The 140,153-nt window shown below is 47.3% G+C and overlaps 8 protein-coding genes, 3 long non-coding RNA genes, 2 other non-coding genes and 6 pseudogenes across 27 annotated transcripts; 8 read left to right on the forward strand and 11 right to left on the reverse strand.

Annotated features, from left to right (window-relative positions):
• Positions 1-2,193: 2,193 nt before the first annotated feature.
• LOC125525376 (uncharacterized) lies at positions 2,194-3,226 on the reverse strand (annotated as a pseudogene).
• A 996-nt stretch (positions 3,227-4,222) lies between these two features.
• LOC147961467 (uncharacterized) lies at positions 4,223-5,775 on the forward strand. Its single transcript, XM_087531673.1, has 2 exons — positions 4,223-5,408; positions 5,732-5,775. Exons 1-2 carry the CDS (start codon positions 4,223-4,225, stop codon positions 5,773-5,775), a joined length of 1,230 nt encoding a protein of 409 aa, XP_087387799.1.
• Positions 5,776-6,448: 673 nt separating this feature from the next.
• On the forward strand, positions 6,449-11,516 carry LOC147961468 (uncharacterized; annotated as a pseudogene).
• A 1,917-nt stretch (positions 11,517-13,433) lies between these two features.
• LOC147961469 (uncharacterized) lies at positions 13,434-14,481 on the reverse strand (annotated as a pseudogene).
• Positions 14,482-15,820: 1,339 nt separating this feature from the next.
• Positions 15,821-31,744, reverse strand: LOC125521794 (putative disease resistance protein RGA1; annotated as a pseudogene). Its single transcript, XR_015609910.1, has 13 exons — positions 31,302-31,744; positions 30,601-30,744; positions 30,249-30,493; positions 29,898-30,117; positions 29,669-29,819; positions 29,370-29,555; positions 28,120-28,168; positions 27,370-27,508; positions 27,160-27,279; position 27,042; positions 20,472-22,755; positions 16,120-17,449; positions 15,821-15,977 (listed from the first exon to the last, which is right to left on the reverse strand). The product of XR_015609910.1 is annotated as a putative disease resistance protein RGA1 (transcript).
• Positions 31,745-32,827: 1,083 nt separating this feature from the next.
• On the forward strand, positions 32,828-37,449 carry LOC125526016 (TBC domain-containing protein C1952.17c). 2 transcript variants are annotated; one of them, XM_048691038.2, is made up of 5 exons: positions 32,828-33,200; positions 33,691-33,794; positions 34,294-34,470; positions 35,031-36,664; positions 37,034-37,449. In XM_048691038.2, the coding sequence occupies exons 1-5, from the start codon at positions 33,064-33,066 to the stop codon at positions 37,166-37,168; spliced, it is 2,187 nt and encodes a 728-aa protein (XP_048546995.2). In that variant the 5' UTR covers positions 32,828-33,063; the 3' UTR covers positions 37,169-37,449. The 2 variants fall into 2 exon arrangements, with proteins under 2 accessions (XP_048546995.2, XP_048546996.2); XM_048691039.2 differs by lacking the exons at positions 32,828-33,200; positions 33,691-33,794 and having other exon boundaries at positions 34,333-34,470; positions 35,011-36,664.
• Positions 37,450-38,257: 808 nt separating this feature from the next.
• Positions 38,258-40,113, reverse strand: LOC125526017 (CSL zinc finger domain-containing protein). The gene is made up of 2 exons (XM_048691041.2): positions 39,683-40,113; positions 38,258-38,435 (listed from the first exon to the last, which is right to left on the reverse strand). The coding sequence occupies exon 1, from the start codon at positions 39,977-39,979 to the stop codon at positions 39,728-39,730; it is 252 nt and encodes an 83-aa protein (XP_048546998.1). The 5' UTR covers positions 39,980-40,113; the 3' UTR covers positions 38,258-38,435; positions 39,683-39,727.
• Positions 40,114-44,242: 4,129 nt separating this feature from the next.
• On the forward strand, positions 44,243-45,470 carry LOC125519992 (uncharacterized). Its single transcript, XM_048684772.2, has 2 exons — positions 44,243-44,786; positions 45,180-45,470. Exons 1-2 carry the CDS (start codon positions 44,357-44,359, stop codon positions 45,242-45,244), a joined length of 495 nt encoding a protein of 164 aa, XP_048540729.1. The 5' UTR covers positions 44,243-44,356; the 3' UTR covers positions 45,245-45,470.
• A 150-nt stretch (positions 45,471-45,620) lies between these two features.
• LOC125519991 (putative clathrin assembly protein At5g57200) lies at positions 45,621-49,804 on the reverse strand. The gene is made up of 15 exons (XM_048684771.2): positions 49,310-49,804; positions 49,089-49,158; positions 48,916-49,013; positions 48,583-48,721; positions 48,351-48,478; positions 48,153-48,245; positions 48,031-48,081; positions 47,875-47,940; positions 47,708-47,773; positions 47,522-47,602; positions 47,210-47,287; positions 46,942-47,109; positions 46,775-46,853; positions 46,496-46,614; positions 45,621-46,164 (listed from the first exon to the last, which is right to left on the reverse strand). The coding sequence occupies exons 1-15, from the start codon at positions 49,403-49,405 to the stop codon at positions 45,775-45,777; spliced, it is 1,722 nt and encodes a 573-aa protein (XP_048540728.1). The 5' UTR covers positions 49,406-49,804; the 3' UTR covers positions 45,621-45,774.
• Positions 49,805-56,291: 6,487 nt separating this feature from the next.
• On the forward strand, positions 56,292-56,496 carry LOC125526207 (small nucleolar RNA U3). Its single transcript, XR_007291623.2, has one exon. It is a non-coding gene; the product is annotated as a small nucleolar RNA U3 (small nucleolar RNA).
• Positions 56,497-56,824: 328 nt separating this feature from the next.
• Positions 56,825-57,474, reverse strand: LOC147961470 (uncharacterized). 2 transcript variants are annotated; one of them, XR_015610680.1, is made up of 3 exons: positions 57,355-57,474; positions 57,023-57,225; positions 56,825-56,884 (listed from the first exon to the last, which is right to left on the reverse strand). It is a non-coding gene; the product is annotated as an uncharacterized LOC147961470 (long non-coding RNA). The 2 variants fall into 2 exon arrangements; XR_015610679.1 differs by having other exon boundaries at positions 56,825-57,225.
• A 542-nt stretch (positions 57,475-58,016) lies between these two features.
• LOC147961471 (uncharacterized) lies at positions 58,017-58,666 on the reverse strand. Of its 2 annotated transcripts, XR_015610678.1 has the most exons (3): positions 58,547-58,666; positions 58,215-58,417; positions 58,017-58,076 (listed from the first exon to the last, which is right to left on the reverse strand). It is a non-coding gene; the product is annotated as an uncharacterized LOC147961471 (long non-coding RNA). The 2 variants fall into 2 exon arrangements; XR_015610677.1 differs by having other exon boundaries at positions 58,017-58,417.
• Positions 58,667-59,208: 542 nt separating this feature from the next.
• On the reverse strand, positions 59,209-59,858 carry LOC147961472 (uncharacterized). 2 transcript variants are annotated; one of them, XR_015611493.1, is made up of 3 exons: positions 59,739-59,858; positions 59,407-59,609; positions 59,209-59,268 (listed from the first exon to the last, which is right to left on the reverse strand). It is a non-coding gene; the product is annotated as an uncharacterized LOC147961472 (long non-coding RNA). The 2 variants fall into 2 exon arrangements; XR_015611492.1 differs by having other exon boundaries at positions 59,209-59,609.
• Positions 59,859-60,400: 542 nt separating this feature from the next.
• LOC125524348 (uncharacterized) lies at positions 60,401-63,453 on the reverse strand. 4 transcript variants are annotated; one of them, XM_048689412.2, is made up of 7 exons: positions 63,298-63,452; positions 63,096-63,210; positions 61,525-61,747; positions 61,232-61,413; positions 60,930-61,091; positions 60,599-60,801; positions 60,401-60,460 (listed from the first exon to the last, which is right to left on the reverse strand). In XM_048689412.2, exons 4-7 carry the CDS (start codon positions 61,406-61,408, stop codon positions 60,421-60,423), a joined length of 582 nt encoding a protein of 193 aa, XP_048545369.2. In that variant the 5' UTR covers positions 61,409-61,413; positions 61,525-61,747; positions 63,096-63,210; positions 63,298-63,452; the 3' UTR covers positions 60,401-60,420. The 4 variants fall into 4 exon arrangements, with proteins under 4 accessions (XP_048545369.2, XP_087392989.1, XP_048545370.2 ...); XM_087536863.1 differs by having other exon boundaries at positions 61,525-62,843; XM_048689413.2 differs by having other exon boundaries at positions 60,604-60,801; positions 61,525-63,210; positions 63,298-63,453.
• A 175-nt stretch (positions 63,454-63,628) lies between these two features.
• LOC125526206 (small nucleolar RNA U3) lies at positions 63,629-63,851 on the forward strand. Its single transcript, XR_007291622.1, has one exon. It is a non-coding gene; the product is annotated as a small nucleolar RNA U3 (small nucleolar RNA).
• Positions 63,852-71,919: 8,068 nt separating this feature from the next.
• Positions 71,920-72,030, reverse strand: LOC147961473 (small nucleolar RNA Z247; annotated as a pseudogene).
• A 2,922-nt stretch (positions 72,031-74,952) lies between these two features.
• Positions 74,953-77,862, forward strand: LOC147961474 (uncharacterized). Its single transcript, XM_087534925.1, has 3 exons — positions 74,953-74,971; positions 76,619-77,485; positions 77,593-77,862. Exons 1-3 carry the CDS (start codon positions 74,953-74,955, stop codon positions 77,637-77,639), a joined length of 933 nt encoding a protein of 310 aa, XP_087391051.1. The 3' UTR covers positions 77,640-77,862.
• Positions 77,863-82,755: 4,893 nt separating this feature from the next.
• Positions 82,756-82,952, forward strand: LOC147961475 (small nucleolar RNA U3; annotated as a pseudogene).
• A 462-nt stretch (positions 82,953-83,414) lies between these two features.
• LOC147961476 (uncharacterized) lies at positions 83,415-88,988 on the reverse strand. 7 transcript variants are annotated; one of them, XM_087534551.1, is made up of 9 exons: positions 88,777-88,988; positions 88,261-88,396; positions 85,794-86,970; positions 85,372-85,432; positions 85,169-85,272; positions 84,753-84,843; positions 84,370-84,417; positions 83,921-83,979; positions 83,415-83,816 (listed from the first exon to the last, which is right to left on the reverse strand). In XM_087534551.1, the coding sequence occupies exons 3-8, from the start codon at positions 86,795-86,797 to the stop codon at positions 83,941-83,943; spliced, it is 1,347 nt and encodes a 448-aa protein (XP_087390677.1). In that variant the 5' UTR covers positions 86,798-86,970; positions 88,261-88,396; positions 88,777-88,988; the 3' UTR covers positions 83,415-83,816; positions 83,921-83,940. The 7 variants fall into 7 exon arrangements, with proteins under 7 accessions (XP_087390677.1, XP_087390681.1, XP_087390679.1 ...); XM_087534555.1 differs by lacking the exon at positions 88,777-88,988 and adding an exon at positions 88,472-88,617 and having other exon boundaries at positions 85,169-85,266; positions 85,372-85,429; XM_087534553.1 differs by lacking the exon at positions 88,777-88,988 and adding an exon at positions 88,472-88,617 and having other exon boundaries at positions 85,372-85,429.
• Positions 88,989-140,153: the final 51,165 nt, after the last annotated feature.

Below are 140,153 nucleotides of genomic sequence, written 5' to 3' on the forward strand. Positions count from 1 at the left end.
AGGAATAGTTGGAACATAATCCGGATCCCTCTCATACCGAAGAAAGTGGAGATCCTCTTTGTCATGGAGGCGGACGTAGTTGTGTAGTGTCATGGTAGCCGCAACAATCATCTTTTGTGTTGCAATCGAGTAGTTTGGCATCTTGAACAGCAAAAGAACTCACGATTTTAGCCTTCTTCCATCACTCATCATCTTGTGACACGGTGTTGTTCACATAGTTCCATCCGGCTACGGTCTCCCGAAACTTGAGTTTCTTAAACAAGGTGAAATCAGCTTTAAGCTTGTCCCATTTGTTTTTCAATTGCGTATGTGTGTAGTCAAGCCCGGTTCTCATCTTAAATTGTCTTGTCACCTCATCAAATGCGTTTGGGGTCAAATAATTGCCTGGCCTATTTCCAGCATCCACTTGCTCGACGAACAACTCGCACACAATCCGAGTGTTTTCAACACTCCATTCAGCAGTCATGCTTGACACTTCTCTACGAAAATGCATGTCACATTGGTCCTCACATATACTAGGATAATATGAAAACTGAAGTTTTTTGCAAAGCCAAAAGCATGTCATATCAGAACTACACTTCACAAATAAACTACATTCGACTCCTCATGTTAGAACTGGAATCAATCTGTATGCTAGCAATTATGTTATAACATGGTTCTGCTATTTACACGAAACTTAGAGCGTTCTTGGCAGGACTACACAATTCTAACTGTTAATATCTTACCAGCACTACACTTCACAATCTCTAGTTCATACTGCTTACTAATATCTTACCAGTACTACAATTCAAACTAATATCTCTGGTTGAATTTTGCTTATATCTTAGCAGTACACATACTACACTGCAGAAAAATTCAGTTTGCATTTACAACACATGAACACCAAGTCTGACATAGGTAGACCATCTTTGTTGGAGCTCACCTTGTGGTTTGGCCGAGAGGGCTCGGCCTTCTGGCTGCTGCTCCTAGTCCGGCGTCAATGGCGTTCTGTTGAGCTCGCCATTGCCACGGGCTCGCTGCTCCAAACTGGTGGCGGGACAAGCGCCGCTGAGCAGGGGATCCGGCGGGAAAGAGGCCGGGGTGGGCGGATCTGTATGCGGAGGAGGGGATCCGGCCGACGACCGGGGGGGGGGGGGGGGGGGGGGGGGCGGGGGGGGCAGCGCGACTGGCGGCGGCGGCGGCGAGGGTTCGAGGTGAGTTTGGGGGGAACGAGGGAGCAGAGGATGGTTCGAGAGGGACTGGCTCGGTTCTGTACGCGAGCCCTACGAGGAGGAGGTGAGCGCCAATCGTTTTCCTTGGCGGTGGCAAAAAGCCGTAAATACATGGAACTCCAGATTCCGTTAATTTGTGAAGCTGGGTTTTGCTCGCTCCGTAAAATTGCACTACGGCCCATGCCAGCTTCGCTATTTCAGCTTCTTGAAGCTAATCCGTTCGGCTTCGTTTTTTACGTGGAGTTTGGAAAGCTCAGAGTGGGAGAGTTTTAGAACAGGCCCACCTATATAATCCTTATGAGGGTCACATCAATACAACACACAAATAGTAACATCCTATATTTTCCACTATTGAATTCATGCTCCAGCTAACTCATCCAAAAGTCAGAACTGATGGAGGAAGGTGGGCAATATATTTCAACACTTCCCCTCACGACTAGGCTATTTTAGTCCTTAGACGTGGGATCGATGTAGGCTGCAGAATCGTTTTATTTAATACTGCGTTGGCAGGGTCTTGAACTCAAGACCTCTTGGCTCGGATACCATATTGAATTCATGCTTCAACCAACTCATCCAAAAGTCCGAACTATGGAGAGGGCTGAACATTACACTCCAACACCCCTCCTTACGTCAATGCTTCTTTGGAGCTATATGACGTGTGCGGCGGAAGCGGGGGCAGGCCGCAATTATTTATTGCGTTTACTGGGTTTTGAACCCTGAACCTCTTGGTTGTAAGTTTATGCACCTTGTATGAAATTATATAATTGCCCTGCATCGTAGTATCTAAGGCCCTGTTCGGAACTTGGCCGCTCCGCGGAGTTGGGGAGCTGGCTTTTAGCAGCTCCATCAAACTAAGCTAAAGTCTTGTCCACTTCCGGAGTGGAGTTAAAGGAGTAGAGAGAAACCGAACGCAGCCTAAGGCCCCTCGGTAGATCATTGCTAGTTTTCCATAAAGCTAGTATGATTTATCTCTGGATTTCAATCACTCGCATGGAAAAAACCACTCTGACTTGGCGCTTTCTAGCTGGTGACCTCCGCCTAGTGAAACTAGACTAACAGTATCATGTCATACACGCAGTATCTGGGAATATCGACGTGCTTCAGGTGCCAGTCGACACCCAAGATGTACACACGGTTCCCTTGTGGGAATCTCGGGTGGCATTGCTCCGGCGATCCAAAAGCCCTGCAGCAACTCCTGCTCAGGAACAGAACTTGGCCTCCCAGGTTCTTCACCTCCAACCACTGGCCCTCGGCCAAGCCCACCTCGAATACCTGCAGCCCTCCGTTGATCATCAACCAGGACAGACATGGCCTTTCTGCTCCACCGTACCATCAGTAGCTTTTTCTTATCAGCTGACATGACCAGGTGGCAGACAGTGTTGTTCACAGGTTGAACGGATGGGCTCATCTTCATCACATGCTCGCAGCCATGGTGGACGAGGTCATGGGAGGAGAGCTCCCCTGAGTGTGTGACGGTGAAGATCTTGCCACGGTAAGATGCCATGTTCACGTAATCAGCACCACTAAACAAATAGCATCTTGGGTCGGCCGGCCAGAGAGGCTCAATCATGAAGTCCCTTCCGTCGAGAATCGCCACGAACGAAGAACACATGACGATATTGGACGGCTCCTTGTGGTGCCACGGGATCTCGATGAGGGCATCCAATGCGTGGAAAGGGTTGCGAAGGTACAAGCACCATCGTCCTCCGCGACGGTTATTGTTATGGCAGCAGAGGTCCAGCCGCCGGAGGAGCCGCGGCAGCAACGGACGAAGCGGTTGAGCCAAGGCGTGGTGCCCCGTGTCGGCAGCTGGTGCCGCGCGGCGAGGCGCCAGGAGCGGCATACGGCCCCGAAGCTGAGGTGGTCGGCATGGGAAGTGAGATGGCCGAGGATAAGCCGGCCAGATCCGGAGGGAGGTCCGGCCAGGGAGAAGGCGCCTTGCCAAGGATGAGGCCGGCAAGATCGAGCAGGAGGTCCGGCCAGGGAGAAGGGGCCTTGCCGAGGCAGAGACCCATGGTCGATCGATTAGGCTATCGCCCCTTTCTCAATGCAACTTCAAGGTCTTCTAGGGTGACTTGGTCATCACCATCTCTATCTAGCTCCTCAAAGAATCACTTCCCAGCAGCAACCATAAAATATATACCTCGGTGAAATCTTGGTCTAAAAGGATTGCCGTTCATAGTCCAAGTAGAGTTTACTAATATTATAAAACAATAAGATGGCACTATTACATTCTCCGTTGTTCAACGAGGCTGACTGCTAATGTGCAAGTGAAGCTCACAAGCCTAAAAAACTACTCCCTCCGTCACAATATAAGACGTTTAGCTTGCAAAAACGTCTTCTATTGTGGAACGGAAGGAGTATTTTCTACGTGAGCAGAGTAGAAGAATCTCGTATCAGATAATCAGAATTACACTGTTAGCACAAATCCTCAATCTGCCATAATGTATTTGTTGGTAGGACTTAGTTGTATGGATAGGATAGTAGAGGGTGGACATTGTAAAAGGTGCAGGTGTATACATTGTGTGGAAGGGGAATGGATAAGGTAGAGTTCTCTAGAAAAATCTACCTCCTCTCTCTCGTCGGCGACCTCACTTCCACCCAAAAAAATCAACATGGCATCAGAGCGGGTGACGGCGATGGGCCCTCGTCGGTGGTGAATCGGCTGCTCGCAGTGGTGCTTACTGCGAGGTGGAGTGCAGAAGGGGGCGTGCCCTAGGCTGGGGCAGAGCAAGTTCTAGGAGCACGAGTGGATTAGAGTGGAGAAAGAAGGGGTGGTGCTGCTGGTAGCCTGGAGCGGAGAAGAAGGTGACATTGCTACCACTGCTGCTGCTGTTTGGCTAGAGGAGAGAAGAAGGGGGCGCTGCTGCTGCTGTTTGGCTGGGGCGAAGAAGGAGTCTCAAGAAGAAGGGGGCGCTGCTGCTACTGCTGTTGTTTGGCTGGAGAGCAGAGAAGAAAAGGGAGGTCTGCTTGTTGTGAGGTTTGTTGGTTAAGCCCAGAATAACTGTGGAATGGGAGATAACAGTGATTCTCCGGCGGCTGTTACAGCCGGAGAACTCGCGGCCGTGTTACAAGCGATGGACGAGAGATACCAGGCTTTGTTCAACGCAATCAGTAGGCAAGCTGGAAGTCCTAGACCAGAGGCTGAAGTCAAGGGGGAAATTCAGCCTTTGCAGATGCCACATGTGAAGCTTGAAGGTCCAGAAAGCTATTCCAGCTGGGCAGAGCATGCCGAAACCATCTTGGTTTCAAGGAATTTGGAAGGATATGTACTTGGAACAGTGGAGAAACCCATAGAGGAAAATTCGAAGGAGGGACAGAAGTGGAAGGTGATGAATGCTTTTGTGAGGGCATGGCTTTTAAGCTCATTGTCATCTCAGATTGCAAAACAGATGGAGCGGATTAAGGACGCTTCGGAGATTTGGAGGCTCTTGAAGGGTACATATTCAGGAGTGGGAAATGAAATGTTGGCATGTAGGTTTCAAAAAGAACTACATGAGCTGAGTCAAGGTGAGAAGACTGTGGTGGAGTATGTGTCAAAATTGAAAAGGTTGTGGAGTGACCTGGACTACTACGAACCGGTTGAGATGGAATATGAGAAATGTGTTGAAAAATACAACAAGTGGACTGAAAGAAGGCGCGTTAGGGACTTCTTAAATGGTCTTCATTCTAAGTTCGAAAATAGGAGAGCAACACTCTATGGTACTGGAAAGTTGCCGAGTCTAGAACAAGCCATCTCTGCTATTATAAGTGAGGAGACTCGGTTGAGATTGGAGGCTGGAGCGGCTGTCCTAGAGGGTGTGGTGCATAGACGTTCAGCTCTCCTTACTGCAGAGAGCGGGAATTATCCAATAACCGGGACTAATACATATAGTCGGGCGTGTTTCGAGTGTGGTCTAACAGGACACCTGAGGGCAGCATGCCCACAGTTGATGGGAGGAGGCCGTGGTAGAGGCTTGGACTGGCGTGCCAGGGGTCATGGTCGAGGGTTTGATGGATGTGGTGGTGGTCGTGGAAGAGGTATGCGTCCAGCAGGAAGGGCAAATACCTCGGTTGTTGTTGAAGAAGCACCTAGAACTGTAAGCATTGAGATGACAACTGATGAGTTAGAGAAGTGGCATCAGTTTAAAGGTTTGAGCCTTGGTGATAAGCAATCCTCAGAGCCATCTCCATCATCTGCATCAGCTAATTTTTCTGGTAATAGCTCTTTTACTGGGAAGTGTAATGATAATTATAAGAGTGCATAATGGTTAGTTGACTCGGGGGCATCTAGGCATATGGCCGGCTCAACTAGAGGTTTTTATAACTATGTCTCTGATCTAAACAAGGAGAGTGTGAGACTAGCAGATGGCTCTACTCAAACTGTTAGTGGGTCTGGGGATGTCAAGTGTAGCCCAAATATATCATTATCTTCTGTGTTGCATGTTCCTGCATTCCCAATTAATCTTCTGTCAATAAGCTGCATCACTAAAGACCTGAATTGTGTTGCTATATTCTTCCCTCACTGGTGCATTTTTCAGGAACTTGGGACTGGAAGAAAGCTTGGGATGGGGAGCATGCATAATGGGCTATATTATTTGGATAATGATATATCCCCTATCGTGGTTGCTGCTGTGTCTTCGTCACCACTAGAAGAATTCCTACTTCAACATCGTCGGTTAGGACATCTGTCTTTTGCTACATTGGGCGAACTATACCCTAACCTTTACAGCAAGATCAATAAGGAGAGACTATTGTGTGATCCTTGTCAGTATGGAAAGCAGACTAGAAGCTCTTATGTGTCATCCAATAATAGAAGTGATGTACCACTCCAAACTATCCATTCAGATGTGTGGGGTCCTAGTGGAGTAGTGTCTTTAAATGGGTATCGTTATTTTGTTACGTTCATTGACTGTTGCACTAGAACTACTTGGGTCTATGTTTTGCGTAATAAGAGTGATGTGTTTGAATGCTTTAGGGATTTTCATAATTTGATCAGGACCCAATATAGTGCATGTGTGAAGATACTACGTACTGATAACGGTACTGAGTATGTGAACAACGAACTTGATGAATATCTTTCAAGTTATGGAATTGTTCATCAGACTACCTGTCCAGGTACCTCTGAACAAAATGGCCTAGCAGAGAGGGAAAATAGGCATCTCCTGGAGATTGCACGGTGTATAATGTTTGCTATGAATGTCCCTAAATTTTTGTGGAGTGAAGCAGTGATGACTGCAGCCTATTTGATGAATAGGATGCCTTCCAGGGTGCTTGGTTACAAGACACCAATAGAATGTCTTACTGGGAAGACGACATACGTGGTTCCACCAAAGGTATTTGGATGTACATGTTTCGTGAAGGATTACAGGCCTTCGGTTGGCAAGCTAGACTCAAGGGCATTAAGGTGTATATTTGTGGGGTATTTCAATAAGCAGAAGGGTTATAAATGTTGGTGTCCATCTGAGAAGAGAATGTTTGTGAGCATGGATGTGGTATTTAGAGAACATGAACCGTTTTATGGTGAACCAACTGACTTAACCGATGTGTTTCCTGATTTTCCTGCTAATGATATCTCAGATACAGATTGCGAGGTAGGGGGAGATAAAGAAGACGAAAACAATGGTGCAACACTGAGAGAGGTGATAGTTGGAGCAATTCCAAATGAAGATGGGAGTACATTGGAAAAAAGAACAAGAACATATAGAAGAAGACCACCAAGATACCTCAAATGAAGCACCACGGTGGCCAAAACCGAATGAGGAACAAAATCTTCGAGTGTATACACGAAGACACCGGACTGGGGAGGAACAACTGCAGGGGGAGGAAACTACTCAGTCGAGCCAAGAACAACCTGAAGCACAAGAACAACCTGAGACACATCCTTCAACTTCAACCCAGGATCCATTGTTATCCTCAAGCAATGGTAACACTTCTTCTCACTACAATGACTTAGATATTCCTATTGCACATAGGAAGCAGCCCCGATCTACCGCACGGAAACTGCCTTCAAAATTGGCACCTTATAGTGTCTCCAACTATATATCTTACACATCGGTTGGGGCTTCATATAAATCTTTTATTGCAGCACTAGATGCTGTCGGGCATGTCCCACATAATTGGCAAGAAGCAAAAAAGCATCCACGATGGAGAGAAGCAATGCTAGAGGAAATGGCTGCTCTCGATAAGAATAATACGTGGGTAATAACCACACTCCCTGCTAATAAGAAAGTTGTAGGCTGCAAATGGGTGTTTACCATAAAACAAACTCCTGATGGGAAGGTAGAAAGATATAAGGCCAGACTTGTGGCAAAGGGTTATAGTCAGACATATGGCGTAGATTACGATGAGACATTTGCTCCTGTGGCGAAAATGAATACCATTAGAGCTTTAGTGTCAATTGCAGGAAATAATAAATGGAACTTGTGCCAAATGGATGTTAAAAATGCATTTCTTCATGGAGATTTGCAAGAAGAGGTATATATGGAGGTTCCACCGGGATTTCATAGTCCTGAAACAGAGGGTAAGGTTTGTAAACTGAGAAAATCACTATATGGGTTAAAGCAGTCGCCCAGGGCCTAGTTCGGAAGATTAAGAAAGGAGATTTGCTCCTTGGTGTATCAGCAAAGCAATGCTGACCACACACTCTTTTTCAAACATAATCATGATAAAATTGCAATTCTTGTAGTCTATGTTGATGATATCATAATTACAGGAAGTGATGAGGTGGAGATAAGGTGTTTGAAGAAAATGTTGTCAAGGACATTTGAAGTGAAGGATTTGGGGCATCTACACTACTTCCTGGGAATTGAGGTGGCCTACGGAGCACAAGGTATTTACCTCTCACAGCGAAAATATGTGATGGATTTACTTGCTGAAACTGGGATGCTGGAATGCAAACATGCTATAACACCAATTGAGCAAAATCATAGAATCACATCAGATGCTGGTGATCCAATTGATAGAGGCCAATATCAAAGGCTGGTGAGAAGATTGATCTATCTATCTCATACTAGACCGGATATAGCATATGTTGTGAGCATTGTTAGTAGATACATGCACGATCCACGAACAGATCACCTAAATGTTGTGAATCGAATCTTGTGGTATCTCAAAGGATGTCCTGGAAAGGGAATTTTATTTTCAAATTATGGGCATCTAATATTAGAGGGGTATACTGATGCTGACTGGGCTGGGTGTTTAGATGATAGAAGATCTACATCAGGCCACTGTATATTTCTTGGGGGTAATTTAATTAGTTGGAGGAGTAAGAAACAAAGTGTGGTGGCTAGGTCCACTGCAGAAGCTGAACTGCGGTCTATGGCTTTAGGGTTATGTGAGCTGATGTGGTTGAGATTTTTGTTAACTGAACTCCGGTTGTATAAAGGGGCACCACTTCAGCTGTACTGTGATAATCAGGCCACTATAAATATAGTGAACAATCCAGTGCAACATGATAGGACTAAACATATTGGAATTGATCGACACTTCCTGAGGGAGAAGTTAGATGAAGGAACACTTCAAATTAGTTTTGTGAAATCTGGTGAACAACTTGCGGATGTATTAACTAAAGGTGTTAGTGTTGTATCTTTTGCAAGAACATGTAACAAGATGGGGCTTATTGACATCTTTGCCCCATCTTGAGGGGGAGTGTTGGTAGGACTTAGTTGTATGGATAGGATAGTAAAGGGTGGACATTGTAAAAGGTGCAGGTGTATACATTGTGTGGAAGGGGAATGGATAAGGTAGACTTCTCTAGAAAAATCTGCCTCCTCTCTCTCGTCGGCGACCTCACTTCCACCTAAAAAAAATTAACAGTATTTCTTCTTCAAAATTTACACACATGTAGAATACATCCATGTAAACATGTATGATTGTTTTCAGAATTTTTTAAAATATTAAAATATGTTTTTTGATTTATTTTTTAAAACAACCTCCATGGAGGTCGCCCGCCATTGGCATTTTGCCCATAAACTGCCCGTGCCAAGCCGCTGGCCGCTGGGCCATACAAGGAACGGCACTCACTGAGAGATCAAAACAATACCAGTAGCAATGAAATGACAATGACAGCAAGACAGTAGACTTGTTGGTATATATACCAGGAAAAGCGCCGTTGCCTTGAAGGGAAGCTCACAAAGTTAAAGTAAAAGGAGTCGTTGTTATTCCAACATACTGATTTTATTTTTATTTATTTTTTGGCGGGTGAATGTACTGATTTTGATGGTAAACCTCCAGCTTACCAGGAGCGCAAGAATAAAAATACTGCTCATCAATATCAACTGAATTTTATACGCTGGTTTCACCAAGTTTCGCCAAAAGAGACAGCTCCAACAGTGTATTGTATTCTACCCTTGTAACTCCAAGATTTATCACTAACAAGTATCACTTGACCATGTGCGAACTAGCGGAACGTCTTGCCTTCTCAGGCCGACGGCTTCGTGTTATATAGATGGGGCGCACCTTCCATAACAGCGCATACATGCGGTTTGGATTACATCTTTGGAGATCAAGACAGGAGATAGAGATAAGAGGTTACATGAGATAATCATAAGACTCCAACAACCTAACTATCTCAACTATATCCTATGAGATGCGCCGGTCACCTATCGTGACATGTTGCATGTTTAACACCCTCCCTTAATCACAACTCCATTAAGTTGAGATTATACTTGAAATTTTCAAAACTCTTGACCGGCAGTGCCTTTGTGAATCCATCTGCAATTTGATCATTGGAGTGCACAAAACGAATGTCAAGTTGCTTATGAGCCACCCTCTCTCTAACAAAGTGAAAATCTATCTCAATGTGTTTGGTCCTGACATGAAACACTGGATTAGCTGAGAGATAGGTGGCACCAAGGTTATCACACCACAAACATGGAGCTTGTTTAATTTTTATATCAAGTTCCTTGAGCATGGACTGAACCCATATGATTTCAGCTGTGGCATTTGCCAATGCTTTATATTCTGCCTCTGTACTAGATCTGGAGACTGTAGCTTGCTTGCGAGCACACTGTGTGATTAAGTTGGGTCCAAAGAAAATAGCAAAGCCACCAGTAGAGCGTCTATCATCAAGACAGCCTGCCCAATCAGAATCAGAGAATGCACTGACAAGTGTAGAGGATGATTTGCTAAAATTGAGACCCATGCTTAATGTGTTTTTGACATATCTAACTATCCGTTTGGCAGCAATCAAATGAACAGTTGTGGGTGCATGGGGGAACTGACACACTTTGTTGACAGCAAAAGAAATATCAGGCCTAGTAAGAGTAAGATATTGAAGAGCTCCTACCAAGCTTCTGTATTTTGTGCTATCCTTTTGATTCAAGAGAGTTCCTTGTGTGAGAGATAACTTTTCTGAACTGGACAGTGGAGTAGGTGTAGGTTTACAACCCTGTAGACCAGCTTTTCTTACCAAGTCAACTACATACTTTTCTTGAGAGAGATGAAGTCCATCCTTGTGCCTCTTTACTTCAATCCCAAGAAAATAATGCAAGTCTCCAAGATCCTTCAAGGCAAAGTCTGCACTCAAATCTTTTAACAACCCTATGATAGCTTCATCAGATGAGCTTGTCACAATAATATCATCAACATATATCAAGACAAACATGCATGTATTGAACTTGTTGTAGATGAACAGAGAGGTGTCAGACTTTGAAGGGACAAAACCAAGTGTTTGCATTTTGTGACAGAGACGGGAGTACCATGCTCTTGGTGCTTGTTTCAAACCATAAAGTGCTTTGTCCAACTTGCAGATATGAGAGGGTGCACTTTTACTTATAAACCCAGGAGGTTGTTTCATATATACCTCCTCTTCCAGAACACCATGAAGAAACGCGTTCTGAACATCAAGTTGCCTGAGATTCCATTCCCTGGAAACATCAATAGACAAAACAAGACGGATAGTGGCAGCTTTAACGACTGGACTAAATGTGTCCTCATAATCTATGACATACCGTTGTTTAAAACCCTTTGCAACGAGCCTAGCTTTGTAGCGATCAATAGTTCCATCAGATTTCCTCTTTATTCTGAATACCCACTTGCAGTCAATTAAATTTTTACCTTGCTGTGGGGAAACCAAATGCCAAGTTTTATTTTTCTTGAGTGCCATGTATTCTTCATTCATAGCATTTTTCCATCTTTCATCACCAAGTGCTTCCTGGAGCGTCTGGGGTTCACCTGGTTCACCTGTAGAACAAACCATACCGTATTTGGTTATGTGTTTATAATTAACAGGATGTATTACCCCATGATGTAGTCGTGTACGTCGTGACGGTGCAGCATCAGGATTCTCGGCCACAGAAAATCCTGAAACAGAAGCTCCTGTAGCAGAATCTACTCCCGCCGGATCTTCTATGGCAGTTTGATCAGGTGCAGCATGTTCTGTAGGCGCAGAAGATCCCGGGGCCTCATCATTAGTGGATGATGGGGATCAGCCTCGGGGCGGACGCCAGTCTTCGGCGCGCGCGTGGGTGCACAGGAGTCCGCGCCTGGGCCTGCAGCAGATCCGGACCCAGTGTCAGGCCGGCGAACCTGGTCGCGCCGCTTGTACGTGACCGGTTGGTCACGGAAGCGCGTGTCGTCCTGGCGAACCGTGTGCTGCCATGTGTCGGACGGGGGTTGGCGCGGAGAGGCGCTGGGGCCGCCGCCAGTTGGAGCGTGACGCGCGGCGTGCGTTGGACTGGAGACAGCCGCACAGTCGGCTGGCGCTGTCGCCTGCACGTCTGGCGCGTCTGCCGGCGCCGATGCCGAGGAAGATCGACTGAACTGCTGCTGTGGAGCCGATCCCGAGGAAGATTTGCCTCCTAGATGCGGACACATGCGATATGGACCTGCCGGCGCGTTTTTTTCACTGATTTCTTCATTATTTTCGCTGTTATCTCCTGGAACATCATCAGAAAACTCATGCACACCATTAGTAGCAGGATTAGTCAACATTTGATCATCAGAATTCGGACCCCCTTGATCAAAGGTGGTAAGATGAGTAGGTAAGAGGAGAATTTCTTCTCGGAGGCGAGCACCGGCATTTGGGTGAAGGGTGGCGAAAGGAAATTGTGTTTCGTCAAAAACGACGTCACGGGATATATAGACAAGGCCAGTGGAAATATCTAAACACTTGACACCTTTGTGTTGAGGGCTATATCCTAGAAAAGCACATTGTTTTGAGCGAAGCATGAGTTTTCTTTTGTTGTATGGGCGAAGATTGGGCCAACAAGCACACCCAAACACGCGAAGAGATTTATAGTCTGGTTTGATGTGAAGAAGTCTTTCTACTGGAGTTTGATTATTGATGACTCGACTTGGAAGCATATTAATGATGTGAACAGCAGTAAGAAATGCCTCATCCCAAAATTTGAGGGGCGTGGAGGCTCCTGCCAGGAGAGCTAGCCCGACCTCAACTATGTGTATGTGCTTCCGTCCAGCGGAGCCATTCTATTGATGGGCATGAGGACATGAGACGTGGTGTGATATGCCAAGTGTTTGGAAGAAGGAGTTGAGTTTTTCATACTCCCCCCCCCCCCCAGTCCGATTGGACTGCAAGAATTTTGCTATCAAATTTTCGTTCAACCAAGGCTTGAAAATTTTGAAAAACTTGAAAGACATCAGATCTCTTTTTGAGAAGACAAATCCACACAAACTTGCTATAGTCATCGATAAAGCTTACATAATACTCATGTCTACCAACAGAAGTGGGAGCAGGACCCCACACATCGGAAAAGATCAATTGAAGTGGTTTGGTAGAAACACTAGTAGATACTGGATACGGTAATTGATGACTTTTAGCACATTGACAAGAATCACAAATGGTTTCGACATTTCGCTCACCAACAAATGGGAGTTTATTTTTTCTAAGCAATTTTTCAACTAAAGAAAAAGCAGCATGCCCTAATCGATCGTGCCACCGTGTTGACGAAACTTTGACAACACTATTGGCTTGTCTATTGAGTCTCCTAAGCTTCGGAATCAACGGGTAGAGCTCTCGAACACATCTACCTCGATAGAGAACCTTCTTCGTGGCCTGGTCCTTGATCAAAAAGAAATAAGGATGAAATTCGAGAAAAACATGATTATCAAGGGCAATTCTATGAACAGAGAGGAGACTTTTGGCAGCACTAGGGACATGCAAAATTTTCTTGAGATGAATTGGACGGTGAGGGGTACGAAAGGTAGAATGACCAATGTGACAAATCTGCATACCTTCTCCACTTGCCGTGTGGATGTGATCTTTGCCACGGTACTTGTCTTTCATTGTGACCTTCTCAAGCTCGTTGGTGATGTGATTGGTGGCGCCGTTGTCGACGTACCAATTTGTGTCGATGCCGTAGGATCCATCAGCCACGGCAGCCACTTTTTCTTCATCTTGGGAGTCCTCGTCGTCTTCATCATAACGGTACCAGCAATCCTTCGCGGTGTGCCCTAGCTTACCACAAATTTGGCAGCGAGGCAGCTCCGGTCGGGCCCGAGGTGGACCGCCGCCACGACGACCGCGAGATGCACCAGAGTGGCTGTTGCCACCGCCGCTGTTGCCGCCACCACTGTGTCCGCCAGATCGCCCTTTGGCGTGAGAGGAGCTACGACCACGTGATCCACCACCACGGCCACGCACCGCGGCGTTGGCAGAGGAGCGGAAGCCGCCGCTGCCCGAGTGATTAAACTGGGCCATGCGCTGGTCGAAGTTGCTGAGCATGGCATAGAGCTCGTCGAGGGAGACCGGCGTGATGCGTGCGTCGAGGACAGAGACGAGGGGCTGGTAGTCGACGTCGAGGCCGTGGATGATGTAGGAGATGAGTTCGTCATCTTGGATGGCCTTTCCCGCAGCAGCAAGCTCGTCGGCGAGGCCACGGAGGGAGGCGAAGTAGGCGGCAACCGTCTGGTTACCCTTCTGCGCATTGATGAGCGTCGTCCTGATGTTATTAACGCGGCTCAGGGACTGCGAGGAAAACATACCTGCCACCGCTGTCCAGAGCGCGTGCGCCGTGGTGACCATGGTCACCGTGATCAATACCTCCTTGGAGAGGGTGCTGAGTAGGTAGCCCAACACCTGTTGATCCTCCCGGACCCAGATTGGGTGGAGAGGGTTGGGCTCAGTGCTTTTTTTGCCATCCTTGTCCTTGGTGACATGAAGCCTGGCCGGCTCCGGTGTGGTGCCGTCGACATAGCCGAAGACGCCGGCGCCGCGCAGATGAGGAGTGACCTGCGTGCGCCAGAGCACGTAATTCGTGCGCGTTAGCTTCTCGGTGACCTGCCCATTGAGGGTGGCCTGGGAAGCACCGGAGGAGGAGGAGGAAGACATGGCTAGGCTCGGTAGATGGGATCTCAATAGATGGGAAGAGATGGGGCTCTGATTACCATGTGCGAACTAGCGGAACGTCTTGCCTTCTCAGGCCGACGGCTTCGTGTTATATAGATGAGGCGCACCTCCCATAACAGCGCATATATGCAGTTTGGATTACATCCTTGGAGATCAAGACAGGAGATAGAGATAAGAGGTTACATGAGATAATCATAAGACTCCAACAACCTAACTATCTCAACTATATCCTATATCCTATGAGATGCGCCGGTCACCTATTGTGACATGTTGCATGTTTAACAGACCACAACAATAAACATAGATCATCATGTCATAAGCTAATCCCGAAATGTAACTTTTCCATGAAAAACTGACAAACACGGGCCGCTTTTCCACATAGCTTGGCAAAATCACACATGTGATCAGACATCAGAGACGGCAATTTACGCTGGTATTTTTGGGCACTAAAGCGACGAGACATCAAGATCATTTTACAAGTCCGTCAGTTACTCCTGGCTTTCGGACTGCTCGGATGTCATCAGGGATGTCTCTCAGCAGCAGACAAGGTTTTGGTTACCGAATGAGGCAATTTTACCGAGGGGGACTGGTAAATGTGGTTACCGAGAAATATTAAGAAATATTTCAAGCGAATTTTATTGTTGAATTATAAATTCAAATAAGTCAATGAACGAATATCCAAACCAGAGACCTCTCAAAACAGGAATTAGGTTGCTACCAACACGCCAGAATCAACTCTCATGACATTAATTAGATCCTATGTATTTAACTGTAAATCGAGTGTTTAAATTTAAAATTTTCAAAAAATTGGTATTTTTTGCTTGGTATGGCAATTTACTGAGGGCACGGAAATACGCGGTAACCATGGGAAATCTTGAAATTTCGACCGGTAACCAAAACCTTGGCAGCAGAACAGGGGAGTTCATGGCACAGTCATTATGAAGATCCGAAGTCGGAGTAGCAAACTTCGAAGCAGCTTTGTAAATGTAAACGCTGTTATAATCATGGATAAAAGAGTGTGATGTTTCTCAAAACAGAAAATTATAATGCCGATCATCCTTGATGCCAATGCTGCGCAAATGCCCAACCACCATTCAGGCATTTAGTCATCACATCAGGCATCAAGAAGTTCTTCAGAAACCAAACTGCTACTGCGCTACAACATTAACAGGATAACATCTATAAACTTCTCACGGGAGGAGAATATTCTGATTAAATTTGTACTTAGTGGCTGGCTGAGCAAAATCAAATTAATGGCACACATACACCATACAAGGCCCAATAAAATACATTTGTTATACATGGAACAGAGAGTGCAAAATGACGTATGCCAAAATGGGGAGACATTATTCATATGAATTGCGGACAGAATGATGGATAGAGTAAAACTCAAGTGATGAGGAGAATCTGCTATGGTGTAACGTTGATTCAGCTAAAACTCAGCTTCAGTTCCCAAATGATTGTCGCCACAATAGATGCTACACAAACGAAAGAATTGATCAGTAAAGTCAAGGATGGTTAAAATTGTGGAGAACAAGTGCAAAATGTTTAATCGTACATCACAATAGTGTAAGAAAAATATGAGTACAATCTGGAAGAAGTTTGTGTAAACACACGTACCATAGGGGAAGACTAGCTCCACTCTACTGACATCAGGTTGCCTCTTACCACGGGCTGCTTTAGATCCTCCATCTTACAACACCATTGAATCGATACATTTTGTATTTCTGAAATTGCGTTTTCTCCACCAATTGATACAATGTCTGGACAACTCCAAATCAGTAAATTCTCAAGTGATGTGAGATTAGTGGTCCAAAGGCTGCCTGGAATGGATGTTATATGGCGACACATACAAATCCTCAATGTAACAAGGGAAGCAAGGTTTTTTAGGCAGCTGGGAACCCATGCAGAGATATCCCCACAGTTATTTAAGGTGAGACTTTGGAGGGAAGATGGTAACAGAAATCCCTTCTTCCAGCTCAGTCTACGACAATCAGTGATCCTCAAATCCCTCAGAGAAGAAATATTCCCAAACCTTTCATCGGGTAGGGACCATAAACTACCACAAGATTCAATAAGAATTCTTTCAATGGCAGGTAGATATTCTTCTGCTAGGAGATCATCAATGGTCCACAGCTTAGAACACGACAAAATTGTTAGGGAAATAAGGGATGGGAATGCTCTAGATCCGCTCGTGCTTCTGAGGACCTGTCCAGATTGTCCAATAATAGATTTAAGAAATTGACATCGTGAAATCTGCAACTCTTCTAGTGCTGGAAGATTCCACATCTGTAGTTTAATGGATGTGAGACGGCTGCATGACAAAGAAAAGTACGTGAGGGAGCAGCAGTCAACATTTTCTCCGAGATTCCCACAACTAGGGTCAACACACCAATCATTCATACCCAGCATAAGCCTCTTGAGAGAAGGTGAAACCAAACTTTGTGAATATATTTTTGGACATCCTTGCACCGTCAATTCTTCAAGGCAACGGAGATCCCTAAATCTTTCAGCTGGTACTGAAACTAAGTTCTTGCAATCTTTAACTGTGATTTTCTTGATGGCCAGTACGTGTACAACATGTTCGAGGCATGATAAATTTTGGCACTTAACAATGACCAGGTCTGTCAGCGACGAGAAAATACTGGTGATATCATTATTGTTGTCAACTAGCACCTCAGGTATCTCACTTAAGTTTATACGCTCTGAGATACGGGATGCTGATGGTCTCTCGTGTCCATCACAACTGATAAACAAAGGTGGCATTAAGCTTGGCGAGATCTCAGTTGGAAACCAGGTTGGCAGCGACACACCTGGATAACCATGGAGGAGCAGAGACTTGAGGCAGGTGGGAGGCTGTAGAACTCGAAGTACTTCTATGTCATTGTCCTCTGGAGACCTCAACCCAGACCATGACAGCTTCAGCATCTCAAGATACTTCTTATTCTGTTTTTTTCTTTTTTTTTCGAAAAGGGGGTTCCCCGGCCTCTGCATCAGAACGATGCACACGGCCACATTTGTTAAAAAGAGTAAATAAGGTTGAACAAGGTCTTAAAGTCTGTAGACAAAAGGAGCGGCAAGCTCACACAGAGCCTCAATGCCAAAACAGAAAGCCTAACAAGCCACAACCGGCTGGCAAATTAACAGATAGGTAAACTAATCGCCTATCCTATTACATGACCGCCATCCAAACCGGTTGAAGATATCCCGCGCTACCATCTCCCACCAGACAGATCCAGTAACCAAACGCTCCCTGGCCTCCGTCGGAGTGAGTAAGGACCACATATGGATCAGCGCAGTAGCCCGGAATAAAACCTGCAAAAAATGAATAGTTGTTGTTCTGTTAAAAGCCAAATCATTTCTGCAGTTCCAAATTTCCCATAACAACGCACAAACTCCTACACGAATGTGTCTAGCTGTTTCGGAGTCTATCCCAGCAAGTCACGTCCCGAATAACGTGTTGACCGAAGTCGGGGGAGTAATGTTAAAGGCAATTTGCACAAAGCGCCACAAGCCTCGTGCCAACGGGCAGTCAAAGAAGAGGTGCTTGATGGTCTCCTCCCGATCACAGAAACTACACCTAGTAGAACCTGTCCAGTTACGCTTAACTAGATTGTCCTTTGTTAAAATTACTTGTTTATGTACAAACCACATAAACACTTTAATCTTTAAGGGGACCTTAACTTTCCAAACCTCTTTGGAACTAGGAATCACACTTGAGTTAATGATATCAATATACATCGATTTAACTGTGAACTCCCCAGATCTAGTAAGCTTCCACCACAACTGATCGGGCTGAGGATTTAACTGAACCCCCATCAATCTCCGAACCAAGTGAAGCCATGCTTCCCATCGGTCACCCACAAGCACCCTCCTAACTGAATGTTGAGCGGAATGGACTGCAGAACCGTGGCAACAAGAGCCTCACGGCGCTGAACAATACGATAAAGGGACGGATACTGGGTCGCCAAAGGCGCGTCGCCAAGCCACGTATCCTCCCAAAATCGAGTGTCATTACCATTACCGACAATACACCTAGTTCTGTTAAAGAAGGTAGCTTTGATTCTCATGAGCCCTTCCAGAACGGCGAATCATTTGGTCTCATAGTGACCTAGGACAGGGTCTTGGACTACAAATATTTACTGCATAAGATCTGCGTCCATGTTGCCTCCGTCTCAAGTGCCAACTTATACAACCACTTACTGAGCAGGCATCTATTCTTGACTTCTAGATTTTCAATACCAAGCCCCCCTGGTCCTTTGGTCGACAGATAATATCCCATTTGGCCAGTCGGTATTTTCTCTTAAGTTCATCACTCTGCCAAAAGAATCGGGATCGATAGAAGTCCAGCCGTCTCCTAACCCCAACTGGGACCTCAAAGAAGGATAAGAGGAACATAGTTAAACTCGTGAGCACCGAGTTAATAAGGATCAACCGGCCTCCATAAGACATGAGTTTTCCCTTCCAGCAACTCAGTTTCTTCTCAAACCGATCGTCTATGCACTTCCACTCGTTGTTTGTTAGCTTACGATGGTGAATGGGAATACCTAGATACGTAAAAGGTAGAGCCCCAACTTCACAACCAAACAATTGTCTATATGCCTCTTGTTCATCTTTGGCTCTACCAAAGCAGAACAGCTCGCTTTTATGGAAATTAATCTTAAGCCCCGTCAATTGTTCAAATAAGCATAACACTAACTTTATATTTCTCGCTTTGGCCAAATCGTGTTCCATAAAGATGATAGTATCATCAGCGTATTGCAGGATGGACACACCACCATCAACCAAATGAGGCACCAAGCCACCCACCTGACCGGCCTCTTTTGCCCTTCCTATCAGGATCGCCAACATGTCCACCATAATATTGAATAATATTGGAGACATAGGATCGCCTTGTCTCAATCCCTTATGCGTTTGGAAATAATGACCTATATCATCATTCACTTTGATTCCAACACTCCCTTTTTGCGTGAATGCTTCCACCTGGCGTCGCCAAGCTTCATCAAAGCCCTTCATGCGTAAGGCCTGTTGAAGGAACGGCCATTTGACTTTATCATATGCCTTCTCGAAATCCACTTTGAAAATAACCCCATCAAGTTTTTTCGTGTGGATCTCATGGAGCGTTTCATGAAGGACCACCACCCCTTCCAGGATGTTCCTGTCCGGCATGAAAGCCGTTTGAGTAGGCTGCACCACGGCATGCGCAATCTGTGTTAGCCTATTCGTCCCAACCTTGGTAAAAATTTTGAAACTGACATTCAGAAGACAGATAGGCCGAAATTGCTCGATTCTCACGGCCTATGTTTTCTTAGGAAGCAGGGTTATTGTTCTTACAAAATTAAGCTGGAAAAGCTGCAAATGTCCCGAGAACAAATCATGGAACATCGGCAACAGGTCCCCTTTAATAATATGCCAGCATTTCTTATAAAACTCAGCCGGGAAACCATCCGGACCGGGTGCCTTATTATTTTTCATCTAGGAAACGACCTTGAAAACCTCCTTTTCCGAAAAAGGGTCGGTTAATATATTGTTCTCCACCACAGTGAGTTGAGGTACATCTTCGATTCTAGACTCATCCAGAGACACACAGTTTTCCTCTGGTGGTCCGAACAATTGTTTGTAGTACTCGGTAATGTAAAGCTTCAAATTATCCTGCCCGATAATCGTACCCTCATCTTGTTCTAGCTGGAAGATTCTCTTCTTCCTATGTTTGCCATTTGCAATCATATGAAAGAATTGAGTGTTCGCGTCCCCCTCGACCACTCTTCGTACCTTGGCCCGCAGAGCCCACTTTAACTCTTCTTCCCGAAGCAGTTCTTTCAACCTCTTCTCAGCGTCAAGCTTAGTATGAAGCTCGGTGGCTGGCAACACCGTGGTTTCTGCTTTTACATCTAAGGACTGAATGAGGGCAAGGAGCCGTTCCTTTTCAACCCTATATATCCCACTGAGATGTTTAGCCCATCTTATTCTGTAGTTGGGCTTCTCCTGCATGCTCCTTGCTTAGCTTATCAATATTATATATCTTCAAGTCACCAAGTTGGTTAATATTCTTCATCAACCTAAATCCTCGCCCGGGCTCATCATTGGCTTCATTGGCTACATTAGCACTCACTTCATAAAGTTCTTCTGCCCGAGAACTTCTAAACCTTAAATTACACTGAAATCCATGTGATTCAAATCTCTGTAAGCATATCAGATTACTGAAGTCATTAGGCAGGATTTCTAGCTTGCAATTATCAACAGATAAAATCTGCAGATTATAGAGCCGACATAACTCGTCGGGAAGACTCTTGAAAGGTGAAGCTCTTGAGATTTGAAGGTACCGAAGATGCTTCAAGTTTCCAATAGCAGCTGGTAACTCATTAGTAGTGGCACAAACAAACACACGCAGACGCAGAAGTTCACTCCACCATTTCTCCATTAAACTAGCTGGAATTTTGTTCTCCGCTAAAGGCCCGTTGCAAAGAAGGGTACGGAGCTCTGTGAAGTGACATAGACTCAACAAGTTGGGATAGTCCATGTCTGTGCTAGAGAGTATTGACAAATGGCGAACACTAGGAGGAATATTTTTTAAGTCACTCCTTCTTTTCAAGATGAAGCAGTCATGCTCTGAAACTTTCTGTGCCATGTCATGCAGCAAGTCATGCATTAAGTATTCACATTGAACTTCTTGAAAGAAGGACCGATTTAAAAGGTCATTGAAGTAATCACAGCCAATATCTCGAAGTGGAGTATCACCTTGAGGTTCAACAAAGCCTTCTGCCACCCAAATTTCAGCTAAACGTTCCTTTTGAAATTTATCATCTTTGGGGTACACGGCACAGAATGAGAAGCACCTCTTCAAATGGAAAGGTAAATACATGTAGCTCAACCGAAGGACTGGCAAAATTTCAGTCTCCTCCTGGCTCAACTCCCACAGTTCACTCTCTAGTACATCATTCCAATGTGCTACTTGAAGGTTCATTCTTAATATTCGTCCAAGATTTTTAGCGGCTAAAGGAGAACCCTTTAACTTAGGAACTATCCTTCTACCAATGTGCTCTAACTCAGGATCATTATTGCTGGAACTCCCAGATTCAAAAGCACATAATTTGAAAAAATTCCAAAAAACATCATCCTTTAAACCTTGCAATGTAATGGGATCCATCGTGCCCACTCTGTCAGCAACCTGTGGACTTCTAGTAGTGACCAGCATCATACTTCCCGGTAGTACATTCTTTAAAGGTGCACAAAACCTGTTCCAGCACTGCCCATTTTCCTTCAAAACATCATCCCACATATCATCCAGAACAATCAATAACTTTTTAGTTCTTGCAATCTCAGAAAAGTTCTTCTGAAGCAAATTCAAATTTTCAGTTGTTGCATATTTTTCAGGACAAGACTGTATGACCTCTTTAGTTAACCTCTTCACGTCAAAGTCATCTGAGATGCAAACCCAAATTATTATGTCAAAATGAGACTCCACTTGTTCATGACTACATATATGTTGAGCCAGAGTGGTCTTTCCGACACCCCCAATTCCAACTATGGGTAAAACAGGAAGATATGATATTCTTGATTCATTACCAATTTGGTTTCTTGCTGATGTACTTGGTGATACATCAACTGCAGTATTTCCTTTCTGGCGTTTGGGATGAGCATCACTACTATTTATTGGTGCACAAAGCAATTCAATTATATGCTTTAGCTCCATGTCACGACCAAATATTTTTGTTTCATTTGGGAAAGAGCTAGTCTCTGGCCTGACTGATTTGTCAAACCGTATTGTGATATCATGCAACCCCATACCACGGAGGTGCATGGAAATATTATCTAGCCTTTTCTGAATACCATCCACTTTGTTAAAGCTCCCACGAATGACACTATTGAAGAAGTCCATGAATGAAGATTGGCTTCCATTCCCATCCACTTTCACCTTCAGCATGTACCATCTGAACTCATCAAGAAGGTCTTTTCCGCATCATACACTCCATCCCTGAGTTTTGGAAGGAGCTCTGCCACATAATGCTTGTGGCTCCTCCACTCTGCTCGATCAATGAGTTCATACATTGCGGGAAGAGTATCCCTAAGGCATTGTAGGCCATTCTTCAATCGAAATAATTCCTCATCGAGCCCTTTCTCGTTTGTACCGCTAAATTGAGATAAAATAGTAGATCTAGCCCACTGAAAAAGATAGTCACACTCTTTGAAGCCACTAATAACCCCAATAGCATCCATTATACCGATGGTGACTGGAGTATGAAGGCTGCCTTCCGCCTTGTTGACAAAAAAGTGGAGAGAATGAGCATAGCTGGGTATTTTCCCACATATTGTTTAGTATAGAAAAGCATAGTTGTGCAGTTACACTTAGCTTACATGTATAAAGAAGGTGTTATGAATTTGAGTGTGTCTTAAATAAGTCACTGATAATCAACATTTTTTACGAATTTGAGAGTGTTTTAAATAAGTCACTGATAATCAAAATATTTTTAAGAATAAGGTCAACTTGTTCGAAAACAAGAATTATACAAGAACAGAATTAGGGAAACATTTAACGAACAAAATTATTCTCCTCTCGTAGCTGGACGATGTTTAGTGCCCGGTTACCGTCAAAAAATTTATTTGCTGCCCAACTAACCCATGACACTGAAACATGTGTTCCTTGAATTTGGAACTAATGGATTGAAATAAAAATGGATATCATTCTAAGTTGATACAGTCTCAGTCTGATTTAATTAACCTCAACATGTATGTTTTAAAAAGAGGTACTATATTAATGTATGTCCTTAAAACAATCCTGCAATGGTAGCTGGATATGATAAATGTCACATATATATTACTATGCTAATTACAAACTCTCTAGAAATTCCAAAATTAACCAGAAAAAAATGAGGAAAAATCTTAGCACTCCAACTCATGAAACTGACTTATAAAGCTTGGGTTAAGAATATTACTCCCTCCGTCCCAAAATAAGTGTCTTAATCTTAGCACTTATTTTGGGACGGAGGGAGTAATTATTATCAGTAGGCACAACTTTCTAAATATGTATCGAGTGAAGCGTTCCCTGTTGATATCTACATAACTATTTCCTCCCTTGGAAGATAAACAAACAGTGTGTCTGAGTAGTTGGACAGCATAAACCACATGCAAAGAACACATATCACAATCATAAAGTCTGTATGCTAGACAAGAGAAGATAAATTTCAACTTGATCGGCTACTGTGGCACATGATATAGCGGTCTGACTTGCTTGCCACTACGGATATTAGAAAGCAGATATGCTGGTCGATCAAACGATCAAATCTACTACTGGCAGAACACGAGAGAAAGTGGAAACTAGCTGATATTAGTTGTTGCGGAAGATGAGACTCAGTCTCTCTTAAGTATTATCAGACAGGGCAACCAACATTAGCACCGACATGTTGGATTGTGTAGTGGTAGCGGAGGCCCTCCCCAATAACACTCATGAGTTCGTTGATGTCAGAACTAAGAAAGTGCATACACTTTGGTTTCTGCTAGCTGCGGTGCTTAGGCCTAGCTGAGAGTAATAATACTCATGGAATGAGGTGTCTCCAAGAGAACTCTTCAAACCGTCAACGTCATTCCTGACAACTGAATAGATTCGCCGACTGCTGCCATGGCAACTAAAACCTAGCTGAGTAAAACTCCATACTGTCTACATTTAGCAAATTCCCAATTTAGAGGCAGCGCTTGATGCATGTCGCGCCAAAAGCCCAAAATGTTAGCAAGAACTTGTTGGGTGACAGCACCATTAGGGTCAGTTTGGACTTTGGAGGGGTATTGTTTGGTAAATCTTTCCTATTTAGGTCAAAATTTTGAACTAAATACCAAAACTTTACAATGAAATGATCCCTACAATAACAAGTTCATTAGATTCATGTAGGAAATATTAAGGTAAAACTAATTAACATGTTCAATAGATTCATGTAGGGAGTATTTATTAGAGCTATATGTTAGACACTTAGTTTTTTCTTTGGAATATGGACATATGACATGTATATAAGAATAAGGATATGCCTTATATTTTGAAATGATGGCAGTACCTGATATATAACTTGCTATGCACCCAAAATTATTTCTCAGTTCAGTAATATTATGGTTTCAACATTTGATTAATATATGATTATGTTCGGTAAACCGTTCTTCAAGCTATACTATTGTAAGTACTTAAGTTGCAACAATTCAAAAATATCCCAAATTCCCAATGACAAAAGGTAAAAATTCTAAAATCTAGAAATTTACAATAGTGGTCAATAACCCATACGCATGCATAAGCTATATGTGTTAATACACTCTCTGAAGGGACATCTAAGCCCCTATGTGGATTCTGGTGTAAATGACAAGTGGTTAAGGGACTAGTGAAGTTTACAAGTTGTATGAATAGGTGTTAGTCCCATGGCTGAAAAGAAAAGGCTGTCAGGGACCCCCTAAGAAAAAAATAGCTAGTTTAAATTATGCATCTTATATTATGCTTGAGTAAAAGGAAAGCCAGACTATTGAGGAGGGTTTATGTGGTGAAAAAGGGTGTGAGATTCATATCTTGCTTGAAAGAGAGAACCCTAAGAGAAGAACTAGAGAGAAGCCACGGTTTTAACCTGGTCTTTGCACCCCTACCAACGATTACGAGTCGAACGACTAGTCTAGACTAGTCGCTCGACTAGTCTATGAGTCGCAAACTGGCTGTCGACTCGGTTTCTCGTGTAGACTACTTGTATGAGTCGAGCCAGTCATCGACTAGTCAACGACTAGTCCAGACTAGTCGACATGTTCGAGTCGAACGACTCAAAAAACTGGGGGAATATAAATACGATGCCCATCCCGCGGGAGACCTAATCCTTTCTTTCCCCTCCTCACCTGGACGCGCCCGTCGAGCCCTCCTCGCGCCGCCGGCCGCTGGATGCCTGCCGCCGCGGATCTGAAGCTCCACCGTCGCCGGCCCCACGTCGCGGATCTGAAGCTCCACCGTCTCCTTCGTCTCGCGCCCCTCCTCGCGCCGCTGGCCCCTCGTGCTCTTCTCCTCTTCAGGCAGGTGAGCCTCAGTGCTGCTCTGCCTCGCTGCTGGACTGCTGGTGCTGCTCTTCCTTGCCCCTCCTTTCCCCTCCTCTTTCTTCTTGGCTTGCCGCTGTTGTTGCTCTGCTTCGCTGCTGGACTGCTGGTGCTGCTCTGCTTGCTGTTGGTGCTGCTCTGCTCGCAGATAGACTGCTGGTGCTGCTGTGCTTGCTGCTAGTTGCTGGTGCTGCTCTGCCTCAGTGACTCCACTTTGCTTGTTTCAATTGTATACTGTATTTGTATACTTATATAGTGTAATACTACATACTACTACTAGGTATTATTAGTTATGTACTGTAAGTTCAGTGCTACAGTACTATGTCGACTAGTCTAGCACTAGTCTAGACTAGTCTATGAGTCTCAACCTTGGAACGACTCGTCGACTCTTCGACTCGTAAACGTTGACCCCTACTGAACCTGGAGGTCCCGGATGGGACTTCCGGGTGACCAGATTGTTCATCTGGTAAACCAGACGGTGCTCTAGATTGAGGCCTGTAGCCTCTGGATTCGTCCGGAGCTCAGTCCGGATACGTTCTGGAACTTCAGGCGGGAGTTCAACCTAGAAGTTCCATAGAGGAACTATAGACTAGTTCGCAGAGAGCAAAATGGCAGATTCAGTGGCACCATACAAATGGTCCACGCCTTCTTCCCCACTTGGAGTCCAACTTGAGCCATAAAGAACTCCCTCTTCTCACCATTTTTGAATCTTCAAAGCTTGACGAGATCCTCCCCCGGTGCTCTAAAGCCTTCGTGCCTTCGAGGGGAAATGAAAGAGCCAACCCCTTTGGAACCCCTAAACGGTTGGTGTCGCCCGGAAGCTTCCAATTGGGGATTTGTGCTCCAAGAAAAATTGTGAAGTTTTGTGACCACCTCAAGCTCAACTACTAGTGTTGGCCGAGCCTCGAGGACAAGAAGGAAGAGACAAGGCGGCGTGAGGTGCTTTGTTGGCCTCCCCCTTCCCAATAGAGATTAACACCCCTCCAAGGAGGTGAACTTCGAGATAAAAACTTTGTCTCCATCATACAGTTATTTCGTTCCCAAGCCTTTACTTCGTCTTGGTGTTGCTAGCTTGCATATCTTGTGGTTTCCTTGTGCTAGTTGTATCATGTCATACGGGGCGATTCATTTAGTTGCACACTTAGAAAACTTATTATTCTACAATTTCTAAAAGAAATAACAAAAGATTAAAAATGGTAGTCATATATTCACCCTCCTCTCTAGTCCAAATCTCCTTCACTCCCTTGGTCAGAATGTGGATAGGATTTTTCACAATTTTACCCATCTCATTTACGCAAAGTTTGACCATTATATATTTACACAAATAAGTATTGCAAAAAGAAACTGAAGCTACTTATCATCTAATTGTGATAATAATATTTGTGTAACAAACTTGAATAGTTGTACATCCTCTCTGAATTATGATCAATTTTAAACAGGAGTAATAATTTTTGGGCTGAAATAATGTGCATACCATAACTGAAATATGACAACACTCTAAAGTACAACCTTACATATTTGGCACGAGTAGTGCCAAACATCCAAGTAAAAATGCTAAATGAAAATGCTCTAATTCATGATATATTAAATGGCAAATTTGTGTCACAAGATAACCTTATATTTGAGTTCCTCGGGCCATAGTCAAGGATGTTGTCCTTGCTTGTCTGGGTCACAATTTGAAGCTCCCAAATATCTCTATCTGCATGCCCTCCAATAGCACTAGGCGCTGGGTTCCTAGAACATTCAAATGACAAGTATAGGGTGAGTAAAATCACATGATATGTACTCCTTGAAAAGGAAAAGGGGCAGATATAATATGTTTACCTAATGATAGGCTCGTATTCATAGTCCATGGGTTCAGCAGTTTCCTGGTACATACTTGCATGCGTCGATCTATCATCCCCTCCCACCTCGTCAGGTGTTGACTCAAATCTAGTGCCACCATCATGGACCCCCATAGAAGCTGAGGAGATCACCAACATATCACAACCTTTTAGATAAAGGAGAATGGTACTCCCTCCGTCCCATAATGTAAGACGTTACTCAAAAAACGTCTTACATTATGGGACGGAGGGAGTATTTCTTTATGTTACTGCAATACGCTGGACAAGCCATTTAAAATAGTCAATTCCTCACTCAAACAAAATTACTATGACAAAATACTTGGTTTTGAAGGTATTTCAAATATTTGATTATCAAAACATAAACCTGAAAAATGTACAGCTTACGGTATTTTTGTTTAGAAATTCATATTACTGGAAAATCATTTGTAATATTGATAATTTGAAAACAAATAATTATATCTTTTCAAAATCTGTAGTTGGGAATTTTGAATGACACAACACTAAGTGCTATTTTGTGTGTGTGTGTGCCCGCACATTTTGTTGATTTGCATAAAATCATTCTTTTGGCACGTTGATCCCCACTGAAACTTGGTTGCCTCAGAGGAGTAGGCATCCTTAGAAGCCAAACATAATCCAAGATGATGAGGGTTAGAATCCCCTTCATTTGATCCGTAGTGAAATTTGAATATTTTCTGAACAGACAAAAAAATGTTTTAAATGAGATGCTTACGTGAGGAGGTCGTATATTGGTTGTGGACCAAGGCCTGCATGCTCTGGCCCTACAAACAACAAAATTGCAAAGGTTTAGGAGTAATAGCTATGTGTTCGATACTTCGTACTATGATATTGTTACCATGGGGATCTGCACCACACCGGTTGCACCAAGGAAAACAGCTAATGAGCTGATTTCATCCATCATAAGAAAATAGTAATGGAGTGATATACATGTAGCAGAACTCTTTGAAAATTTTGTAGTCATATACTCCAGTAATGTATTAAGAGACACGTAAATCAGATTTTGATAATCAATTATTGATTGGAAGTTGGCACACGAAACAAATGCTAGCGCGCTAGTTACAAAATATTTAATGGGAGATGTACATAAATGAATTTTGCATTTATAGTACTCTATATTAAGGTTACTAATTTATATAATTTTTATGGGCCATGAAAACAACACGATTTAGAGTGCATTTGGATCTCAGGCAAGGACTTGTTGTTTGGTATTGCTAAAAAGTCCTAGTTTTTTATGGCATTTTTGCCCTTAAATGCAAAAAAAAGGATTGCTGATGATGCGAGCCAAATTGGCTCTCTCATGTGGGCAAGCACGGACAAAGCATCTGGTTTTGCTATGCATCCAAGGCGTATAGGTGTCCACATGTCTTATCTATAATTTTAATTGTTAAACGTCTCAACTAACCAAGTCAAACATGCTCGTCTATCTCGCAACCAAACAATGAACCTTGCTCCCGTGGACTATAGCACAACCTGGCTAGATGCCTATCTAAGCTACAGTAGCTAGAGATCCACATTTACTCATGAGAAAATGTTACGCTGAATTAGTACAAATCCTATAATATACTTACTTACAGATATAAATACTGTAAAACCCTAATATCAAATACAATATGCAAAAGTAATACTCCCTCCATTTTAAAATATAAGGTGTATTAGTTTTTTTATAAGTCAAAAGTTTTTACATTTGACCAAATAAAATATGAAAAGATATCTCATGACGAATCTAATAATATAGATTAGGCATTCTAGTTATTGATTGTTCTATAAGCTCGGTCAAACATAGAGAAGTGACTTTTCCGAAAATTAATACACCTCATATTTTGGAAAGGATGGAGTATGGCCAAAAGAGATTTTTCACCAGGGTAGCTTTATTTTTAGCCAAAAGGTTCATTAAAAAAATGTTCATCAAAATAATTTGCAATGGCTAGAGTGAAAAAGAAAGCATCGCTTATTTTTCAATACCTCACACGTAAGTGACAATTTTTCAATATCAATCCTCTTAAGTACATTGACAATCTGGCTTATAGTAGGCCTTTTCTGCCGATCAGATTCCACACAGCTTAAAGCTATTTCGATGCATGTCTTAACTTCTTGTAATATGTGTGACCACATCGTTGCATGTACCCTTTTTTGCCACTTCTCACATACCTGCAAAATGAAACGAAATGTTCACATGTTGCATCCCTAGAGAGCAAGAGTAAGTCATGGCGTAACTTTATATGGAAAAGCAAGTGGTCACGATTCAGAAATTATTTTCTTACAGACTCAATGAATTTGAGTGAAGTAGTATCTCCATGATCATTGTAGCCTTTGCGTCCTGCCATTATTTGTATAATTATAACACCCAAACTGAATACATCATATTTTGGCGAGATTTGATGGTTGTTGATGTGTTCTGGTGGTATGTATCCGCTGCATGGTATCAAATACAATTACTTTTGTAAGGAAATTATATAGAAGTTGATTACTTCTCGGTAGGTATGAACTCACAGTGTTCCATAACATGTTGTTGTGGTGTATGTTTCTGTTGACGGAAAGAATCTTGATAAACCAAAATCGCCAATTTTGGTCATCATGTTGCTGTCCAGCAATATATTCGCTGGTTTCAAGTCCAAATGGAAAACGGAATCATTATGAAGATGATTTAAACCCTCAGAGACTCCCTTAATTATTTTGTAACACGTGTCCCAATCAAGTTTGCATGACTCGTCTGCAGACATAAACATGAAGTGTATTACCAAAAAGTAAATGAAGAGATTAATTAAAATAGATCATAGATTAGGGGAAACAAGTATTTCTCTTTCTGCACCATAATATTGTACAAGTGAATCACAATCTTACCAGAGACGTGTTTGTCAAGGCTTCCACCCAGCAAGTATTCAAAGCAGAGAACTCGTTTGTCCTCGCTAGCAAAAATGTATTTTCCACCGTGTTTCATGACAGTAGCCAACTAACCGCACGATATTGTGATGTTGGACTCTCATGAGGTTAGTGCACTCATTCTCAAACTGCTTATCGCTGTCGTATTCTGGAGGCATGTATTTAAGCTTCTTCACAGCAATCTTTTCCCCGTTGTCCAATACTCCCTGTTAAAGATCTCTTATTAATATCGTGCATGGGCTCTTGTAACTAGCGGCCGTCTTGTTTGATAAAACAGAATTCCCAAATATAAAGAAGCAAGTAACAATGATACCTTGTAAACCACTCCATATGCACCATGACCAATTATGCGGTCATCGGAAAAATTATCAGTAATCTGTCTTAACAACGCGAACGAGAATGGTGATGTCGCCCCACTTGTGTGTTGTAATCCGTTCAGCATTGTATTCTATATCTCCTAGTACCTCAGAAAATTTCAGGACGTGGTAAGTGCATGTGTAGGCAGATGCATAAGGGGTAGCTAGTCTCATAAATGCAAAGTTAGGGAGTAAAATGTGATAAATTTCTCAAACGTAGCAGGTAGTATAAAAAGGGTTAGTAGTGTCACGAATGTGAAAATGTGACAACAATTTTAATTGGGTAAAGCAGTGTGATAAGTATTTTAGGGGTGAAAACTGCCATTTCCTTTACTCTAACCTTTACAAAGCAGATATATGTATCATCAGAAGACAATAAGGAATTGGTCGTAACGCTGTAGCTTAAAAATGAATGATTCTTCAGCAATTCAGACAGATCTAGCATCAAGCTAATAATTAAGAACATGGCGAAATTGCACCACCAATCCACAACAATGAGCATGGTATACTGATGAGTGACATCAAAAAACAAGTTGGTAAATCGACCCAAAAAAAAAGAACTAATGAAGTAACCAATAGAAAAACGGCAGGCCGCTTTCTCCTGTACATATGACATGAGCGGCACATCAAGGTACAGCCGAAGCAAGAGCTTGCCTACCTGGGGTGGGCTGCGCTGAAGGTGGAAGAAGAGTTCGACCAAGGGAGCAGAGGGAGAGCTCAGGAGGATATGTGCCCAAAAACACAGATCCAGCCGGTGCCCAAAGATCTGAACTAACCAAAGGGCGTCCAGAGTTCGGTATTCATCTAGAGTGGAGAGAGAGTCGGCAAAAGCAACTTCCGCTCGCTCATCTCCTTCCCGCCGCCGCCAAGAAACCTCGCCGTGCGCTCGGCGGTGGCCCGTCTAGCTGCGCGTGGTCAGAGAGAGGAGCTCGACGGGACGGAGAGGAGGAGGCCGGGTGGCTCGCGCCGCCGGCCCGAGCGTCGGGTCGAGGCAGAGCTAGCAGGGAGAGAGACCGCGCGCGGATGGAGTCAACCGGCCAAAGGCGAACGGCGGCGGAGTGGTGTGGGTGAGGGGAGTCTCGGGGGAGTGAATGAGTGGCCTTTTTTATGCAGGTACCCGCCAAGGACAACTCAGTTCACCTTTGCTCCGGATGCTTATTCAAAAATACACCCTCTGTAAACAAATATTACTGGAAACGGACAGGCGCTTTGCTGCGTCATTATAATTTGTAATAGAACAATGCTCGTGCGTTGCAACGGGATATAAATATTCTAATACGTTAGTTTGTGATTTACTTGTCAATAATATTGTATCATGATCATGTTATGAGCCTGTAGCAACGCACAGACATTTTTACTAATGTTTTCTAATAATTAATCAATATACTCAACAATTCTCAGCAACCTCTCTGCCAGCTAGTGCCTTCTTACTAGCCCGATACAGGTGTTGAGAGAGCCCCAAATCCCACATCCCATCGCGCGTTGCTGGAGAAAACATCAGAAGTAGGTTGAGAATCTCATCGCCTGCATATGGGCGCTGCCACACCACCTTCAAATCCACGTCGTCGGGAGAAGGAGGGGCGGTTGACGATGGGTTACAACCAGATCAAAATTTTCCAAATCTGCACAACGCTTAAGAGATTGCTGTCATTGCAAGCGCCTCGTCATGAGACAGCTTGATCCAGCGCATGCCGTATTGCCGTTGGGGAAGAGGGGTTGAGAGAAAATGGGCCGGGCAATATGTTCAAAAGCCTATAACTAAAGAAGGGTTGGAAGCCATGAGACTGGGATCTCTTAGGATCATGTGGTATCAAAACCCTTCATGGATCATCGCATGTCACATTGTGGTTGTACAAAGGAAAGCAAGTCGAATCCTCCATAAAAGATCGATAAGAGTTGAACAATCTTTTTTCGAACCGTGAAAAAGATCCGGTAAATTAATCGTAGCCGGAAGGTAACACGGGAAAACGTAATAGCTCCGGTGGTGATTCAATGTGTTAGTTGCGAGTCAGGGATTTTGAAAACCCCACTGATTCTGTTCATATTCTGCAAGAATTGATGATGTTCTAGAGATTCTAGTGCATTTGCCACGCACAAAAGCATATGCCATAGGGAACGGATCGAACTGGAAAAGGTCGTTGCACTGCGCATACGAGCGACAGTTGCAACACCAGACCAGTCCGAGACGTTTTCTCCCTCCCTCCCTCGCTCGCTTTCCCCCTGTCAGCTCCCTCCCCTTTCCCATCATCCTCGGGCGGGCGGTCAGGCCAAGAAGGTCTCCTCCCTCCCTCCCTCCGCCCTCCTCGATCCGAATTCCCGGCCCCTCCCCGCTCGATCCCCGCCCCCGCCCCGGCCCTCCCCTCGCCGCGGGGCGCTCGCTCGGAGGGCTGGGGGTGCAGCCGGAGCCGAGGTGGGCGGCAATGCCGGAGCCACCGGCGGGCCAGCGCTTCTCGGGCCTCCGCGGCGCGCGGTGGCGCGCCGATCTAGGCGTCCTGCCCGGCTCCCCCGACGTCCCCACCACCGAGCTCCGCCGCGCCGCCGCCGACTCCCGCCGCAGGTCAGCCCCCCCTCCCCGTTTCTCGCAATGCTTCCGGTCCCGGCCGGCGGAAGGCTCCGTTTCTTGAAACGCTGAGAGCTACGCGGAGAGTTGCCGCTTCTGTTTTATGGCTCCCGTGTCGTCAGATCAACCAACCGAATCTTCTGCTTTGATCGGCGCGCATGAAGAAAAAGAAGATCAAAATTCAGGCATCGCCCCGGTCTTTCTGGGAATGGAGTCAATGGACTATTGCTATCCTGTCTCAGTGTTTGATTCGGCTCAATGTTAATTAACTCGCCGTCATGATGCTGGACTGTAGTGAAGCTACGTGCATATATAGGCTTTATGCGTGCTAATCATCGCGAGGAGTTACATTTCTCTGAGCATTCATTTACCTAGTTATTGTTGCAAGGAATTTGTAAATCAGTTGTTATCGTAGGGGGGGAATGTGCAAGTCTGTTAGCTTCGAGGGTTTTGACTCCTGGCCTGCAACTGATGTTTGTTGTTGTAGATACGCTAATTTGCGGCGGCGGCTGCTGATAGATCCCCATCTCTCCAAGGACGAAGACGGTGCTCCTAATCTTGTTGTGGAGAACCCACTGTCACAGAACCCAGGTGGGTAAGCTTTTCCTCAACTTGACGTTGCTTGCGGCACCGAGCTTCCACTGAAATTCTTGTAGATTTAGGCTGTTACATCAGATACTCTGGAGCACCTTGCTCACACCACAATGGTTACTGATAAAATTGATGATGATCTGTCACCATCTCTCTGGCTAAATGGTTGGTGCTAGATGACTCAGGGGAGGCAGGGTGGGATCAGGATGATAAAGTGGTAACGTGTTAGTTCAGATAGCCCTTTTTTTCTGAGTAGCCAACAACCATGTCTCACCGCAAGCCCTCAGCTGATAATAGACTGGTTACAACCAACATAACATGCTGTTGTTTTTCTCAGCAGTTATTCATTTTCTTGGTTCCACATGTATCCTCGGCAATACAAGGAAGATATATCCTTCACGCGTTCTCTGCATTTTTCATGAATAGCATGAAGACATTCAGTTGCATTGCATCAGCTCTTTTTTTCTTCTTCTAATCATTTTGTACACCATGAATGCAGAAAGCACTTGGGGTCAATATTTCAGGAATGCAGAACTAGAGAAAATGCTGAACCAAGACCTGTCCCGACTCTATCCTGAATTGGGAGAATTTTTCCAAACAACCACATGTCAGTCCATGCTTGAACGCATACTGCTAGTATGGAGCCTTAGATACCCAGAGTTTGGATATAAACAAGGTAAGTCGTCGGTGCGTATTCAGCTATTGTGCACTTCTCATATGGCCTAACATTGTGGAATCTAACTAAGGCTGCAGAGCCTACAATATGTTATGCCTAAGAGAATTGGTTTCACAGGGCTCTTATTTATTACTCCCTCCGTAACAAAATATAAGACGTTTTTTATGCCCTATGCAAAACCAAAAAAACATCTTGTAGTTTGGTACGGAGGGAGTAAATTTAATGCTGAGCCATTCTTTTCAAGATATTTTACAACCACAAACTGTTTCTTAGATATCTGTAATATATTGATGGCAATTGATGATGTAATTACTGGTAGATTCCATGACATAAGCACATTGAACTTAAGTTTGTTTATTAAATTGAGTAGCATTATTTTTGCCATATAGGTAATAATTGTGTAGGTGCACATCTTTCCCACATGTGTAACTCAGCATGCTATTTTAGCTGCTACATAATGTTTTAACTTACTAGGGATTCCTCATGTTACCTCCTAATTGCACTAATACCCATCTATTTTTGTTGCACAATTGACAACAGAAATCACTTCTCACTTACAGGAATGCATGAACTCCTAGCTCCTCTGTTCTATGTCCTTCACATTGATGTGCAGCACTTTAAACAAGTTAAGGAGCTTCATGAAGAGCTTCTTGGTGACGATTTTGATGGCCAGACATTTCCAGATAGGTTTTTGCTGAACAGGAGTGACAGGGCTAACAATTCTGAGGGTGGTGCAGCTAAAATTAGAAGTTTGGACGAGCTTGATGCTGATACTAGGGACCTCCTCTTGATAAATGATGCATATGGAGCAGAGGGTGAGCTAGGTATCATTTTATCTGAAAAGTTCATGGAGCATGATACCTATTGTATGTTTGAGAATTTGATGAACGGGTTGATGAATGGTGCACAAGGTGTGGTTGCTATTACCGATTTCTATTCTCTCAGTCCTGCATCAGAATCAAGCATGGGTTTAACACCTGTAAGGGAGGCATCAGCTGCCATATATCACTTGCTTGCTAGTGTGGATTCCTCTCTTCACAGTCATCTTGTGGAGTTGGGAGTAGAACCTCAGTACTTTGCACTCCGATGGCTTCGAGTCCTATTTGGTCGTGAATTTACACTCGACAATCTTCTGTTTATTTGGGATGAAATCTTCTCTTCTCCAAACCATTCATATTGTACAGACATAAAAAATCGGGGAGACTATCAGTTTAAGGTTTTATGTTCTCCCCGTGGTGCCCTGATTTTGTCAATGGCAGTCTCAATGATGCTTCATCTCAGATCCTCCTTGCTGGGAAGTGAGCATGCGACTTCTTGCCTGGTGAGATTATTAAATTTTCCTCAAGATATTGACTTGAAGAACTTGATTGAGAAGGCCAAGTTATTGCAGTCGTTAGCTCTAGAAGCAAATCTTCCGTTGTCTCCCCTGACAGGAAAATCTCCCTTGACTCCACCCAATTATTGGGAAGAGACATGGAAGATGCTTCAGATGTCAGGAGACAAACGAAGTGGTGGTTCAACTGTTAGGATAAAAGGAAGGGGATTTTTAAGAAGAAGCGTGTCCAACACCGAATCAAATGTTTCTAGAACAAAGGGTGCCAATGTTGATAACAGCAATTCGACTTCAACTAGCCAGCCTGAGCCTATTGTTGATGAACTGAACACCACTGATATAGTTCCTGTCAAATTGATAAACAGTTTACCAACCATGCCTATAGTACACCAAAAGGATTGTGTTGGTCAAGGTACTGCAGAGATCGTTAGAAGTACCTCAAACAGTCTATGTGAGGCAGGCCCGCATGATGGTTACCATACAACTTCTGCCAAAATTAGAGATCGTATTGATGGAGCTCGTGAGTATTTATCAAGGAATAGGCCTCCATCCTTTCGGCGTCGTACTGATCATGACCATGATACCCGTCATGAGGAAGAACCATGTGTTTCCCATGGCGCCAAGGTGGTTAATGAGCCAGATACACTGTCTGTGCATAATGATAAGACTGATGAACCCTGTCAGGGTGATGGTAAGACTGATGAAGCAGCAATTACAGATCGAACATTTGAATCGGTGGATTATCAACCAAATCAAGAGCATAGCATATGTTCTGACGTAGGCCCAAGTTTGAAGGTGGCTGATAAGGAGTTGGTCGGAACATTAAGGTCTTTTGGCGAATCGATGGTTGAAAATATTCAGGTAAGCATGCTTGACTAAAGCTGCTGATCGTAAAATTTAAAGTATGTTACTGCCACCTGAACTTTTTGCAACACATCACTGTTATTTTCGTAAAGAGTCAATGACATATATAGCTCATACCTAATTGAAGGTTTTGTTAAAGCTCCTACTTTATGTTGGTGCTTTATAGATCTATATTCTGCTAATTTTAGATACTGGTGGATTCATTTTTACAGTACATTTCATCTGTAAATCCCCTGTTGAGTCTCCTATACAGAATAATAAAATTGAATTGTATCTGTTGTTAAGTTTACAACCCAAAGCTCAGATCATGAATATCACTCTGAATAAGTGTGTCCATCTGTTGTCTAATGTGCTTTTATTCAACAGGTTATTGAACTACACTTTCGACCAAATTTACCCACGGCATCAGTGCAAAATGGTCCCGGAAGCACAGAGCAAGCCAAGGCGCTTGCAGCCCTCGAGGAACTCAAGAAGATCAGTGATCTTTTATGTCGTGTTTAACTAGTACAACGTCTATCTGCTCTGGATCTTAACTAGTACAGTATAACTATCTCTTTTGTACACATTTAACTTTCATTTGACAAGACCTCCAAATCAATTGTCTAGTGATGCAGAATACATCTTTTCTAAGTAGTGTGTACATGATCCAGTAACCTGATTAAAAACATAATTGTATAGTTGATCAAATCTTGGCTGGCTGTAAATAATGGCTGTACATTTGATCAAATCTTGGCTGGCTGTAAATAAGTGGAGCTACAATCATTTTCTCTATTGCTCGCTTCTCTTTGGCCTGCTCTTTACCAACGATGGATTTGCAAAAAATTGTCGGTGTCCTTTTCCATGTCATATTCTTTTGAGAGAAAGAAATATGGTGCTTTTATTTATTATCAAAAGGTGTTACATTGTTCATTAGTCTAGTTGTCTATCCATTGCACTAGCTTTTATTTTCCTTGATATTAATCAGATCTAAGATGCCCTTCGGGTGTCTTTATTAAAAATAAGTGTTGCATTGTTCATTAGCATCTGAATGAGGAATTTGGGGGGTTCATCGACCCAGGTACATGATTTCAGAAAGAAAAGATACTGATCTAGGTACCTCATGGCCTCATGTGCTGCCATGTTGGCTTCCCTTGGGCAAAACTCATACTTCACTAAATCAAAAGCAATTGCTCTCGGAATACATACATGAGATATCAAAGGTACATTAGTGAACAGAGTCCCTTATGAATTGTGATCCTAATGTCAATGAGTCAATCTACGTGGCATTTCTTTTGTTACTAAATTCTGCACCAAAAAATGTGCATCTGATTCTTGGGGGAACTAAGAACCTGCTGCTGGTGGCCATTGTGGCCGCACCAGATTATTTGGAACTAAATTAAGAATCCAGTGCTGGCAGGCATTACACCCATTTGTTTAGCTTGTTTATCTGAACACCTATGGCAAGATAGATTGATTTAAATCATTTAATGACTCCTGTAAAAAAAAGAGCATGTTTAGGCCACTTCTCATCCAAGCCACATCACAGGTTACTACAACTCCACAAGGCGCAGCAATGAGATGGGAGAGTCACCGGGATTACAAAAACTGGGATAACAAAAAATTGCCTTTGTAACAACTGAGTGGGTACACACAGATAAATTCAGTTCAACAACCAAAAGTTGATACGATGCTGCGATTTTTCTCATTCTACAAGTACAAGTACAGATGCTCCCGCGTATGCAGTGATTCTCTCTCTTCCTCTCCAAGCTATGATTCTGATCCCATCGTCCTGCAAGCAGTGGATGCAAAGGTCAACTCGGTCCAAAATGATTGCAAGATTAATCATGGCAGATGACACCGAAAGATTCTGGTGGAACGGAAGTTGCGAACCCTGAATTTTGCGGTGACCAGACTAGTTGAGAAAAGCTATTGAAATTCATGGTATAAATCAAACTAGGCAGATTACATATCTCTTAGTGGTATTGGAAGCATGGGAGGGACACTGGCATGGTCTCCCATCTCCAACAACCTATGTCCGATATGCAATCGTAGATAAACAGCAGGTCGTCCACATAAAAGCTCTCAATAAGTGGATGCATCAGGACAGTTCCTACAGGATTGCCCCTGAGAATGAGTAATCAGGAAAGCTGAACTGCAATTAACTCTAAAGATCCAACACATAAGGACAAGTACAAAAATGAATTCTCAGAAGGCTCCGATTCAAGTGAACTCAGCCTCCTAGGTAAACTATAGCTAAATGCAGTTGAGACGTGACTAAAATCTCAAGTTCTTAATGTTTCTTGTCACACACAAACCAAAAGCTGCTGACCAACAGTTGTTCTAATTCTACAGGATCTGCCAGGGGATAATAACAATTTAAAAGGCTAATACTCAGTTAATCACACCAACATATGTCCAAACAGGAACCTATTAGTTATTATGCTCATCAACCAATCCGCTGGCGGAAGCCTCAGGGGCTCACCACCAACCTACCACTTACAATCAGAGTTCCAGCTTTGCAGTGTATTTATACTTGACTTACTGAGGTAATACCAAAAAAAAAAAGAACCTACTATAGTGGGGAATTGGAAATTCAATCTGCAGGGCACACTAAATCCCAAGCATTCAATTTCCCCACTCCTTCCTCGACCTATCAAAATAGTGCGCATATATAATCAGTCTAGCGCAGCACTTTCAGGAAACAAAATTTCCAGACTTCTATAGATGCACTTCATATTCGTAGCTGTCTAGCTGAATGAAGATGGTAAACTAAGGTAGTATTGGCATGGTACCAAGCACCAAAATCATAGTTCCCACTTGGACAAACTGAAAGTCTGAAACATACACCCCATATGCTTCAAAAAAGCTAAAATCTCACCATAGTTGTTAATTACTGAATCCAAAATCATACAGTAGACAACAGGGAAAAACTTATTCCAGTAACACATAGCACGAATTACACAGCTAAATGAGTTCTTTCAAATAATCAACGGAAGCAGCCAGTTCCTAAAACTTCAATCACCCAAAAAGCCATACCGTCCATGCCGACGAGCCACCCACGGGGGGTGCGGTGCGCGCCGCTCAGGCGACGGCGACGGGCTGCGCGGCGGCCGGCGGCTTCTGCGGGGGCTCCTTGGCGTCGGCGAAGTCCTCCTCGTTGTAGACGACGGTGAGGAAGAGCGAGCAGGAGGGGCAGCGCGCGATCTCCTCCCCGAGGCGGAGGTCGGCGAGCGTGATCTGGAAGAGGTCGCCGCAGGGGCAGGGGTACGTGTACGCCCCCAGCTCCTCGCTCCACTCCATGTCCTCGATCTCCACCTCGTCGTACGCCGACATCCTCGCGCGCCGCCGCGGCACAAACCCTAACTCGCTCCCCCAGCAAAAGTCCTCCGATGGTTTCGCGCCGCCGCCGCAAGCGCAAGGAAGGAAGGCAGAGGCCGCGTGCGAGGGGGCAAAGTGGAGAACGTTTCTCTGCTGTCCCCCTTGCTTATATCGTTATTTATTTATTCGAGAGCGAATTTCACATAACCCCCAACTTTATGGACCATGGAAAAAAATCAAAAACACTAACGCCCACACATGTGGCAATATTGCAACTCGTCCACACGTCTGGATCACTGTCCAGTTAAGTTTGCACGAATCTTGACACACCGAGTCAGTTTTCGCGTGCCATATAGGACAATGCCGGTGTGTGGGCATTGGAGAGGTCGCCCACACGACCAACAACACGTGGTTGCCAGCTGCGCTGTGTGGGCGAACTAGTTTCTGCCCACACAGCCATCATCTAGTCCACGCGTGTGTGGGTGAACTGCTTTTCGCACACACGACAGTCATACGTTGTTGGATGACAACTGTAGTTGTGTGTACATGACAACTAGACAAACACACATAGCAACTATGATTCGTTTGCTAGACGGCAATTACAGTTGCGCGTACGTGGCAATCAGATAAATATACATGGCAATTGTGATTAACCACACGTGGCAACTAGGTAACACACATGGCAACTATTATTTGGTCATATGTGACAAGTAGTTAAAACCACACGACAACTATGATTTGATTACACGTGGCAACTATCATAAATAGACATGGCAACTATAGTTAACCAAAACAGAGAGAATTGTCATACTTTTACAATCATATTTGTCATCCCGGATAACTACATCTACCATCCCGGATGGCAACTAAATCGTCATCCCGCGGGTATCTAATGTAGCTGCGTCAGGACATGTGGGCATATTTGCTTCGTGCCACACGTGCGGGATGGGGATGAGTAGTACTTGTTGGGCGTGTGGCACAAAGTAGTTGTGCCCACACGTGTGGACAATTATACTGTTCGCCCACACACAGCCTGTGTGGGCTGTCCCCTGCTCATGCCACACACGGTGTGTGGGTGAATGCCTATTATGCCACATGTGTGGTGGATATCGACGTCAAAAAAATATATCACATTTTTAGTTATTATTATTAGTCATAAAACCATATTTTTACTAGTAATAAATTGCTACAAGACCAACCCCAAATATCCCATGTGTTATCAAAAATAACCGGTGAGACCCACTTCTCAGGCGTTACTTTTGCCGCGGTGATAAATAACTCGTTAACATTTCTAAATTATATGGAGACTTTGAATTTTTAGGCGAGATTCAGTGATGGACAAAAAAAGTTTAGAACAATGATTCTCATAAAATGCTCATGCAAATGTGCTAGATTTTCACCGAATACTAACCATTTTTTTGTAATTTCCTTGATTTTTCTCAGTCTGTCTAAAAAAAAATTATCGAAATTTGCTCAAATTTGGATGACAAATCGTAGAATGATGGTTCTCTCAAATAGCTCTTCCTGATGACATGAAGCTTTTCCAAAATAAGTATTGAACAATTTTTATTTATCAATTTCAAAGAATTGTATCATTTTTTTGAAAAAATGATTGTTTTTATTCTAAACGCGCACCAGATAATGGTAACAAAGGGAAACTTTTGAAGAATTGTCATTGCGCGGCTTGACAAGTGGGATCGGGCAGTTTGTTTTGACATCTTCTGCACAGTTTGGGTCTTGTGACAATCATCAGCACAAAAATGTGACTTTATGATCTTATAAGAATTCAGATTGTGGTATTTTGGCACAAGTCTCCACGAAGTTAGGGTTCTCTAAAATTCACTATATTAAGAAAGAAAGTCTCTCGGGGTTTAGGGTTTTCTCGTCTGCCGTCGGCGCCCGCCGCCGATCCTGCCTTGTCTCCTGTGGCTTAAGACCATGGAGATGCAATGGATCCTGGCCAGGCGAAGGGCTCATACTTTGTTTTTAGATGTTTTTTTAGTCTGTTTAGGATTTGTGTCCTACTCAGAAAGGTGAGGCGACGGTGGATCCCTGAAGATGGAATAATATTCTTCCCGTCTAGCCCCATCCCAACGGTGCGTCTCACGTCCTCAGAGGACGTGTAGAGGTGTGTCTTTGATGACCCACAAGTGTAGGGAATCTATCTTAGTCTTTTTGATAAGTAAGAGTGTCGAACCCAACGAGGAGCAGAAGAAAATGATAAGTAGTTTTCAGTAAGGTATTCTCTGCAAGCACTGAAATTATCGGTAACAGATAGTTTTGTGATAAGATAATTTGTAACGAGTAGCAAGTAGTAAAAGTAAATAAGGTGCAGCAAGATGGTCCAATCCTTTTTATAGCAAAGGACAAGTCTGGACAAACTCTTATATGAAGTAAAGAGCTTCCGAGGACACATGGGAATTATCGTCAAGCTGGTTTTCATCACGATCATATGATTCGCGTTCGGTACTTGATAATTTGATATGTGGGTGGACCGGTGCTTGGGTGTTGTCCTTACTTGGACAAGCATCCCACTTATGATTAACCCTCATTGTAAGCATCCGCAACTACAATAGAAGTATTAAGGTAAACCTAACCATAGCATGAAACATATGGATCCAAATCGGCCCCTTACGAAGCAACGCATAAACTAGGGTTTAAGTTTGTGCCACTGTAGCAACCCATCATCTACTTATTACTTCCCAATGCCTTCCTCTAGGCCCAAACAATGGTGAAGTGTCATGTAGTCGACGTTCACATGACACCACTAGAGGGATGACAACATACATCTCATCAAAATATCGAACAGATACCAAATTCACATGACTACTAATAGCAAAACTTCTCTCATGTCCTCAGGAACAAACGTAACTACTCACAAAGCATATTCATATTCATAATCAGAGGGGTATTAATATGCATAATGGATCTGAACATATGATCTTCCACCAAGTAAACCAACTAGCATCAACTACAAGGAGTAATCAACACTACTAGCAACCCACGGGTACCAATCCGAGGTTTGGATACAAAGATTGGATACAAGAGATGAACTAGGGTTTGAGATGAGATGGTGCTGGTGAAGATGTTGATGGAGATTGACCCCCTCCTGATGAGAGGATCGTTGATGCTGACGATGGTGATGATTTCCCCCTCCCGGAGAAAAGTGTCCCCGGCAGAACAGCTCCGCCGGAGCCCTAGATTGGTTCCGCCAAGGTTCCGCCTCGTGGCGGCGAAGTCTCGTCCTGAAAGCTTGCTTATGATTTTTTTCCTCAACGAAAGACTCCATATAGCAGAAGATGAGCATCGGAGGGCCACCATGGGGCCCACGAGGCAGGGGGACGCGTCCAGGGGGTATGGCGAGACCCCCACCCTCGTGGCCAGGGTGTGGCCCCCCTCTGGAACTTCTTGCGTTCAGTATTTTTTATATATTCTGGAAATAGCTTCCGTGAAGTTTCAGGACTTTTGAAGCTGCGCAGAATAGGTCTCTAATATTTGCTCCTTTTTCAGCCCAGAATCCCAGCTGCCGGCATTCACCCTCTTCATGTAAACCTTATAAAACAAGAGAGAATAGGCATAAGTATTATGACATAATGTGTAATAACATCCCGTAATGCAATAAATATCGATATAAAAACATGATGCAAAATGGACGTATCAGTCTTCGACGGATCTCATGTGTTTTGGTTGGTGTTTGTCTTTGGTTGATCTGCGTAGATCCGGTCTTTATTCGTCTGTGTTCGTATGTTTATAAGTTAGATCATTTCAATCTACTACTCTCTTATAAACTGCGGTTGTTGTTGTGGTGTGCTGGTCCTTTGATGCCTCAACACGACGACTTCCGGACTGACTACTACAAAAATGTTTGCTCGGCCCCGATGTGAGAGGGGCGATGATGACGCGCGCCTTCGACTCGTTCCGGTGTTGTAGTCGTCGCTAGCTGATTTATAGATATAGATGTAATTTTTGTCACTTCTCTTATTCTTTGTCCCATCATGATGTTTGATGGTTGATGATAGATAAGAAGCCTTTTTTAGAGTAGATAGGAGGTTTTTGCAAAAGAAAATTCATCACTACATTTACAAAAAGAGATTCCCAGGGGTAAACTTGTCAAAACCGTGAAACAGTCGGCGACGCCCACTTGCCCGTGGTTTGGTCTTTTCCGGTGGGCAAAACCGTCTTAAAAAATAAACCAGTTCCCAGCCCGAGACGGAACGGAGCCGTGCCGACCTATTTGCGGATAGGCCCCCGGGCCGACAGCTATATTTACCACCCCCCTCCCCCTCCCCCCACCTTCGCGAGACCACCCCGCACCCCACCCACGCGCGCGTCTCCACCGGTCACGGCGAACGGCGAGCTCCCCTCCGACCACCGCCGCGTGTCTGGGTAAGCATGGCGCGGGCGCTCTCCTCCCGGGCGGCGGCGACCCTGTCCCGGCGGCTGGGGGCCCGGCCCGCGGCGGCCGTGGCCCGCCGCGCCAACCACACGCGGCGCCCGGGCGCGGGGGGCGCGATGGTGCTGGAGCTGGACGCGGCGGGGGCGTCGCCGGCGGCCGCGGAGGGCGCGGGCGCGCTCAAGCGGCGCCTCGAGGAGGCCATCGACGGCGCCATGGCCCGCATGTCCGAGCCCGAGTGGGCGCCCTTCCGGCCCGGCACCTCCTACTACGCGCCGCCCCGCCCCGCGGGGGCCGCCCTCGGCCTGCTCGAGCTCGTCACCCGCGGCGGCGGGATCGGGGTGCTCCCGCCCCCGCTCTCCGACGACGAGGCCCGCGCCGTCGCCTCCTCCTCCCGCGGATACCCCTGCTCCGCCTACTTCGTCGACGGTGAGCGGCCGTCCCGCCCCAGATCCCCCATTTCATTCCCCCTCTCCAAGTAACAATTAAAAATAAATAAATCAATAAATAATTCCCGAAACGCCCCAGAATAGGCACCTATTTGCAGCGCAAGGACAGCCGGTGGAATCCACTACGATTTAGAAACTAGTCTTGCTCTGCGATACAAGCTCATGTGGCCCTGTTTAGCAATTTACCGTAAAATTCGATTCTTCCGGGCTTAGTGATCGAAGTGATTAGTGCGATAAAATTAACAAAGCATAAGTCAAGTGCATTTCATCTCTAGTTCTCATCTTGTCATCAAAACAAAACATTTATCAATTGATCACACACTGTGTTCTTGCACCTGCATCCTTACTAAAACCTGGATTAATCCTTATGCAGGACGCTTCCCGGATGAGGAGGTGGAGGGATTGGTAGAGGATGCAGATCTAGCTGAAGAGGACTGAACTGGAACCGCTAGTTTCATCGCACTGGGTGAAGTGGGGGATCAAGAAAGACCTGTCTGTTTTATGTTTTTATTATTACCTATCTATGGGTTTCTGCTACTGTACATATGTAGAACACATGAATTCATGCCCTTTCATGAGGAAATAAGAACTTAACTGAATTCGTGTAACCTTTTCTTGTCATGTGCAACACTCATCAATATTGAGATCAGTAGTACTGTGGTCACCATCTCTTGTGCTACTGCCTGACTTTTTGGGTGAATTGAACAGTTTCAGTTACTGGTGATTTTTCTAGGTTGTGTGATGATGATGTTAAACATGCTCATGTGTTTGCAGAGATGTGTTCGATAGTGGAAATTGTGTCATGGCATTCAAATGATTGTATCATCTCCCAAACATGTTACACAATTTCCATAAGGTTTACAGTATCTACAAAGTTCAAACTATACAAGTTGCTCCTCAGAAATAGAAGAATGGTATACGACTGACCGAAATTAGAGTAAGATACAGCAAAGATTGCGCAATTCAGGCTAAATCTGATTGTTTTGCTTTGGCGGATTTGCTGTCGTGACGAGAGCACTGAACGGATCTCCGAACGGGTTGGATAATCCGGCATTCACGGCGTACTGAGCCTGCTGCTGCTGGTATGTCTGTGGCGGCATCGCCACCATCTGATGTTGTTGCTGCTGCTGCACCTGGAAGTAGCCATGCTGCTGTGCCTGGTAGTACTGCTGCTGCCCCATCATGGCGAACTGCACATTCGATGGCGGCGCGAAGCTGTTGGACATGGCAAACGGGTCATTGGGGTCAAATGGGTTCACCGTGACGCCGCCGTTGTAGGTCACACTGGCGATTTGCTGCCTCCTCACATCGTCTTCGTATAGGCTGTCTAGCAGCAGCTTGTCGAACCCTCCGGCTTGCTGAGCAAATGCAGATGAATCAGTAAAATTGCATGCAGTTATATGCTGTGTTCGGCATTGTGGTACCTTTTCAAAAGCACTTCTTTTGTTTCTGATTTTGGGGATTGAATACTAATTTGAGAAATTTCTGTTTTTTGGGGATTGAAAGTTTTTTTTTTACTAATTTGAATGTAACAGAAGAATATCACGAGAATTGATAAAATTGCCCGTAATTAACTAGATTCTGCAGCTCAGCATATCACAACTCAACAAATGCAAACTGAGCCAACTAGTGAGCTGTGTAAAATCTTATGCAGAGTTTGAATCTAAAGATATAGCAACATATACATACCACTTGGCTGACAGCTGGTTGGCTTGTGTGGTTACTCTGGGCAGCGACCAGTGCCAATTCCCACCCAGCTTTGTCAACGGCAAACAAGTCTAGAGGGGCCGAGGCATTGTTCTCACTCCCTACATTACTCACGACGTCATGATGTGGTATTTAGCAGCAGATACAACCTTAAACATTATAAACATTCTAGAAACATAAAATAGCACCAATGCAGATGAAACTTATTGGATCACAACATAATTGCTACTTGTGGTTTTGCTGATTACATCCAGTACATACCTGGTTCCACGATGGCAAGAGCAAGTGCGTTGCTTTGTTCAAGGTTTGCAATCATGGGGTGCAATTCTTCATCCAAGTTCTGCGAGCGGCATAGGAGCAAGTGTGTAAGATTCAAAGAAGCAGGCACTAATTTGGCATGAAGGCAGAACATAGTGGATCGGAGTTACTAATAGATCCCCAGTGGTTGGCGGCAATGGTGGGGGTTCATCTTCTTCTGAGAGAGTGGTATATGGTGGCTCTTCTTCAGGTGCAGCTTCTGCTGGCTCTTCTTTCTCCTCTTCAACCGGTTTCTCGGTTTCCTGTGGAGCTTCATCTTCGTGGTCACTAGGTGAACTCTGCTAGCAACAGCAAGAATTAACAGAACAATAGTGGATTTATGTTGAGTGTCTTGATTTCCTTTTTGCTTGCAATTTTACTGACAATGAACGCACTCACCACACTCTTTCTCGTGATGCTGACACTGGGTGCTTCTCTGATGTACTCTTCCATAGTTGCAAGGAATGAAGAAGGTGGCTGCATATCAGTAACCCATCAACATATATCACTATATGTCTAAATCCTCGCACCCAGAGATTTAGTGCACATGAATTGATTGACATGTATAATCAGGAGTATCCAAGAAAATAATAGTTGTGAATACGACTATAGGTCATGGCCAATTGGGAGCTATTGACTGCTATATACATAAATATTCCCTCTGTATTCTCTTAAGACATTGATGAATATTGAATGGATGAATAAGCACACCTGCCTCAAAGTAGGAAACTGGAAAGTCTTGGCGAGCTCAAGATTTTTGCAGTAGTCATAATACGCAGAAAGCTTTTCTGCCTGTGAAATAGGCAAAATCAAATCATGGAGTGACATGAACTGGTTAGTTTACCAACAATATGGAAGGAGAAGAAGAAGAAGAAAAAAAACCCTGACTTTCTGTACCTGCTGGCCAGCTCTTTTATAAATTTCAAGGGCCTTGATAGCATCCATTTTTGCCATATCAAAATACTATCCAGACAAGAGAAAAAGAACTGAACTTATGTTCACAAATTGATTATGGGCATACACGGAACACGTAGGATGACATTCAGAAGAATTGTATAGAGTACCATATCAACAAGATTGATGATGCCGTCATTTATCGAACAGTATATTTTGAAGCTCTCCTTCAAAACCTGAGGCCCATAAAACATCCATACGATCAATAGGAAATACATACTATTTGTGAACTAAAAGGAGAAAAGCATAACAAATTTGGTACTTACAAGGGCTAATGCATATTGTACAAGGTGATTGGTGCAGGCTGTACCTTCAGGCTGCGACAGTGAAGAAGATGAACAAGAGGAAAGAATGGTATCAAAGAAGTGCGGTCTTCCTATAATCAAACCTGGCAAGAAATAAGCCGTTGTAGTAGTTTCTGCAATGCAGGCAACTGATCTAAAAGATCTTCACATGGAAGGGTTCTTGTTCTACTGTGTGCCTGGGGTAAATGTGCCAACACTCCAACATTACAGTCATGACAACCAAATCAGCAAAACCATAATGGGTGTTGACTGTTGGGACTGTATGAGAAATCAGTGTTTACCTTGCCAGAAGCCTGGGGTAATTTCACCAGACGATCGGCTTCGACGTCGTATTTTAGAACCCCAAAGCATTCGACACGTTCATGTAGGTAGAATGCATACAGGCGAACCCAAGCAGAGGAATCCCATGCTGACAAAAGGGGGTGGAGGAGAGCGTCGCATCAGATACCGAAATAGAAGAGCGGGAGCTTTCGTTGGTTGCTGCAGCTCAGAATGACGCGCGATAGAACAAACCTAATGGGCTCGAGTCGTCCCTGAAATTTGGAAGCTGCAAAATGTTTCCTCTGTATGAATAGCTCAGGAAGTCATCTTTGAATGACCCGTCGCCTTCTCTCAGTAACCTATGTATCACTATCAATGTTTTAAGCGCAACCTGTAGCAAACATTACTAGTCAATGCACGCCCTTTTCGATGCACCAAATGAATACTCCTTGCTAGTTGTTGTTCATGCATCTCACAATGGACAGAAAGGAAAATTAGGAGAACCAAGAGAGAAGGGATGGAGATGACTGAATCAAGGACCATCAATCGGCATAGATAAACAAACAAGTGAGGAACAAGACCCACTATCCAATTCTTGGTCTTGGACAATCTCCGGGCCAATGTACATATGGAGTAGGCGACGTCGGCCCGCGGGCGATTTGCCGAGTTCGCAAACATTATCCCTGCATCCGGCAAAAAGATTTTACCAAGGCCGCATGGATGCTGCATTGCATGGTCAGGAAGGGGAAACCACTCACTCCTGAAGTGCCGCTCCTTGGGCGGGCACTCCATGTGGTTCGTCGCCTTCACGATGGCGATATCCAGATCCTGCAAAGATCAGAAATTTCTGGGGCGCATTAGCAATTGATGTGTCAATTTGCAGGATAATCAGACAGATACAGGAGGAATGGGATGCAGGATAATCAGACGAACACATATGAGTATGCGGCAACCATTGCAAGGGATCGGAGGAGCTGACCTTGTACTCGCTGTTGAAGTTGGCGAGGCCAACCTTGGTGGAGTCCTTGAGGGCGCCGTAGGCCTTGCGCCAGGTGCCGGACCCCATGACCGCCATCGTCGCCCTCGCCCCGGCTCCGGCCCCCGCCCCGCCCCGCCGCGCCCGCGGTCCAGCTTCGGCAGCCGCGCGCGCATGCACGACGGACGATGGTACTTAGCCCGGTGCGCCAATTTTAGCAAGGGGGCGCCAATGGAGGGAGAGGAGGTAGGCGGGCGTTGGCCAATTTTTTTTTTTTTTGGTGTGCGTAGGGGAGGAGCCGGACACCTCGGCGCTAACACCGCGCGCGGGGAGCGAGGCATCGGGCCGGAGGTGTCGGGGAGCGAGCTGGAGCTGGAGCTCTGGGGCGGCGGGTGCGCCGCCGATTCGCCGGAGACGCCGATGACGAACAGTCGCGTGGCATGGCTGCTGTGCCTTATCAACAGAGCAAAAAAAAAAAGAGTACTCACAGCACAGCAAAAAAAAAATGGCTGCTGTATTGTCAGTACTTACCAAATTACTGTCAGATCCACCAAAAATGTGTTTTTACATTTCGTTTGTCTGGTATATTGTATGGATATTGATCTTTTGTAAAAAAAATCAAGGGAAAGTCATCCGCCTTTGATCTATTGCAAACTTGATCAAAAATAAAACTATCTGACTTTGTGAAAAATAACACACTTTACATTTTGAAACGGATGGAGTGTACGTTTAGGGCGTGTTTAAAACCATTCGGTAGGAGAGATTCTCACTCAATCGCCGCTCAGACTGACATCCTATTTCCTTCAATGTGGCTTATCTCTGGCTGAAGAGCTAGCACAGTGGGGAACGTGCTCCAATGGTCGGGGATGTCGGGGACGAGCTCGGATGTCCAGGGAGGTCGAGGATGTTGGTGAAGTCCTGACACTGGCCGGGAGGGCATCGACGGAGGGTGATGGCGGCGGTATAGAGTGGGTTGCGGTGAATGGGGAGGGAGGTGGCCGGTCTCCACGCCGTCGGGTGCTCATGGCATCTAAGGTCGGGGATGACTAGTGTGGGTGGGAGGAGGAGGGGACAAGTCATTGGCTGGGGTGGTGCGCTCAAACCAGTACCAAGACATGATTCACTTGGCGGTGGCAATATCCCATCCCGCGATATCCCAACTCTAGCTCCTCATGAAAATGGGAGATCTAGATGGCCAGCTTCCCTAACTCCCTCGAACTTGCACTATGCTGGCAGCCAACTTCTCCATCTTCACTTCGCGACCGTGGAGTTGGAGGAGTTGACAGCTCGGGATCTATCGAACAAGGCCCTATTTTCTACCTAGATATCCCGCAAGGCAAGGGAAAAGCTTGACCTTCTCTTTTAGTAGTTGTAAGCGATTTTTTTTAGAAAAGGAGGATGACCCCCTGGCCTCTGCATCTGGGAGATGCATGCGGTTATTTTATTAATTATTCTTAAAGACCTTACAAAGTAGAACAATAATATGCCTGAATCCGCCATCTTGGCAACATCTGCCGCTACTCCTATTCAAATGATGAAGGGGTGCAAGCTGAGCCACATACCCAGACCTCTCACCTAAGCCTAACATCTAAAGCCGGAGGTCCCGACCGAGTCATCGGGTCCGGGGCTCAAACCAGTCCAACACACTCACATGTGTCGTCGCTGTCATCTTCCACTAGTCCATCTTCAGAGCAGATTGAGGTGACAACCTTGGCAGGTCCTCCGCCATCGACGCCACCACGACGCCAAAACGACGATCTCCACCTACGCGAGCCTTGGCAGGTCCTCCGCCATTGACGCCACCACGCCGCCAGACGACGACCTCCACCTACGCGAGTCCATCTCCAAGCAACAAACGTAAATCCATGCTAGGATAGGGCCGCACCACCGCCGTCGCCCACCACCCACAAAGCGCCACCCAACCCCAAGGTTCCCAAAGCGGCGCCTTCAAGAAGGGAACGGTGCCGTGAGCGCTGCCGCCGCCCAACAATGTTAGGGCTTTCGCCCGGGAGACCTAGGGGGAGGGGAAGTGAAGAGATCAGTCCATACCGATGCCTCCAAGGAGGGTAACGGTGCCCTCAGGCGTCGCCGTTGGTGCGGTCGGCCAGGTATTTCGCCCGAACTAGATCCCTACCACCAACAGCGCCTCATGTACAGAATCGGCGACCAAGAGGAAGCGTGACCTGACCAGACTGTCCTGCATGACGAATAGGGGAGGAGGAGAGGCGCCAGATCGCGCGCACCGACCGCCGCCGGCCGCCAACGACCACCGGATCCCGCCGCCCGCGCGGCCGGGACGCCAGATCCACCGCCCGCACGGCTGCTAGCCGGCCGTGCCTTGTCAATGGAGCAGCCACTGCAGATCCGGGGTTCCCCACGCAGAGGCAGGGCAACCGAGGCCCCGCCGCCACCATCCTTGGCGCCACGGGCTTGCCCGGCGGCTGCCTCAGACGGCGGCGAGGAAGGGAAGGAGGAGGGGCGGCTGGCGTGAAGAGTTGGAAACTTCGCGTTTGAATGATGAATCCTTTCACATATTCATGATGTCACATTCAAATCGAGGCAGAGTCATCTATGAAGTCTTTCTACTAGTGTAACGGAATTGTGTATTTGTGGGTCAAGGGGTCCAAATTCCACATGATCATGGAGATAACCCCCGGCGATTAAAGAGGGACTGGCCCTAGCGTCATAGTTGAAAGATCGTGGATGTCGCCTAGAAGGGGGGTGAATAGGCGTTTTAAAATAATTACGATTTAGGCTTGAACAAATGCGGAATAAACCTAGCGGTTAATTTGTCAAGCACAAAACCTAAAACAACTAGGCTCACCTATGTGCAGCAACAACTTATGCTAAGCAAGATAAGCAACTATGCGATAGCAAGATATATGACAAGAAACAATACGGCTATCACAAACTAAAGTGCATAAGTAAAGAGCTCGGGTAAGAGATAACCGAGGCACGCGGAGACGACGATGTATCCCGAAGTTCACACCCTTGTGGATGCTAATCTCCGTTTGGAGCGGTGTGGAGGCACAATGCTCCCCAAGAAGCCACTAGGGCCACCGTAATCTCCTCACGCCCTCGCACAATGCAAGATGCCGTGATTCCACTAAGGGACCCTTGAGGGCGGTCACCGAACCCGTACAAATGGCAACCCTTGGGGGCGGTCACCGAACCCGTACACTTTGGCAACCCTTGGGGGCGGTCACCGGAACCCGTCAAATTGCTCGGGGCGATCTCCACAACCTAATTGGAGACCCCGATGCTTGCCCGGAGCTTTACACCACAATGATTGAGCTCCGAACAACACCAACCGTCTAGGGCGCCAAGGCACCCAAGAGGAACAAGCTCTAGGGTGCCCAAACACCCAAGAGTAATAAGCTTCTCAAACTTCACTTCCACGTATCATCATGGAGAACTCAAATCGATGCACCAAATGCAATGGCAAGGGCACACAGAGTGCCCAAGTCCTTCTCTCTCAAATCCCACCAGAGCAACTAATGCTAGGGAGGAAAATGAGAGGAAGAACAAGAAGGAGAACACCAAGAACTCCAAGATCTAGATCCAAGGGGTTCCCCTCACATAGAGGAGAAAGTGATTGGTGAAAATGTGGATCTAGATCTCCTCTCTTTTTTCCCTCAAAAACTAGCAAGAATCCATGGAGGGATTGAGAGTTAGCAAGCTCAAAGAAGGTCAACAATGGGGGCAAAAATGAGCTCAAGAGATTAGGTTCAAAGGGGAAGAAGACCCCCTTTTATAGGAGGGGGAAAATCCAACCGTTATGTGCTCAGCCCGCACATGAGCGGTACTACCGCTCCTGGTCCCGGTACAACCGGGACTCACAGTATACGTGCAGAACCTTACCAGGCGGTACAACCGGTCGACCAGGCGGTAGCACCGGTTGAGAAGGACAACCGGACCAACCGCCCACCCACCGCTCAACCACCGCATAGGAATAGAAGGGAGTCACCCCTGAGTGCGGTAGTCGAGCGGTACCGGGCCGGTGCAACCGCATGGCCTTGAGCGCTCGGGCGGCTAAGTCCTGAGCGGTAGAACCGCTTCGGACACCGGTGGTACCGGTACGACCGGACCAACCGGGCCACCACCGCCCGAGTACCGCATCAAAACAGAGGCCTGCCCGGTACTTGGGCGGTGCCTGGCCGGAACAACCGCCCAAGTCTTTGCTGAGCAAGTTGGCGGTACCACCGCCCAGAAGCAGCGGTACAACGGCTGAGAGCTCCAAGCGGTACTACCGCTGGGGCACGCGGTACTACCGCTGGGACCAGACAAAAACCACTCTCAAGAAAACCAGAACTGCCATAACTTCTGCATATGAGCTCCGAATTGAGCAGACTCAAGCTTGTTGGAAACAAGACGACGAGTAGCATCAAAACAGCGACTGGATATAGTAAGAAGAGGCAGGGGATGTATGCCAACAAATAGAGGAGTGAAACCTCCAACCGAGAAGAACCGGCAAAACCTCCAACATCGAAAACATCATAGAAGATGCATGTGAACTCCGTTTTCGATGAACTCGAGCTTGTCATCAAGATGACCATAAGCTCTAAGACTCTCAAAGAGAACCAAACAAGAACCAAGAAAGATGATGCAAGGATGCAATGGTTTGACCTCTCAACGAACGATACGATCAAGCTACTCATCGAGAGCCCCCCTTGATAGTACGGCAATCGATCCTATAACCCGGTCTCCCAACTACCATCATGAGACCGGTAAAATAGAAAACCTATCAAGGACAAACCTTTGCCTTGCACATGGTCCACTTGAGCTAGATGATGACGATCTTGACTTCCTCAAGTTGGACCACCTTTCTTGATTGTGTTGGCTCGATGAAGACTAGTTGATTGCTCCCCCATACTCCACTATAGGTGAGCCTTTCTTCCGCACATCTTCACAAGTCCATTGTCACCACAAAGGACGGCAAGCTTCAAGCATTTGATCTCTTCGTGATGCTCCACTTGAACTTGCACACCGCAACCTAACCCCACAAAGAACTCTCACGAAGACCATGGGTTAGTACACAAAGCGTAATTGACAATTCTTACCATACCATGGGATCACTTGATCCCTCTCGGTACATCTTCTGCGCTTTGTGAGTTGATCAACTTGATTCACTCTTGACTTAGTCTTGATCAACCTTGAACCTTTCCAATTCTCTTCATTTGAATGATGTCTTGAAGGTAGACATGAATGATCACACAATCTTCTTCTTCAAGACATGCTTGCAATAAGCTCAACTCTCACATGACCAATCTTTGGATAATTCCTTGAATAACACCTTGGTCGACACAAACTCTCCTTGAAATCAACACATGCACTCCAAGAAAAGCCTATGGACAAAACCTTCAAATATAACTCAAGGAAACCATTAGTCCATAGAGATTGCCATCAATTACCAAAACCAAACATGGGGGCACCGCATGTTCTTTCAATAGTGAATCAGTGAGGCGCAACAGAAGTCAAACTCAAGGAAGTGATCATCAAGATCAAGAGTCTTGTGGTTGTATGCCCGACTCATGGCTGCTCCGTCAATGTGGATTTGGATGCTCTGTCTCGGCGTGGTGGGGTGCTCCCAGTCAAGGTGGCTTTCTGGTCGGCAGTGCGACAGTGACAGGGCACCATATCTAGCCATGTAATAGGTTGGTTCAATGCTTGGCAACTTCGATGGCCATGTACAACGTTGTTGATACAAGGTGTGATTCTCTCTCTTGTGAGAGAGATTGTTTCCAAAGTTGGAGCCACCTAATCCTCGACGTGTCTCGCCGATTGTTTGCATAGGCTGTGTGGGTAGATCATTCGTCCTTCTATCTATGCATCCAAGTTCGCCTCCACTATTGTTCCGGGTTTGATGAAAGATCCACGATGAAGGCCCGTTGTTGGCCATTTGTAGTAAAATCAAGGCCGCTTGCTCGGGGAGAGGTAATGACTCGACAAAGTTCCTCCTCTTCAATGGTGTGTGGTCTTTATGGGTAGCCAGATCGGCCAGGTGCCTTGCCTTATGGGCATGATGTACCAGTTCCTGTTTTTTTTTTCAAAAATTAAATGGGCAATTATCTTCTTCTTATTTGATGGATATACCCACGAATCCCAAATGAAAAGAGTGAAGGGAGAAGTCCATGGTGTGGTTTCACTACAAAAAGGAATCCATAGTGTGGTTTCATCACAAAAAGCTTGCATGCCCATGGATAGAAAGGATATAATTATTTGATGTTGTTCTTGACCGGTGCCGCCATCGTCGGTATCATGCTACCTCATCTACTTCACAAGGTAACTTGTACAACTAAATTCCAGAGAAATTAGTTAGAATTTCCTGAAAAAAACAGTTTAGATTTCATTTAAAAAAATTTAAAAAAGAATTCATTTAAACGAAGTAGAAATTGACTAGAATTTGTACAGGTCACCTACAAAGTGGTGTGTGCACGTGCACATAATGAGTGTAACAGCGTTGGCATTTTTTTCTAGACTAGAACTTCCAAAATTTTAGAAGCTTCAGTTCAAATAAATTTGTTTTGCACAGAACCAGTGTAGCAGCGTTGGCACTTTTTCTCTTTCTAGACGAGAACTTTTGAAAAATTTAGAACCTTCAATTCAAATAATATAGAACGGAGGAGTAATTAAGAACCAGCAAAAGAATACAAGCAGTGATAAACAAGGCAGCATTTTAACAGATGTTATTTATTTATTTTTAATCTGAGCATTTTAACAGATGTATTGAACAAAAAGGAAAATAAAGCCGATGCAACAGATGGAAAACAAAAGAGGAAAGCAATGAGAGACATGTATTTCTTAGATGGGCCGGGCTCTGTTTATTCTCCAGCGCAACTTCACGGGCCGAGCCACGAGTCCTTCTCGTCTCCCACTGGAAGCGCTGCGCTGCAGCGTTGCTTGCCAGTTGCCACACATTAGTCCCACCTCGGAAGTTTACGGCGCGCAGAACCAGTTTATAAGGCGAGGCGCTGCCAACGGTAGCACGACCTTACTTGAACAGGATCTGTTCTATAGGCTCGTACCGCAGCATCCTTTACCAATAAGGAGGCAAGCACTTCAGTCTGGTTGATGCATTCTGACAACTGGGCCAGAGCGTGATTAACGGCGATGGATCCGACGGCTGTAGAGGATCGTTCCTTCCAGTCTCACACCTGGGCAGGGTGGCCCAGTGATTCATTTTTTAGCTTTTCCAAACACATAATCTATTTGGTAATCATATAGCTGAAGTTATCAGTGATTCACTTCATGATACAGCAAGGACATTCCGTAGATCCAGACAAGTGGTTCATGATACAGCAAGAACAGTCAGTAGAGCCAGGTTCCTTCTATATCTCAGAGACTTAAGATGTGCGTTGAGTGTTATCGTTGCCCCAGAAAAATAAAACACAGCGAGTTTAACCATCACACTGACATCATTATCTCTTTGCACAAGAAACTCTCAAGTACAGCACCCAGCATCATCAGTATTACATATGAATATATGACACCACCACCAGCGATCGGTGGATGCCAAACTTTGTTTGAGCTTTCACCACTCAAGTTCTTTCATCAGTTAGGAAGTAGCTCCAGCGGCACCTGACGGGTACAATTAATAACCTCTTGTAAGTTGAAAATAAGAAGATGGCATGGTCATAGCACATACTACACATATGGGGACAGTCAAAGGATCGGCTTAATCGCTCGCTGTGAAGGGGCACCTAAGATGGTGATCACCTTACCGAAGCGCCCCAGGGTAAGCTGTGCCCATCTGCTGACCTCCGGCGCAGCACGCTAGATGCCATGATCCTGGATGGGAAACATACCAGCCGCGACCTGAGCAATGCAGACCGTCTTGAGATGATCATGGTGACGCATGTGGGAGACCCATGTATACGAACATCATCGCTCCCACCGCCCTCGAGGTTTAGATATACCATCTGCATTTCAAAGTTTGAGATCAGTCGGTCCAAGTACAGGTCTTTCCTGAAGAATGATGCAATGATGCAGCAGCAGTATACTTGAGATCCATGTATCTGTTTTATCTGAACTGACAAAACGGCACTCACATCCAAATACAACGTCTCCAGTCGGGGCGAAATATCCAAGCAGCGGGCAAGTTGAAGAATTCTGTTGTCGGCGTTTGGCTGCCTAGAGAAGACAGTTAATTGACAGGTCATGTGCCTCAAATGCATCCGACGGCTGTAGAGGATCGTTCCTTCCAGTCTCACACCTGGGCAGGGTGGCCCAGTGGTTGTCTGACAGACTCAAAAAATTCTTTTTATTTTTTTGCCTACAGAATTTCCTTCTATGCATATCAGAAATAATCTGCAGTTATATTTTTGAACTTCTTTAAACTAAAAAATCTATTTACAGTCACACATCTGATTCATTTTTTAGCTTTTCCAAACACATAATCTATTTGGTAATCATATAGCTGAAGTTATCAGTGATTCACTTCATGATACAGCAAGGACATTCCGTAGATCCAGACAAGTGGTTCATGATACAGCAAGAACAGTCAGTAGAGCCAGGTTCCTTCTATATCTCAGAGACTTAAGATGTGCGTTGAGTGTTATCGTTGCCCCAGAAAAATAAAACACAGCGAGTTTAACCATCACACTGACATCATTATCTCTTTGCACAAGAAACTCTCAAGTACAGCACCCAGCATCATCAGTATTACATATGAATATATGACACCACCACCAGCGATCGGTGGATGCCAAACTTTGTTTGAGCTTTCACCACTCAAGTTCTTTCATCAGTTAGGAAGTAGCTCCAGCGGCACCTGACGGGTACAATTAATAACCTCTTGTAAGTTGAAAATAAGAAGATGGCATGGTCATAGCACATACTACACATATGGGGACAGTCAAAGGATCGGCTTAATCGCTCGCTGTGAAGGGGCACCTAAGATGGTGATCACCTTACCGAAGCGCCCCAGGGTAAGCTGTGCCCATCTGCTGACCTCCGGCGCAGCACGCTAGATGCCATGATCCTGGATGGGAAACATACCAGCCGCGACCTGAGCAATGCAGACCGTCTTGAGATGATCATGGTGACGCATGTGGGAGACCCATGTATACGAACATCATCGCTCCCACCGCCCTCGAGGTTTAGATATACCATCTGCATTTCAAAGTTTGAGATCAGTCGGTCCAAGTACAGGTCTTTCCTGAAGAATGATGCAATGATGCAGCAGCAGTATACTTGAGATCCATGTATCTGTTTTATCTGAACTGACAAAACGGCACTCACATCCAAATACAACGTCTCCAGTCGGGGCGAAATATCCAAGCAGCGGGCAAGTTGAAGAATTCTGTTGTCGGCGTTTGGCTGCCTAGAGAAGACAGTTAATTGACAGGTCATGTGCCTCAAATGCATCCGACGGCTGTAGAGGATCGTTCCTTCCAGTCTCACACCTGGGCAGGGTGGCCCAGTGGTTGTCTGACAGACTCAAAAAATTCTTTTTATTTTTTTGCCTACAGAATTTCCTTCTATGCATATCAGAAATAATCTGCAGTTATATTTTTGAACTTCTTTAAACTAAAAAATCTATTTACAGTCACACATCTGATTCATTTTTTAGCTTTTCCAAACACATAATCTATTTGGTAATCATATAGCTGAAGTTATCAGTGATTCACTTCATGATACAGCAAGGACATTCCGTAGATCCAGACAAGTGGTTCATGATACAGCAAGAACAGTCAGTAGAGCCAGGTTCCTTCTATATCTCAGAGACTTAAGATGTGCGTTGAGTGTTATCGTTGCCCCAGAAAAATAAAACACAGCGAGTTTAACCATCACACTGACATCATTATCTCTTTGCACAAGAAACTCTCAAGTACAGCACCCAGCATCATCAGTATTACATATGAATATATGACACCACCACCAGCGATCGGTGGATGCCAAACTTTGTTTGAGCTTTCACCACTCAAGTTCTTTCATCAGTTAGGAAGTAGCTCCAGCGGCACCTGACGGGTACAATTAATAACCTCTTGTAAGTTGAAAATAAGAAGATGGCATGGTCATAGCACATACTACACATATGGGGACAGTCAAAGGATCGGCTTAATCGCTCGCTGTGAAGGGGCACCTAAGATGGTGATCACCTTACCGAAGCGCCCCAGGGTAAGCTGTGCCCATCTGCTGACCTCCGGCGCAGCACGCTAGATGCCATGATCCTGGATGGGAAACATACCAGCCGCGACCTGAGCAATGCAGACCGTCTTGAGATGATCATGGTGACGCATGTGGGAGACCCATGTATACGAACATCATCGCTCCCACCGCCCTCGAGGTTTAGATATACCATCTGCATTTCAAAGTTTGAGATCAGTCGGTCCAAGTACAGGTCTTTCCTGAAGAATGATGCAATGATGCAGCAGCAGTATACTTGAGATCCATGTATCTGTTTTATCTGAACTGACAAAACGGCACTCACATCCAAATACAACGTCTCCAGTCGGGGCGAAATATCCAAGCAGCGGGCAAGTTGAAGAATTCTGTTGTCGGCGTTTGGCTGCCTAGAGAAGACAGTTAATTGACAGGTCATGTGCCTCAAATGCATCCGACGGCTGTAGAGGATCGTTCCTTCCAGTCTCACACCTGGGCAGGGTGGCCCAGTGGTTGTCTGACAGACTCAAAAAATTCTTTTTATTTTTTTGCCTACAGAATTTCCTTCTATGCATATCAGAAATAATCTGCAGTTATATTTTTGAACTTCTTTAAACTAAAAAATCTATTTACAGTCACACATCTGATTCATTTTTTAGCTTTTCCAAACACATAATCTATTTGGTAATCATATAGCTGAAGTTATCAGTGATTCACTTCATGATACAGCAAGGACATTCCGTAGATCCAGACAAGTGGTTCATGATACAGCAAGAACAGTCAGTAGAGCCAGGTTCCTTCTATATCTCAGAGACTTAAGATGTGCGTTGAGTGTTATCGTTGCCCCAGAAAAATAAAACACAGCGAGTTTAACCATCACACTGACATCATTATCTCTTTGCACAAGAAACTCTCAAGTACAGCACCCAGCATCATCAGTATTACATATGAATATATGACACCACCACCAGCGATCGGTGGATGCCAAACTTTGTTTGAGCTTTCACCACTCAAGTTCTTTCATCAGTTAGGAAGTAGCTCCAGCGGCACCTGACGGGTACAATTAATAACCTCTTGTAAGTTGAAAATAAGAAGATGGCATGGTCATAGCACATACTACACATATGGGGACAGTCAAAGGATCGGCTTAATCGCTCGCTGTGAAGGGGCACCTAAGATGGTGATCACCTTACCGAAGCGCCCCAGGGTAAGCTGTGCCCATCTGCTGACCTCCGGCGCAGCACGCTAGATGCCATGATCCTGGATGGGAAACATACCAGCCGCGACCTGAGCAATGCAGACCGTCTTGAGATGATCATGGTGACGCATGTGGGAGACCCATGTATACGAACATCATCGCTCCCACCGCCCTCGAGGTTTAGATATACCATCTGCATTTCAAAGTTTGAGATCAGTCGGTCCAAGTACAGGTCTTTCCTGAAGAATGATGCAATGATGCAGCAGCAGTATACTTGAGATCCATGTATCTGTTTATCTGAACTGACAAAACGGCACTCACATCCAAATACAACGTCTCCAGTCGGGGCGAAATATCCAAGCAGCGGGCAAGTTGAAGAATTCTGTTGTCGGCGTTTGGCTGCCTAGAGAAGACAGTTAATTGACAGGTCATGTGCCTCAAATGCATAAACGTGCCATGTGGTCTTGTTGTCAGATTTTGCAACTGAAACATGACAAGGACAAATAAAATGACTTTAAAACCCAGTTTCAAGAACTAAAATGTACGCAAACAAAAATGAATGAATAAATAAATACACCAGGTAACCTGTTCATATCAACTATATAAGCTTGCACAGTTAGTACCTTCACTGGCAAAATGCTCGGAACTAAAGTGAATACAGGGGCCAGTCCTTTGCTGCCTCTGAACATTATCGTAGCCTTCTCTAATTTGGAGCACCCATGAAGTACTATAGGGATCTCTTGTCCTTCCCACTCAGAATGCGCAAAGATCAGCAGCATGAAACTCAACCATCTCAACATTCATTCTGTCAATTAGTAAATGTCGAAGTTTGTCAAGTACTCAAGTTAGCGTGGTATACTTAAATTGCTGAACAGTTTGCTAGAAAGTCTTCTGAGTACTTTAAAGCCATATATACCTGAGTGTAGCTTTATAGAAACAGCAGCGAGAAACAAGAAATACACACAGGATCTGCCTTGAACACCCGAGGCTTCAAGACGAAAGTGATGGACATGAACTTCTTCAGATGGCGAATAAGTTTCTTCGGGTCAAAAACTATGATCATTGCTTTCGTTTTTGATGAAGCGGCAAAGCCAATCCACCTGTCAAGACGATCAAAGTCCTCTTTGTGCAAGCCACACCTGATGCATAACTTATCAATACCTACCACACTATGCCATTGAATAACCCAATTTACAGCCTCAAGGCACTTAGCTCGTTTTACTTTGAGAAAATCATCAATGGGTTGTTCATCGGTGTGATAATCCAGATCACCGGGGCCATAAAAACACAGATTACAGTGGAACGTCCAGAGCATTTTTCCAACTTCAACAGGCTGAATCTCCCGCGACAAGAAAGAGCCTGAATTTTTAGTCGGGCTGAACTTTAACTAAAACTAACTGGTAGGCAAGCGATAGCCACTAATTACTGAAATAAAAACACACAATGACCTGAAAGTGCGTACAAGAGAAATCAGACCAGATGCAGATTGCAACTTTTTGTAGTGTGGTTTCAATGGGTGTTTTGCAGCCTTCTTTGCAACATTTTGTAGTGTAGTTTCAAATGGGTGTTTTGTAGTGGTGCCAAGTACACGTGGAGTGTAGTCTATTGTTCATTTCGGTGCAATTCTGTTACTACTTTCACTTTATCATTAACGTACTTCTTGGATTTTGCAACTTAGCAGTAGGGGTTGTGTGCCTGACCCTGTTCATTTGGGCTATTTGGGAAACGAGGAGTGAAGCATGTTATTGAGGTATTCTTCCAATAGATCCTACTATGAGTCTATGAGCCGGCTTCTTGAAGAACGAACACAGGAAACACATTCGGCGGGCGGCCCTGCAAGCTGTCCCCGGTGGCGTCTGAAGATTTCTCTAGCCAGCACGGCTGCAGTAGGCCGGTGGTCAGAAGACCGGAAGCAGGCTGAGGGCGTCACCGCGTCAGGATGTATGTATGTCTGCGGTGTCCTGATGAAGCCTTTAGTTTGCCGGTTTTCTTAGTGTCGATTTTTGGCCGTGCGTCTGGCGCTGTCAGTTCACGGCTTGTGCAGTCTGATTTGAATGCTGGAACCCAAATGTGGTGTTACCGTCTTACCGAAGCCGAAACGATTTCAGTAACAAAAATAGGTGGCTGTTGCGCCTTTTATCCAAAGAAGTGTGTGGTGTAGAGGCTCATTCGGCAGCAAGTAATTTAACGATTTTCCTTTCTCCAACAACTCAAGCAAGTCGATAGGTGCCCTCCCTGTTGGTGTAGGAAACAACTTGAGCAATAAACCTTAAAAGTGAGGCTCACTGAAAAAGTAAAAGACATGAATTGGACCATAATCTAAGCTCCCTGCCCCTGCCCCCAAAGCCATAAAACACCAGTTTTTTTTGTTTGCCCCAGAGGTTCAGGTCCGTGGAGATCACCATAGGAATCACATCAAGGACTAATTTTCACGCACTGGTTAGATCCTTAGGGTAACAGTGAAATGCTTAAGCAAATATTTTTTACCTCCTGCTGTGAAGAGGGACTGGCGGAATGGCAGTTACCCAGGAAGGTTCTCCATCCGGAAGGACGGCTCATCGCCGACGCCGTGGCGGTGCTCCGCCGCCGCATCGTCCATGGGCTACAGGGAGGGAGGAGCGGCGGGTTAAGGGGGAAAGAGATTTCACAATCGATTGATCCACCCAGGAACGCCCATGCTGCTGCTTACTTGCTGGGCTAGAGGAGAGGGAGGAGGAGGAGCTACTTCGCCGTCATCTTCTCCTGCTCCGGTCATATTGCTGCTGCAAGATCGGCGGAGCTCCCTGAGCGAATTTTTTTCATTATTGATGAAGTCGAAAAGGAAAGCAACGGCAGAGACGGGTATTTCTTAGATGGGCTGGGTTGCGTTTATTCTCCAGCCCAACTTCACGGGCCGAGACATCCACCAGGAGGAAGCGCTGCGCTGCAGCCCGCAGCGTTGCTTGCCATAAATTAGTCCCACCTCGGTAGTTTATGGTGAGCAGAACCAGTTTATAAGGCGCGGCGCTGCAGTTGGTAGCACGACCTTACTTGAACAGGATCTGTTCTATAGGCTCGTACCGCTGCATCCTTTACCAATAAGGAGGCAAGCACTTCAGTCTGGTTGATGCACTCTGACCACTGGGCCAGAGCGTGATTAACGGCCAGGATGCATCTGATGGATGGATCCGACGGCTGTAGAGGATCGTTCCTTCCAGGGCTCTCTGGCCTGTGCAGGGTGGCCCAGTGGTTGTCTGACAGACACAAAAGAACTTTTTTTCCCACATAATTTTCTGTCTATACAATCGGAAATAATCTGCAATATTTTTTGATCTTCTTTAACCCCATAATCTACTTTGTAATCACATATCTGAAACTATTATTTACAGTTCAGTTCACAATACTGTTAGTGGCAGTGAAACCACACAAATGGTTCACCAATCACCAAATGGTTCTTCAGTTAGACTTGGGTTGTCTGACAGACTTCAAATTTTTTTTTCGTTCTCTAATGCAACATTTTTCTTCTCACCTACACAGGCACCTTCAGAAACATCTAGAAAAAATCTGCAATTTCATTCACCAGTGCCGCTCCTATATATCAGAGACTCTGCAATTTCATTCTCTAATGCAACCTTTTTCGTATCACCGCAGAACAATTGCAGCATTCGGATCTGATCTATCTACTCGGCAATTCATCCGGTGAACCTACAAATAATCTGCAATATCATTTTCGAACTTTAACCATGTAATCTAACTCATTTTTTCCTTGCATAATCTCGTTCTGGAGCACCTATAAATTATCTGCAGTTATATTTTTAAACTTCTTTAGCCACATAATCTATTTGTAATCATATAGCTGAAGTTATCAATGATTCACTTCATGATACAGCAAGGACAGTCAGTAGAGCCAGGTTCCTTATACATATCAGAGACATAAGATGTGTGTTGAGTGTTATCATTGCCCCAGAAAAATAAAACACAGCGAGTTTAACCATCACACTGACATCATTATCTCTTTGCACAACAAACTCTCAAGAAACCCGGCGAACTGGCTTACAGCACCCACCATCAGTATTACATGATGCCACCATCTGCGCTCGATCGACCCCAACCGACCCCAAACTTTGTTATAATGTTCACCACTCAAGTTCTGTCAGCAGTCAGTAGTAGCTTCAGCGGCACCTGACAGGGACAAATAATGACCTCTTGTAAGCAAAAAAATAATTAAAAAAAGGCATGGTCACAGCACACAGTACACAGATGGGGGACAGTCAAAGGATCGGCCTACTCGCTCACTGTGAAGGGGCACCTGAGACTCTGATCACCTTATATGGAAGCGCTCTGAGGTAGCTGTGCCCATCTGCTTATAAGAATATTTGGGAAGCGTTAAACCCTTTTCTCGGACCGCACTTATATTTATACTGATGTTGCCGTGGCTTACAAGCAGATCGATCGAGAGACCAATCGGGAATACATAAGGAGTCGGTAACGAGGGAGAGAAACAGAAGAAGAGATAGAACAGGATTCTAGTTCAAACAACTAGTCCTATCTCATTACCAGGGACGGAGCCAGGATTTCGGCATAGGGGGGCGAGATTTCGCACTAAGTTCATCGGCAACTGCTATGTTGTGGTAGAAAATTTTAGGGTCTGGTCCAATGGAAACACCGTGTGCAACCATGCCCGATTTTATTTATTAATTCCATTCACATGACAAAAACAATTTCTATAAATACATTACAAATTCTTTTCTTAATGACAAACAAATTCACAACTCTAGAAACAGAAGATAATCTTACAAACTAATAATTACCATTAATACAATGTGGTAGATAACACATTACGAAATCTCATTAATTTTCCTGTAATTGATGGGATCGACTCACTAATTCAACCTAATATATTTTAGAAAGGTTCGACCGAATTCCAAAGCCAAAACATCAGAAAGCATGCAATTGTATGGAAGCAATCAACGAATAGTGGAACTGGGAGAAAGATTACAGTTTGAAAAGGACAAAACAAGAACTGATCTAATGCTCGTACGTATTAAACTAGAACCTGTTTTCCTCGTTTTGTTGCCGCTCATCTAATCTGCGCTCACCAGCGGCCGTCCCCTTCCCTTCTCTGATTCTCTTGACGTCAATGCGACGGAATCACGAAAAGACCGATATCAGGCAAGGCAAGGTACAGGAGGTAGTTTGGAAACCTAGCGATTATAGCGACCTGTGTGTACGTGGCTCATTATCTCTACATAGATCGCTTTTTATTTTGTGAGAACGACTGCTGCTAGCCTGCTACTAACTGGCCCATTTATCTTCTATGATGGGCTGCAATGCTACTTGCTGTTTTGGGCTTTGGCCAATAATAGGATGTACATGTACCTGTATGGCTTCTCGTTAACGAATGACACATGGACAGGGGGGGTGAAACAGCCCATGGCCAGTTGTCTAAGAGGAAAAATTAGCGAACAACAACCCCTATTAAGGGGGCGACACGATCGTTGCGGGGGGTCTAGCCCCCCCTCGCCCCCCCTTGAATCCGTCCCTGCTCATTACAATGTATTCTAACACTCCCCCTCAATCTAAACCTAAGGAACTCCAAGGTTGAGATTGTTCTTGAATTCCTCGAGCCTTCTCATAGTAAGTGGTTTTGTAAAGCCATCAGCTAGTTGATCACCAGTAGGAATAAACCTTATGTCGAGTAACTTGCGTGTCACTCTTTCTCTGACAAAATGAAAATCAACTTCAATATGCTTTGTGCGTGCATGAAAAACAGTATTAGCTGAAAGGTAGGTTGCACCAAGATTATCACACCATAACCTAGCAGCTCGTGGAGTCTTAATTCCAAGCTCATAAAGTAATGTTTGAATCCACATCACTTCAGCTGTAGCATTTGCTAGAGCTTTATATTCAGCCTCAGTGCTAGATCTTGAGACTGTAGCCTGTTTTCTTGCACTCCATGATATAAGATTTGTTTCCAGGAACACAGCAAATCCACCTGTGGATCTTCTGTCATCAGCACACCCTGCCCAATCCACATCAGAATAGGCAGACACAAGCACAGACGGAGACCTGACAATTCTTAGTCCAAGCTCACCTGAAAATCTGAGATACCTCACAATCCTCTTAACTGCAGTCCAATGAACAGTAGTGGGTGCATGTAAATACTGACACACTTTATTCACAGAATAAGAAATATCTGGACGTGTAAGAGTTAAGTATTGTAGTGCTCCTACAACACTTCTATAGTTTTTTGCATCCTCAGGTCCAAGAGCTTCTCCACTATCAATGGTGAGTTTTTCTGAAGTTGAAATTGGTGTACTTACAGGCTTGCAATTCTCCAATCCCACTCTTTTGAGAATGTCATTAGCATATTTTTCCTGTGATAAAAGTATACCATCTCTCACCTTTTTAACCTCTATACCAAGAAAATAATGTAGATCTCCCAAATCCTTGAGAGCAAACTCCATCTTTAAATCCTTGAGCAAACAAGTAGTGGCATCTGAACTTGAACTGGCAACAATTATATCATCAACATATACGAGAACAAATATAGTGACATTGCCTTTATTGTAGAGAAATAATGAGGTATCAGCCTTTGATGGTGTAAACCCAAGTCGTTGTAACTGTGTGCTCAACCTTGAGTACCAGGCTCTTGGGGCCTGTTTCAATCCATATAAGGCTTTACCTAACTTGCAAATATAATGAGGTGTGCTTACGTTCTCATAACCTGGTGGTTGCCGCATGAAAACCTCTTCTTCTAGAATACCATGAAGAAACGCGTTCTGAACATCTAGCTGCCTTAGACTCCACCCTCTGGAAACAGCAATGGATAATACAAGTCGAATGGTAGCTGCCTTAACAACCGGGCTGAAGGTATCTTCATAATCAATACCAAACCTTTGTTTAAAACCTTTTGCAACTAATCTGGCCTTATATCTATCGATGCTTCCATCAGACTTTCTTTTAATCTTATACACCCATTTGCAATCTATGACATTTTTGCCTTTTTCTGGTGGTACCAGACGCCATGTTTTATTTTTCATGAGTGCCTCATATTCATTATCCATAGCTTCTTTCCAATCTTTACTAGCCAGTGCATCATGTAAATGTGTTGCTTCACCCATACTAGTAAGAAAAGCACGTTTGATATTATCATACCTTATGGTGCCATCTTTGTACTCTTTTGCTTTGACAATGCCAGACTGGGATCTAGTATGGCGACGTGGAAGTTCTGGCGCAGGAGCTGATGCACGAACCTGAGTAGTTTCTGGCACAGAAGATTCTGGGGTGGCTGGTGTTGGGGAACGTAGTAATTTCAAAAAATTTCCTACGCACACGCAAGATCATGGTGATGCATAGCAACGAGAGGGGGAGAGTGTGATCTACGTACCCTTGTAGATCGACAATGGAAGCGTTTGGTTGATGTAGTCATACGTCTCCACGGCCCGACCGATCAAGCACCGAAACTACGGCACCTCCGAGTTCTAGCACACGTTCAGCTCGATGACGATCCCCGGACTCCGATCCAGCAAAGTGTCAGGGAAGAGTTCCGTCAGCACGACGGCGTGGTGACGATCTTGATGTACTACCGTTGCAGGGCTTCGCCTAAGCACCGCTACAATATTATCGAGGACTATGGTGGAAGGGGGCACCGCACACGGCTAAGAATATGATCACGTGGATCAACTTGTGTGTCAAGGGGTGCCCCCTGCCCCCGTATATAAAGGATCAAGGGGAGGAGGCCGGCCGGCCTCTATGGCGCGCCAAGGAGGAGTCCTCCTCCTAGTAGGAGTAGGACTCCTACTAGGAGGGGGAAAGAAGTGGGGAGGGAGAGGGAAAGGGGGGCGCCGCCCCCCCTCTCCTAGTCCAATTCGGACCAGGGGGGAGGAAGCGCGCGGCCCACCTTTGGCTGCCCCTCTCTCTCTCCACTAAGGCCCATATGGCCCATTACTTCTCCCGGGGGGGGGTTCCGGTAACCCTCCGGCTCTCCGGTTTTCTCCGAAATCACCCGGAACACTTCCGGTGTCCGAATATAGCCGTCCAATATATCAATCTTTATGTCTCGACCATTTCGAGACTCCTCGTCATGTCCGTGATCACATCCAGGACTCCGAACTAACTTCGGTACATCAAAACTCATAAACTCATAATATAACTGTCATCGAAACCTTAAGCGTGCGGACCCTACGGGTTCGAGAACAATGTAGACATGACCGAGACACGTCTCCGGTCAATAACCAATAGCGGAACCTGGATGCTCATATTGGCTCCTACATATTCTACGAAGATCTTTATCGGTCAGACCGCATAACAACATATGTTGTTCCCTTTGTTATCGGTATGTTACTTGCCCGAGATTCGATCGTCGGTATCTCAATACCTAGTTCAATCTCGTTACCGGCAAGTCTCTTTACTCGTTCCGTAATACATCATCTCGCAACTAACTCATTAGTTGCAATGCTTGCAAGGCTTATGTGATGTGTATTACCAAGAGGGCCCAGAGATACCTCTCCGACAATCGGAGTGACAAATCCTAATCTCGAAATACGCCAACCCAACATGTACCTTTGGAGACACCTGTAGAGCACCTTTATAATCACCCATTTACGTTGTGACGTTTGGTAGCACAGAAAGTGTTCCTCCGGCAAACGGGAGTTGCATAATCTCATAGTCATAGGAACATGTATAAGTCATGAAGAAAGCAATAGCAACATACTAAACGATCGGGTGCTAAGCTAATGGAATGGGTCATGTCAATCAGATCATTCACCTAATGATGTGATCCCGTTAATCAAATAACAACTCCTTGTTCATGGTTAGGAAACATAACCATCTTTGATTAACGAGCTAGTCAAGTAGAGGCATACTAGTGACACTCTGTTTGTCTATGTATTCACACGTGTATTATGTTTCCGGTTAATACAATTCTAGCATGAATAATAAACATTTATCATGATATAAGGAAATAAATAATAACTTTATTATTGCCTCTAGGGCATATTTCCTTCAGCTGGTTCTGTAGTAAAAACAGTGGCCACAGAAGATCCTGCAGTACAATGTGCACCACCCGACTCCTGATCCAATGCTCCAGAAATCCGCCTCGTAATCCCCGAGCCAGCCAGAGGCCGCCCTGTGGCGTCATCAGCGCCCGGTCGCCCGGTCAGGCGGGATGTGACGCTCGCACCAAATTCCGTGCCAGACCCCATGCGCACGGCTCGGACGGGCACTGACCCGTCTCGCGCAGCCGCGGCATCCACCGATTGGCGTGGGCTTCCACTGGCTGGGCTGGCGGGCCCCGTGCTGTTGAGGCTGTCGGCCACCGCTGCATGTGCCAAGCTAGGTTCCTCCTGGGCCCACATATCTGCCTCGTTGGATCCTGCACTGATTCGGCCGCTGCTGTCACCTGAATCAGCCTGGGATCCTGCGCTGATCCTGCCGCTGCTGTCGCCTGAATCAGCCTGGGATCGGGTGCTTGTTTTTTCTGCATGCCCTTGCATAAAATGACGTCCGGAAACTGCACACTCATCATCAAAGTTAAAATTTTCTTTGGAACTAGTCAAATGATCAGCACTATTTAACTCGCCCATGTGATCTGAACTAGGCATATAATCAGGAAGAAGTGCAATTTCTGCACGAAGCAAAGCTCCGGCATTTGGATGAAGTTTTGCAAAAGGAAACACTGTTTCATCAAATATAACATCTCGAGAAATATATATATGCGTCCAGTGGAAATCTCAAGACACTTGTACCCTTTATGAAGATTACTGTAGCCAAGAAAAACGCATTGAGTGGAACGAAATTCAAGTTTGTGACGATTGTATGGACGGAGATTAGGATAGCAAGCACACCCAAAAATTCTTAGAGAATTGTAATCAGGTTTATGATGAAACAATTTTTCTAAGGGAGTAATATTGCCAATGACTTTGGTAGGAAGGCGATTGATAAGATAGGTTGCAGCAATAAAAGCTTCATCCCAATACTTTAGTGGCATTGATGCATGGGCTAAAAGAGATAGGCCTACTTCAACAATGTGACGATGTTTACGCTCGGCAGAGCCATTCTGTTGATGAGCATGAGGACATGAGACATGATGAGCAATTCCAATATTGTGAAAGAAGGAGTTGAGTTTCTCGTACTCCCCTCCCCAGTCACTTTGGACTGCGAGAATTTTTCTGTCAAACTGACGTTCAACAAGCTTCTGAAATTCTTGAAAAATAGAAAGAACTTCAGATTTAAATTTAAGCAAATATATCCAAGTAAACTTGCTAAAGTCATCAATAAAACTGACATAATATTTTTTTTCTGCCAAACGAATCTCTTGCATGACCCCATACATCACTAAAGATAAGTTCCAACGGAGCATGAGACACACTATTTGACCTAGGATAAGGAAGTTGGTGACTCTTTGCACATTGACAAGCATCACACACAGACTCAATATTAGAACTAGATGACAATGCAAGATTGCCTTTATTCACTACTTGCTTGACTATGACCGAAGAAGGATGTCCTAATCTTTGATGCCATCTTGCCAAGGAGGGCTTGACGATGGAGTAGACTTGACGACGACGCTTTCGACTAAATGCTCCGGATGTAATGGGATACAAGCCTCCAATGCATCTACCGTGGTGAATGAGCTCCCTCGTTGCCCGATCCTTTATGAAAAAATATGTGGGATGAGTTTCAAAGAAGACATTGTTATCGGAAGTTAAACGAGACATAGATGCAAGGTTTTTATCGGCTTGTGGAACATGAAGAACATCTTTTAGAACAAGATCACGTTTAAGATTAGGGGAATTAATAGATGCTTGACCAATATGACAAATATCCATACCTCCACCACTTGCGGTGTGAATCTGATCATTGCCAAAGTACTTCTCCCTCATGGATAGCTTCTCAAGTTCATTGGTGACATGATCGGTGGCTCCTGAGTCGGCGTACCAGATGGTACCATCTCCTCCTTGCTCCCGGATTGCTGCTGCAACAAGACGAGCGTCCGGAACAAAGTCCTCATCATAACGATGCCAACAGTCCATGACTTCATGGCCTGCCTTTTTGCAAAGTTGACACCGAACGTGACCATTGGAGGAGGACCCAGAGGAGGCGTGATTGGTGCTGTAGCCGCCCCGTCCAGATCGTGAGCTGTTGTTGTAGTTGCCTCCGTTTGGGCGTGGGCCTTGGTTGTTGCCGCGGCCATGCCCGCCGCTGCTGTGGCCGCGACTCCTGCCCCCCTGGTGATCGCACCCACGAGCAGACCCACGACCACAAGAGGCGGCATTAGCTGAAGACTGCCGCACGTTCATCCCGTGAAGAAGATGCAGGCGTGCGTCAAAGCTCAGCAATTGGGTATTCAGCTCCTGGACGGTCACGGGCTCCACGCGCGCAGCAAGGGCCGACACGACCGGGTTGTAGTCGAGGTCGAGGCCAGCCAGAACTTGGGAAACAATCTTGCCGCTTGTCATTGCCGTTCCAGTGCATGCGATCTCATCTGAGAGCGCCTTGATCTTGGCCAAATATTCTGCCATAGTCAGGTTTCCTTTTTTCAGGTTGGTGAGCTCAATCCTTGTGTTTATGGCTTGAGCTTGATTTTGGGCAGCAAACATGGCATGGATCGTTGCCCATACCTCTGCCGGTGTCTGAAGGGTGACCACCTGCGCAAGAATCTCGTGAGACAACGAACCCATCAGAAAACCTTGGACTTGCTGCTGTTGTGCATACCAGAGGACGCGGGCGAAGTTCGCAATCTGCTCCTCCTTGCCATCGTTGGTGATGGTGAGTGTCTCCGGCGGCGCTTGGCTCTCCGGATCGAGGTGGTGGCCCATCTGCGCGCCCTTGATTTGGGGCAGCACAATGGCCTTCCACATGAGGTAGTTCTGCCTCGTGAGCTTCTCCTGGGGTGGGGTTCCAATGGACATAGGATAGGATGAGGTGGAGGAGGAGGGTGCGAAGGTGGAGGCTGATGCCATGGATGTGGAGACGGCACCTATGGTGCTGGCTTGGGTGGAAGCGGTGGTCATGGCGAGGGTTGTGCGGGAGGGCTAATACTAGATGTGATCCTCTTTCGATCTCTGGGAAGAAGATGCTCTGATTACCATATAAGAATATTTGAGAAGCGTTAAACCCTTTTCTCGGGCCGCACTTATATTTATACTAATGTTGCCGTGGCTTACAAGCAGATCGACGGAGAGACCAATCGGAAATACATAAGGAGTCGGTAACGAGGGAGAGAAACAGAAGAAGAGATAGAACAGGATTCTAGTTCAAACAACTAGTCCTATCTCATTACAATGTATTCTAACACTGCTGACCTCCCGGGCAGCACACTCGACGCCATGATCCTGGATGGGAAACATACTGGCCACGACCCTTGGCTGTATTTCCATGTGCTCAAGAACACAAAGCATTCTGCAAGATACAGCAACCCAGCTTGACCTGAGCAATGTAGCACCGAAACCCGCTCATGTGGACCGTCTTGAGATGATCATGGTGACACATATGGGAGCCTTTCCCCCTCCACCACCTCATCACTCCCAAGTCCCAACGTCGTCAAGGTTCAGATATACCATCTACATTTCAAAGTTTGCGATCAGTCGGAGCAAGTAGTCCAAGTACAGGTCTTTCCTGAAGATGCAATCATGCAGTAGCACTGCAGCAGTATACTTGAGATCCATGTATTTGTGTATCTAAACTAATAAAATGGCACTCACATCCAAATGCGACGTCTCTAGTCAGGGCGCAACAACACCCAAGCAGCGGGCAAGCTGAAGAACTTCATTATCAACATTTGGCTGTCTAGAGAAGACAGTTAATTGGACAAACTCAGATGCCTCAAATGTATAAACATGCCATGTGGTTTCGTTGTCAGCTTCTGCAACAGAAACATGACAAGGACAAATAACATGACATTAAAACCCAGCATCAGGAACTATAATGTACGCAAGCAAGAATGAATAAATAAATAAACACCAGCTAGCCTGTTCATATCCATGTATATAAGATTGCACATTTAATATCTTCACTGGCAAAATGCTTGGAACTAATTGTAGTCTTCGCTGCCTGAAACAGTTAGTGAATACACATGCCAGTCCTTTGCTGCCTTTAAACATTACTGTAGCCTTATATAATTTTGAGCAACCATGAAGTACTATAAGGATCTCTTGTCTTTCGTACTCAAAATGAGCAAGATCAGCAAAATGAAACTCAACCATCTCGACATTCATTCCGTCAATTAGTAAATGTTGAAGCTCGTCAAGTTGGTGTGGTATGCTTGAATTAGTTACTCCTTCCGATCCATATTATTTGTCGCTGCTTTAGTACAACTTTCCTAGCAAGCCTGGAAAGTTTGCTCGTCAACCATCTCGACACCAAATCACTTGGCGATCTCTATGTCCTCAAGTGCCGAACAGTTTGCTAACGAGCCTGGAAAGTCTCCAGATATCTGAACACATTCTGAGTATTGTAAAGCCACATATACCGGGGTGTGGCTTTATAGTAACAGCAGTGAGAGACAAGGACTGCACACAAGAGCTGCCTTGAACACCCAAGGCCTCAAGAGGAAAGTGATGAACTTCTTCGGATGGCAAATAAGTTTTCTTCTGGCCAAAAACTAAGATCTTTGCTTTCGATGAAGCGGCAAAGTGGATTCACCTGTCAAGATTATCAAAGTCCTCTTTGTGCAAGCCACACCTGATGCAGAACTTACCGATCCCTATCCCACTGAATAACCCAATTTACAGCCTCAAGGAACTTAGCTCGTTTTATTTTGAGAAGATCATCAATGGATCGTTCATCAGTTGTAAAGCCAGATCACTCGGGCCATAAAAACACAGATTACAGTTTCAAGAAATTTACAGCCTCACAGCCTCTTTAAGTGGAATTAGTGACATCACAACAGGTTGAATCTCCTGTGACAAGAAACTGTTGGTTTTGATCTGACGGCTTAAACAGGCCCGTTAGATCTATTAGTCTAACAGAAGAAGAAGAAAAAAGATGAAGGGATAACGATAAGTGAAATGGTCCACGTACCAACGTACGTGAGCCTCGATCAGAACTAACGCGCCCTGATCGGGGGCACCCAAACACCAACTCAGGTTTTGGGTCCCCTGTCGCCAGCGCCATATTAAAAGGGATACGGGAGAGAGCTGGGCACCTGCGAGATCACAATTCACGTAAGGTTTACTCTCCTCCCGATATTCTCTCACCCCATCCGATCAGGGGGAGTGTTGCAGCGACGGGAAGACCTAAGCCAGCCGCCGCCGCTGTCCCTGGGCAGTGCCGGTGGCGCCCTGAAGGAATCAGGACGTCGAGGAGAACCTCTACTTCGACTACATCACCCCTGCATCAAGCCTGCACCAAGCAGGCGATCATGTCCACTGCCGTGACATGTAATGATCCCCTAAACCCTTCTCTGTTCATGCTTTTAGGTGATCTAGATGCAATCAGTTCCTGGTAATGGCATCCCGGAGATGCATAATTTTGCCAACAATGGTATCAGTCGCCAATCTTGATTGCAATAGATCCCTTTATTGTTGATCAGTAGATCACTATCATGTTTAGATCAATGTCAGGTCTAGGGTTCATGATCTAGATTGAAAGTTGTAGCCCTTGGTTAGCCCAAATATGCATGCTACTGCCTTGTTGCCCTCTGTAGATCATCATGTTTTAAACTAATTTGCTACGGATCAGTACTGCCACCTATGTTCATCAATTTTAATTAATCTAAGTTAAGATCTTATGCTCACCTTCATGTTAAGTTGATTAAAATTGATCATGCTTAAGTACTGTTTCCATATGCATTAGCAAAATATTGGGCAGAGGGATACACCCAAGTCAACAGTAGCAACCCCTCATGTTAAAGAACCCTAGAATTTATCCCCAATTCGCAAGAACCCTAATTCTGCAATTAGGACTACTTTTCCCCCAAATCAAGTACTAATGCACACGAATTGGAGGAGAATGAGGAGAATCCTCACCAAATGTGCCGTGTAGCCGCCTTTTCCCTTCGGGGCCCGCACAGCGCCCACCGCTGCGCGAGGGCGGAGACGCCGTGATGCCGTCGTGCCCTGGCCGACGCGCGGAATGCACCTGCGCCTTGCCGCCGCACTTACGGAGGCGCGCGTGTACGGGCCGTCGCCCTGCACGTCGCCGTCGACCCCAACAGCCGCGGTGGCCGGCGCACCCCTCACCCACCGAACGAAGCGCCATCTGCGCGGACGCCGGGGCCACGCTCGACGGAGCAGCGCGCGGGATTCATCCTGCTGCACGCTCCTCCGGCGAGCGCAGCCGCCGCGCTGCCATGGCCGGCGCGCCTCGAGCCGCCGTCGAACTCCATCGCCGCTCCCTGTCGAGCGTGAAATGTGGGGGGTCAAGGGGGAAATGTGCTAGGGTTCTGGCCGGGCGGCTGTTTTGTTCCAGCCGCGATCGACGTGGACCGTCGATTCCCATCGGACGGCTGGCAGCAACGCTCGGCTCCGCGCGGGCCTGCGAGCACTTAATGGGCCATTTTCGGCCACGGGCTTCAGCCCAGGTTGCCCAGCGCGTTTTTTTTCTCTTTATGGATTTCGCTGCTGGGTTTTTGGGCCGCTGTATAACCGTGGGTATTTTGGGCCATCGCGTTTTTCTGTGTTTTCCAGTGCACTATAAGTTAATATCTTTTATGTTTTGCACTGTTTAAAACAGAAAATGCCTAAAAATATAATGAACACATTATTATTCTGGGTAAAATTGAACCAACAAGATATTTTGTTCAGAATTTATTATGTGTTTGCATGATGAATTTTTAGACATAAAAAATAATGATATTTTCTTTTATGTTGATGTTTAAATTCAGAATGAAATGACTCTAATTTTAATTCGGACCAACGTTGTTTTATTATTATGAGTCATCCCCTATGATATTTTAATTCCATGTTTTTTCTGCCCAACGGTGTTTTGACATGGAGTTTAAATTAAATACTTGGCATGTTTTTTTATTTACCAACGTAAATTTATAATCATGCAAGTTTACTTATGAATTTTTATGATGATTTCAGCTTCCGCTCCATTTCGGTCCGACACGATCGAACCACTTACGGGGAGTAACTTCCCTCGTTGGAAGTCCCAAGTCGAATTATGTTTAGGTTGTAATGAGTTTGACTATGCCTTGAGGGAAGAAAAACCTGTGGCACCTGTGGCAGGTGTTACAGGGTATGCAGAACTAAAGAAAGACTATGATGTTAAGATGGAAAAGTGGAACAAGTCCAACCATATTGCGCTTCTCATCATGAAAGCGACAATATCGCCGGACATTTCTGAAGCACTCCCTAAGAAAGACACTGCTAAAGAATTCCTCACTGAAATGGAGGAGCAATTTAAAGGCTCCGACAAAGTGTATGCTCATGAGTTTTTTGCTAAACTTCTTCAGAAATACACTATTGACGAAAACGTTAGGCAACACATATTGAGGGTGGTAAATGTTTACACCAAACTTAAGGCTTTGGAGTGTTCTTTAAGTGAATCCCTTCTTGTCATAATTATTCTTGAGTCTCTTCCAGAAGAGTTTGAACAATTTAAAGTCAACTATAACTCTCTAAAGGAAAAATGGCCACTCTCTGAGATGACCGAAAGGATCGTCCAGGAGGAAGAGAGGATCATGAGGCAGAAGAAAGACCATGTTTTTCATGTTGGCTCTAACAAGAGAAAGCATGACGGGCAAGGTTTTCCCAAGCCTCGGAAAAAGCAAGTCAAGAAAGAAGGCACTAAGCCATTCAACCCTAAGGCATTCAAGGGTAAAGAAGCCGGCAATTCTTCTTCTGCTCCTAGCAGCTCCACTGCTGGAGAAAATGCTTGTAACTTCTGCAAAGAGGAGGGACACTATCAAAGGGACTTCCCATGCTTTCTAAAATGGATGAACAAAAGAGGTATTGATGAAATTACTTTTGTAGATGAATCTTTTTATGTCGATTTTTCTATAAAGTCATGGTGGATTGATTCAGGGGCAACCACTCACGTTGCTAACTCTATGCAGGGATTCGATACGATCCAAACTATAAGAGGAGGAACAAGAAAGCTTAAGGTTGCGAACGGAGTTGAGGCCGATGTTGAAGCTGTGGGATCTCTCACGTTGGAGCTACACACTGGCCACACTCTTAGATTGAATAATGTTATTTATGTGCCTACCTTAAGTAGGAATTTGATTTCAGTTTCTCGTTTAGATGATGATATGTATGAGTGCCATTTTGGCAAGAAACAATTTGCTTTGATCAAATGTAATAAGAATGTAGGCATCGGTGTTAGACGAGGCCAACTATACATGTTATCTCTTAATAATGATTCAGTTATGCATGTGAGTGATGAAATTAATGTTGAGAAGAAATGGAAAGGAGTTAGTAATTCTTCAAAATTGTGGCATTGTCGTTTGGGCCACATTTTGAGGGGGAGAATGGAATGCTTAGTTAAAAATGAAATACTCCTCCCATTAGACTTCTCAGATGCAGACAAATGTGTCGACTGCATTAAAGGAAAATTCGCAAAAACAATTAAGAAAGGAGCAATAAGAGCCACAGGGGTTTTAGAATTAATTCACACCGACATATGTGGACCCCTTAATGTTAAGTCTGTAGATGGTTTTGATTCATTCATTACATTCACATACAACTTTTCCCGCTATGGATATATTTATCCCATACATGACCGATCGGAAGCTTTGGAGAAATTCAAAGTCTATAAAGCGGAGGTTGAAAATCAACTGAACACGAAAATCAAAGTTGTACGGTCTGATCGCGGGGGAGAGTATTATGGTAGGCATGCTCCTTATGGGCAGATTCCTGGACCTTTTGCCAAGTTCTTATCTGAAAATGGAATCATTGCTCAATACTCAATGCCTGGTGAACCACAACAAAATGGTGTGGCCGAGCGTCGCAACCGCACCCTTATGGATATGGTGCGAAGCATGCTTAATCACTCTAGTTTACCAGTAAGCCTTTGGATAGAGGCATTAAAGACAGTTGCACACATACTAAATCTTGCTCCAACTAAGTCAGCACCGAACACACCTTATGAGATGTGGGTGGGAAAGAAACCGATCTTGAATTACTTACGAGTGTGGGGTTGCCCTGCTGAAGCTAAAGTTTTCAATCCACAACTTAAGAAATTGGATCCAAAAACAGTTAGTTGTTTCTTCGTCGGATACCCTCATAGGGGAAAGGGATATCGTTTTTATTGTCCAAGTCATATCACCAAGTTTGTGGAGACTAGACAAGCGGTATTTTTTGAGGATAATAAGGTCACTAAGTTAAGGGAGATCGATCTTGAGGAGAAGCGGGTTTGTGCACCATCCCCGATTATCCAAGAGATTGTTTTTCCAATACGAAGAAATGTGACAACTGATGATCCTGAATCTCATGGTTCAGTTTCTCAGTCAAATGGTGATCCGGAGACTAATAATGAAAATCCATACACAAATGAGGACCACCAGGAAAATAATGATTCACAAAATGATGATGTACCACCACCACCTCCTCCTGTGGGTAGACCACGGCGTGAGAGGAAGAAAGCCATATCAGACGACTATATCACTTTCATGATTGAGGATATGAATGATCTGGGAAAGGCGGAGGATCCAACCTCTTATAAGGAGGCCATTAAAAGCGAAAATTCGTCCAAATGGTTGGTTGCCATGGAAGACGAGTTGAAATCTATGGGCTCAAACGACGTGTGGGACTTAGTAGAAGTTCCCGATGGAGCTAAGAAAGTAGGCTGCAAGTGGGTCTACAAAACCAAGTATGATTCCAAAGGGAATGTCGAACGGTTCAAAGCAAGGCTAGTGGCAAAAGGGTATACACAGAGAGAAGGCATTGATTATAAGCAAACCTTCTCTCCTGTGTCAACCAAGGATTCTTTCAGAATCATAATGGCATTAGTAGCTCATTACGACCTAGAACTACACCAAATGGATGTTAAAACGGCATTTCTAAATGGTGACTTAAAAGAAAACGTTTACATGGCTCAGCCAGAAGGCTTTGTTGTGGAAGGGAAGGAACATTTGGCATGTCGTCTAAAGAAATCGATTTATGGCTTGAAGCAAGCTTCAAGAGAGTGGTACCTCAAGTTTGATACAATTATCAAAACTTTTGGTTTCACCGAAAATGTTGTGGACAACTGCATATACGTTACGTTTAAAGGCAGTAGGTTCACATTTTTAGTCCTATACGTTGATGACATATTGTTGGCATGTAGCGATAAGGATATGCTGCATGAGACCAAGAATTTTCTGTCATCCAGTTTTGATATGAAAGATCTTGGTGAAGCCTCGTATGTCATCGGCATCGAGATTCATCGAGATAGGTCCAGAGGAACATTAGGACTATCTCAAAAGGCATACTTTGAGAGAGTACTGAAAAAAATTCAATATGCATAAGTGCTCACCCTCACCTGCTCCTATAATTAAGGGCGATAAGTTTGAGACATTTCAATGTCCGAGGAACTAATGTGAAACTGATCAGATGAAGTCGGTTCCTTATGCTTCAGTTGTCGGAAGCATCATGTATGCTCAAGTGTGTACACGCCCAGATTTATGTTTTGTAACCGGGATGCTTGGCAGATACCAATCAAATCCAGGACCGGACCACTGGAAGGCCGCAAACAAAGTCTTGCGTTATATGCAAGGAACTAAGGATTTCATGCTTACATATAAAAGAACTGATAACCTAGAAATTGTTGATTATTCAGACTCTGATTTTGCCGGGTATGTGGATAGTAAGAGATCCACGTCAGGTTATATATTCACACTCGCGGGAGGAGCTATATCGTGGAAAAGCTCCAAACAAACCTTAACTGCTGGATCTACGATGCAAGCAGAATTTGTAGCATGTTATGAGGCCACCGGGCAGGCTATATGGTTAAAGAATTTTATTCCCGGACTTAAAGTGGTTGACAGCATATCTAAACCAATTTTATTATACTGCGATAATGAACCCGCAGTTTTCTATACGAGTAACAACAAGTCAAGTGATACTGCCAGACACATTGACATAAAGTATCGTGTTGTGAAAGATAGAATCCAGGATCAAACAGTTGATGTTAAACACATAAGAACGAAGCATATGCTTGCGGATCCGCTAACAAAAGGCTTACCACCTAATATTTTTCGTGAGCATGTTGCCGGCATGGGACTACTGGAAGCCTTATGATTCTGGAATAAGAGGACCATTAAAATGAACCACTCCCCAATTAGCAAAATGTTTTTCCATTTCGAAATAGGCGGGTGTGCTATAAGTGTTGAGGTTCCATGGCGTTTCGAGCTGTAGTAACACCTCACTTTGGTACATCATTCCTATGTAGAATGGGCGAATGAAGTTAAGCCTAACGATCAAGGGGGAGAATGTTGGTTTTGATCTGACGGCTTAAACAGACCCGTTAGATCTATTAGTCTAACAGAAGAAGAAAAAAAAGATGAAGGGATAACGATAAGTGAAGGGGTCCACGTACCAACGTACGTGAGCCTCGATCAGAACTAACGCGCCCTGATCGGGGGCGCCCAAAAACCAACTCAGGTTTTGGGTCCCCTGTTGCCAGCGCCATATTAAAAGGGATACGGGAGAGAGCTGGGTACCTGCGAGATCACAATTCACGTAAGGTTTACTCTCCTCCCGATATTCTCTCACCCCATCCGATCAGGGGGAGTGCTGCAGCGACGGGAAGACCTAAGCCAGCCGCCACCGCTGTCCTTGGGCAGTGCCGGTGGCGCCCTGAAGGAATCAAGATGTCGAGGAGAACCTCTACTTCGACTACATCACCCCTGCATCAAGCCTGCACCAAGCAGGCGATCATGTCCACTGCCGTGACATGTAATGATCCTCTAAACCCTTCTCTGTTCATGCTTTTAGGTGATCTAGATGCAATCAGTTCCTGCTAATGGCATCCTAGAGATGCATAATTTTGCCAACAGAAACGGCCTTGATTTTTAGTCAGGTTGAACTTTAGCTAAAACTAACTGGTAGATGAGAAATAGACACTGATAATTACTCAAATCAAAACACACAATGACCTGAAAGTGCACACAAGAGAAATTAGACCAGATGCAAATGTAGTCAATGGGTGTTTTGCAGTCTTCTTTGTAACAATTTTGCGGGAGAGTGTAGGCTATTGTTCATTTCGGCGCAATTCTATTACTGCTTTCACTTATCGTTAATGATTTGAATGCTGTAACCTGAATGCGGTGTTACCGAAGCCGAAACGATTTCATTAACAAAATTAGGTGCCCGTTGCGCCTTTTATCCAAGGAAGAAGTGTGTAGTGTAGACGCTCATTCGGCAGCAAGTAATTCAACGACTTTCCTTTCTCTAGCAACTCAAGCAAGCCGACGCCCTCCCTGTTGGTGTAGCAAACAACTTGAGCAATAAACCTTACAAGTGAGGCTCACTGAAAAAGTAAAAGACATGGATTGGACCATAATCAGGCAAGAAACCCCATAAATCACCAGTTTTTTTTGTGTTTGCCCCAAAGGTTCAGATCCGAGGGGAACACCCCAAGAATCACATCAAAGGACTAATTTTCACGTAGTGGCTGGATCTGAGGGTAATAATATTATTTTCCCTTGCTGTGATGTGAGGAGAGGAATGGGAAGAGAGGGACCGGCGGAATGGCAGTTGCCCAGGAAGGTTCTCCATCCGAAAGGACGGCTCGTCGCCGACGCCGTGGTGGTGCTCCGCCGCCGCGTCGCCCATGGGCTGCAGGGAGGGAGGAACGGCAGGTTAAGGGGAAAGGATTTCGCACTTGACCGATCTACTCAGGAACGCCCATACTGCTGCTTACTTGCTGGGCTAGAGGAGGGGGAGAGGGAGGGGGAGGAGCTACTTCGTCGCCATCTTCTCCTGCTCCGGCCATTGCTGCTGCAAGATCGGCGGAGCTCCCAGGAGTCCAGACGAGACGACGGATGTTTCTTAGATGGGCTGGGCTCCGTTCATTCTACGGCCCAACTTCATGGGCCGAGGCCCACACGCGCCCTTCTCATCACCCAGGCGCTGCGCTGCGTTGCGCTTCAGCGTTACTTGCCATACATTAGTCCCACCTCGGAAGCTTGCAGCGCGCCGAACCGGTTTATAAGGCGAGGCGCTGCGAACGGCAGCACGATTAGGAAGCTTGCAGCGCGCCGAACCGGTTTATAAGGCGAGGCGCTGCGAATGGCAGCACGACCTTACTATGACAGGATCTGTTTTTATAGGCTCGTACCGCTGCATCCTTTACCAATAAGGAGGCAAGCACTTCAGTCTGGTTGATGCATTCTGACCACTGGGCCAGAGCGTGATTAACGGCCACGATACATCTGATGGATGGATCCAACGGCTGTAGAGGATCGTTCCTTCCTGTAAGCAAGTCTGACAGACACGAAAATTCTTTTTATTTTTGCCTCTACTAACGGCACCTTTTTCATTTCTTACCTACAGAATATTCGTCTAAAAGACTTTCTTACCTACAAGTAAATCTGCATCTTCATTTGGGACTTCTTTAACCATTGGTAATCATATATCTGAAATCATCAAACAAACCAACCAAAATGGTCGCCGATCCCGGAACAATTCAATTCAACAACATTAACAACTAAAACTGCGACTAACCATTGGAAAAGCAGTAAACGATCCTGATGCACGCTGGCAACTGATGAGCGTTTCAAGCTTGAAAACAACAAAAAGAATGTTTGCTTGCTTGATTTCTTCTGTGAATCTTAAGACTCTAAACCAATACAAACTGAGTTGGGATGAAGCTGGCAGCCTGGACTGCCTGGTTGAGATTCTTCTCCTTTTCGACAAGTCGCGACATCCAATAATTCACGCGAAAAACAAACAAATGTGATGCATAATGATTCTTCCATTCAATCAGTGCATCAATAAACTCAACAGGGGCTCCCCTACTGTTCAGGGTCAAACACAAATTCCATCACGATTTCACTCCGCAAGGCTGTAGGCTCGCCTGACGGTAACGGAGCCTTCAGTTCTACATCTCACTAAAAGAACAGAAAAAAAAAACACGCTTCTAATCCTCGACCTGCAAGGTCATTTGCTTCAAAGCAAGGAGACATTGCTGGGAGTTAGAACTACATGTTCGGAGGCGACACCACAGAACCTCTCCTCATTCCAAGGCCAACTGGGGATAACTGAGCTAGAGATTCAACCATCATACAGCGAAGGAGGGAACTGGGGCTGGGACTGGTGCGATGGTTTCCCTCTCTGCAGGTTTCTTTGCTGACAAATCCTGCTACAAGAAAGATGATAAATAGATCCATCAAATTTCATGCATAGTGCAGTAGGGTAAAGTGCTGAATGTTGGTAGGTTGTATCTGGAAATGCATGACTCACTTCTGACGGTTGTACAGCTTTCAGCGTTTCTGCTTATAACTGTCCAGACGTAGCTTCAGCTGCAGAGACAAGAATCGATCAGCTCGAATTCAAACAGTGAAAGACAGGCCAGTGGAGCAAAACTATGACGACCAGGCAATCTTGCATGAGGCCTGTGTTTGGTTTTCTTTGGACGATACTTTTGGAGTATGGAAAACTATAGGTTGGTAGCTGGAATGTTTGTTTCAAATCATCTTCCATCCTGTGGGATGGTAAAAACTAGTTTTGCCAAAATCAATCTTGTAAATGTGGAGGCATGTGGAAATCAAATTCTTCGCTAACAGGTCATGATATCAGAAAAACACCCAAGAACTGCTTATCATGCAAAGTAAGCTTTGGGGTAATAAGACCCAAGAACCTCATGCAAAGATTTGGTGGCGTAATCACGTTCAAAGATCAGATGAACATACCTTATTTATGTACTTCAGTTGCTGAAGCACTTCAGCAGTACCCAATTCCTACAATGGACAGGATAATCCAGATGTCAGCTTTCTATTGCGGTTTTAATTATTACTGAATGGTGCAAAAACTATTACAGAGTGGTTCCAACATGACTTCAAATAGATGCATGCATGAAAATAATGAAATATACTTGCACATGCTTAATACATCCAAAAGATTGAACAACGGAGGTCAAGAAATAATATAAACATAACCAACCATCATTTGTTAAGAGCTTGACTAGCCGAATGCAGTCAACATGTAAAGTGTATGGTTATGACATAAAGCAAGACAACCATGTACATCCCACAAGGGCACACAAAAAAGAGGAAACTATATAACAGAAACAAACCTGCGGAACAGCACAATCAGCATGAATTGGATCCCAAAGAACTGAACATGAACAATCCCAATCGCTCGACTGAACAACAAAAAGTGGTGCCCTGCAAACATTCCCATGGGGTAATGAAAACATGATTGCATATCCTAACGATATTACCTCCGTTCCTAATTATAAGATGTTTTGGATATTTCAATATGGACTAGATACAGACTGAAATGAGTGAACAAACACACTAAAACTCGTCTACATACATCCGATTCAGAAAAAGTTAGAACATCTTATAACTGGGAAAGGAGAGAGTAGATGTTAACAAAAACACAGAAAACAGAAGAGCCTTCTAACACAACAAGAGGGTAAACCAAGCCCTCATGGACCAATCCATAACTGACAGAGACATTGAAAGAAATTAGGGTGACCTGTGTTACCTCCGCCACTTGCCGCAAATAGCACCTGTGTCCAAGACTTCTTGGCACTGAATCCAGTTACCAATGCTGGTTTTCTTGTCCTCGCGCCTTAGTGACAACTGCAACTAAAGCACAGAATGTCAAAATGCATGGCTGAAAATAACCAATAAGGAAATATTTTTATCAATTATCATTAAACAGGTCCAGAGTGTGCGGAGACCTACACTCAGATTTGTCATTTCAGTGGCATCAAGTTCAGCAGGTTCACCAAAATAGTCATCACTGCTGCATAGATGGAGTTACTATTAGAAATTTTATTTGATAATGCAAGGTTACAAGAAGAAACAATAAAAATACAACTGAAGTAGGGCATACAATTTAAATGCAATTTTAGGATTTACAGTCTTGGTTATTGTTTATTTATATATATCATGGAATTTTGGTAAACAAAAGATAAAGTTTGAGAATCTTGACTGGACCAACAGCCTTTCATTAGATGATGCTTAGTACCCCATGGGAAAGATAACACTTCCCACGTAAATCACAATTTTTCATGAATCGAAATTGCTCCTCAAGTTGAAGCTGCTACTCCTGTCCCAGTAGCAATGACAGGCTTAAAGTAAAATTTGATCAAGAGTGAGCATACCCAGAAATTGGACCGGACCATTCTGGAACTTCTGCTTGGAAGTCTCTACCAATCCTTACTTGAGTTTCATATGGTTCAGCATTCATCAACATATCTCCTTTTGAGCCAAGAACTTGGAGAGGTCTTTGAATATGCTTGGCTGATCCTTTTGTACTCGGCAACATCTCACGCTGCCTCTTAGGTTTCTTCCTTGAACAATCCAGGCAATACCAATCATTATCTGGTATTTTCTTGATGCGACGGTGGCAGCAAAGCAAGTGGAATGCTTCTTCACAACGATCACATATTAACATGCGGCATGGATCTTCAAAAGACCCACAACTCTTGCATGCAAATAAAGTGTTGCTTTCATTATCATCATGGGTTAATGTAGTTGATGTGCTGCTGAGCTCTGATTTTTCGATGAGAACTATATCCCTTTCGAGCAAGGATATGCAAACCTCCCTTGATGTTAACTCCATAAGTGATTCTGTATCAGACTCCCTGGAATCCTCTACCTTGTGCTTTATATAAGATGGCCTGCTTGATATGGATATTGACTTCCTATCATCCACGGTAGAAAGTGACACCGATGAGTTTTTCCAAGAATTTCTCTTAGAAGCTTCTGCGGTATCTTTATATTTTTTTGTATATTCAACAATGTTTGTTTCAGATTTTGAAACTTCTCCATCTGAAGGAACAATAAGTGCCTGGGGCGAAATATCTTCAAAAGTTGCAGAACTTCTGGTTGTACTTTTCCTCGCATTTCCATCTGTTGTACTCCTGATCGCATTTCTGTTTGTACTCCTACTCTTATTTCCATTTGCATTTGTCGGAACAAAATGACATTTCTGGTCCGTCCTCCTCCGTTTATACAAGTGGTGATCATCTTCTGAAGTAGGAACAAAACAAACACCATCGACAACTGGCGAACTAGAGCTTGAGGATAAATCCAAAAAATTTACTGATGACTTTGATTTCTCCTTCTGACATAAAAAGGTGTTCTTCATAGATTTTAAAGTCATATATTCTCCCGTAAAAAGAATGAGACCGTCTCTACCAGTCTTGGACACAAAAATGTTTGGGCCAAGGAAAACTCAGTAGTAGAATTGGATATAGAGAGGCTGCAAGAGCCTAGTTCTTAACAAGCACAACTTCAAATATCCTTGGGCATAAAATAAATTTGAAACCTTCCCTCCTGCAGCGCCCCACAAGCTCTTCAATAAGGATAAGGAAGCATTAAATCAATTTTTTCAAGGAAAATATTGTATCACTATAAAGTCGAAAGATGTAATAAAATAGTCACAACATTTTGACTTGGTACACTATGTACCTAGAAGACCGGCGAAGTAACCATAACAAGAGAGATCAATTTGATGTAGACAAAGAGAAAAGCCCCTTGACTCTTTTCTAGTTTCGTTTGCCCCCCCCCCCCCCCTTCTCAAATCCGTAAAAGCCTTACCAATTATGCGGATACTACTCGCACGCGCCTCAGTGTATAATAAATATGTGGGTAAAGAGACATTGGATTTCCAAAGAGTAGACAATGGCAAGACGATGTTTGATGACGGAGTTGGGCCGAATCCTACATTTCTAGGAGCCCTTGCTCGGGTGCTCCTCCCGGTGCATTAAATCAACATAACACAACCGGCGAGGAAACTCACCAAGGCTTCGTCAGTGTCTCCCACCACCCGCCATGGCCGGTTTGGCCACCCTTGCCACGGTGACCATACAACCCCTCTCATGACCTGGTGTCATGTTTTTATTTTGTTACCGCGTGGTTCCTTTATACCCCCTCTGTCTCAAAATAAGTGTCTCAACTTCAGTAACTTCAGTACAATTTTGTACTAAAGTTAGTACAAAGTTGAGACACTTATTTTGGCACGGAGGGAGTATATTATAGGTCCAATTACAGGTGTTTGACTCCAACACCTTACGATTCGCTGATAACAAGGCCAACTATAATCCTATACACATATTTGACACAAATTCAAATGTACAAGTTCCGAAGCAATTCGAGTGGTCGGGATACAACCTGGGCACATCATTGTGCGACGGATAAATCTGAGGCACGGGCCACACAGGCGCATCTTGCGGCATAGATCTAGGGTTCCTTATTCAAGGGGAGCCTATAGAAAGATCTTGCCTTCCCCGCAGGCCGGTGACCGGATCGACAAACATCGCGATTATCCAAGTTACAAAAATTCCCCATCCCTTTGTTATCCCCCCCTCCCCAATAGCATGGGTTCCCCTCTCCACATAGATATTTCTTCCCCCAAATTGGGTGGAGACCCCCACCTCCACGATTCCAACACATCCATCAACAAGGTTTCCCAATCCCCCAAATTGCGCGAGCCCTAACCAATAGCATCACCGAGCAAGCTGTAAATCCGAATCTAAACAGGGGCCGGACCACGAGAACGGATCTGTCCGAATCCGGAACAAATCGCAGCGAGGGGGAAGAAGAGGACGGAGAAGGGGGGGTTACCTGAGACTCCTCGGCGGCGCAGCCGTGATGAGAACCGGAAGGTAGAGCGGCGGAGGTGGAAGATATACCGGGAGATTGTAGTGGTGAGGCAATAAAAGAAGAAGTATTAATCTTCAAGCGGCCGTCTGCTCCTCTTCTGCAGTGTGAAATGAACGGTGTGGTTACTCGCAATGGGGGGGACAAACAAATGAGCTGGGGAAGATGAACCAACATGGATCCGGCGGAAGATACTCTGGAATCGGCGGCCACGGCACCTGCCGCTGCTCGCGCAATCTAGCGGAGGGATATTATATATCTAGGGAAGGCACTTTGCTCTGCCACGCCGCCCCCATGGGGCGTGTCAAGAACAAGAAGAGCTCTGCCACCGTGGATATTCTTTAAAAAAACAGAGATTTTTCTTCAAGTATTTTTTAACATGATAATGGAATTGATTTATTTAGCCTATGTATCCATAGGATGCACACACGCGCAAAGATGAATTTGCCATACACAGATTGATTAGATTCGGTTCCTCACCTTTGTGTTTTGCTTTGCCCCTGTAAACTCAGCCTTCCTCGACGTCTCTTGTGTTGAATCGGGGCCAAATTCACCTATTTGGGGCCTAGGTTGATTGTCAAGGAAGAATGGAGAGCAATTAGGTTGCGAAAAGTGGGTCAACAACCGTGCGACGGGAATAAAGATGTGATGATGGAGCTGTCGGCACGACGCCGGAGATTTGGGAGGGGGAGGGGGTCGAGAATGGTGGGGCTAGGGTTACTAGTGAATAAGTATATATAGTTGGTGTGGTTGTGATGTTAAGAGTGAGATCTAGATCTAAGCGATTGGGATCCTCTAACACACGGCACCCCTGACTTCAGCAGGGACATGTGGGCCAAGCAACTGCTTCTGGGTCCAAAGGCTACAGAAAAGTTCACAATAAATAAGTCAACATGCAAACCAAGTAACTGCTTCTAGAGTCAAGGGCTACAAAAAAGTTCACTAGCACCAAAACAAAAGGTTGGCATACAGGCCAAGCAATTACTTCCTGAGTCAATTACTAAGAAAAAAGTCTACTAATTGGAAGAAAAAAACAATCAACATGCGGGCCAAGCAACTGCTTTCAGAGGCAAGGGCTACAGAAAAGTTCACTGCTTCGAAGAAAAAAAAGTCGGCATGCAGGCCAAGAAACTGCTTTTGAAGCCCAAGTTTACTAGTTGGAAAAAAAGTCGGCATGTGGGCCAAGCAACTGCTTCCGGGGCCAAGGGCTACAGAAAAGTTCACTGATTGGAAGAATAAAAAGTCAACATGTGGGCCAAGAAATTGCTTCCGGAGCCAAGGGGCACAGAAAAGTTCACTGATTGAAAGAAAAAAAAAGTCGACATGCGGGTCAAGCAACCGCTTCTGGAGCCAAGGAGCACAGAAAAGTTCACTGATTGAAAGAAAAAAAAAGTCGACATGCGGGTCAAGCAACCGCTTCCGGAGCCAAGGGCTACGAAAAGTCCACTAAGAAAAAGAGACGGCGTGTGCCAAGCAACTGCTATCAAAGCCGAGGGCTGCAGAAAAGTTCACTGGTTGGAAGAAAAGAAACAGTATGCGAGCCAAGCAACTGCTTCCGGATGCAATGGCTACGGAAAAGTTCACTAGTTGTAAGAAAAAAAGATTGCATGTGGGCAAGCAACTGCTTCCAGAGCCGAGGGCTACCCAAAAATTAACTAGTCGCAAGAGAAAAGTCAAGCAACTGCTTCCAAATCCAAGGGCTATGAAAAAAAAAATCACTAGTTGCACAAAAGAAATCATTAATTTGACATATAGCAACTCCATGACAAAATTGGTTTGTTGGTTTTGAGTTGAGATTAATGACCACTAAACTATAGAAGTTGACGGCATTGATACAATAGTATATAGAATGTCACAAAAAATCATATCCAAACTCTATCCACAATTCGACGAATTTTAAAAGACAAAGTTCGCCTAAAAATAGAATTTTTTTTGACAAAATTCATACAACACGCATATACCATGTCAAAATTTCACATCAAATTCAGACCACACCTCAAGAAACTAAAAGGACAAATTCCACCAAGTAGTTCGAACATGATACTATTTGGCTAGAAAAAGAATTCTGAACTCATATTGCCAGGCACACTACATTACCCAAGAAAAAGAGTGACCAAATGACACAATTTCGTGTCATTGACACAAGGGCCCAGACCCTACGCGTCAGTGACACAATACTACGGCATTTTGTTAAATCCAAACAAAGACATGTCATTTGGTCAAAGTTGCTCGTGCCTTGGCCCAAGAACAGGTGATTTTAAACACATATTCTAATGGATTACAAAACACAAGAAAGACTACTCAATCATCATTGTAACCTAATGCTATGACACGCACGATAGTTTTTTTTTTTGACGGGAATGACACGCACGATAGTTAATACTTACATGTAGATGCCAATCCATGCACTAGGAGACGAAGTGCAAGTGGACACAAAAGCCAATGGATAAGCGGAAGAAATTACACTAGTGGAAGACTGAGTTGTGGGTCGGAAGAAGCAGAAAATAAAAAGACACTAGGATATGAAATAGGCAGCAAATAAATTAGGAGACCGATACAGAAAGGAAAAAAGCAGCCCCACGGAAACAGAACTGATGGCGGGCAAGGAAAGGAAATAGCCGATCAGCAAGGAAACGAAAATCAGGCAAACAGGTTCCTTAAATTAAGGCATAAATCCGGGTGACTTGAACTGCAAGTTAATCTATTATAAATAAGGCGGTTAATGCACCTATTGTGTGCAAATCTCTCATGGAAAAGACATTATCAAAAAGAAGAAAGAAAAAAGGATAAATAACTTCTAACGCGCTACCGCTTCGACGACATAGTGACTTCTGACTTCACTCTCATTGCAAGACCGTCGTCTGACATTTTTAGAAGAAAAAGACACCCAAAACACATCTTAGATCTGATTCTTCTTCTGATAACAAACAAGAAAAACAATAACTTGGACACAATTAGTAAAAAAGATTACATTGAAAATCATACTACACTTCTTCTCCTTAAACTATTGATGCATTGGTGGATCGTCCAGCCCTCTCTACCAGTTCTTAACGCCTACTCTTTTGCATGAAAGATAATATAGTACTACTCCATTCGATCCATATTAATTGTTGCTCATTTAATATAAAGTTGTACTAAATCAACAACTATTAATATGGATCAGAGGAATTACTAAATCAGCGAGAATTAATATGGATTGGAGGAAATACTAAATCAGCGACAATTAATATGAATCAGATAAAGTATTAAAGCCTAAATGTAAGTTTAGACCCAAGCAACACAATACTCTCCGTTCCTTTATGCAAGGTGTATTTTATTTATATAAAATTTCATAATATAATATGCATCTATACCAATATAAAAAGACCAAAAGGGGCAGATCCAAACCATCTCAGCCGTCAAATCATGTTATCTAGCGGTTTAAATCACTCCAATGTTAAGCACCAAACACGTTTAACGCTTTAATTGCCCACCACTGCCATTGGTTATAAACACGTTTTGACTCAATGCTATCCCATGAAATCTGTCACGTAATTAATATCCTACCACTCCCACAAAAAAGTAATTAATATCTTACCAAACATCAACGTGCAACGGATATAGCCTATCGAATATAAACGTGCATTGCACATACATTATTACTTGTTTGTTCAAGTTTCTCATGATCCCTTTTTAGCCTTTCAGAAAAGAGAAAAGTATCTCTCTCCTGATTGTCTCTATCTCTCTTGTAGGGAAAAAAGAAAAATATATCTCTCGCGATTGCATGTATCTTTTACTTTCCTGTAATAAATGATTTACTTACCACTAACCAACAAATTTGCCAAGGATAATTTTATCCCAACTTCTCTATAATTATGTGGCTTGGTTACCGTGCTGAAACTAATACACCTTACATAAAGTAACAAAGGAAGCATCAATTAAAATAGTTGCAACCTAGATCCACATCTAAAACCCGATGGAGCCTAGATGTCAGGTATATACAAGGAATGACATTGTCGCAATCTTGGGGTACCCGCGCTGCATGACATCCGACCTTCCACTAGGCAAAGTGCCCGCAAGTAAGTCATAAGGAGAATCCTGACCATCATGTTTGTTGGGGAGCGCTCAAGGAAAACGATGAGGAAGTAAAGTTGAGTTACATGTGAACGCGACAACTCGACATTCGATCCATCTGACAGAGATTGGATCCGATGTTTGACGCCTGGCATAGACAAGAAGGCGATTCACCCGGATCCGGCATGCGACAAAGTCACAATTTGCAGATCTAATTGACTTTCTTGGAGAGAAAGAGTTTTTGAGAGAGAGAGAGAGAGAGAGAGAGAGAGAGATAATCTAATTGGCATAATCTAGTGAAATTTGAGACAAGAGAATTCATAGAACAAAACAGATCTAGAAGCAGACGAAATCCCAACACATGCTAGTTTGGCTCATACCTCAATTGAACTCGTAGTTGTAGATTGGTTTTGCATCAACGAGGGTTTGCCCTTCCTCCAACTGCCGATGAGATATGCACGGATTGGTGGTGCCTTCCTCTTGACCTGCCGTGTATTTATAGGCAAGCATTGGGTGGCTATTTTCTGCTTAAGCCCTAGAAACCAGCATTGGGCCAATCTGTATAGTAGTATCTTTTGCCCTTTTGCTGGACTCTAAAACTTATTTGGCAGCACGTCCCTAGACAGGACTCTTTCTTTCCTCTCCTTTTTTTTTGCGACGACCTAGATAGGACTCTCGCAAGAGTTCGTTTGCTAAACTACTACAGGAGTCCTGCGGAGCTACGATTGCCTCCTTTACCTTTTTTTTTTCTGGATTCCTTCACATATAAATTGGAAGTAAAATACAACATACTTCCTCCGTTTCTAAATATTTGTTTTTAGATATTTCAAATGGACTACCACATATGAATGTATATAGACATATTTTACAGTGTAGATTCATTTATTTTGCTCCGTATGTAGTTACTCGTTGAAATCCCTAAAAAGACAAATATTTAGAAACAGAGAGAGTAAGTCCTAAAACTATTTGAGGGGTGTCAAGTTAGGGCATCTCTAACACTGACCCATAAAACAAACATAGCATTTGTCCGCGGACGCGTTCGGGCCCGTCCATGGACAATGATACAGGAGGCATCCATCCAACGCTCATCGCAAGCGTCTGCCCACAATACAAATAAATCCAGACACATTTTTTTTTGCAAGGGTAAAGAGTTTTATTCCATAAAAATATGGTTACAATTGAGAGGCAAAAGTTCCTCTATACACGATGGTCCACGACATAGCCATACCGCAGTCACACTCTCAAATAGGACTATACAAAGCCAATCGATCTGCTACCCTATTTTTCTCACGCTTAATCTTTTGTGGAATAAACTCATGAAGTACTATAAGATGCTTGATCTCAGCTACCAAATGTCCATATGCCGACCGGGACAAGTTATCACCATACGATAAACTGGACACAATTCATGCAAACACAAGGAATTCATTCAACCAGACATAAGTTTGATATATTTTTTACATAAACCGGACGATATTTCCTACTGCTCGCAGCAGCCCTTGGTTGGCGACAGCGACGGTCTCGCTGAGAGAGCACTCCTCGTCGAGGCAACATAGTCACCGTGGCCGCCGGCCAGACCTTCGCGAGGCCGGGGTCCGCGCGGACCCAGGCCAACACCTAGTTGGACTTCATGAACCCAAGTGGCGCGTCGTTGTGCACCCAACCCACCGCGCCGCCTCCTTGGTCGTCCTCTCCTCGGCCGCCATGATGCTCCGCGACGACGAGTAGCCATGTTGTTGCGACAACCGAGGTAGTGGAGTTGGTGCCGCGCCATCGCGATCGCTAGTGGTACCTCCTTCTTCGTGGCCTTTTTGCGCCAGACGTGGCGCGTTGGCGATGCTGGCTAGTCGATGCGGCCGTACCGGTGGTGCGGTGGCAATGTTGGCTCCTCCTTCTTTCGACATCTGATTTGGATTTAGAAGTTGCACGTGGGCGGGGGGTGGAGGAATGTCAGCTCTGCCTTCACACGTCGGATAGGCGACGATGCTGACTCCTCCTTGATGTGGGTTCGCGGCGGCGGCGAACCATGGTCATGGAACGGCCGCTTGTCATGAGCTCCATTTGCCACTGGTACTCATCGCCTGTGACTGCTGCCTTTGCGAGGAGGGCCGGCTGCTCCTCCTCATCACCTGAGGAGATGATAATCTTCTCCTTCTCAGAGGATACGATCGTCCTGAAGGTCGAGGGCCCTGGAGAATGCCGGCGGCGCGCCAAGATCCGGATTCGGAAGGAAACCCGGAGCCGCCGCCTATCAACACAGAGAACCACAACTTCGGCATGGTGCAGTGTGATGTGAATGGTATGGTGTGGACACCGCTGTGGGGATCAATGTTTCACTATTTTGAGGCGGAGAGCCGAGCGTTGCAAAAAGGAATCAGATCGTGCTATTCTTTCAAACAGGGTTCATTCTATGCTGAAAGTTGCCATATAAAGGTCAAAACAATGATTTTGTCGCCCCGGTTACAAAGCTGGCCATCTAGGCCATGCCAGCTGGGTCGGCCCCGTTGGCACGCCAGCATGACACAGGTCAGGCACAACACATGCTAAGTGGGCCGTGCCCCGGCTGCTAGGCGGGGCACGCGGGAAGACACGGCACGACTCACTTATCTTATTATTATTATTATTATTATTATAATATATTAAGACATTTATATATAGTGTTACTATTCATCACCCAGGGTGCAGAATAAGTTATTCTTCATCCGAGGTAATCTTACGATCGCTTCCTAAATAATTACGTTTAGAATATAAATAGTTACATGCATATTGATTCAATATGTAAAATTTAGTATAAAAAACAAAAAAAATAGATTATAAGACCAGAAAAATCACATTTTATGTATGTTTTACACTATGTTTTTACATTCGTAATTTTACGTAACATAAAATATTTTTACGACGAGTACATATTTTTTACGTTCTATTTTTATGTATGAAATAAGACAAAATTTACGAAACACAAAAATACGATGCATTAATGTCAAAATAGAGAGAGGATGAAGAATAACTATTCCTCACCCAGGGTGACGAATAGCACGACCCTATATGCGTGTGTGTTGAAAACAACCAATAGGCTGAAAGTGGCCCAAAAAACTGCCCAGTAGACCGGACAACTCATGGGCTGGTGTGTCAGCCGATTAGCTAAGCGGTCGTGTCTGGGCAACTAGGCGCAACACATGGACCGACCCGTTTATTAATCGTGCCCCTGTGCGTCGTACTGTACCAGGCACGATTAATACTGCAGGATGTGCCGGGCCGTCCCATTTTGCCAGCTATGCCCAATTATTCCCTCAATATCAAAAGGGAACGTTTCCTTCTCGACGGGCGAACATTGGGCCAGTTGCGTCGCGATAGCGCATCACACGCGCACATCGTTCGGGAGGAACAATTAGACATGTGCTCAGGCCAGGCTCATCTTATTTCTCGGCTCCTTATATCTTTTCTTTGGAGCTCTCTCGTCCACTCGTTCTTCCCTCTTTTCTTCGCATCGAGAGCACAACTCCATTGCTCCCCTAGGCGCTGCTATGAGGGGTGGTGACTGCAGGGCGACGATGACGGGGCGATGTTGCTCTGAGCAACAACCGGGGTCACAGATTCTTTTGCTACATGTTTCAATCGGCGTCACAAATTGCTACAACCGGCATCACATCATGTTACAACCGGCACCGTGCTTTGTTACATCACACAAAATCAGTGTCACGGTGTTTGCTACAATCGGTGTCACGCCCTGCTACAATCATCGTCGTGGATTGCTACAACTTGTAGCGCGACGAGACATTGTTTTGCTGCAACCATTGTAATATTTTGCTACTATCAGTGTGGACATTTGCTACATCGCTAATGACGATGCTGAAGACGCGATGTCGGCAACCGCATTTTTGGTGCAGCCATGGTCAATTTTGCTACGACCGGTGACATAATTTGTTACCATCATTCCTTTTTTGCGGTGATCGGCAACATAAATTGGAAAACCTACAACCAACGACGAGAAAGCTTCAACCGGTTTCTGTAAAAACTTCAACGAGAGAATGATGAGCTGACAATGGCGACTACAACGACGGGAGCTGCTTTTCTGTCGACCCGCGGGGTGATGCGACGAGCACACGACACGATATGACGGCGGCTGGTGGCACTGCTGGAACCCCATCCGGCGTTGCTGCAACCAGAGGTGGAGCAGGGCGAGCCGCAAGGTCATCCGATGACTCTGGTGAGCGGCGGTCTTTGCTACGAGTGACGAACATAACAACGCAACGATGGGGGATGACGGCGACTAGCGCTCAAGAGCCCGCGGGTCTAGCAGCAGGGGCGTCGCATGCAAGATGCGGGGATGGGGTCGGGGTGCTAGGTGAGCTGCGAGAGGATGACAAAGAAGCAGAAAGATCCAATGATGCGGGGGGCTTCAATCGCACGGCTGCACGGACCGGCCGCTCGCCTGGCGCCTATCTCGCTGCATTAGAGCATCTAATGCCGCAGAGGACAAATATGACCTCTCAAATGCCCGTGGGCGCGCCCGGACGCGTCCATGAACACTGACCGGGCAATCCTTAAATAGGGTCGTCCACATCCGTGTATCTCATATCCGATCCCCTATATCTATACTAAACCATGCAACGTCGATCAAACTGCGTCGATCAACAAACGGACATAGGCAAGCACATTACTTTCACCAAAAGGTCAAATGTTCAAACGACCACCAAAGTTCACATGAACGACGAACAACTTGAAACTACATCTAAAACTTGAAACTAAAGTGAAGAAAAGCGACCGACCCCTTCCCCTTTAGGTCACCGGCGCAGCTGTAGCCATCGGCAGCTGGTGGAGGATCGTCCGAGTCATCGGACGAGGAACCGTCGTCGTCGTTGGAGGAGGAGACGATGATGAGGCCCTTGAGGCGCCGAACGACCCGGTCCTGCTGGCGCTTGAGCTTCGCCAGCCAAGTCGCCTCCGTCGCCTTCTCACTGGCCTCACGCTCGGACTGCTCGATAGCTAGCCGGAGAGCCATTGCATTCTTCTAGCGGAGCCGCCGAGCGTCGGTCTCCGCCGTCGTAAGAGACCGGCGGTAGACCCACACGAGGAGCCGCTCGTCCTTGTCGGGCTCCGCGGGTAACCCACGGCGGCGGCGGACAGAGCTCTCCGCCGCGTCGCTCTCCCTTGCCCACTGCCTCTTGTGGCGGGCGACGCACGCCTCTGACTTTAGCGTGCGTGTTTAGGACGACGCGGCGGCCACAAGAACCCACCGCCGCCCGCATAGGGGAACAACAGGCGGTAGGGCCAGGGGATGGCTTGGGGAGGCGCGGTCTGCGCAGCCCACGCGGCGCCAAGCGCGGGCCGTGAGGAGCAAGCACCGGCTTCCTCGCTGCGGCGGCGGCGGGGGGGGGGGGGAGGGGGGAGGCGAGGCCGATCCGGAACTGCCACCTGTGTCCAGTTTGGACCTCTCGAGGGCAATGCGGAGGGCTAGATCCTCGTCGGAGTCGGAGGAGGAGCGGCTGTCGGCGCTCGACATGGTCGCCGCAGTCACCGGAGTGATCGAAGTGGGTCGAATCGGAGAAATTGGAGGGAAGAAGAAGATATGTATCGAGAATGTAGTGAGCTAGGGTTTTCGGATTGAGAATATTTGTGTGGACGGAATGGGTCAGGGTGGGCCGAGCCGACATGGCAGGTGTGCCCGGCCGCGCCCGGCCTCTATATCCGCCTCATATTTGGGCTGTATAGGAAGAGCGCTCGACTGTAGATGCTCGACGTTTTTTTGACACCAGAGGAAGGTAGTGGGCAGAGCTACAAGATTTCAATTGATCCCTGTATAGACTACTGACGCGAGAGGTGCCCTTCGAAGTTCGTTCCCTCTTCAACCAAATTCAGCTGGTCTTTCCCATTCCCCATCCCCTCGCAGTCTATAAAATTTATAACGGCGGAACCTGCGATTTGAATTTGATCTTCCCCAGTGGCTTCTGAAGTAGAATCGAAGTACTCACCTTCAGCCAGGTAAGAGAATCGGACTTCGATCTTGCGCAGTGCTGGAATTTAGTCTATTTTGAGACAACCCAATAACTATTTCAGAAATTCCTAAATAAATCTTAGAGGCCCATTTAGCCTATTCGTGCAAGGCAAGAGATACTACAAAAATTTAGTCTCACATTGCTAGTTTAATAAGAGTTGGACTTCGAGGTTCTCTTCCCACTTATATAAGCAGAACAAGCCTCCGCTGCCCGCCTCGCCTCGAGCCACTGTGGCGACGGTGCTCGCTTATCCTCCCTCATGCACGCCGCGGAGAGGTTGTCGCCGCAGGAGCTCCTCTTAAATTGCCCTGCTTCCCGCGCCAATCGTGGAGAAGGTCGAGTGGGATTGCTTCTTTACAGAGTTTGCTCTTGTGTTTGGTTTTTGGCGTCTCGAGAGCATCATGGTCTTCAGAACGACAGACAATACAGACAGTGACTACTGGCGAAAGGAAGACACATGCTCGCAGCTCCGTCCAATTCATGTCCTCCACTTGGAGCTATCGGTCCTTGTAGGACTATTTTCTGTTCCTACCCAATCTACTGAATTTGCACACTGAAACTTCAATTCTTTATGCAGAATCAATTTGATGATGAAATGGACTTTGCACAAGAGATGGAGAAGCTTTTGGCTACCGACTTCTCAATATTGAAGCTAACTCTTGTGTCGCATCTCTTTGGGTTGCATCCGATTTGTGCCGTTACGAAAAGGCTTATAGTCGACATTCCAGTTTGGCACGAGGTAATTCTCCCCCTGCTTCTGTATCTTGCATTTATTTTTTGAAAAGGGGAGAGTCCTGACCTCTGCTTCTATATCTTGCATACATGGGAGGCATTAAGGCATACACATTACACGGTACATGTTTTTTCTTTACTTGTGGGTGGTGTATCTATTGGAGATATGATTATCAGATATGACCCACCCAGGAGGGCCGGGTCAACGATAATGGCGATTCATCTATATGAAGCCCAAGAAGATACAAGATGGCGGTTCACAGTTAGACTTGTAAGAGGCCTAAGCCCAGAGGCGGCTTAAGGCCCGTAAGTATAAACCGCCATGTACGTATAGACTTGTAATGTAAGGCATGTAAGATACGTCATCGAGCTGGACACGTTATATGAGCCGGCCGGGACTCTGTAGGCCGTAGGGCGTCAACCGTGTATATAAGGGGACGACCCGACAGAGCCTTAGGGAAAACAACAAGTCGAAAGCCAGGCAAAGCGTGTTTGCTCCCTGGTAATCGAAACCCTAGTAATACCACCTCAACTGGAGTAGGCCTTTACCTTCACCGCAAGGGGCCGAACCAGTATAAAACTCTCCGTGTCCTTTGTCCCGTTTAACCCCTTTAAACTAACCTCATCGCAATGGCTCCACAATTAAGTCCTTTTACAAGGACATCTGTCGTGACACTTCCACGATAGTTGGTGCCCACCATGGGGCCAGCGCACGGTGGTTTCGAGTTCTTAAAGGGCAGCTTCGAAGGGCTCAAGGGATACGCTGTGGGCCGGATGACTAAGAGTCGTTGCGGCAAGCTCTACATCGATGATGCAGGCTGGGGCCCCGAGGCCGACTCAATTGAGTACGGGTACCGGGTTCTCTTCGGCGGAATCCACGTCTTCATAGGCAAGATCGGCGAGCCGGGCCCTGAGCCGGACATCTGCACCGACATCATCGAGACGGATTAGCGTGCATGACCCGCCCTGGCTCAGCCAACCGTAAGACATGTCTTCGTTCGGTTTACCCATGGGGCTGAGTTGGAAGGCTCCGTCTCTGGCGGTGAGACGGAGATCTGCTCTGATGATGAGTCTACGGGCGAGACCAATTCAATGTATCAACTACAAGATGGAAGGCTTGGGGCTGTTCTGATGGTGACAGTATTCCGGACCCCCGTGAGCCGACCAACTGGGTGGCGATCTTCATGGCTGGCACGCAGCCGGCTCTTGGCTCGACAGCCGCCGCGGCTATAACCTCTGGTGCAGCTGCGGTCACGGCAGTCGGGGCTGGCGGTTCAGCTCGCCCGCCTGCTCAAGTCTTAACAGATCTACTGGATGCCCTGGCGACTCTGATGGAGGTTGAGGTAACCCCAGAAAACCAGTAGCAACAGAAGGTAAAAGTGGCTAAATTACGTGATGGAATGGCGCAAGCTAAGGCAGACTTAGCGGCAGAGAACGCTAGGATGGCCGCAGAACAAGCCGTTTTGGATGCCCAAGCATAGCGGATTCAAGCAGATTCATATCGGCTTAGGGTGGATCAGAACGCTTCACGTTAAGTCTTGAGGAGGAAGCACCGGAGTCGTTTGCCCTTGGTTTACGAGTCAAGGGACCTCTTCAACACCCCTGGAGCTGGGGCCAGTAACCCGCCGGGGGTGAACCGGATAGTTGAACCGCCCGGCCAACGATATATGAACAGCACTCCGCCTCAGCAAGTGATGACACCACCGGGTCATTACTCCACCCCTTTGGACAACATGATCGCTTCAGCTACATGATTGGCGGCTCTGCTCGACGAGGGTGAAACTCCAGCAGCGGTTGAAACCCTAAGGGCCAGGGAGCTTCTTCAAACAGCTCTGGTGCAGTAGCAGGCTTATTCTTACAGTCGTGATCGGATTCATGAGACCCCTCGTTCGAGCCGGAACTACAGCAGGCACATTGATTCGCCAGCGGTCTCAAGTACTGAAAGGCGCCGTAACCAACCTCATGACCCGGCACGCAATGGAGCCAACGCACAAGATTTGGTGGACCAGGCCAGAGCACGTCGGGAGGCTGAGCTGGCGGCTCATCAGCACGCGCCGGTTTACCCGACAGCTTCAATTGAGGTAGGAGTGACTTCCAAGGCTTTCCGTGTACCGTGTCTAACGGCAGCTATACGAAATGAGCGTCTGTCCAAGGACTTCAAAGGCCCTCGCAAGGTGCCTAATTACACAGCCGATCAACCTCCTGAGGCGTGGGTGGAGAGTTACGAGATGGCCATGGAGATGCTGGATGTTAGTGAAGCTGCTTACGCCAAGTACTTCACCATGATGTTAGAAGGGACGGATCGTACCTGGTTGAAGGGATTGCCGGCTAATTTCATCGGGTCATGGGCGGAGTTGAAGGCCCGGTTTATCCAGAACTTTAAAGACACATCACTACTAGGAAAAAGATTACTAGCAGCGCGGGTAAAATGCTACTAGTAGCGCGGGTACTCGCGCTACTAGTATCGTGCTACAGCTAAAAGTTAGTAGCAACGCGGGTGCTACTACTAACCTAACTACTAGTAGCGCTCACTTATATCCCACGCTACTACTAACCTAACTACTAGTAGCGCTCATTTCTTATTTCCCACGCTACTACTAACCTAACTACTAGTAGCGCTCATTTATTTCTCACGCTACTACTAATAATTTAGGAATTAAAAAAAATAAAAGTTAGATGTAGTATTCATGGATGGCAATACGTCTAGTGCAAACCAAACCAACGTCACATAACATTCTCAAGATTCCATTTAACTTCAGACACACACAATGATCATCGAAAGGTGGGTACCTTCCCTGGTGTTCCATCACCAACCTAAACAGACAACTTCCCTAGATGTATCTACCAAGGCTCAGAGCTTAGACGCCGGTGGACCCGAATCCTCCCTCCCCCGGACGGTGGCGTCGAGGTCCACCACCTCGGCAACCTCCGGCGTCGAATCACCTGGACAATCATCTACGCGACATGGCCACCAGCTTCACGGAGAAGTCCGCCTCTGAGTGGTTGAAGAGCACAGCACCCACCGGCTGCGCTAGTCAGCGTTGATCACCCCTGCGCCCATGTCGAGAAAGTGAAAACATGTTAGTACGCAAATTGCATCAGTTCAACTAAATGGTATATTCCAATTCACAAGACCCATTAATTAAGTTAAGATTCTTTCTCATCTAACAATTTAAAGGGGCTCATGCCGAAAATATATGCTTAATTCCTCACTGGCTATTCAAACTAAATGGTCCAAGAACTTTGGGACAATCAACAACCTTTCCGCTTGATCTCCGCTAGCTACTTTGGATTCAACAAGAAAAGGAACATTTATTTGAACTGAAAAGAACAAGCAGGCAAGCATGCTATCAATCTTCTGGCTAGAATTTCACAAAATGCACCTGTCAAGTGTACTCTAACAATCGACGTGTCCCATCTCCTCATGATTAAGGACTCTAGCTGAGCCGACAACATGGAGCAAGATGTAGTCGTTTCCGAGCATGAACCCTTGGCTATCATCAATGAACCTGCAACATCCATCATGCCCATTGTAAAATATGTTAGTTTCAGATAAGAAAAGAACTGAACTCTGAACATATGATGTTATCTAAATCCTTACTTTATGGAGATGTCATCGGCAGCAAAAAAGGAAATATATTTCACTGATTTTAGTGTTGCAACAACGTATATACTTTATCACATTATAAGCCCTCACACCATCAACTATGACAAAATCTGAGAGTATAAGTCTGGTTACATTCACCCAAGTCCAAACATAAAATTCTATCCAATATAGTACAACCCACTTTGATAATTTCATAGTATTTAATATGACGAACGAAACCTGACAAGTGATATGTGTTTAAGTATCTACAGAACAGCCTCTAAAATTTTCATGTTGTAACTTTATTTTAATACCACCTCTAATAGGGCGTAATCTCCCATATCAAAATACTGTACCCAGGAACATATATTTCGGGAAAATAAACAAAATTGATGGCTGCTCTCAAACCGTACATCCAAATGACACAAATAAATACTCTAAAGAAACCTTGGAACTTTATCTAAAACTTATGTAAATGGGCCAACTCAAAATTCTAAGCCTAGCTAACTCATTTTTCAGATCTAAGCTTGCTGTCCAAATTGGACAGTGCAGTTTTTAACTGAACCAAGTTCAGTTTACATCCATGATGCAGAACTAGATGCTAAAACTAACACCTTGTAGGGAGAGGCGATGCACCATTTTTACCTTGAATCAAAGGCTTCGCATATGCGCTTTGGCCCGATAAATAGATGATATCTCCCTTAACAGTATCCATGCCATGATGCAGAACTAGTATTTCCAAATTTCGCCAAATCACCACTCGAGCATTTCTAGAGGAAGTTAATTGATTCTCTACATAGCATCTGCCCTACAATAGCTAATCCTTAAACAGAAAATTGGGCAAAGCAAGCACCACACATGTTTAACTGGGGTACATGTACATCCAACAAGGACACAAAACTAAGTAAAACCGAATGAAGCAACTGAAGAGTACCTCTTCCACACTAGCCTTAGTCGCCGTCTCGCTGCTCACGCACAGACACTCCGTCCGCCAGAGCTTGAATATCTGCAGAACCAGAAACATTACTCCTCCAAACCCATAACAGAGAATTCGAGCCCGACCACACCCGGGCCACTACCCCCAAATCACAGAGACCACTCCTCCAAACATTTTTTGTGACTTTCATTCTCCATTACTACAAAAGGCAGAGAAACAAACATTTTTTGTGTTTTTCATTTTCTTTTGCTACAAAAGGCCGTAAAATGAACTAGCATTTTTGTGTGTGTTTTTTCCTGCGCGCGCTTCGAAAGACAATACATAGAGCAAACAAATGGAATCCTCTCGAGATCTTTACTTTCTCCGTGGTGATTTGTGAACACCGCTGCCAGCCTACATATATGAAGTAATTCTTAGAAAATGTATACGTGGAGTATCAATGGTTACTGTTTAAAATGATGAGAAAGATATATGCCTTGTGCGCGCAGATTGGTAATTAAATTTATTTTTTACAGTTGATTGGCAATTCCTGTTATTCAATCTAGTCTAGAATGTGAAAAAAGACAAGGAGCATATGCACCTTGATTCTCACAGGTGAAGATACACTGCTAGCTTAGCTCAATCAGAATACTACGATTTCTATAAAACTGTAGTTTTGAAAACTATGAGGTGTTTGGCTAAACCAACAACAGTAGTTTCATATTCACTTGTATTCCTGATACGATGTTTTTTTCTAACTTCTAGAAAAAGAGGTCCAGACCTCTTTTTTCTCAAACTGAAAGCTTGGTTTGTAACTCACAATTATCAACATGGAAAACTAGGCCTCTGCATAGCATGCTCCACACTAGTTAAACATGATGCCGAATTTTTCGAATACTGCGGTATTTTAAAAATTACACTGCCAATCTAGGCCTTACTGCATATAAGTTTCATAATGTAATTTCGTCCAAAGCATTGAGATTCAGAGATCATGGGACAACGGGATGAGGTACCTCTCTGAGCTGAGCAGGGGTGACGAATAATGTAATTTCGTTCAAAGCATTAATATAGCATGCTACCAGTACCTGCAAAATTTCACACAATCAGCAAAAACACTTACCTAACACCCGTACAGAACCATGCCCGTACATCTGTTCTCATTTTCACATGGTTTGTCCTGCCTTCAGAAACTACCATGGGAGGCCATGTGAAGCTCATAAACAGGCAGTGACTGAACTAGAAGGTTCTAAATGATCCACGACTAGCCAACATGGACTCTTGTTTAACAAAAAATGGCAGTTTCTGCCATGGAGGGCACATGCATACTGCACATATGTTAAGTTCGCAGGCTAAACATTTTCCCTTATGCTCAGGCTAATTAACCGGAGGCATACCCCAATGTCTTCAACAACTCAAGAAAAATTGCATATCCTTGATTGAAAAAGAATATATTAAACTGAGGGATAGTGAGATGATTGGAGATCTAAATTTCTTAAATGGCTCAGGATTCTCTCCGCTACTAGGGAACAACTTAGGATTAATCTCACCACTTTCTTCGTCATTAGAAACGCCTTCCGCCACGACAGCGCCTGCGAGAGGGACCTGTATGCGCGCCTCGTCCTCAGCCACGACCCCTCTCCCTCGTCGTCCTTGCCACCATGCTGCTCCTCTTCTCGGTGAGGCTGATGGCCCGCACCGACGACTCCACGGCCGTTGGGTGGCAGAGTCGCGTGCTGCTCCTCTTCGCCGTTTGCCTCTCCGCCGCCGCCTTCCCCCTCGCCGCCTCAATGCAAGGGTGCAGGCCTTGAGGCACGGATCTGGGAGGAGGGGAGGGAGGGGCGGAGCTTGGGGTGCTTGGGGGCGTATTCCGCGCGGCTGAAGCTCGCCGGAACCGGCCGGCGTGGGAGCTGGCGGCGGCAAGGAGGTCATGGGGAGATGAGTCAACTGAGGGGTGGGGGTGAGGTTGGAGAGAGAGAGTTTGGTGGGGTGGGAGCGGAAATTTTTTCTTTAGGATCGGGGTGGGAGTGGTGCGGCAAGGGAGGGATACGCTTAGTAGTAGCGTGGGTATCCTACCTGCGCTATAGCTATTCACTTAGTAGTAGTGTGGGTTTATACCCCTCGCTACTACTATGGCATGTCTCAGGGAGGTACGGTAGAGACCGCTTAGTAGTAGCGAGGGGTAAAAACCCGCGCTACTACTATCAACTTAGTAGTAGCGAGGGATAAAAACCCGCGCTACTAGTAAGTAGCAGTAGCGAGGGGTATAAACCCGCGCTATTAGTAAGCGTCTGTCTATAAGCTTTTCCCTAGTAGTGTGTGCAAGCAACCTATGTCGATTGTGGATCTGGTTTCTTGCTTTCAGGCCGAGGGAGAGTCCACGACCAGCTGGGTGCGCCGGGTCTCAACCATCATACATTCTTCAGATAACATCAACATCGGCTCAGCGGTTCTAATGTTGGAGAACAATTGCCGGTTGGGCGGCTCAAGCGTCATTGCAACGACATGGGGGAGTTGATGGCGGCTCTAGCTAAGTATGCCAACTCTGATGATACCAAGGACCCCGATTCAGAGGATGAAAGATCGGGAAAGGAAAAGAAGAGTAATGGCATGAAGGGACAATAGTACGACTCTGCCAGTCAGGGTGGCAATGGTAAGCGCAAGGCTGATGACTTTGTGGCTAACACAGGTGCACGCAATAACGACCAGCGCCATAGGGGGGCGCCGGGGCCGCCGGCTCCGAGGGCAGGATTCGACCTCGAAGCAATGTTAAACCAGCCATGTCCAAAACATGGCACGGATCGTAAACCGGCTACTCATTCATGGAAGGATTGCAGCATAATGAGAAGCTTTCAGGAATCCATCCAGCGCCACCATGGCCCAAATGACGGATCAGGGTCCGGATCTCACGGTCCTGGTCATGGAGGCGGCGGCTCAAGTTCCGGATTTCAAGGTCACAGTAACCAGGGTGGTTACAATCAACAAAATAGTTAGGGGAATCAACAGCAGCAGTCCGATTATCAGAACAATCCAAAACAATTGAATAGTGGGCAGTATCATGTTTTCAGCACTAGCTTATGTAAGCGGGACCAGAAACTTCATAAGAGGGCCGTGAATGCGATTGATCCGGCGGTGCCGCGTTATCTACGATGGTCAGAGCAGCCTATTGTATGGAGTCGAGAGGATCATCCGCCCCGGGTCGATAATCCGGGTCATCTGGCTTTGGTAGTAGCGCCGCAAGTTGGGGGTTATAAGTTTACTAAGGTGCTCATGGATGGAGGTAGCAACATTAACATCTTATATTATGAGACCTTCTGACACATGGGACTGACAGATAAGAATCTTAAGCCGTCAAACACTGTCTTCCATGGTGTCGTACCAGGTAAATCAGCTTACCCAGTGGGTAAGATATCATTGGAAGTTGCCTTTGGAGATGGGCATGATTCCAGGTCTGAGACGTTAACCTTCGAAGTGGTCAAGATCAAAAGCCCTTATCATGCTCTGTTTGGGCGGCCGGCTTATGCTAAGTTCATGGCGAGGCCCTGTTATGTCTACTTGCAGCTTAAAATGCTGGGTTATAAGGGCACCATCACAATGCATGGGAGTCGCAAGGTGGCCTTGGAATGTGAGGAAGGAAATGCGGCTTATGCTGAATCAGTTTGTGCAACGGGGGAGCTGAAATTTTATAAAGACAATGTTGACCCAGCAGACATGACGTCCTTGAAGAAGCCAACCACAGAGCATGATCCTTCGTTAAAGTTTAAATCGGCGAACGATACTAAGATGGTTGATTTCATCCCTGGCGATTCATCTAAACAGTTCAGCATCAGCGCTAATCTGAATCCGAAATAGGAAAGCGCGCTCATCGAGTTCATCCGTGAGAACCGGGACATCTTTGCATGGAAGCCTTCTGACATGCCGGGTGTACTGAGGGAACTCGCTGAGCACACTCTTAATATTGATCCGAAGTTTAAGCCGGTCAAGCAATTTCTTCGCCGGTTTAATGAGGAGAGGAAGAAGGCGATTGGTGAGGAAGTGGCCCGGCTTTTGGCAGCCGGGTTTATCATTGAAGTTTTTCATCCTGAGTGGTTGGCTAATCCGGTGCTGGTACTCAAAAAGAACGACACTTGGCGAATGTGTGTGGATTACACGGACTTAAACAAGGCTTGTCCGACTGATCTGTTTGCTCTCCCTCGTATTAATCAAATCATTGATGCTACAGTGGGTTGTGAGCATTTGAGTTTTTTGGATGCTTATTCTGATTATCATCAGATCAAAATGGCAATTAAGGACCAGGAGAAGACAACTTTCATTACTCCGTTTGGAGCCTTCTGCTATGTGTCTATGCCTTTTGGGTTCAAGAGCGCCCAGGCGACTTATCGGCGGTGTATACAAAATTGCCTTCACAATCAGATTGGGCGCAATGTTCATACTTATGTAGATGACATTGTGGTGAAATCAAGAGCGAAAGAGACCTTGATTGATGATTTGAAAGAGAAATTTGACAATCTCTGGGTCTACTAGATGATGCTTAACCCAGCCAAATGCGTCTTTGATGTGCCAGCAGGCAAGCTATTGGGATTTCTGGTTTCTAACAGAGGCATTGAAGCTATCCCGGAGAAGATCAAAGCCATTACGTCTCTGGCTAAACCGGCACGCGTCAATGATGTTCAGCGACTGGCGGGTCGTATTGCAGCTTTGAGTCGGTTCATAAGCCGGCTGGGTGAGAAGGCTATTCCCCTTTACCAGATGATGAAAAAGACGGATCATTTTGTTTGGAGTGACGCTGCTGATCGGGCGTTTGAGGATCTGAAGAAACAGTTGGCTGAGCCGCCCGTGCTTGCTGCCCCTGTTGATAAAGAACCTTTGTTGTTATATGTGGCTGCTAATAGCCGGGCCGTCAGTGTAGCCATTGTGGTGGAAAGGAAGGAGGCAGGTAAGGATTATCCGGTTCAATGGCCGGTTTATTATATCAGTGAGGTGCTTATTGAGTCTAAACCGAGGTACCCACACTGGCAGAAGCTTGTTTATGGGGTTTTCATGGCAAGCCGGAAGCTCAAACAATATTTTCAAGGTCATCCTATCACTATGGTAAGTTCTGCTCCTTTAGGAGATATCATTCAAAACAGAGAAGCCACGTGACGGGTTGCTAAATGGGCCATTGAGCTCGGTCCTCATGGTTTAAAGTATGTGCCACGCACGGCCATCAAATCCCAAACACTGGTGGATTTCATCAATGATTGGACAGAGTTACAGGCGCCCGAGGAAAAGCCGGATAACACATATTGGACTATCCACTTTGATGGATCCATACAGCTGGAGGGCTCGGGGGCTAGAGTTATTTTGACTTCCCCACGAGGTGACAAGTTTTCCTATGTTCTCCAGTTAATGTTCCCTTGTACTAACAATGCAGCTGAGTATGAGGCCTTACTCCATGGTCTTCGGATGGCTAAGGAGATGAGTTTAATCCCGGTGAGGTGCTTCGGCGATTCATATTTGGTGGCTGAGCAAGTTTCAGGCACTTGGGATTCCAAGGATCCTCTTATGGCGGCTTATCGCCGGGAGGTTGATGCCATTGCAAGTCATTTCAAGGGTCACCAAGTTGAACATATTGACCGCCGGAAGAACGAGGCGACTGATACTTTAAGCCGGCTAGGATCTCAACGTAAGCCGGTGCCGCCCAATACGTTTTTGGATATTCTGCTTAACCCATCTGTGAAAGTGCCTACAGAGGAGGACCTTGTTGTTCCTGACCCAGAAGCACAATTGGTGGCGGCTCTCCATGCTATTCCTGATTGGACGGTTCTGTATTTGGCTTACATGACCCGGGGTGAGTTAATAGAGGATCAGGTCTTGGACAGGCAGATAACCCAGCGGTCTAAGTCAATGACGATTGTCAATGGAGAATTGCACCATCGCAGCGTTACAAGAGCGTTTCAACGTTGCGTCTCTCCTGAAGAAGGCTGTGAGATTTTACGAGAAATCCACGAAGGAGATTGTGGTCATCACGCCGGCTCTAAATCTCTGGTAGCCAAGGCTTTCTATCAAGGATTTTATTGGCTAACGGCTCATGCTGATGCTGAGGATTTGGTAAGCAGATGTGGCGGCTGTCAGAAATTTGCATGACGAGCTCATGTGCCGGCTCAAGAATTGAGGATGATTCCAATTACTTGGTGGTTTGCAACTTGGGGGCTTGATATGGTTGGGCCTTTCAAAAGGTCCAAGGATAAGAAGACCCACCTCTTGGTGGCGGTGGATAAGTTTACTAAGTGGATTGAAGCAGAGCCGATTAGTAAATGTGATGAGGCAACGACGGTTCAATTCATGAAGAAGGCGATCTTCCGTTTTGGCTTTCCGCACAGCAGCATAATAGATAATGGCACTAATCTTTCTAAAGGTGCTATGGAAGAATTTTGTCAACGGGAGCATATCCGGCTTGATGTTTCCTCTGTAGCTCACCCTGAATCCAATGGACAGGCAGAACGAGCAAATCAGGAGATTCTGCGAGTTATCAAGCCCCGGCTTATGGTTCCTTTACAAAGAATGCCGGATTGTTGGGTGGAGGAGTTACCTTCAGTGTTATGGAGTATCAACACAACCCCCAACAGGTCTACATGTTACACACCCTTCTTCATGGTTTATGGGGCAGAGGAGGTTCTCCCTAGTGACATCCCTCATGATTCACCCCGGGTGGCGGCTTATGTTGAGGCCGACAATGAAAAGGCGCGTCAAGACGTGATACATCTCCAACGTATCTATAATTTATGATGTATTCATGCTATTATATTATTTGTTTTGGATGTTTATGGGATTTACTAAACACTTCTATATTATTTTTGGGACTAAAGTATTAACCGGAGGCCCAACCCAAATTGCTGTTTTGTAGCCTATTTCAGTGTTTCGAAGAAAAGGAATATCAAACGGAGTCCAAACGGAATGGAACCTTCGGGAGAGTTATTTTTGGAACGAAAGCAATCCAGAAGACTTGGAGTAGACGTCAGGGAAGCTTTGAGGAAGCCACGAGGCAGGGAGGCGCGCCCTACCCCCTGGGCGCGCCCCCACCCTCGTGGGCCCCTCATGGCTCCCCTGACCGACTTCTTTTGCCTATATATGTCCATATACCCTAAAAACATCAAGGAGCAGAATAGATCGGGAGTTCTGCCGCCATAAGCCTCTGTAGCCACCGAAAACCAATCTAGACCCGCTCCGGCACCCTTCCGGAGGGGGAAATCCCTCTCCGGTTGCCATCCTCATCATCCCGGCGCTCTCCATGACGAGGAGGGAGCAGTTCACCCTCGGGGCTGAGGGTATGTACCAGTAGCTATGTGTTTGATCTCTCTCTCTCTCTCTCTCTCTCTCTCGTGTTCTTGAGTCGGCACGATCTTGATGTATCGCGAGCTTTGCTATTATATTTGGATCTTATGATGTTTCTCCCCATCTACTCTCTTGTGAAGAATTGAGTTTTCCCTTTGAAGTTATCTTATTGGATTGAGTCTTTAAGGATTTGAGAACACTTGATGTATGTCTTGCATGTGCTTATCTGTGGTGACAATGGGATATCACGTGACCCACTTGATGTATGTTTTGGTGATCAACTCGCGAGTTCCGTGACCTCGTGAACTTATGCATAGGGGTTGGCACACGTTCTCATCTTGACTCCCCGGTAGAAACTTTGGGGCACTCTTTAAAGTACTTTGTGTTGGTTGAATAGATGAATATGAGATTGTTTGATGCATATCGTATAATCATACCCACGGATACTTGAGGTGACATTGGAGTATCTAGGTGACATTAGGGTTTTGGTTGATATGTGTCTTAAGGTGTTATTCTAGTACGAACTCTTGAATAGATCGATCTCAAAGAATAACTTTGAGGTGGTTTCGTACCCTACAATAATCTCTTCATTTGTTCTCCGCTATTAGTGACTTTGGAGTGACTCTTTGTTGCATGTTGAGGGATAGTTATATGGTCCAATTATGTTATTATTGTTGAGAGAACTTGCACTAGTGAAAGTATGAACCCTACGTCTTGTTTCAACGCATTGCAATACCGTTTACGCTCACTTTTACCACTTGCTACCTTGCTGTTTTTATATTTTCAGATTACAAAAACCTTTATCTACTATCCATATTGCACTTGTATCACCATCTCTTTGCCGAACTAGTGCACCTATACAATTTACCATTGTATTGGGTGTGTTGGGGACACAAGAGACTCTTTGTTATTTGGTTGCAGGGTTGTTTGAGAGATACCATCTTCATCCTACGCCTCCCACGGACTGATAAACCTTAGGTCATCCACTTGAGGGAAATTTGCTACTGTCCTACAAACCTCTGCACTTGGAGGCCCAACAACGTCTACAAGAAGAAGGTTGTGTAGTAGACACCAAGACACACTTGACTTATTGGATGAGGAGCGTGACCTCGCGGCGGCTCGTTCGGCGATTTACCAGCAAGACCTAAGGCGTTATCACAGCCGCCGGGTCAAAACCAGAACCTTTCAAGAAGGCGACTTAGTGCTCCGGCTCATCCAAGATCAGACAGATATGCACAAGTTATCACCACCTTGGGAAGGACCTTTTGTGGTCGTCAAGAATTTACATAATGGGTCATACTACCTTATTGACGTTCGAGACAACAAGGACTCACGCACATCGGAGGAGGAGACCTGTTGGCCGTGGAACATTGGTCATCTTCGGCCCTACTATACTTGAGCCTCCGGCTCTCATGATGGACATAGTTATCTAATGTATATATTATAAGCAGTATAATAAAGCCGACATCCCTAACAATTCAGGGCCTCTGTCATTTTACTTATCCAAAGCTAAGTCTTTATCATAAGAGGCTTGACACCCACAACTTCCAGGACCAAAGAGAGTTGGATGCATAGCACAGCTCAAACATAGGTCCCTGATGATTACTTGGGGGCTTCCTACTCATCGAGCATAGCTGTTAGTACCCACGTAATCGGCGCAAGGCCAAAAGGTTATATGATCACTTGGGGGCTTCCTGTTCAAACATAGGTGTATTCACCAAAGAGAACATAGCTGTCGGTACCCTCTTGATTGGCTCAACGCCACGTTTGTAAGTATGATCACTTGGGGGCTTCTTGTTCAAACATAGGTGTATTCACCAAAGAGAACATAGCTGTCGGTACCCTCTTAATCGGCTCAACGCCACGTTTGTAGGTATGATCACTTGGGGGCTTCCTGTTCAAACATAGGTGTATTCACCAAAGAGAACGAAGATGTCGGTACCCTCTTGATTGGCTCAACGCCACGTTTGTAAGTATGTCACTTGGGGGCTTCCTATTCAAACATAGGCGTATTCGACCGAAGAGAACATAGCCTTACTACCCTCTTGACTAGGTTTGTTCAAACATAGGCGTATTCGACCGAAGAGAACAAACTCTGACCGGGTCGTCTTACCTGTAACACCAGCCGCTTCAACTCCATCAGGTCATCCTGATTGACCCACCGAACTCTTAACGATCAGTCTTTACGGCATATTCAACCAAGATCTGAGCTTGGTTAAAGTTCAAATGGTGGCTTGTCATGCGAGAGTACGGTTTACAAAGTCAGATGGATCCAGGCTTCATAAGCCGCCTTCCTTGAAACTTGGATAAATCGGCCCATGATACTGTTGCTCCGGCCCCGCATACTCCTCATAAGTCTTTGAGCAAGACCAGACTTATCTATGGTTCAAATGTCGATTGGACACACTGTGACTCAGGATCACGGCAGCACGAACAATCCAGTGGCTCCAGCTAGTTTCATTGAAGATGACACTTTACTTTGATAGTCTACAAAAGCCCTGAATTTCTTTTGATTTCTTATTCGTGTTTGAGTTTTTTCGCTGCTTTCCATTTTTTTATAAGTCGGGCCCAGCTGCCCTGTTTACGGCTCACACTGGAAGCATGCTTTGGGTTTATACAACCTGTCGGGAGGACAAACTCTAAATCGCCAAGGTGTAATGAATACCATGGTTGAAGTTAAAGCTCTAATACCTATAAATTACAAGAAGCCGATAAGCCGACAGTTTAAGTATATATCACAGGTATGTTGTTTTCTTAGCAGTTATCAGACCGGCCCTGGTCATGGACTATTCGTCCCAGCGGCTTTAATTGGGTATCATGACCCGCCCGACGGTAAGCTGCCAGGGCCCTTGTGTTTTCTTTGTGTGCAGGATCATAATAATTCAAATCTGCGTAAGTCAAAGACTATCATACAAAGAGTGGTTTTTTAAACCAGTGGATCATCAGTGTTACGAAAAACAAAAAACGTGCGCGATGGTACGACCAATTCAAGTTTTAACTATCCTATTACATAGCTCCATGAGCCAACATGAGGTCAAGTGTTTTGTCAAAGCTTAAGTCTTCAACCCGCCTAGCGGCTCATTCTTCTTGATCTTGCTGACGGGAGGCCTCCGGTTCATCCCTTACCGGCTCTTCTTCCTCCTCCGCCGTCTGGAAGTTTGGTTTTGACCAGTCAAAGCCATGCAAGGCGAAGAATTCAGCTTCGTTGTCAATCAGATTGGAAGGGTCAATATCATGGGCGAAGGTGTGCTTACGAATCGTCGGAATTAAGTCCATCACTTTGTACGCAGGCGTATGCATCTTCTGATTATCCGCATCGTAAGCCGGCTGATATTTGGAAAGATTGGTCTCTTCAGCGATGACTATTGCATGAGGACGAATCTGTTTGACACAAGCGGCAAAGTCTTGCTGATCAAAAGAGGTTCCGTCTTCCTTTAAGCTAGGATACCCACTGGCCACATCTGCTGGGTCTAATTCCGGTACCCACGCTTTGGCACGGCTCAAGGCCGTCACAGCGTTGGCTCTTGCACAAGACCGCTTTATTTCTTGGATTCTGGTGGGCAGGATGGATAATTTCTTCAGCACATCGCTTAACAGATTGGGTTCTTGATTAGCCGGGGAGATGGTTGCCAATGTACATTGAGCTCCAGTATATAATTGCTCAACAAGAGTATAAACTGCCTTGAGCTTCACAAGCGTGTCTTGTCTAAGGTTGCTGCTTCTGGGACCCGAGTAAGTCATAGATTGGTTAAAACGGTAGCTTACATTATGATGACACGGACTTTGGATGAATAAAAAGGCGACTCACCGAAGATAGCAGAAACCATCTGTCGGAGTAATGGGCCACGGGTAGGCTAACCCGAGTCCCTGAACCTTTCAAGACATCGGGGCAGGCTGCGCCCCTCAAGACCCCAGGATGAAGAGCCGCCTTCCGAGAAGTCAGCGGCAAGGCAACCGACTGCCCACTCGCGGCCGAGTCCCGGGGACGACTTCAGGATGAGCCGACTCCTAACTAGCGACCTCCAGAGAAGCCGGCCATGGGAGCCGCCCCGCGACTCCAACAAATCCCATGCCCTCATCAAGAGGGACGGGACGGGGAGTGGCTACAGTAAAGCCCACTCCCACCCCTTTCCAAAGGCAGGCATGGCCACAGTACGCCGTACCCGCGGAGATCTCCGTCCGGCGTGACACTGTTGCCATGCCGGCCCTGACATCAGCACTAGTGGGCAGAATCCTGCGCCCACGACAGCTTGTCTGTATGACCCTGGGGCGGTGGGTCCCACCAGTCAGCGGGAGTCCAGAAGACGGCGAGAGCGCCACTAGTCGACCCGGTTGGGAGTCGGCCCCCAGGAGTCGGCCGGCCCCTCCCATGGGCCCCACACGCCATTAATCAGACGCGACAGGGAGTGGCCATAGTGATTGCCCGCCAGACGGCGGAGCTGTCGCCACGACCTCATGACCGAGCCCGTGTCATTAGAGGCACGACTACAGTAATCCACAGCTGGCAAGACCCGCCCGCGGCGGACGCGGCCTGTCAGCTCCGTACCGAGCCAGTCGGCGGGGCCCACCAGTCGGCGGGCCCCAGGAGTCGGGGATAAGACGGCGGCCAGAGAGACTGACGGCTGGGCCCGCGCCCAGCCGGATTGCCATTGTACCCCTGGGGGGTAGGCCTATATAAACCCCCAGGGCACCCATGCAAAGGGTTCGAATCCATTAGCACTAGACCGGATCATATAGGAAGGAGAGAGCTAGCCTAGCCTTCTCCTACCTCCAGGAAACAGCTCAAGGAGCAACCGTGTAACACTTTGCCATAGTGATCATGCGGAGACCCCGTAGAGCAGCAGTAGGGGTATTATCTCTCCGTAGAGCCCCGAAGCTGGGTAAGATTCGCCGGCGTGCATGCCTTCGCCTTATCCCGTTTCCAGGCACCGGCGACGTCCTACTCGCCCCCACCATGATAAGCCATCCCTTGGCATATGTCGCACCCAACCCCCGACATTTGGCACCCACCGTGGGGCCTGGTGCACCGTCATCCGGAGACCTGCTCTGGACGGGAACCCTTTTCCTCCCTGGCGAGCGCAGCCAGCCCGGCACGCTAGACGGAGTTTGCACCGACGCGCTGCATGGCGCTGAGATCGCCTGCGCAGCTAGCTGCCTCGCCGATCTTATCGGCGAGGTTCGCCTCTCCGACGAGCCTGCGTCCGACGCAGGCACGGGCGGCCCCGAGAGCCTTCTCGCGGGCCTCCTTGACCAACTCCACGTCGTCGGCGAGCCTGCCGTGGACTTGGAGTCTGTAGGCTCCACCGATACGATGTTGGTCAACTCCGACACCGTGTCGCTCGACGCGTTCCCCACCAACGTGGTGGTCTACGATGAGCCGCTCCCTCGCGCGGAGAGCGACGGAAGCACCGTCACAGAGGTGCTCGTCATCAGCCATGACGAGCATCCCGACGGAGGAGCGCATGACACACTTGGCGCGGCATTGCAAGACCTGACCGCGCCCATTCCGGAAGACGCTGACGCGGAGACGCTGGAGGCGCGCCGCCTCCAGCTCGTCGAAGGCGCGAAGAAGCTGGCTAGCATGAGACGTTTGTCAGAAGCCTACCAGCGTGAGATGGATCGCGCCGTGGGTGGCTCGCCAACCCCAGCTGGGCCCAGCCGCCTGGGCGCGGTCCAGCAGCGCGGCGTGGCCATCGCCAACCTATTCGGGGCAAATCGCCCTGTGTACGCCACGCCTGCGGAGAACATTCGAGCCGCCCAGGCGGCGGCGGACGAGCTGGACAACTTCGAGGGTGAAGAGCGCCGCCTGATGACGGAGCGAGTCCAGCGGATCCTTGACGCAGCTGCCGCGCAGAACGAGGCCGACTGCCGCACGGAGGCGCCGCAACGACAAAACGACGACCCGCCTCCACGCCGAGATCAAGGCGCGATGTCTCGGATGCCGACTGGCGGCGCCCGAGGAAGGAAAGACAAGGATCCGGTTGTCAGGCACAGTCGGACTCACATTACCATAGAGCGCGACCAAGACGGCCGCCCGAGAGCAGTGGAACGACGGGACGACTGTCCGCCTCCTCCTCCTCGCAAGGAAAGGCGAGTCTCCCCGCCGCCTGTTGACCATCCGACTCTCGGCGACTGCCTTGGCCGCCGAGAGGGAGTCGGAGAAAACGATGCCCGCCACCGGATCAATCGACTTCACCGATCCCTGGCGCTGGAAGAAGAATATGAGTTGGGTCCGCCTTGTTTCGGGCCCCGCATTCGAGACGAGCCCTTTCCCAAAGGGTTCACGCTCCCAAGATACACGCCCAAGTACACCGGCTCCGTGAAGCCGGAGGACTGGCTGGTTGACTACTCCACGACCGTCAGCATAGCGAACGACAACAAGCGTGTTGCCGTGAAATACGTTCCGCTCATGCTCCAGGGCACGGCCCGGACATGGCTGAACAACCTGAAGCCCCTCAGCATCAACACCTGGGTCGACTTCACCGATGCATTCGTTCGCAACTTCACGAGCACGTACAAGCGTCCTCTCAAGCCTCGTCAGCTTTCCTTGTGCATGCAAGGCCCCAACAAGTCGACTCGCGACTACCTCACGCGTTGGGCCGAGCTCCGGAACTCTTGTGAGGGCGTGCACGAGGTGCAGGCTATCGAGTACTTCACCGCCGGGTGTAGAGAAGGCAACCTCCTCAAGCACAAGCTCCTCTGTGATGAGCTAGAAACCCTCGACGAGCTGCTGATCATAGCAGACAAGTATTCCACGGCCGACTCCTCCATGAAGGCGGAGATTCAAGTTAGTGCGACTGTCAAAGTGGCCCCTCAGGCTCCTAGAACTCCGGCTGGAGACGCCAGTCGGCGACAACAGCAGAGCGACCACAAGCGCAAGGCCCCGCAGCCGGCTTCCAGCAGCCGGCAGGTGGCGACAGTCGAAGACCAGCAGCCGGATGGGCAACCTCCACCCAAGATACAGAAAGGCGGCAAGCCCAACTGGTTGCCGGCTTTCTCATACGAGCAAACTCTGGATGGTCCTTGCAAGTTCCATAGCGGCGCGAAGCCGTCGAATCACACCACCCGGAAGTGCCACTGGCTCACCAGGATCGCCAAAGGAGACGGCCTCCTGCCTCCCCCGCCTGCTGGGCAGCAACCTCCGCCTCCGCCCCAGCAGCCGGCTATTAGGCCAGTCGGCGCAGTACAAGACGACTACCCCGAAGAGCACGGAGCCTACATGATATTTACTAGCGTGGCTGATGATCGACACAGCAGGCGGCTGCAGCAGCAAGAGGTGAATGCAGTAGCATCAGAGACACCAGAATTCATACACTGGTCCGAGAAGCCTATCAGCTGGAGCAGGGCTGATCACCCAGAGGTGATGCCGAGTCCGGGCTCTTATGCCTTGGTCTTGGATGCCACCTTTGCCACGGATAGACGAGCTGCTCGTTTCTCGCGAGTTTTGATAGACGGAGGCAGCAACATCAACATCCTGTACAAGGACACCATGGAGAAGTTAGGAATCAAGCAAAGACAGTTTCAGAACAGCCGAACTATGTTCCACGGCATTGTTCCTGGCCTTTCCTGCTCACCAATCGGCAAGATCCTGATGGACGTCCTCTTTGGAGACAAAGATCACTTCCACCGAGAGTCAGTTTGGTTTGAGGTGGTGGATCTCGAGAGCCCATACCATGCACTACTTGGCCGACCCGTCCTGGCCAAGTTCATGGCGGTCCCCCACTACGCCTACCTCAAGATGAAGATGCCTAGTTCCAAGAGGATTCTGACCGTAGCCGGCGACTACCGGAAGTCGTCTGCCTGTGCGGCTGAGAGTAGTCGGTTGGCCGAGTCCTTGGTGATCGCGGCCGAGAAGCGGCTCCTTGACCGGGTTGTGGCGATGGCCGGCAAGCAGCTAGAGGTGTCTCCTAACCCCAAGGAGTCGGAGGCTGAGGGTTCGTTCAAGCCGGCCAAAGAGACAAAGAAGATACCCTTGGATCCGGAGCACCCAGAGAGGTACGCTGTCGTAGGCGCAAACCTCGACAGCAAATAGGAAGGCGAGCTCATCGATTTCCTCCATGGGAATCGGGACATCTTCGCATGGTCCCCCAAAGACATGCCAGGAGTAGCGACGGAATTCGCCGAGCACTAGTTACATGTCCAATCTGATGCAAAGCCAGTCAGGCAGCCCTTGCGCCGCTTATTACAAGAAAAGAGAAGAGTTGTCGGAGAAGAGATAGCCCGACTCCTAGCAGCCGGCTTCATTATGGAAGTGTTCTTTCCAGAGTGGCTAGCCAACCCGGTCCTGGTACTGAAGAAGAATAAGCAGTGGCGAATGTGTATTGACTACACAAGCCTCAACAAGGCTTGCCCCAAGGACCCGTTTGCTTTGCCAAGAATCGATTAGGTGATAGACTCCACAGCCGGATGCGAGCTGCTGAGCTTCTTGGATGCATATTCAGGATATCACCAGATCAAGCTAAACCCGGCTGACAGACTGAAGACCGCCTTCATCACACCGTTTGGAGCCTTCTGCTATCTAACCATGACGTTCGGCTTGAGGAATGCCGGCGCCACCTTTCAGCGTTGCATGCAGAAGTGCCTCCTCAAGAAACTCGGTAGAAACGCCCACGTCTATGTGGACGATGTGGTGGTGAAGACGGAGAAGCGTGGAACACTGCTGGAAGACCTCAAGGACACCTTTGAGAACCTGCGCCGATTCCAGATCAAGCTCAACCCTGAGAAGTGCGTCTTCGGAGTACCAGCCGGCCAACTCCTTGGCTTCCTGGTCTTTGAACGCGGCATAGAGTGCAACCCTGTAAAGATCAAGGCCATTGAGAGGATGGAGGTACCCAGCCGACTGCTGGACGTGCAAAAGTTCACTGGCTGCTTGGCGTCCATCAGCCGATTCATCAGTCGGCTGGGTGAGAAAGCTCTCCCCTTATATCAGCTCATGAAGAAGACCACTTTTTTCGAGTGGAACCACAAGGCGGACGAAGCTTTCCTCCAGTTGAAGAAGATGTTGACTACTCCACCCGTTCTGGCGGCTCTGACTCCTAAGGAGCTGATGCTCCTATACATCACTGCCACCAGCCGGGTAGTCAGCACAGTCATTGTAGTGGAACGCAAGGAGGAAGGCAAGGCACTACCTGTCCAGAGACCGGTATATTACCTGAGCGAAGTGCTGTCGACCTCCAAGCAGAACTACCCCCACTACCAGAAGATGTGCTATGGCATGCACTTTGCCACCAAGAAATTGAAGTCTTACTTTCAAGAGCATCCAATCACTGTGGTCTGCACGGCCCCACTTGCCGAGATCATCGAAAGCCGAGATGTTTCTGGCCAAGTGGCCAAATGGGCCATAGAGCTGGCTCCCTACACCATCTACTACCAGCCGCGCACCGCCATCAAGTCACAAGCACTGGCCGACTTCCTCGTTGACTGGGCCGAGACCCAGTACCTACCACCAGCGCCCGACTCCACCCATTGGCGGATGCATTTCGACGGCTCCAAGATGCGCACCGGCTTGGGAGCCGGCATTGTCCTCACTTCTCCTAAAGGCGACAAGCTCAAATACGCGCTGCAAATCCACTTTGCCGCCTCCAACAACGTCGCCGAATACGAGGCGCTCATTCACGGGCTCCGGCTTGCCAAAGAACTTGGCATTCGCCGGATCCTGTGTTATGGCGACTCGGACTTAGTGGTCCAGCAGTCGTCCGGCGACTGGGATGCCAAAGATGCAAACATGGCGAGTTACCGTTTCCTCGTGCATCAACTTAGTGGATATTTCGAAGGGTGCGAGTTCCTCCATGTGCCAAGAAACGACAACGACCAAGCAGACGCCCTGGCACGAATCGGCTCTACCCGCCAAGAAACCATCCGGCGTCGCCCTTCAACGCCTCCTCAGGCCGTCTATCAAGCCTTCACCAGAATCAGACTCCATATTCGTGCCGGCTCCTCCCGAAGAAGTCGGATCCGACTCCAGAGCCCCGGCAGATGGTACGAGGATTTTGGCAGATGGCTCCAAAGCCGCCACAGTTGAAGCCGGCCCAGGGACTGCAGAACCCGGCCCGGGGACTGCGGCGCCCAGCCCGAAGACTCCAGAACTTGACCCGAGGGCTGCACCAGTTGGTCCGGGGACTTCATTAATCTAGCAAGAGGTTGCTGACTCCAGCCCGCCGCCTTCCGGCCCAGCCGCCCTCGTCCAAGTCGCAGTTCTGGCAGTCGAAGAAATAGCAGCACCCTCATGGGCCCAGCCCATCCTCAAATACCTGGTGAGCAAAGAGCTGCCGACTGATGAGACCTTAGCTCGGCAAGTACAACGCCGAGCGACCGCCTACACCACAGTCAACAGAGAGATGGTCAGGCGCAGCGTCACTGGTGTCTACCAGCGCTGCGTAGAGCCAGAGCAAGGCCAAACAATTCTCAAAGACATCCATCAAGGCGAGTGCGGACACCATGCGGCTTCAAGAGCACTCGTCGGCAAAGCTTTTCGACACGGTTTCTTCTGGCCGACTGCCTTAGAAGAGGCCAAGGAATTGGTCCAAAAATGCAAAGGGTGCCAGAAGTTCCACTCCAAGCCACATCAGCTGGCTTCTGCACTCAAGACCATTCCCATTGCCTGGCCCTTTGCAGTTTGGGGCCTAGACATGGTGGGACCATTCAAGATGGCACGAGGTGGCTTAACTCACTTACTTGTCACGGTGGACAAGTTCACCAAGTGGATAGAAGCGAAGCCAATCAAGAAACTGAATGGTCCGACTGCCCTGACTTTCATCTCTAACATCACAATTCGGTACGGTGTACCACACAACATCATCACCGACAACGGCACAAATTTTGCCAAAGGCGCCTTGGCCCGTTTCTGCGCGACACGGGGCATCCGACTGGACTTAGCGTCCGTTGCCCATCCACAGTCAAACGGCCAGGTGGAGCAGGCAAACGGCCTCATCCTGTCCGGCATCAAGCCCCGACTGGTCGAGCCTCTGGAGCGCTCGGCTGGCTGCTGGCTCGATGAGTTTCCAGCCGTCCTCTGGAGTCTGCGCATGACTCCAGACAAGTCAACCGGCTTCACGCCTTTCTTCCTCGTCTACGGTGCTGAAGCCGTCATCCCAACGGACATAGAGTTAGACTCCCCACGAGTCACCATGTACACCGAGGAGGAAGCAGAAGAAGCACGTCAAGACGGCGTCGATCTGGTAGAAGAGGGCCGGCTGTTGGCACTCAGCCGATCCAGCATCTACCAGCAGAGCCTGCGCCGATACTACAACAGGAAGGTCAGGCCGAGATCTTTCCAAGAGGGCAACCTTGTGCTCTGACTGATCCAGCGAACAGCCGACCAGCACAAGTTGTCGGCGCCTTGGGAAGGCCCTTTCATCATCAGCAAAGTGCTGGGCAACGACTCCTACTACCTGATTGACGCTCAGAAGCCTCGAGCACGCAAGAGGGACGACTCCGGCAAAGAAACGGAGCGGCCATGGAATGCAAATCTCCTCCGAAGATTTTACAGTTGATGCAGTATGTACCACGCTACCTTTTGTATTAAAGTACCAAGACTTCGGCCCCCCGAGACGAGCTCGGGGACTGCCCTCTTTTATCTATATGATAAGAGTTATGCCTACGAGTATGTTACTCTTTGTTATGCCGCTTGGCACCGGGTTCGACTAGTCGGCCCGGGGACTTGCCGCCTTGCGCTGTGAAACGCTTCCTGCAGCCGGACAAGTAGTGTGTGGCGCCTAAGCCATCTCCTGTCAGAAGCCGCAGCTCCCAGAGCGACTGTCCGGTGGGCAGGAGTAAGGTAGAATGGGTGTTCGCATGAAAAATGGCTAAGGACTCAAAGCATAAAACATAGCTTAAGCCGACTTCCAGCCTTTTTTCGCAAACCGACTATTGAGCAGTCGGCTCGATGCCTTCTATTCAACTTGCTAAAAAAACTCTAAAAACGGCTAAGTACTTACCTTCCCAAAAGTAGCCAAGCACTTGATCCAGCGGCAGTCCGCAGAGCGGCTGTCCGACTGGCAAGACGGCAACTAAGGGAAGGCGGCAAAGGAAAAAGCCAAAGGAGCAATTAGCAAGAAAAGATAAAATTCGGATAAATATTTACATAACATAGGCCCTTGGCCGAATCTTCGAGCAGAAGTTCAAAATACACCCCGCGGGTGGAATTGTGCGAATTAACAAGTTGTTCAAAGGCTACTAAAGCAGATAAAATAAAGATAAGGCGGCAGCCTAGGAAGCGGCAGACGGATTCGGAGGGTCAGAGGAGACGGCGGTGTCAGGCGTTGGGGCGGCCGGCTGGGCAGTCTCGGCTTGATCGCCTCCGGCGGTAGTCGGCTCGGTCGCACGCGGCTCATTGCTGGAGGTGCGGTCGAGCTGAGGCTGGCCGTCCGCTCCGTCTTCTGGTGCCTCCGTCTCGCCTCCGTCCTCCGCCTCGCCTTCCTCCTCGACGCTGGAGCCGATCACCTCCGCCGAGTCCTCGCCGTAGTCTGGGTTCATCCCAAACCACTCCGGCGGTGCCTCCTCGCCGTCTTCAGCCCGCTCGGGGACGAAGATGCTGGTGTCGGTGTACTCGGCGATCGCCGCGGCATGCTTGACGAGGGCGTCTTCCGCGGCTGCCAGCTCCGGCTGGGCCTCTGACCGGAGTGTGGCCAGCCGGTCTAGGTCCAGCCCCGGATACCACACCTTGACGAATTCCAAGGCTCGGCGCGCTCCAGCCCGGGCCGAGGAACCTTTCGAGGCCTCAAGACGGCCAGCCGCGACCTCCATCCAGTCGGCAGTCCGACTGGGGGTGCGCGGAGCCTGCATGTCTCGCCACAGGGCAGCGATCGCCTGGGTGCCGACACGTTGAAGCCGGCGCAGCATCCGGTGAGCTGGCCGAAGGCGAGCCTCGATGCTCAGGATCTGCTCGTCAAGGATTCAGGGGGCGTCGACGGCGATCTCTGCGCCTTCCGCCCTCCGCCCTTCACGGTCAGCCTCGATGGCTTGGTTGGCGGCCTACAAGTGGCCAGGGAAGAAGTCTGCCAAGACGAAAAGAATGAAGAAGCAAGTCAAAAATCAGGAGTCGGCTCGACCTATAGTCGGCAGTTTGAAGAAAGAAAGTAAATAAACTCACCATCAACGATGTCCTCAATCTCGTGGAAGCCGGAGGCCAGCAATGCCTCCTTGTCAGACCAGGAGGAGCGCTCGCTTGCGAACTCGGCCAGGAGGGTGGTCTCCGCTTCTTCCGCCTCCTTCTGCATCTTCTTAAGCAGCTCCTTCTGCTCTGCCAATTGTGCGGCCAGCAGATCGTGCTCTGCGGCGAGCTTGCTGCACTCCTCCCCCTTGGCGTGCAACGCGGAGTTGGCTTCGCTCAGCTGCTGTTGAAGAGTGGCGTTGGCCTCTAAAGAGAAAGAAGAAAGAGGGCGTTAAGTCATCAATAAAGAAGGTCGCCGGGGAGATCCGGCCCGACTGCTCAGCAGTCGGCCCGAATCTCGGGGACTACAGCCCGCGGGTGCGCCAGCGCACCCCCGCAAAGAAGAAAAAGGACTCACTTCGGCTTTCCGACAAGTCGGCGGTCCGCTTGCCCAGCTCTTCAACGTTGCGGTTAAAGGCAGTGACACGGAGGTTGTGATAGTCCTGTGACAAGTATTTCAGACAAAAGTTAGTACCCGGAACTCACCAATTGGAGTTCCGGGCCGCCTGCTCAGTAGCCGGCCCAAAACTCGGGGACTACACCCAGTGGGTGCGCTGGCGCGCCCCCACAGAGAGGAACAAGAAAACAAGGACAAAAGAAAGCATACCCGGACGGCTGCCCGCGACGCCAGGTGCGCCTTGGTGCAGTTCTGGATGGCGTCGCCCTCAGCTCACAGCTTTGTCTGGACGTCCAGTAGCGCCTGGTTCAGCGGGCCCGTGCCACCTTCTCGCACCCACCCAATGGGCGCAGCGCTCATCGCTTTGGCGTCTGGGATCGCCGAGCTGGTGGTGCCGGTCTCCAAGGGGCGTGGCGCCGAAGTCGCCTTCTCAAGATGGCGGCGCGTTGGTGAGCCGACTTGAAGGAGTAGCCTCGCCACGACCTCGTCTTTAGTTGGCGGCACCGGCGGGTCCGCCGTCTATTTGCCTTGCGCGCTCCCAGACGGCGGCGGAGGCGGCGACGGAACGATCGCGTCCGGCATGGAGGCGTCGCCGCCTTCCCTCTCCATGATGGGGTTCTCGCCGCTGGCTTCCCCAGTCTGCCCCATGAACTCCGGAGGCGGCGGCGTAGAGTTCAGCGGGGTGACGAACACCGCCGATTGGCGGTGCATGGCCTCCTCAGCCTCCCGCCTCGCCGCAACAGCGGCTTCGGCCTCTGCCAGCTTCTTCTCGGCGGAGGCCTCCGCCTTCTCGGCCTCCACCTTCTCCAGGAGGGCGGCTTCTTCCTCGTCGCGCTTCTCCCGCGCGTTCCGCTCCGTCGCCTCCCGGAGGTCGGCGGCGGGGTCAATCCGCCGAGTGGTGGCGAACATCTCCGCCGACCCCATGACGGAGGCGGCGACGACCCTCTCAAGAGTGAGGGGAGCCCTAAAGCAAGGGAAGCAAGTAAAGACTCAGACAAAAGCCACAAAGAAGGAATAAAGGCGTTAAGATGGAATACTCACGCGGAGACCAGTGACGGCTTCTTTACTTCCTTGCGGAAGCGGATGGCCTTCGCGGCCGCCTCGTCCCGCTTGGTCGCCGCAGCCGAACTCTTGGGCTTCTTCGGCCGACTGCTGAACAAGGTCGGCATGGCCCTGCGCTTCTTCCCGCCGCCTGGAGCGCCCGGCGCGGCAGAAGAGCCCGCGCTGGGATGGCCGACTCCTGGCCGGTGGCGGGGGGCGACCTCCTCCTCATCATCAGGCCAGTCCTCTAGACTGGCCCCGAGCCGCGGGCCACCTCCTCCCTCGGCGTCGTCTTCCAAAGCCGCCGCCCCCAGATCGGGGTCGTCGACGTCGCTGAGGGAGTCCTGGATTAGGGGGTGTTCGTATAGCCGGACTATACCTTCAGCCGGACTCCTAGACTATGAAGATACAAGATTGAAGACTTCGTCCCGTGTCCGGAAGGGACTTTCCTTGGCGTGGAAGGCAAGCTTGGCGATACGGATATGTAGATCTCCTACCATTGCAACCGACTTTGTGTAACCCTAACCCTCTCCGGTGTCTATATAAACCGGAGGGTTTTAGTCCGTAGGACAACATACACAACAACAATCATACCATAGGCTAGCTTCTAGGGTTTAGCCTCTCTGATCTCGTGGTAGATCTACTCTTGTACTACCCATATCATCAATATTAATCAAGCAGGACATAGGGTTTTACCTCCATCGAGAGGGCCCAAACCTGGGTAAAACTTCATGTCCCTTGCCTCCTGTTACCATCCGGCCTAGACGCACAGTTCGGGACCCCCTACCCGAGATCCGCCGGTTTTGACACCAACATTGGTGCTTTCATTGAGAGTTCCTCTGTGTCGTCGCCATCAGGCTCGATGGCTCCTACGATCATCAATAGCGATGCAGTCCAGGGTGAGACCTTCCTCCCGGACAGATCTTCGTCTTCGGCGGCTTCGCGTTGCAGGCCAATTCACTTGGCCATCTGGAGCAGATCGAAAGCTACGCCCCTGGCCGTCAGGTCAGATTTGGAAGTTTAAACTACACGGCTGACATCCGCGGGGACTTGATCTTCGACGGATTCGAGCCACTGCCGAGCGCGCCGCACTGTCACGACGAGCATGATCTAGCTCTGCCGCCGAACAGTGCCCTGGAGGCCACACCCGCATCCGCTTCGACCCTTAATTCGGAGCCAACTGCGCCGATCAAGGATGGGCGGTTGGATGCCGCCTCGGGGGCTGTGATCCCAACGGCGATTGAGCCGAACACCAGCCCCGCACTCCGCGAGACTCGTGACTCCAAGGAGCCGGACTCCTCTCCGGACTTCGAACCCTCCGCGCCCCTGCCGATCGAATCCGATTGGGCGCCGATCATGGAGTTTACTGCCGCGGACATCTTTCAGCACTCGCCTTTCGGTGATATTCTGAAGACACTGGAGTCTCTCTCTTTATCAGGAGAGCCCTGGCCGGACTATGGTCAGCAAGGTTGGGGTAAGGACGATGAAGAAATTCAAAGCCCACCCACCACCCACTTTGTAGCCACTGTCGATGATTTAACCGACATGCTCGACTTCGACTCCGAAGACATCGATGATATGGACGCCGATGAAGGAGATGATGAAGAACCAGCGCCTACTAGGCCCTGGAAAGCCACCTCATCATATGACATATACATGGTGGACACCCCAAAAGAAGGAGATGGCGATGGAACAGCGGAGGATGACCCCTCCAAGAAACAGCCTAAGCGCCGGCGTCAGCGGCGCCGCTCAAAATCCCGCCAAAACAAATGCGGCAATTCCAGCACGGGAGATAATAATACTCCGGAAAGTGCCGAAGAAAACCCCCTCTAGCAAGATTTAGCACAGGAGGATGGAGAAACCAGCCCTCATGAGAGAGCGGCAGACAGAGAGGTCAAGGACGATAATTATATGCCTCCCTCCGAAGACGAGGCAAGCCTCGACGACGATGAATTCGTCGTGCCAGAGGATCCCGTCGAGCAAGAGCGTTTTCAACGCAGGCTTATGGCCACGGCAAGAAGCCTCAAGAAAAAACAGCAACAGCTTAGGGCTGATCAAGATTTGCTAGTCGACAGATGGACTGAAGTCCTTGCGGACGAAGAGCATAAACTCGAACGCCCCTCCAAGAGCTACCCAAAGCGCAGGTTGCTACCCCAATTAGAGGAGGAAGCACTCGATGCGGCCGACCGGCCACCTCGTGGCCACGACAGAGAGGCATCTCGGCCCTCCACTCAAGCCGCACCCCGTACCAAGGCACGGGAATATGCGCCGTACTTACGTGATATGTTGGAGGACAAGGCAAGGCAAAAAAGATCGATCTACGGATCGCGTGGGCACCCCACGGCTCGATACGGTAACCGTCACGCCGGCCACAAATTCGGCAGGGCCGAACACAGTAGACAAAGCTCATTGGAGCTACGTCATGATATAGCCCAGTACAGAGGCGCTGCACACCCACTATGCTTCACAGACGAAATAATGGATCATCAAATCCCCGAGGGTTTCAAACCCGAAAATATCGAATCATATGATGGCACAACAGATCCTGCGATATGGATCGAGGATTATCTCCTTCATATCCACATGGCCCGCGGCGATGATTTCCACGCCATCAAATACCTCCCACTCAAGCTTAAAGGACCAGCTCGGCATTGGCTTAACAGCTTGCCAACAGGATCAATCAGTTGTTGGGAGGACTTGGAAGCCGCATTCCTCGACAATTTCCAGGGCACTTATGTGCGACCCCCAGACACCGATGACCTAAGTCACGTAATCCAGCAGCCAGAGGAATCAGCCAGGCAATTCTGGACACGGTTCCTAACAAAGAAAAATCAAATAGTCGACTGTCCGGACGATGAGGCCCTAGCAGCCTTCAAGCACAATATCCGTGACGAGTGGCTTGCCTGGCACCTTGGACAGGAAAAGCCGAAGTCTATGGCAGCACTCACGACACTCATGACCCGCTTTTGCGCGGGAGAAGACAGCTGGCTTGCTCGTAGCAACAATATGACCAAGAACCCTGGTAATTCGGATACCAGGGACAGTAGTGGCAGGTCGCGTCGCAACAAGCAGAAGAGTCGCATTAACGATGACAATGCTGAGGATATGACAGTTAATGCCGGATTCAGAGGCTCTAAATCCAGTCTGCAGAAAAAGCCATTCAAAAGGAATCCTAGGGGCCCGTCCAGTTTGGACCGAATACTCGACCGCTTGTGCCAAATACATGGCACCCCCGAAAAGCCGGCCAATCACACCAACAGGGATTGTTGGGTGTTCAAGCAGGCAGGCAAGTTAAATGCCGAAAATGAAGATAAGGGGCTGCATAGCGATGACGACGAGGAGCCCCGGCCGCCGAACAACAGTGGACAGAAGGGTTTTCCCCCACAAGTGCGGACGGTGAACATGATATACGCAACCCACGTCCCCAAAAGGGAGCAGAAGCGCGCATTAAGGGACGTATACGCGGTAGAGCCAGTCGCCCCAAAGTTCAACCCATGGTCCTCCTGCCCGATCACCTTTGATCGAAGGGACCATCCCACTAGCATCCGTCATGGCGGATTTGCCGCATTGGTTCTAGACCCAATTATTGACGGATTTCATCTCACTAGAGTCCTTATGGACGGCGGCAGCAGCCTGAACCTGCTTTACCAGGATACAGTGCGGAAAATGGGCATAGATCCCTCGAGGATTAAGCCCACCAAAACAACCTTTAAAGGCGTAATACCAGGTGTAGAGGCCAACTGTACAGGTTCAGTCACACTTGAAGTGGTCTTCGGATCTCCGGATAATTTCCGAAGCGAGGAGTTAATCTTCGACATTGTCCCGTTCCGCAGTGGTTATCATGCACTGCTCGGGCGAACCGCATTCGCCAAGTTCAATGCGGTACCGCACTACGCATACCTTAAGCTCAAGATGCCAGGCCCTCGAGGAGTAATTACGGTCAATGGAAACACCGAACGCTCCCTCCGAATGGAGGATCACACGGCGGCCCTTGCAGCGGAAGTACAAAGCAGCCTCTCCAGGCAGTTTTCCAGTCCGGCCACTAAATGACCGGACACCGTCAAGCGCGCCCGGAGTAACCTACAACAAGACCGCCTGGCACGATCTGAGCAGGCGTAGCAATGCGGCCCCAACCCCAACCCTCGCAAAAAGGGACGCCAGTACTTCGCGTACATAACTACGCTCTAGAGATACCATGGGTACAGGGGGAGGGGCACCATCACGGCACGCCCGAAACACGGCTTAAACCGCACCAGGGGCTACCGATTTTTTAATTTTCTCTTACTTTCAGGACTCCACACTTCGGAAGGCCTGTTCGGCAGTTCAATTGCCGCACAAACGATGCAAGAACCAGGGAAGAAGACAAGCCGCGCCGCATTACGGAACTCCCAGGTGGTCTCTATCACGAGCAGTATACCTGTTTCGCATACTATTTCGCAGCTTGCCCCTGGAACGGACATGTTATATAGTCCAACCTTTTGCTTATCGCATTATTTGTATCGTTCTGCTTTGATCGCAGCCCTCTTTAATAAACAGTGCATAGCTTTTGTCTATTTTTGCATTACTCTTTATATATATATATATGTTCCTTAACGACATATTGCACCCGTACACTTTGGTACGGCCTAAATACGCCAGGGGCTTTAGTACCCCTCAACATGGTGTGGGAAGTCCGAACACTTTAACAAGTGCGGCACCCCGAACTTATAGCATTATATGCATCGGCTCCGAATCATGTCTTGGGTCAATAGTTGGGTTTGCCCGGCTCCTATGTTTTGGTGCCTTACGTTCCGCTATATCGGCTAAGGTAGCACTAGGAGAACCACTGCGATTGTGCCCCAGTTGAGCTGGGTCGAGCACCTCAGTGGAGAAAGCTAAAACTGACTGTCATGATAAAGCGAGAGCTGGTCGCTGTTCGAGAGGTTTTTTGAGTCCCTAAAGACTTATGCCGCTTAGGGTGAGGAGCCGGCTCTGTCCGGCCAAGGCGTGGATAGCGCCCCGAACTCGGTCTTCCGAATACCAGGGGCTTCGCCGAAATTTAAAATTATAGAATTCTATGGCTAAGTGAGAGTGTTCACGCATTATAGTCTGATTGCCTTGTTCGTTGGGCTGAGCGCCTCCCTCGAAGGACCCAAACATGGGAAAAAGAGCGCTCAGGTTTATCCCCGAACACCCCAGCACTAGCAGCACGGGGGCAGAAGCCGACGACTCGCCATCTCTCAGAATTGATAAACAGCCGCACAGAAGGTAATATTTTAAATTCCAATAGCATTGCTTAGCACATATGAACAAGTTTTCAGCGCACAGGACAAAACGAGCAAGTTTCACTCAAAAATTACATCCCTAGAACATTCATCCGCCACAAGGCAGGCACCCTTCAAAACATCCTTATAGTAATTTTCGGGCTTGCGATGCTCTTTCCCCGGCGGTGGCCCATCCTTCACAAGCTTCTCAGCATCCAGCTTGCCCCAGTGCACCTTAGCACGGGCAAGGGCCCTACGAGCATCTTCAATGCAGACGGAGCTCTTGATGACTTCGAGCCTTGGACAGGCCTCCACTAGCCGCCGCACCAGCCCAAAATAGCTCCCAGGCAGAGCCCCTCCAGGCCACAGCCGAACTATGAGGCCCTTCATGGCCTGTTCGGCCGCCTTGTGGAGCTCGACCTGCTGCTTCAGCTGGTTGCTCAGGGGCACGGGGTGTCCGGCCTCAGCATACTGAGACCAGAACACCTTCTCTGTCGAGCTACCCTCCTCGGCTCGATAGAACGCGGCGGCATCAGACACACTCCGGGGAAGATCTGCGAACGCTCCTGGAGAGCTCCGGATTTGGGTAAGTAACAAGTAACTCACGTTTATGTGTTTGCTTTGCATAAAGAATGCCTTACCCGCCGCTATCTTCTTCACCTCATCCAACTCCTGGAGGGTCTTCTGGGATTCGGCCTTGGCAGACTTGGCATTTTCAATAGCCGTCGCAAGCTCGGACGCTCGCATCTTTGAGTCAAGCTCCAAACTCTAATGTTTTTTCATGAGAACCTGGAGCTCTTGCCGCACCTTGCCAACCTCGGCCTCATACTTCTCCCGCTCGGTGCGCTCCGTGGCCGCCCTCTTCTCGGCCTCGACCAGCGCTTGCTTAAGGGTCGCCACCTCAAACGTGGCCCCTACAATAGCCACGATAATCCTGTCATTTTTTGCAATTGCACCTTTTTATATATATTTAAACAAGGTATTTCTTACCTTCATTGTCCTCGAGCTGCTTCTTGGCACGCCCGAGCTCTTGCTCGGACCGCTCGAGGTTCTGCTTTAGCGCGTCCACTTCCGCAGTCAGTGCGGCGGACGCAAGCAGAGAAGCCTGCATACGCATATTGACTCCTTTTTGTTAGACTCCTGCGAATTTTATTTGATCCTCTATTCGGCTTTTCTTCCCGAACGCCAAACAGAGCATCAGGGGCTACTGTCTATGCGGTAATATTATTTACACATTCTTTACTTACCTCAAAGCCTGTTAAAAGGCTAGTACAAGCTTCAGTCAGTCCGCTCTTGGTGGACTGAACCTTCTGGACCACCGCACTCATAATGGTGCGGTGCTCCTCGTCGATGCAGGCGCTTTGGAGCGCCTCCAACAGATTGTCCGGCGCCTCCGGTTGGACGGGGTCACCGGCACGGTGGGCTTGGTCCTCTTGGAAGGAGGTCCCCTGCCGGACTCTGGAACCTTTGAAGGTTCCGGAGCGGTGTCCGGCCTAGAGCCGGACTTGGAGCCCTGGGGGGTCTCATCCCCTTTACTCCTGGAGTCCGGGAGGTCGCCTTGCGGTGCCTCCAGGACCACCTCCTCCCGGCTTGGAACTTGTTGGGACAACACTTCGGTGTCGTCCGTAGGGCGGGGGGAGGAAGCCGTCGGAAGCGAGTTCACATCCAACGAATCCAGTGAGCCGCTCGACGACACGTCGAGCCGGTCTTTGGGTGGGCTGCATAAACATATTCGACATAAGGGAAAGCTGTGCGATAAACGAATACTATGAATTACTCTGGTATCCGGATACTTACGATTTTGCCAGGGGCTTGGCCCTGGGCGGCCACTCCTCTCCGCCGTCGTCGGCGTCGGTGGAGTAGTCCGGAGGAAGGGTTTTCCCCTTCTTGGACCCTCCGGCCTCACCAGGGAGGGCAGCCTTCCTTTTCTTCTCTCTTCCCGCTGGAGGGGGAGAGGTCTCTTCTTCTTCCTCCTCGTCTTCACGGGAGGAATGCGCCTCGGAACCGTCGGATGATGGATCCGACACCTCCTGGCGCCGCGCACTCTTTCGAGTCCCCGTGGCCTTTTTCGCGGCCTTCTTCTCCGGCACCACATAGGGTGCCGGAACCAGCAGCTTCGCCAAGCGAGCGTCTGCTGGGCCTTCGGGCAAAGGAGCCGGACAGTTGATCTGTCCGGACGTCACCTGCCAATCCTGTCAAAGGTAAGGGAGCTTAGATCCCGCATAGAGTCAAACTATGAAAAACTGATACCCTGTAAAAGGAAAAAAACAGCTTACCGCATGAGCGTGATGCTGCGTACTGAATCCGCGATCCTCGGTAGCGGATGCGGGGGCCTTGGCACCCTTGAAAAGCACCTTCCAGGCATCTTCGTACGTCATGTCGAAGAGCCTGCTCAGAGTTTGGTGCCGTGCCGGGTCAAACTCCCACAGGTTGAAAGCCCGTTGTTGACACGGGAGGATCAGGCGGATGAGCATAACCTGGACTACGTTGACAAGTTTGATCTTCTTGTCCACCAGGGTTTGGATGCATGTTTGGAGTCCGGTCAACTCTCCTTTTTTACCCCACGACAGGCCCGTCTCCTTCCAGGAGGTGAGCCGCATAGGGGGTCCAGATCGAAACTCGGGGGCTGTGACCCATTCGGGGTCGCACGGCTCGGTGATGTAAAACCACCCCGATTGCCACCCCTTCAGGGTCTCCACAAAGGAGCCCTCGAGCCATAAGACGTTGGCCATCTTGCCCACCATGGCGCCTCCGCACTCCGCCTGGTTGCCGCGCACCACCTTCAGCTTGACATTGAAAGTCTTGAGCCATAGGCCGAAATGGGGGCGGATGCGGAGGAAAGCCTCGCACACGATGATAAACGCCGAGATGTTGAGGACAAAGTTCGGGGCCAGATCGTGGAAATCCAGGCCGTAGTAGAACATGAGCCCCCGGACAAATGGTTGGAGAGGGAAGCCCAGTCCGTGGAGGAAATGGGGGAGGAACACCACCCTCTCATGGGGCCTAGGGGTGGGGATAAGCTGCCCCTTTTCGGGAAGCCGGTGCGCGATGTCGTTTGACAGGTATCCGACCTTCCTCAGTTTTTTGATGTGTCCCTCCATGATGGAGGAGACCATCCACTTGCCTCCCGCTTCGGACATGGATGGAGAAGGTTGAGGTGGGAGTGCGGACTTGGGCACTGGAGCTCGAGTGCATGAGAATGGATAGGCAAAGGAGGAAGAAGGCGTAGGTGAAAGGGTGGATCCTTATCCCCTTATATGGGTGGACGCAACTACGTGTCCCCACCAGCCTGGTAAAACTCGCTTATCTCCAAGCGCCGTAATCAAGGGCGCGGTTGGGTTACCCACGCCCGTATTGATGAGAATCCCGGAATAAGGGGACACGATCTCTGCTTTGACAAGACGTGCCAAGGAAACCGCCTCGCATGACGCGCTGAGGTGGGATAATGAAACGACTCGGATAAAGGCTTGGCCGTGGTGTGTCACACTACGGAATACGTCAGCAGATTAGATTTGTGTAAATATTATTCTCTCTATGGCGATATGTGGAAACTTATTTTGCAGAGCCGGACACTATCTTTGTGTTCAAAATCTTCTATGAAGTACTTGGAGGAGGAACCCGCCTTGCAATGCCGAAGACAATCTGCGTGCCGGACTCGTCGTCATTGAAGCCTGGTTCAGGGGCTACTTAGGGAGTCCTGGATTAGGGGGTGTTCGGATAGCCGGACTATACCTTCAGCCGGACTCCTGGACTATGAAGATACAAGATTGAAGACTTCGTCCCGTGTCCGGAAGGGACTTTCCTTGGCGTGGAAGGCAAGCTTGGCGGTACGGATATGTAGATCTCCTACCATTGTAACCGACTTTGTGTAACCCTAACCCTCTCCGCTGTCTATATAAACCGGAGGGTTTTAGTCTGTAGGAAAACATACACAACAATAGTCATACCATAGGCTAGCTTCTAGGGTTTAGCCTCTCTGATCTCATGGTAGATCTACTCTTGTACTACCCATATCATCAATATTAATCAAGCAGGACGTCGGGTTTTACCTCCATCGAGAGGGCCCGAACCTGGGTAAAACTTCGTGTCCCTTGGCTCCTGTTACCATCCGGCCTAGACGCACAGTTCGGGACCCCCTACCCGAGATCCGCCGGTTTTGACACTGACAGTCGCTCTCCGCCCGGTCGGCGAGGAACTCGCGGGCCGGCCCTGCGGTGCCGGCTGATGGATGGAGGAGGGGATTCTGACCAAAGCCGACTGGTCAGGTCAGACAAGACAAACTCGGCAAGAAAGAGGACAATTCAAAGAAAGAAGGAAAAAGGCAACTCACTGTGGACGGGGGGTTGGCGCGAGAGTACGGCTCCTTGCCGAACCGCCAATCCTCCAGGAGCTTGCTGTCCGAGAGGTAGTTCACCATGTAGGCCACCTCCTCGTGAGGCATGTCCTTGGTGCACATCCGACTCGGGTCACGGTGCCTGCTCATTTGGCATATCATGTGGGGGCGGCCTTGGAGCGGGAGAACTCGGTGCGCCACGAAGGCGGCCAGCAGATTCGGACCAGTCAAGCCCTCCGACTGCGTCAGCACTCGGAGTCGCGTGACGGCGCCGACTCCCGCAAGCGTCAGCGACTTGGCCCGATACGACCAATTGGGTAGCCTCCCAGCCGGCGGGCCGGCTTCGAAAGCCGGCAGATTGACCCAATCGCCCTCCGCGAAGATGCTCTTCACGTAGAAGTATGATCGCTGCCACATCTTCACCGGCTTTATCAGCTTGATGGTGGGGAAGGGGTTGTCGGCCCCCGACCTCCGCATGGCGATGAACGCGCCGCACTGAGCCGGCACGCCTGCGGCCTGGGTGCCGAGCTTGGAGTAGAAGAACTCTCCCCAGAGCTCGATGGTGGGGAGGACTCCGAGGAAGCCTTCGCACAGGGCAACGAAGGCGGAGAGCAGCACCACCGTGTTGGGCGTAAGGTGGTGCGGCCGGAGGCCGTAGAACTCCAGAAAGGAGTGGAAGAAGCTGCTCGCCGGCAGCCCTAGGCCGCGCAGGCAGTGCGAGCGGAAGATAACCCGCTCGCCCTCCTCCGGCACCGGAGAGATCTCCCCCCCCGGCGCAAGGAGTACCCGCACGTAATCCTCGCCGGGGAGCCGACGTGTCTTGCGGAGGAACTCGATGTGGTCTTCATGGACCTCTGAGCCATCCCAGGTGCCGGAATGCACCGAGGGAGGCACGGCGGCGGAGGAAGAGCTCATCATGAGCAGATCGCTGCAGCGTTCGGCAAAGCTTGCGCGCGCGGCGGTGCAAGGAAGAATAAGAAGAAGAGCAAGCAGTAGCGTGGAGGAGGGGCGCGCGTGCTCTGCCGCGCCCCCCTCCTCCCCCTACTTATAGCCTCATGGGCTGCGAAGCCGAGGGGGCGTTTCGTGGGATTTACTACGCCCACGACCCCACGACCCCCACGTTTCCATGCCAAAGTTACTGCGCGCAGTAACTTTACAGGAATCCCAACCGTCTGCTCGGGCCATAGAGGATCCGCTTGTGCGCCGAGGCGCGGTAATGGTGGGCCCCGCCTATGGGCCTGTCCCATCACGCGCGTGGGCAGGCAGACTGGCCCGGCCGCGTGTTGCCATGTGATAGGCCCGGAACGGGCGGCGGCCTGGAAGCTTAGCTAGCACTCCACTTGGATCCTGCCGCAGCGTTCAAAATATTGTACAAGTCAGAGTTGAGCGAGTCCGACTCCTTCTAGTCGGCCCAGCAGGAGTCAAGCAAGATCCATGTCTCGGGCACCCGAAAAGAGAAACTGCTGAGGCTCCTCGGCCGATCGTCCGCGACGCCTCATCAGCTTCGGGGACTACTGTCGGAGTAATGGGCCACGGGTAGGCTAACCCGAGTCCCTGAACCTTTCAAAGACATCAGGGCAGGCTACGCCCCTCAAGACCCCAGGACAAAGAGCCGCCTTCCGAGAAGTCGGCGGCAAGGCAACCGACTGCCCACTCGCAGCTGAGTCCCGGGGACGACTTCAGGATGAGCCGACTCCTAACTAGCGACCTCCAGAAAAGCCGGCCATGGGAGCCGGCCCGCGACTCCAACAAACCCCATGCCCTCATCAAGAGGGACGGGACGGGGAGTGGCTACAGTAAAGCCCACTCCCACCCCTTTCCAAAGGCAGGCATGGCCATAGTACGCCGTACCCGCGGAGATCTCCGTCCGGCGCGGCACTGTTGCCATGCCGGCCCTGACATCAGCACCAGTGGGCAGAATCCTGCGCCCACGACGGCTTGTCTGTACGACCCTGGGGCGGCGGGTCCCACCAGTCAGCGGGAGTCCAGAAGACGGCGAGAGCGCCACCAGTCGACCCGGATGGGAGTCGGCCCCCAGGAGTCAGCTGGCCCCTCCCACGGGCCCCACACGCCATTAATCAGACACGACAGGGAGTGGCCACAGTGATCGCCCGCCAGACGGCGGAGCTGTCGCCACGACCTCATGACTGAGCCCGCATCATTAGAGGCACGACTACAGTAATCCACAGCCGACAAGACCCGCCCACGGCGGACGCGGCCTGTCGGCTCCGTACCGAGCCAGTCAGCGGGGCCCACTAGTCGGCGGGCCCCAGGAGTAGGCGGATAAGACGGCGGCCAGAGAGACTGACGACTGGGCCCACGCCCAGCCGAATTGCCATTGTACCCCTGGGGGGGTAGGCCTATATAAACCCCCAGGGCACCCATGCAAAGGGTTCGAATCCATTAGCACTAGACCAGATCATATAGGAAGGAGAGAGCTAGCCTAGCCTTCTCCTACCTCCAGGAAACAGCTCAAGGAGCAACCGTGTACACACTTTGCCATAGTGATCATGCGGAGACCCCTATGAGCAGCAGTAGGGGTATTATCTCCCCGGAGAGCCCCGAAGCTGGGTAAGATTCGCCGGCGTGCATGCCTTCGCCTTATCCCGTTTCCAGGCACCGGCGACGTCCTACTCGCCCCCACCATGATAAGCCATCCCTTGGCATATGTCGCACCCAACCCCCGACACCATCTAAGACACATGGTGTTTTAAACCGGTGAGTTCAGTGGTAGCTTCCTGAAGATCCGCCTCTGCCTTCTCAGCATGCTGTATCAAGGCAGTCTTTTCTTCAGCCCAAGCCTTTTTATCAGCAGTAAAACTGGTCTTCAATTTTTCCGACTCAGACACACTAAACTAGAATTTTGACTCAGCTTTCTGGGTCTCAGTTTCCTGAGCCGCCAACCGGGTCTTGGCATCATTCAGTTGAGATTCCAATTCAGTGGTAGCAGCCTGCAGGCAGCACAGATTTATCAAACATACTTCATGGCGTATTACAACAATATAAGTCCCAAGCGCTTTGCAAGCAACGCAACCACACTTGGCACTTGGGGGCTAATGTCTATCAACGCAAATTTTCAACGGAAACAGCTTTTATAACTAAAAGTCCCAAGCGCTTTGCAAGCAACAACACTTGGCACTTGGGGGCTAATGTCTATCAACGCAATTTTTCAATGGAAACGGCTTCTATAACTAAAAGTCCCAAGCGCTTTGCAAGCAACAACACTTGGCACTTGGGGGCTAATGTATATTGCTTGTCTCTTCCTAAGGATGAGCCGGGTGTGCTGTAAACAGTCTCAGCCGACTCATGGGGGCTATGCAGTTAAGTTTTGCTCTTTTACACAGTGATTAATAGGACCAGTTCATTCATACTGATTAAACCGTCCCTTGGGGACTACAACTGCAAAATTATGCTATTTTCAGCATCCGTTTAGTTTTAAACCGGACTTGGAGGGAGTCTAGGATAGAAGCTTGTAAGTTTTTTAAGTCTACAAATTATTCAGTCTTATCATAATCAGAAGACTTGGGGGTTGGCAGGATATATAACTTATGTCAGCCAGATGACGTACCTCATACTTTTGGTGCATCTGTTTAACCATCTCAATTTCCAAGTCACGACTGGAGTGTACTTGACTGAGATAACCAGATAATACTTCACTATTACTCAATTGAGCATAGTGGGAGACATCAAACCTCACTTTCCGTCTTTCCATGACTTCTTGTTTGGCAGAATGTGTAGCTAATACAGTTGGATTCCCCGGTTCAGTAAAGCCAGTGCCAGTGATCAGAATGCCATCAACATGAGTCTCTGGCGGGTTAAGTGAGCTTGACGGTTCAGTAGTTGATGGGTCAATATTGGTTTCATCAATAGACAACTCAGGCATCTAGGTTGAGTATTGGAAGCAGGATCTTCTGGTGCGGAGACTCGCTGATCCGGTTCAGCAACTTTAGGATCTTCGACCGTTTTTGTCATCTTCGCCTTCTTGTTGGACTTTGCTTGACCGATAGAAAGAATTTGGACAAGTCAGCATAATGGTGAAGATATAAAGGTACAGAAGAAAGATAATTATTCTGACCCAGGGGTAGTCTTGAAAACCGACAGCTGAGTGTGAGATGAATCGCAAGAGGAAGAACGGGAAATCTCCCGCAAAATTGAAACAAAGGAATTGAGTGGTTAACAAAAGAAACCCGCCAGTAAATAAAAGAGTTAAGGCTAAAAAGAACCTCATTTTGGCGTTTTCGAGGAGTGTTTGGTAAACCGGAGGATAAATCTTCACCTCCACTGGTCCGGGTCTGGCGGCGGCTGTCGTGTTGCTGTCATTTCAAAAGAAAGTGAGGATCTAAATAAGACAAGGGGTGTGAAAACCTTACTTTCCGGGTTACCCGCCGAAGTTTCTGCCTTGGTAAAGGTTCTGAGTCGGAGGAAATAATAGTTACCTCTTCTTCAACTGCTTGGCTGGCTTTCGTGTCATCCTGGCAATAGTCAGTGTCAATAAGGTGGTTGAAAAACAAGCCAAGAGAGTCAATGGCTACCTCCGACTCAAAGGTATCGTCCAGCTTAAGCAGATCAAAGGCGCTTGATTTCTTCCTAGGTCTCTTGCTGGTCTTTTTGGCGGCTTTCGCGGCAGTCCTAGCCTTTTTGGCAGCTTCATGGTCATATTTTGCCTTCTAGAGGTCAGATCTAGCCTACGGAAGAATAACATACTTGAGTTCACGTAATGTTTGGGTGATGAAGTAAAGTAAGGGAAATCAAGAGAGTTACGTCTGGCGGTGGGTTAAGCTTGCAGAAAGGATTCAGACCCACTTTGCTGCAGTCTTCGAATTTGCTATTTACAAGTGTTGTTGCCATTTCAGTAATGCCCTCTTCAGTCAAACGCAGAGAGCTATGGCATAATGGATCGTCTGTTCCTCCGGTATAAGTACACATCAAGCCAGATCGATGACTTAAGGGTATGATCCGCCATGCGACCCAGCAGCGGATTAAATCAACTCTGGTTAAACCGTTTCCTAGCAGGGCTTGGACTTTTCTAATAGTAGGGACGAGTTTCTTATGTTCGGCGGCGGTAAGTTTCTCGGGGAGTTGATGTTTTGGGTTAAGAC

Source organism: Triticum urartu, chromosome 7A, assembly GCF_056163025.1.
Source record: "Triticum urartu cultivar PI428250 chromosome 7A, HENAU_Tu73, whole genome shotgun sequence".
NCBI classification, from domain to species: Eukaryota; Viridiplantae; Streptophyta; class Magnoliopsida; order Poales; family Poaceae; genus Triticum; species Triticum urartu.

What these genes read in the sequence shown, in the direction of transcription:
- LOC147961467 (XM_087531673.1), top strand. Translation starts at nt 4,223, where the DNA reads ATGGGAGATAACAGTGATTCTCCGGCGGCTGTTACAGCCGGAGAACTC. An exon ending in TGCATCAGCTAATTTTTCTG is followed by an intron (nt 5,409 to 5,731) that starts GTAATAGCTCTT and finishes TGCATTTTTCAG; the next exon opens with GAACTTGGGACTGGAAGAAA.
- LOC125526016 (XM_048691038.2), top strand. Translation starts at nt 33,064, where the DNA reads ATGCCGGAGCCACCGGCGGGCCAGCGCTTCTCGGGCCTCCGCGGCGCG. An exon ending in GCCGCCGACTCCCGCCGCAG is followed by an intron (nt 33,201 to 33,690) that starts GTCAGCCCCCCC and finishes TTGTTGTTGTAG; the next exon opens with ATACGCTAATTTGCGGCGGC. An exon ending in CGATGGTTGAAAATATTCAG is followed by an intron (nt 36,665 to 37,033) that starts GTAAGCATGCTT and finishes TTTATTCAACAG; the next exon opens with GTTATTGAACTACACTTTCG.
- LOC125526017 (XM_048691041.2), bottom strand. Translation starts at nt 39,979, where the DNA reads ATGTCGGCGTACGACGAGGTGGAGATCGAGGACATGGAGTGGAGCGAG.
- LOC125519992 (XM_048684772.2), top strand. Translation starts at nt 44,357, where the DNA reads ATGGCGCGGGCGCTCTCCTCCCGGGCGGCGGCGACCCTGTCCCGGCGG. An exon ending in CTCCGCCTACTTCGTCGACG is followed by an intron (nt 44,787 to 45,179) that starts GTGAGCGGCCGT and finishes ATCCTTATGCAG; the next exon opens with GACGCTTCCCGGATGAGGAG.
- LOC125519991 (XM_048684771.2), bottom strand. Translation starts at nt 49,405, where the DNA reads ATGGCGGTCATGGGGTCCGGCACCTGGCGCAAGGCCTACGGCGCCCTC. An exon ending in CAAGGAGCGGCACTTCAGGA is followed by an intron (nt 49,014 to 49,088) that starts GTGAGTGGTTTC and finishes TGCCGGATGCAG; the next exon opens with GGATAATGTTTGCGAACTCG. An exon ending in AACGGCTTATTTCTTGCCAG is followed by an intron (nt 48,082 to 48,152) that starts GTTTGATTATAG and finishes TCACTGTCGCAG; the next exon opens with CCTGAAGGTACAGCCTGCAC.
- LOC125524348 (XM_048689412.2), bottom strand. Translation starts at nt 61,408, where the DNA reads ATGTTGAGATGGTTGAGTTTCATGCTGCTGATCTTTGCGCATTCTGAG. An exon ending in CGAGCATTTTGCCAGTGAAG is followed by an intron (nt 61,092 to 61,231) that starts GTACTAACTGTG and finishes GTCATGTTTCAG; the next exon opens with TTGCAAAATCTGACAACAAG. An exon ending in TGGAGACGTTGTATTTGGAT is followed by an intron (nt 60,802 to 60,929) that starts GTGAGTGCCGTT and finishes TTTGAAATGCAG; the next exon opens with ATGGTATATCTAAACCTCGA.
- LOC147961474 (XM_087534925.1), top strand. An exon ending in AAAATGGATGAACAAAAGAG is followed by an intron (nt 77,486 to 77,592) that starts GTATTGATGAAA and finishes AACTCTATGCAG; the next exon opens with GGATTCGATACGATCCAAAC.
- LOC147961476 (XM_087534551.1), bottom strand. Translation starts at nt 86,797, where the DNA reads ATGACTTTAAAATCTATGAAGAACACCTTTTTATGTCAGAAGGAGAAA. An exon ending in TGGTCCGGTCCAATTTCTGG is followed by an intron (nt 85,433 to 85,793) that starts GTATGCTCACTC and finishes CCATCTATGCAG; the next exon opens with CAGTGATGACTATTTTGGTG. An exon ending in ATTTGCGGCAAGTGGCGGAG is followed by an intron (nt 84,844 to 85,168) that starts GTAACACAGGTC and finishes GAATGTTTGCAG; the next exon opens with GGCACCACTTTTTGTTGTTC.